The sequence below is a fragment of the Plectropomus leopardus genome, chromosome 2 (assembly GCF_008729295.1).
Source record: "Plectropomus leopardus isolate mb chromosome 2, YSFRI_Pleo_2.0, whole genome shotgun sequence".
Classification (NCBI taxonomy): Eukaryota; Metazoa; Chordata; class Actinopteri; order Perciformes; family Serranidae; genus Plectropomus; species Plectropomus leopardus.
This window is the reverse complement of record NC_056464.1, coordinates 31269260-31413438: the sequence shown is the minus strand read 5'-3', so window position 1 is coordinate 31413438 and position 144179 is coordinate 31269260. Positions and strand designations below refer to the sequence as shown.

Here is a 144179-nt window from a genome sequence, read left to right as displayed (position 1 = left end):
TGCCCTCTGCTAATTCGAATGGGGATAAAATTATCTAATTATAACCTCTGCATGTGCGCTGTGTCTCTCCCAAATTGTACAAATTTCGTAAAATTTGGAAAACATAAAAAACCAACAAACAATAAAACTTAAAAAAAAACAAACAATTGTGTGGCTCTTCTACTTTCCAAATGTTATCTAATCAAATGGATAAAATCTGAAAAGTTAGAGTCACTTCACATGACTATAAAAAATGTCTATACTGATTTACAGACTTCTTTTTGCAAATGTAAGTCTATGGTAAAGTCACAGCTTCATGAAGACGCTGTCGCAGCTATCTGCAGACAGACGGATGCACACAGGGACTCACACGCTCACATGCACATGTATCCAAACCGTCAACCACAACAACAAACAGAAAAGCTCAGATTACAGCACACTCAGAGGGAGCGTGACTTCAGTCTCTGTTCAGGATGCCATTACACTGTATCTTTATTATTGCTATATTATCATTCTGGATGTCACAAACACAATCTTTAAGTTGCACAAACAAGAAAATGTGAGTATCTACAGTCTCATGACAAACTCCAGCTGCTAAAATGACCTAACGCTGCAGAACAGCTACATAATGGACAATGAAGTGAGATTCTAACTGCAATTTTTAATATAAAAAAGGAACTTTGAAGCTACCGTTAAAAACATCCCAAAATTATTCACATATAGCATGTGAATTTCACTTTACTCTCCTGATCATCCCAAAAATCTGTTACATTCGTGCTGCTGATTCAGCTTTAGAAGCCCCACACTGGCTATAATTAATCTTCTGTTTCCCAGTCAGAAGATTTAAACGAGATTCATTTGTAATTTTACATTCACAGAATCCCTGCCAGACTGAGATATAATTTCAACCCTCTTCATATTTAATTTCGATCATTATATATTCTGACTCATTTGAAGAAGAGCCCTCAAATAACTCACATTACCCACCCAAACTCAGACTAACACAAACTTCAGTGCAGCATCCTTGGTCTGCACATGTTGCATCTTTGTTTGGTTTTTCAGATGTATTTTGTTGCATTTATATTACATCAGAGTTGACTACAACATGATCTGCTCACCACTGTTTTCTAGTAATTTCCTCATGCTGTACATGACGCCACCCACTGACAGAAAGTGGAATAGCATCCTCTGACTTCATATACACACCACACTGGACGAGGCTACTTAAAATGCCTTTATTTCCTATGATTACATTTTGACAACACACAGATATGTCCTGACCACATCCCATATTTTGGTTCCCTTGAGTAACTAACATAGAGTGATATATGAGCACAAGTTCTGTGGTCTTTTTGTTCCCCTTTTTTTTGGCTGGAAAACATGGATTTTGTACGGAAATAAAACATGCAGATCACAAAAAGGCACAACTACTGACACACCTCTACAACAAGACAAAAACAAGAAAGACGTTCAAGCATTTCCCTTGTCTCTGTTGCTTGGAAAGTGAATGCCCGATGGAGCGGGTCGGATGGTGATCAGGTCTTTGGATGTTCTGTATCATGGCTATGTTCACGTAAGGAGGAAACACTACTGAAGCAGCAGGTTGGCAGTATTGCATTGCGAAAGTTGTTCTGCACTGTTTATAGCTTGTGAGACCCAGGAAGACGGGGATTTTGTTGCCTGCATTGCAGAAAAAGTGACAGACTCATAAAGTCTATTAACAAAACAACAATAAACAATACAGGCTCTATTGGTCCTATTGCAAATCCACAAAAACAGGAGTCTGATGGCAGCTCATATAAATGTACATGAGAGTGAGTATATTAAATGACCCCAAGAGATGATGAACTGACACACTTTGCAGAAAAGCATCTAACGTGGCGCTCCTCCACAGTAAGATCTGAATTTAAATTTGACGCCACATTTACCCCTTCTCCACCAAATCTGCTCTGATTCTCGCATCAGGTGCGTTTAGGATTTTATACCCTGTTTTTACCAGCATGCAACCATTTCTGTTCTGCTTCCCGAGCATTTCAACCCAAATAATTTGGTTCAGAACACGAAAAGTTGGTTTTCAGCTGGAACCAAATATTAACAGGTTTTCCTTGACCTGAAGAGCGCACTGTGACGACATCAGTGGGCGCATCATTTTCTACAGGATGGAACGAGAGCACGGAGAAGGCAACAACCGAGAAATCAAGTGAGAAATTGTCAGAAAACAAAAAGCGTGCAGTGGTCTCAAAAATAGTTGGTCTATGCTTGTTTTTCGGGTGAAAATAAAACGATCTTTAAAAACAGAACAAATGTTGAGGAAATAAAAAAAGTTTGCAGGTAAACAATGTTATCCACAATTTTGCTTCTGCTGCCTTTTTCTGTCGTGTGTGATGAAACGCCTTCTCTTGATACTTCCTTCATTAAAATTTTCAAAACTGGTGGAAACACAAGCTGGTGCACTAGGTCGCATCAAGGTACAAAGAGTCCTGAATGGAACCAGCTGAAGAGCCAGAGCTGATTTGGTGGTAAAGGGATAAGAGAACCATGGTGCTATTTAGTGAACCTGCCCACTTTTCCACCAATTTTGGTCAGAGTCACTGTAATCAAGGATGCGTCACAAACTGAGGGCTTTGCACAATGCACACATGAAGTAAAAAGCAGTAGCAAGGTGATGAATTTCATTCATTATCTGCGAAATGCTGCTCTATTTATAACGATTTCTTTTTAAATCCTAAAACAAGCATGGAACAACAATTAGTAATACCACCGCACGCTGAATATTTTTTCTCGATGGTTTCTAAAGGCTCTATTATTGCCAGGGGTGTTGTAGTGGGAGAGCGGTCCTCAAAAAACCTAGAATGGAAAGTCTGGATTTGTTTGTGATTTTTTTAAACATAAAATAAAATAATCGACTGAAACATTATACAACATTACAACAGTACAACAATTTTTAGTTGTTGAGTCTCATTTCTAAGATGTCAAATACCAACATTTTGGGCTGGTGCTTCGGTTTGACTCAACAACTAAAAGTTGCATAATGTTGCTTTAAAAAGTGCAAAATGGTTTAGACTGCTCCTGCAATAGGATTTGTCTCTAAGCAAAAGGATAGGAAATCTACTTTGTGAAAAAATAAATACACAAAATCAAAAAAATAAAAGGTGTGGGAGAGAAACATGACTCAAGAAAGGGGGGGGCACAGAGACTGCTTAACCATGGGAACCAGAATTTGGTGCTACGCTCCTGATTAATAGCTTCTCTATGCTTTCTTCCCAATATGTAAAATACGACAAACCCACTAATGTCTTCACGGTTTTGCACTTCAGGTTAAAAAAAAAAAAAGAAACAGCTATTTTTGGTTACAGCTGGAAGCCAACTTTTCAGAATCTGTATCAATTTATTTTTTGTCGAAATGCTCCACATGGCTCTAAATCAGGTGCAGGAACCCGGAGCGAAACCCCACCCGTGTTGGTGGATAAGGGCCAATTTGGAAATCTCCAGAATAAAATAATAAAACACTGTAAATGTGTGTTGTTCATACTCCTCTCAGTTCCTCAAACACAGAAAAACAGCTACATTATATTCTCAAACATGGCCCGCCATAAAGATTATGTTCATCCTCGTGCACTGTAAGTTGTAAATAAAGATTATTTTTTTCAAACAGTAAACGACAGTGACTCAAACAAAGCACACAGCGTAAACAAATCCCCACATCAGAAATGTCATGGCAGACACAGCATCGATATCTCAGAGCATGCACAAGTGACACAACACCGGCTCATCCCATTGCAACCATTAGTCAAACCGTGTTCATTCATGAAGTGACATTTAAAATGAAAAGATTATTGATTGCTCAATTACATGACTGGAGCTCCTTAAGAGGACTGCATCAATAATGTGCAGTAATAATATCTCACAGAACGAATCCGGCAAGGAAATCACAATAAAAAAAATACTGTATCGTGAAATTAAAAAGTTTAGTTTATATGTAAATTACTGAGTCATTTGTTAAGCAAAAAGTATCATTTGACATATGAGTGCAGGCTTATTTGAATCGCAATAAGATGAGAAGGTACAGTTTAATGAAGAAGAAGAGAAAAGGGGCTACAAGTCAATTAAGTATCTACATTTAATAAACTAAGACTTGACACCCATCTGGCAGGAGTAAATGAAGGAAACACTTACGGTACAGTGAGATAGAAAATCAAGGAGCCGGCAAATATTCTCCCTTTTTGAAATATATATAGTTTACATACTGTATAACAAGTGCAAGCAAAAATGAACAATAATTACATGACTTGTAGCCCGAGCATATCGTAACGCTGAGTAAAAGCACAGAGGACACAAACAAACGATGACAGAAAACCAGACGAACATGCAGCATTATGGCAAACTACGTGGACTTCTTTTTTTTTTTTTGTTTGTTTTTTTACATATGATACACAAAGCAACCCTGCTTCAATCCCGGGGCGTTAAAGGAGCCCGCAAACCCTAAACACAGATTATTCAGACATACATTCAGTCCCATTCAGCAAAAATACATACACTTTTCAGTCATTGCATTCTCATTTTTACTCTGTTTTATTATCAAAAAATGACACAGAACACAAACACACATACACAATATAATTATGGTTCCTCTTTAAAACATGCTGCTATTTACATCATCCTGTGAATACATGCTGTAGCCTATTAACAGATTGGAGCGATGCATAATGGTAACAACAGGAAGAAGTCGTACTGTAAATTGACCAATCAGTGTGCTGCTGTTCGCCCTGCTGCAGGATTATTTTTATTACTTCTGGTGACAATATGGCCTCTTACAGAAGCAAAGAAAGGCTGTGATGATTTGAGTTTTATACGCCTTATTCTGAAGTTTAACCATTATTCAGTACTTGATGTTGACAATTAAATACCGCTGGAAATGTAGAAATACGATACTCATTTTTGAAAAACATCTTTTTGAATTCATCAGGATTAAATTCCCCTCTTTTCCAGCAGGTCATTTTGGATTTTTTCTTCTTTAATTTTCACAAATTCTGATTGAAAATGTGTTTGCTAAGCATCCAGACTCTCATCTGAACTTCTATTTAGTTGTTTATAAGACTGACAAAAATAGCGTGAGAGTAATTACACATGTTCTAAATATTTTAATAAAAGATGCGTTCTCTGTACCCACCCCGCCACAAATCTACACCCATGATTGAAACAGTTCATTTTGTCTCAAGGTCACCAAATTTTTGACTTATTCATTCTGAATTTTGGTGTTGAAATAAACTGAATCTGAGAAACTTGAATATTTTTTCCATTTTTTTAAAATGATTTTTGGAAACAAAAGACTGAAAATCATTCAGTCATTAAAATTTCAAAGTGGAGAATTCAAACCACATGAATTCAGATAAATGGTTCTTTAAGTGCATATTTGTGTCAATGCTATAAATTCAGAGGTCTTGAAACATCAGCATCAAGAATTTTAGAATAATGAAACTTTACAATTAAGTGGCTATAATATTCAGATCCTTTTGGCCTTTCTTTATGGCTGTACTTCTGCTCATCAGTCTTACACAGTATGTTTGTTTGTCTGGGGTGAAGTCGAAACACCGCCATGTTGGCTCCAGGTTTTCAAAGCTTGTGGCCGATGAGTTAGCGATCCAAACAACATGAAATACTGCGCGGCATGATACATGCTAGATTCTGCAGCTCTATTTGCTTCAAGCAAAATGGTCCGAGATATGTTTTTCGCAGAATATTATGTTTTCATGTAACATTTGCCCTGTGGAGATTTTACAAACCTACGTTTTTGCACTTAAATTTGCGCTCTCTTAAAAAGGGCGGCTATATCTTACATTTCAAATTTGATTCTCTTTTAAAAAAAACATCGTCTTTGAGAGACATCCTTGTATTGTTTCACCAGAAACTATTATAGGTGTGCGGTATATTTGGTAAACTACAACAATTGTCAAAGAAAGATTATCTGTTCCATTGATATCAATCAAGAAAAAATGAGTCGGATGGCAGTTTTTTAGGGAATAAGGAGCAGAATTTAAAAGAAGCACTGTTAAAATCGGTTTTAAACATCATTGATGAGCCTTCTCGTATCCTCACTTTGTCCACAGATAAGTGAGGTTTTACATCCAAGTGGTCAACACAGCTCAAGACAGATTCAAGATGGCACATTCACAGTATCCCTGACTACTTCTGAGTGATTTTCAAAAGTTTCCCTTCACATTAAAACCATGAAGCGTACTGTAATTCTAAAAGTGTCACGTCAGGAAAGGCACCCTTGTATTTCTGTCCTACGTCAGATCCGTCTGAAGACACAGAAACGCGTGTTGAACCTAAATGCATAGACGTGCCTTCATGGCAACATAAAATAAGCAGCTGTTCCAAACTGTTTACTACTTTGCTGTATCTCCTTCTCAAGTGTGGGACGATAAAATGAAGACAATCAATTATGCAGACTTCTCTTGAAAATATATTGCAACATGGATTCGGTGACCTCATTCATTCTCAGTTGAATAATTTTGCATTAATAGACTTAAACAGACTCTATGCAGGAAATAGCCTGATACTACAGTACTTTCTACTGCAAGTTATAGCACACTTATTAGCAGGATACAATACTGGGCGTGGTGTATGCAGAGCAGTGGGGAGGTAAGTAAAGCATGCTCTATAAACTAAACTAAAGCTTTTATTTTCCAGCATCGTCTTTCGTTCAGTGTCAGCACCCTAAGAATCAGTTTCTAAGTTTCTCCAAATGAAAGAAAGACCAACAGTCGATCATTCACGAACCAGTCACCCGAAAACTCAACGCCACTCCTCTCAGCATTCACTAATGTGTGAAATGTGATGCTTAAAAACAGTTTTTCTCGACTTAACCATGAATGAGCGGATATTCTAAGATGTCTCTTTTTTGCTGAGCAGGTTTTCATGACGATTCGTCACGTGTTAAGTCGTGGGGTTCATGCAAAGTACGGGGAGGGGGCGGGGGGTTGGATTTCTGAGTTAGTGCATTAGCTGGTTGGTGGAGCACGTTACTTCTTTGCATTCAAGGATGCCAGCTGACCATCGATATCCTCCTCTGGCTGCAATGGATGCCACTGGGCGATGGGGCGGCGCGGATTAGCCAGCATGTCGGACCAGTGCTTCAGACCGAGGCCAGTCGCCTTACTGCCCACGAAAATCTTTCCGATGGCGTCATTCTTACCGATCTTGTCGTAATCAAACACTGTGACCGCCACCAAGATTTTCTAAAAAGGCAACGAGAGAGAAGTCTCATTTCACAGTTATTTATAATAATAGTTCTAACAATAAAAATAACAACTTCATTTATATAAAATCTTTGAAAATAGAGTTTACAAGGTGCTTTGACAAAAAAGGCAAAGCAGAAGCAAGAGGGGATTCTTGCAGAGGAAACATAACTATGAGAGCCAAACCACAACGCTGAATGACAGTCAGACAATATTTAAAGTAGAATATTAAAAAAGATCTGAGGCAAAAACATATCGGAAGGAAGACTGGTGATGATGAGAAACAGAGATAAAAAACATTCAGAAAACAAAAAAACAATAACAACCTCTACCAATAAGATTAACTATAATTCAAAGAAAATGAGCAGTAAACACAGAAATAGAAGTAATAATGATAGAATTAAACACGTTCAAGACAGAATAAAGTAACATATTAAAAGACAAACTAAAGTAGAGGAATTAAAATAGATGACATCCCATAAAAAAAAAGTCTATAAAAATGGGATTTTAAGAAGTCACTGATTCTGTCGAAATATGCAGGTAAATTACTTTCAAAGTGAAGAAACAACCATTGCTTTACATTTATTTAACCTACTGGTAAGAAATAAATATTTTGTTTGACGTGCAGCGTACCTGCATCTGTTCCAGGGGAATTTCAAAGCTGAAAGATTCATTATAATAAGGGTTTAGGGTGTTCTTCTTCACTGTTGTCTTCTTTTTCTTCAGACGCTTGCCCCCCTGCAGCAGCTGGATCTTTACATAAGGATCTGCAAACAGCATCAATACGATCAGCAGCAGCAGAGACCACAGAGGAAAGCTATATGTCCCGTTAAACACTTGTGATATGCATCATTCTGATTTCCTGATTACTCTCTGTATTGATTTATCCTCACTTGCTGTAATATATGTCCTATAAATATATTCATATATATACACACACATATATCTGACCCTGCTGAATTACAACTACTGCAGTTCACAAGAGTTCTGGCATGACAAAACACAGTCATTAAAAGTCATTTGTTTTAGAAACTAGGGACCTAAACTAAAATTAAAAACTTATACTAGTTGTGAAAAAAACATTTTAGTTAACTGAAATAAAAACAAAAAATAAACTTAAGAAAGAAACAACAATTAACTTATAGATAATGTGTCAAAAAAGACAACAAAAACTAACTAAAATCAAAAAATACATATAAATACATATATACACACAATATATATGGCAACGCATTCTCACTTCCAACTCGTCAGATTCTGACGTTTGGTCAGTGGCCCAACATGTCAAACTATGACGCTCTAGGTTCCCCTCCTGCACTGTTAGCTTGTTATATTCAGGAAATGTACAGTTTCTAATTGTAAAATGCATACAGTCTTCTTAAAATTAACTTAGTAGATCGGTTAAGAAAAACAAAAAGCAACTTTTTTAGCTTTGCTTTCTCAGGTTTAAGAAACAAAAGCAAGAGGTTAGGTTAAGAATAAAACATCGTAGTTTGGCTTTAAGTTAGCATCTTTTTTACTAATGTAATGTGACATACATGACCAATATAATATGCTACACATACTAGCACACTATGTTGTTAAAATAATTCTGTATACAATGGTAGTTACCCAGAGTGTCAAAAAATGCCACTGCCCTATGCGTCTCATATTGCCACTAAAGGGTGCCTCTGTGCGTCAGTATCTGATGCCGAGTGCCAGTTGGGAATGTGACCAGGCTGAAATATGTTTAGTTTTTGTCAGTTTGGTCACATTTGTCACTGGGATGTCACTATCATTGTGAGTAAATTGCCTTCACAAAATGATGAGTTCATTATAATACTTATTCTGGACTTTTTAAACGTTTCCACTGACAAATACCCCATATACTAAAAAAAAAACCCACAATAAAAATAATACTGAAACGTATTAAAAACTCAACTAAAACTAAACATTTATACACAATAAAAACTAAACTAAAACCTGCAAACACACTCTGATAACTAACTGAATTAAAAATAAAAATTTTAAATAAAATTAAAAACTAATGAAAAAATGTAACTATTATGACTTTGGGTCAAAAGTCTTTATTATTTAATACTTTTGATCTTAAGAAAGTATTATAACATCTTGCACTTTAGAACTATGATCTTGTAAAATGTTTGTGGTAATCTATATTCTTTCAACAATATTGTAACGTTTATTTACCAGATAATCCGCAGGCGTCCATCTTTTTCAGGTTCTTTGCCTCCAAGATGCAGACGGTGAGTTTCCCGGCAGTGGGGACGTAACGGAGGGAGATGCAGATGTCTCCGAGTTTCTCAGGCTGAACAGTCAGCACAGAGAGAAGAGACAGAAATGGCACACGCTCATCAGCCAAAACCAGCAGAAGTGCTTGTTTCAGATGAACATGATGATGAGCGAATGCAAAATGCTTTTAGCGACTGTCGGCTGCGTCATGCACTTTATCTTTTGGGTTGAAATTAAGAATGGATTTAGAACAGTTAAAGATTTTTTTTATCAGTGACTGAGATGGTGATTCAAAGAAAAAAAAAAGGTATGTCATGCACAATTATCATGACAGAATCTCATAAAAATGATTATTACTGTATGAAATTTTGATGATTGTGCACTTTTACACAACATCTCTTTTAATAAAGGTCTTCTAAAGCTAATTTTTTTTTTAAAAGATTGATTCTTAACAGCACCTCCTCTTGATCGGCGCTCTCCAGATCCCGCCACTCTTCGATCGGCCGTCCGAGGTCGATGGTGTTCATGGGGATCTTCACTTCTCCAATGACGTCATGTTTGGAAAATCGGTCGTAGTCATAAACGGACATACACAGAGTCTTCCCACCGAGCTCCTCGTAGGGCACCTGATGGACACACACGTTATATTATTTTATACCTCGATGTCAGATGTTTTTTCATTTGTGTTAAAACGACTATAAAAGCAAATTAAATCCTCAAACAATGAGTCAAAGTAAAAGGTACAGTTGAGGGAATATGTTTCAGAAAGTTGACTCTAAATGGTTATTTCATATGTTCACATGAATTTTCTGGCTGCTCCAGCTTTGTCCAAACGGGCAAAGTCCCCCCTGGACATTTAAAATAATGATAATAATAAAAAAAATACTAAAAATAAAAAAATATAATAATAATAATAATAATAATAATAATAACTTTATTTGTATAGCACCTTTGAGAACAGAATTTAAAAAGTGCCTTGACAAACAAAGCAAAGCAGAAATGTGATACATGGGCGGCAATACAACAAAATAAGGCCAAACAGTCCGTTTGAACTTAAGTGAGAAGAAACTCGGGCCGAGTTAGAATCAAATTAAAACCAGAGGACAAATAATTCAAGATGCAGGACATGTCAATATAAAACAACTCAAAGAAAAAGACCAAAAACAACAACAGACAGACTAAAAGTAATCAAACCAGAACTAAAATAAAATAGGTAAAACATAAATTGAAAAGGCAAAATAAATATAAATAAATAACAGAGAAATAAAGAGTCGACATCAAATAAAAGTAGGTCTAAATGGGGTTTGAGGGTGATTTAAAAAAAGTTGTAATAATGCTCTGCTATGATTAATATTTTGTTTAACTCTGTTTTATCACATAAAAAGTACAAAAAAGCAACATTAAGAATAATAAAATCTGAATCTGTCCTTTCCCTGCCCACCACCGCTGACTGCATTAGGTTTCGCTCGCTGCTCGCTCTAGTTTGACTGGTAAAAGTGCAGTGTGTATGAAAATGTGTCCAAGTCTGTTCCCTCATCAGCGACTGGCTACGGTAACCTCCCTAATCGAGCTTACCCGGGGTGCATTTGAATCTCATTTCACTGAAGTGCACAGACATCGCCCCCCTTCAGTAGAGGAATGTGATAACGCCTCTCTAGCGGCAAATTGTGCCTAGATCGTCAAGGTCAGACATTTAAGGGGAAATACACATAAGAAAAACACATTCTGGAGTTCTGGGGGCGTTTAAGTGCGTTGTTAATCCATGTTCATGGATGAAATCTGAAAAGCTGACAAGACAAATCAAAACTGGAACTAAAAAGAACACAATTATCTGAAAAAATCTAATTTAGATAAATTAAATTACATGATATAATACAAAAAATAAGAAAAAAATTAGCAGGGATGACATGCTTCAGCTGACTGAAACAATCTTAAATGAAGCGTAAGATAATTGTATGTTTCCATCTTTTGCTGACACCATCTGGTCTAATGAACACCTTTCAAGTTGAAAAAGGAGTAACTTAAATTTAACTTCTCAGTGAAACACTGAATTTGGCAGTGAGCCCCTCTTCAGCTCTGTTCGGGAGAGGAAATAAGATGTTTTTTTGGCTGCTGCAAATTTGCAGGCAGGCAGAGCTTTCAGTAAGACCCAGAGCCACTTGTAAAGTCTCTGCGGGGTTTATTAGCCGGGACAGGAAAGAGCAGCATGTACTGTCAGCTGCACAGACCAGCGAGAACACACATCTGAGAGACACGCTGTAGGGGAGAATCTGGCAGCTGGTTATAGGACTATTTGTGTAGCTCATTTTATGTAAAAACACAAGCCTCCTCACTGTTATCCATAAATGTTTGATATATGTCTTTTTTTCTGTTTACAGCTGCACCGATCCAAATTAAAACAGTGCAGACTGGATAAAAGGATGCACACCTTTTCTGCACCAAATTCTTTGGATACATGGATGTATTTTATGACTGCACGTTCTGACAAGACTTACCTTGAATATAAATGTCTCATTGAAGACAGGGTTCAGTGTTTTCTTGTGGACTTTGGTGTCAAACTTCTTCTTCTTATCAGGTAGGAGCAGGACTTTAACGTAAGGATCGGAGGTTCCGCCTGAGTCCATGGATATGAGGTCCGCAGCTTGAAGGATGCCGACTGTGAGCTGTGTGCAGAGGAGGTGGTGGTGGGCAGACAGAGAGGGACGGGAAAAAGAATTTCATCATGCAAAAAGAAAATGTCATTTGTGTCAGGGTCACTGCTGCAGAGGCTGGTTATATAACATCATCTGACAACTTAAGCCCCACAATCAATCTCCACAAAGTTTGTGCTCGACTGGAGACATTTTGAATGTCAGAGGGTTTTCTTCAATTTCTTCAAAACTGTTGCATTGTGATTTTTCTGCACCATAATGTATGTATGTGTATGTATGTATACACACACACACACATATATATATATATAGGTGTATGTGTGTGTGTGTGTGTGTGTGTGTTTGAGCTAGTTATTGATTTCATGTTGAGTTTCTATTGTTTTTATGTTGAGTTAAATTCAAGAAATTTCCTCTTTGATTCACTGCTCAAAGTCTCATTAATTTACGTCACATATTACCACTGTGTCCATATGCTGCTGAGAGCATCACAGTAATGATAATGTTACTGAATGTTTGACAAATCTGCTCCCTTTTCTCTGACTGATAATTATTGTAAAAGTATATAATACATATTACATATGATCATTATGCCTCTTTGCTGAGGTTTCACAAAAAAAACTGTCTAAAAAAAAATTAAAGGCTTTTCCAGGCATGTTTGAGTGACAAAAGCAGGTATTTTTAATAAGAGCATGAGACATTTCTAGCCATGTTTAAAAGCGGTTTAGAAGCTGTTGTTTTTAACTAAATTTGGGACGTTTCCAGCGATGTGTGTAGCAACCAAAGCCGGTGGTCTTTAGAGAGAGTTCAAGACACTTCTAGCCATGTTTGTATCTAAAAAGTAGGTATTTTTCACAAGAGTTTGTGACTTTTTTAAGCTATGCCTAGAGACAAACAAGGGTGTTTTTAACTAAATTCGGGACATTTACAGTTGTGTTTAAAGTGAAAAAAGTAGGTATTTTTTAACAAAGGTTCAAGACATGTCTGGCTGTGTTCGTAGCAAAAAAAGCGCATATTTTTCAATTGCTACTTTGCAACTTGTCCAGCTGTGTTTGTGACGATCAAACTAGGTATTTCTGGCCAAAACATGATGCTTTTCTAACCCTAACCTTTTTTTTTTTTTTTTTGCCTAAACTTAACGACATATTAACCAAAGTGTTGTCACAAAACAGAATTTAACAATGAAACTTTAAGTTTCAACACAACCATAAATTAAATGTACAAATGTAACATATCTGTGGTTTACATAAGCGTACAATGCCAACATTTTTTCTGGCAACTATGTTGCTTTATGCTAAGCTTACGTAACGGGCTGCGAGCTGAACTTTTATATTCTGCCTACAGACGTAATAATGGTATAAATCTTTTTTTCTCTCGACTAGAAATCTTATCAGTTTATCTTCAAAGCCTTGAACTATTTCATTGAAAACTTGAAAATCCAGTGTAGGTAGGATATAAAATATAGAATGTGCAATACCCTTCAAAAAAATCGGATCTTACACATCTAAAATGTGTCACAATGCTTAAAAAGATATTCAAATTTACTTAAAAGCTCGACAGCATTTATAAAATATAATATAGAAGTAAGAACCACTGACCTTTCCATTTTCAAAGTCATAATCTATAGAGTATTGCAGCTTCCCCAGCTTCTCTTGCTCTTTCTCCTCTTCCTCCTTCTCCTCCTCTGTCAGTCCGGTCTCTCCCTCATCGTCGTCCTCGTCGTCCTGGTGTATCTGTGGTGTGAAGGTAACAAGACAGAACAGGGCGTCAAAGGTCAGGGGGGTCAGCGATCAGACCACAGGGCTCCCCACGACAGCCAGCATGCCACAGACACTGGAGCTCCAGGAGTTTTTACGTGGGAGATACATGTTTTTGGTTACTGCTTACCTGCAGAGCACCTGATGATAATAACCAGGAGGTTTATCATTCACAAGGTGAGAAATCTCGATTGGTAACACATAAATACATGTTTATACTCCTGCACACTTTGTCCTCCCTGTGTTTTTTAATTATTGGGCAATTCCTTCGTCATGCTTGTGCAGAATACAGCCAGAGTCAGTGGAGGCTTTGCATGCTAGTTCCACTAAGAGGGCTGATAAATGCAACAATTTTGCAATGAAATCAGATGTTAGCATAGCTCGCTTATTTGTCAAAGGGCTTTGACTTCACCGAATGAGCGGGGAGATAAATGTTGATATAAAAACCCCCCAAGGAACTAGCTCACAACAGCGAGTGCCAATGCATACTAAAAATGATAAAAGGCAAATATTTAGTGCAAGGAGCTTAGCCTGGAGAGACCACCCTGATGACGTGAGTTTGACATTTTGTTTGGCTCTGCCGATCAGTCTGGACTCGCTGACGGCCAAAACACCCTCAAGAAATTAAAATCCAATCAGGGCCAATAGGAGATCCTTACCATAGTTGACAACGTAAGCAGCCAATTGGGTATTGCGTCATAGATGGTAATGTCAAACGCAGGCTTGCAGATCAATGGAGTAAACGCAGACAAACGCTAACACTAACATAAATTAAGTTATTGCAGAAATAGAGTCAATAACAACAATTATTTAAAACCTGAGCAAATTGGATTGATTTCTTTAAAAAAAAAAAGGGAAGGCAATGAGCAACGAAAGACCCAAAAATTTTGCAAAAACAGTAAAAAGTACAAGAAAATTACCCGAAAATTAAATGAAATCGTACCAATTTGATTTAAAGGTTTAAATACCCATGAAAAGCATTTTAAAGCAGCAACATCTTGTTGCTCTAGGTTTCAAAGGGTTAAACAAGACCGAGAATATGCAACGGCGGAGTTTGTTGGAGGAAAAGACATTTTACAAACTGAATCTGGCAAAAACTTGATTCATCAACTCGCTCTGTTGGCGTTAAAGAAGATCAGAAGAAGATGTTCATTGTTTCATCACTGATTGTGCTGATGGAGGAGCAGATACGAGAGGCGTCAAAGCTGAGAATCGGTGTTCACAACGCTTCACACATACAAGGACGCCGTCAGCTAATATTTGGCAGTCCAGAGACAGCTGGCTGCTGAATGAAAATGGCGAAATATGCTGGCAACACAAGTGTATCGCAAAATCCTTAATGGGGATTATTGCTGTCGAGGCGTACGTCACATACAAATGGCAAATATACATAAAATGTTTTTTTGGTTTTTTTTTTTTTAGACCGTTGTCCAGTGTCAAACTGACAACGTATTTGTGTAGTCGAGGCCAGCGCTGACATCAGGATTGGCAAATGTCTGTCTGTCAAGGAGAGTACGTCACTGAAAGTGTTTGAGGAGGCAGTGCACACAGACTGACACAGAGAGCGAAACAGAATATTGAGCTCAGGTTATCAGGATGATCTCACCAGGCAGCAAGGAGCTGGCTTTCAAATAACCTTTTTAAACCTTACTTTCATATTTCACTATAAAATCCAAAACTTTATTTTAAACCTGCATGCCTCGTCTCACCTTAAAATTTATTGGGCATCAGAAAATAAGAAGTCTCTCTTCTCTTATTACAATAAAAGGTTCAGGATTAAAGGGCACAGCCAGCTATTTGAATTATGTCTTACTGCTGCAGTTATTGTTGAAGACTCATTGCAGAAGTGACCATGACTTTGAAATGTTTTACTTCTTTTTTCAGGCCATTCACTGTGTTCACATCCTACCTTCTCTCTGCGATCAAAAGGACAGATTTGCAAGAATTTGGCTCATCATGCAGTTTTATCATCACCGTTTCCATGTCTCCCAAACAACCAACCATGCCCTTTATCACATGCACAGATTAATAGTGTTAAAAGTGTCTTGCATATCATCTCTCAGTCCAATACTTTCCATATTGGTGTTACAGTCACATTGTCCCAGGAACAATGCGTTAGATGGTTAGACTCTCCTCTCTGGGGTTTATGGAGCACATCATAGCTTTCCATTGTTACATTCTCAAGCTGTCATAACAAAAAAATTTAAAGAAAAAAAATTGCAAAGGAAGCTACGACTTTCATTCCATGAAACCCCCCTCTGCCCCGGGGGGCCAGAGAGCGTCAACGTGAGCTATCCACCTACCGTAGAGCGGGAGTCCACCACAGTCAAGAAACACGAGGCACACACAAAGACAGACACAAAGCCGGGGGGAAAAAAGGAGGAGAGCAGAGAGAGGAAGAGATTCAACTCACAAGACACCAAACACACTACAAAAAGAGAGGCAGTCAACACCACCACCACCACCACCACCACAGTTATGATGAGAAATGACACGCTTGTTTTCGGCTGGGGACGATAAATTCACATCGTCGACACAAGTAATTGATTGCTTTAATTAACTGTCACTGGAGCGCAGGGCAATCTGTGGTGATGTTACTTGATTAGGCTTCAAATGAACCACTGGCTTTTCGTACATTTATCCTCTGATTTACCGAACCTCCAAAATCTCCCAATATTTCTGCAGAGACTCAAGCCTCCATCCGTCATGTTTAATTATAAAAATGCAGCTTTTTGTGCGACTTGTCTGAAGAAACTTTCCACTTCATTATTCTTTGCCACCCCGTAACAATAAAGTGCGTCATTTTTCACCATGGGGCCACAACGGAATACGTCACACATTTGAACGACCACAACAACAACATCGAATAAATGGAGGGGAAGAGCGCTCTCCTTATGTCCTCTACAGCCTGGGCTACAAAAGCTGCTGGTGAAAGATCAAATTTGGTTAGCTAGAGACATACATCAATGAATTCAACAAAAACTCAGCAATAAATGTCATAAACAAGAATAAAAACGATAAATTGTTGTAGGAAAGAAGAGGCGAACGTCACCCAAAACATCGTGTCACTCTGAATTTTTCAGGAAGCACACGGCATCATACCTCGCCACCCTGCATGTTCTTCATGTTGAAGCCGTCCTTGCCCTTCTTCCCTTTCTTGTTCTTCTTCTTCTTGCAGCAGCATTTTTTGATTATGCAGAAGCAGCAGGTGAGCATGAGCAACGCGGCTACCACAGCGATGGCGATCAGAGCCCACGGAGGCACTGTGAGTTTAAAAAAAGCAGAGCAGTATTTATTGACTTATAAAGACGGTGTTTTTCACCAAGAAATTTTAAAGGTCCAGTGTGTGGGATTTAGGGGGATATACTGGCAGAAATTCAATAAAATATAAAAAGTATGTTTTCTTCTGTGTTTAATCACCTGGAAATAAGAATTCCTGTTTGTTTTGCGTTTTTTTTTACCTTAGAATGAGTTGTTTATATCTACATAGGGAGCAGGACACTGCCATGTTGCACCAACATGTTTCTACAGTAGCCCAGAACGGACAAACCAAACACAGGTTTCAGACAGGGCCATTTGCAATTTCGAGTTAATTTTTTGACCACCCAAAGCTCCTACACTCCCTGTTCAAAGTAGGAATATCGCGCCGTTATGCAACCTCTGTGTTCTGTGTATAAGGTGCGGTTGCGGATTGGGGAACAGAGTGGTCTTGCCTTTAAGCCTTAGCAGGAGGTAGTGACAGTGTGTGTATAGACATGACAGCTGAAAGGACGAGATCATGGGTGGCACGAGTGTGACGTTTTGACGGCGTGTTAGGCACACGAACCATGGCAGAAAATTTAAAAAGCAGCTAGGAGCAGTTAGCAGCTAACTCAAAGAGGAAGCGGCCGTAAATGTCCACATATTAGGAAACCAACGAGATTCTGGAGCTCCTCCCCCTGCGAACAGAGGACGAGATCAGCAGCAATATAACAGAGACAGTAAGTGATTGTTATTGTCACGTTACTGCCTTTGGTATTGTTTATAAAGCACTGCCAACGCGTATGCTATATGTCACATTAGAGGCTGCCGCTGTTATGGTACATGTAACACTTGACACACCTCTTTTGATTGGGGGATGCCGCAATGCAGTCTATAATCACACACTGGAGTGGCATGATGCTGCTGCTGTTTGGTTATGTGTAATAATGCAAAGTAGGCATAAAGAAGGGACTTTGTACCGGCCGTACAGGGCAACCTTTGCGTAAAAGGAGCTATAGTTAGCAGCCATTCTGCTACAAGCCAAACAGCATTGAAATATATGATATTTAAGTGGTTAAAATCATAGTTTAGGTTTGTTTTGGAGAGCAACAGTCCTCTGCAGACGATTCAGCTCCCAGTAAAAACATCCATCCTCAACAGTGAAGACTAAAGGAACTCGAACCAGAGGTTTCAGCTGGTTACAATCTGCAATCCTCACTGCAAAATGCCACTAATATGCCTAAATCTTACACACTGAACCGTTAAATAAACATTTTAAATTTCAGCAGGAAGTGAGGATGTAATGCAGTTCTACTTACATGGAATTTTATCAATTTCATTCAAAAATTTGCTCTTGATCTCCTCAAACATGTCGTTCTTGCTGATTTCTGTGTTGTTGGAGCCAGAGGTCTCTGGCACCGAGGTGGAGATGAAAGCCTGGGTGGGAGCCATGGTGGCGGTGGTGACGCCGGTGGGTTCGGCGGCCGCCATGGCCTGTGGCTTTCTGAACAAGTTGAACTTCATTGTCAAAGACTAGGCGCAGCGTCCCTGAGGCACACAGATCAGACAGAAAAGGATAATGAGACACACCAAGAAGACTGTACTGTTGCGACCACAGCGATGAGATATGGAACCAAACCATTTCAATGTCCATCCTACACTCTATTTCTATGGTCTATAGGCTGTAGTCCTGGTTGCCTGGCAACCTCACAGTGACAAGAGTCCAAGGAAAGTGCAAAAATCCAGGAAGACACTGAATTCGTTTTTTTTTTTTCGAGCCTTAAGGTGAGTTCAGACAGAATGCAGGGAAATTTTAGAGGCAGCACAACTGCATACAGAGAAGCGAGTGGGTGAGATTTGCCACAGGAAACTGAGGCGAAGATGCATCATCCCAAGTTGAAACCGTTTTAACTTGAGCACAAAATACTAGAAACACCAGGGCGTTATAAAACTACTTCATGAGTATACAAGACTGAAGTAAAGGCGAGAGGAACTGGTGGGAAATAACTGGTAGTTTTGGAGTCAGTGTCGAAGCTGAACACACTGAACGCACACAATTGTTGCGTCCGTTGTTGGCTAGCTAGAATCTAATTTCTGCAAAGTTGACACATTGGATCTGCCAAAGGTTGCGAGCTGTCAAATGTGGGCAAACAGCCTAAGGTAGAATGGGCTACGCTGATAGTTTGAAACTATTTGGATGTTTTTTCTATAATGATGGTCTATGTGGAAAATGCTTTTTGAAGCACAGGAAATTATTTTCACTGCAATACCACAAGTTACCAGTGGAAATATTGTGTTTCTGTAGGCCAGGTCCAGAGACTGTATATAAAGATGGACAACATGACAGCTCCCCAAAAGTGAGGTTATTCGATCTCGATCGCCCCCTGGTGTCTGACTGCAGTACAGGTTCTAAGACCCGCCCCTCCATGTTAGTGAATGGTTATAGGCTGAACTAAAAAGTCAAAGTACATGCCAAATAAATTTTTCCCAAATATGGTTTCTGTCACTGAAGGTAGTTCTCATCACCCTGATGTTTGCTCAAGTGTTTGTTTTCATGCTAAGCTCGGTTTTAATGATTTATTAAATTATACAAAAGGGGGCTTTTGATTGACAGCTGTGACAGCCAATCCTCACATTCAATGGAGCTGGTCACTATTGGTTGGACAGGTGCGGAAACTCCCCCACTGTGGATATCGTTACTGCGCAGATGCAGGGCTCCCAATGACATCACCCTCACAGGATGGCAACGCTCGTATCCGGGATATTTTAACCTCACTTAAGCATAGCAGGGGTTAGTGGGGGTGCGTCGTCCATCTTTATTTACAGTCTATGGCCAGGTCCGAACATTACTTTAAAGGTGTTTGAGAGTGTCAGGCTAGCTGTTTTCTTGTCTATAGTCTTAATGCTAAGCTGACTGCACTCCGACTCCAGCTCTACAGTTAGAGCAAAGAAACAAAAAAGCATATTTCCCAAAATTTTACGAAACTACTCCATCAAGCAGAAATGTCAAATTGAATAAAAAAGATGTTTTGTTTCAGTCGCAGCTTAAAAGCTTTTCATGTTCATTCCTAATATATTGTTGCTCCTTCAGAAAGTGACTAATGGCTGATGATGATCCCATCTGTTTGAGAGATGATGAGATCAAGAGCTGCAATGAAGCCACTCAGCTCTGTGAGAGATGGAGAGATGTTTGAACAGACAGTCCGGGAGTCATCACAATCAACAACGTTCATCGTCAGTGAGGGATTAAACATAAGGCAGTTACGTTAATGAGCACAAATCTTCAACTGAGAACTCTCACAGGATATTAAAGCCACGAAAGCTGAGGCTAAACACACACATTACGCTGATGATGTGACAATTTACTGTCTGTGTGAAGAATGAGCAGAAACTGAGAAGATTGTATCTCTGAACACAGTGATCCGACAGAAATCTGGGAGAGCCAGAAACAGGAAGGCAGGAAGATCTCTACAGGTCTCTAAAGTATCATAGAGTGCCCCGAGGGTGATGTTTTTCCAAAGGCCGACCAGGAAGCTAGCTTCGCCCTGGTTCCCTCATCAAAAAGCCTATGGGATTTTTTTTTTGGATTATTACAGAAAATGAACTCTGTGGTAAGCAAACATTTATGATACTTGCATGTTTTCTTCAGCCAGATAATCATCACAAATAAAGACCATTTTTTGAAGCCTAAATGTAATCGCCAAAAGTAAAAAGCTAATGCTATTCAAAAACAAACTGCAGTGCGTTGCCACCGCTATGAGGCTGTAAAGTCGTGTTTTCTAGGACACACAAAAGCTTCAACGTTTGCAAGTGGAGTATTAACTGACGTATTTTATGTTGCAGAACAAGACGCAAAAGTCTCTTCAGCTTGTGTCTCTTCAGCTTCTGACCAAAAACCCATTCAAAAGACTCACTGACTTTAAGACGAGGGAACCAGAGGTGGTACGGATCTCCGAGTTTTAGGATTTATCCCTGGGGTTTTCTAGGAGACGGAAGACTGCTGGACTGGCCCTATCCAGAGCTAACAAAATTCAGTTGGCTCTAAAACCGCAACCTTTTTAATTATTATACTTTAATAAAAGCTCTGGAGGTGCTGGTAGGTGGATCTTGTGAACTTGGATGTAGCCAGCGTAACTGTTTACAGTCTCTGCGCTAAATTAAGCTAGCTTCACATTTACCATACAGACATGAGAATGGTTTGATCCTCTTAATCTGACTCTGCAAAAAAGAAAATGTGTTTCCCAAAATGTCAAACTATTCCTTCACCACTGTTAGCGCACAGCAGGAACACCCTCTTTTTGTTTTACTGTCCCTTTCTGTGTGTAGTTAACATGCTCTTATATTTTACGTGGATTAGAAACTGTTTTTTGCCTGTTAAATGTTTATGACTGTGTGAACACAAATAAGAACAAACTGCTGTGGAGTCTGTAAATGAAACATAGATATTACTCATGCACGAAACATCACTTTTTTGGATTTGATATTTAAACAATGTAGAGACTCATACAAAAGAAATCACTCTAAATCATCAGTTATGACCCACAAGAATTGTGTGGCTGTGTATTTATCTGCAGAGACTCTCCCTTTGACTGTATTATTTTGCTGGGTTCTTGATGTTTATGGGCTGCAGCGTCTGGGCAGTGGTATGTAGCCTGCAGCCAATAACAACACTCAAGTGAGGTTGGAACTTTATAAAAGGGGGTGACCAGGTGGTAGCAGCTCACATCCAAAAATAAAGTGACATAACTTGTGGACACAGCGCACAGAAAATGCAAATATGGGAAGTGAAAGTCAAAGCAGATAAAGCCCTTTCCAAAATAGTGTGAATCTGAAGTTGGCTTTCAGTTTCGCTAGTGAGAACTGACCAAGAGGAGTGGGATGAAGAGGGACTGAGAGCTGGCCTGTTTTCTGTTACAGAGGTAGGTTACAGCAGTTAGCTCAGTTTGCTCGCTAAAGTAGCAGCTTTTTCTTTATCAAAAATGTAACGTCCCTACAGAAGTAGCTGCAGTGTTTCGTCACACAGGCTACCAGCAGTGTGGGAAGAGAAGCCAGGTTTGAATATTGTGCTTTCAAACAGTTGCCAAAAATTCCTGAAGAGCATACCTTTAATCGCTACAAGTATTGAATTTTAAAAAACTGAATATTTCAGTACTAAATATAGTTCAATAAAACAAACAGAACTGAAATAATGGGCTGACTGATCAGTTGCCAGATAATTAATTAGACCTTTTTACTTTTCAAGCAAAAACTTTAAACCTTCAAATTGGTTTCAGCTTCTTAGTTACGAGAACTTGCAGCGTTTCTGATTGTGAATTAAATATTTGCTTTGACAAAATAGAAACATCTAATGACATCATCTTGGCCACAATCTATCACAATTTTCTAACATTTCAATGACAAAACAATGAAACGGTTAGTCATAGATTAATGATCAGTTGGAGTCCTGAAGGGGAATAAACTAAACTGTAATGCTAAAAGCAAATAATGAGTCTGCCGTTCAAATCACTGTCACCACAATCCCAGAATTAAGTGTCTCCTCACCATGTTTCACCTTTTTTTAATTCTCTGAAAATTCAATCCATCACACAACAGCTGACAAAACTTATTTACCTCCCAGCGTCAAGTGAGCAACATATAATTTATTCTCTGTTTTCTTTTTGCATAACTAAAAGTGACACCAGTACGCTATTAGCATTTATGAAGGTGTTGATGCTCTGGCCGCTGTTTATTCACAACACAAAGAAAAACATATGCTGCACATAACTGAAAACATTTCAGAATTGTAGCATCAATTTAGTTTGGATTAAATTAGAATCAGTGCGTTATAATTTAGTGCTGAGAAAAAGACAGTGGTTATTCGTTAGATCACTTGAAGCAGGCAGTAATGTTGCACTAATAATGACACTGGGAGTAGAAACAGTTTGGTGGTTTAGATTCTACCAGCAGGAATATTTTTACTGCAGTATGATACATTTCTGGGAGCTACTAGTGTGACGAACAGACTGGTATTATTTTCACTGATTTGGACGCTGCCTTCATGCCTTCATGCCCCCCCATCAGCTCAACATAATGCTTAAGAATAATTGGCAACTTGACAACGGTTTACTTGTTCTGCGGCTCCTCGTCTCCATGTTTGTTTTTGCTTCAGGGTGAAGAATTTAGAGGAGAAAAGTGTTTTGACACAAAAGGTCATGAAATTAATACATATTCAAGCATACAAGGAGAGAGGGGAGTATGTAATTCACTCTTTTTGAGTGCTTAGTAGCTTAATATCACTGCTACAACTGTTAAGCAAGTCCTACAAGGAGGCAGAAACAGAAAATGAAACCAAATAAAAAGGAACGAAACATTTGGCATTATTTGCCTGTGTTTGTGCATTTGTGTGTGTGTCTGTGTGTGCATGCATGTGTGTGTGTGTGTAATCACAGCTCTCAAATGTTCAGAAGACTTCAGTTTTATGTGTGTATAAAAGCACTGTGAGAAAATGGTCTGTCTCAGTTTAAAAGACAGGCAGTTTCAATCTACTGTTCAAAATGAATGAGGACAACAGCAGAGTGCAAGGTTTCACACGCACGCACGCACGCACGCACACACGCACGCATGCACGCACACGTGCAAGATTTTGTGTCAAATTGGAATGATAAACAGTGAGTCTTTAGCTGTATTTTATCAAGATAACCTCACAGTGGATGTGAAAATTTCTGGGTCAAAACATGTCTTGCAAACACAATCATGATGCAACCTCATCTTCATTGACTCGTGGGCCGCAGATCAATACGTATTGCATTCCAACGTGTGCTTTTATTTTTTCTGGACTACTCTCGTCCATCATAAGATAAGCTTTGTGGTCAAATCCGTGGCGTTCACACACACACACACAGCACAGCAGAGGCCTTTCCGTGTGCTGCGGGCCAGCAGATTATTATTGCTAAGCAATCCTGATAGTGTCTATCAGCCATCCAGAATTGTCCACAACCTGCCTATAGCCGAGGTGACCAGCTCAATCAAATAACCAATTGGCTCAAAGCCAGCGTCAAGTCAGTCACTGCCTGAGCGGCGGGCGTGATGCGAGCGCCGACTGCTCTGCTCGGCTCTGATTTATGATGATTAAAGTTTCAGCTGCAACAGGGGTCCCTCCAAAAAAATAGCCACATGAAGTCATCACCTCGAATCACCTCTAATAGCACATGCAATAAACACAAAATTCAGAGATCAGCAATAACTCTAACTTCCGTAACTTAGACAAATGCTTTATCAGTGACGGCTGAATGTAAAATACACCCAAACACATCCACGGGCCCCCCTTCTCGTTGTAGCCTGGTGTTTACCTCTGTGCCATCACCACTCAGTCCTTATCTGCCTTTGATTTCTGCAGCTCACCACTGGCCGGCATCACTCAGCTACACACACGCACGCACGCACACACACACACATAAAAAAGGGGTCTGACACAAACTGATTCACAAGCATATTCACGTACAGGCGCAGTGAAATACTTTATCATGACTCACTTAGAAAATGCAGAGAAGCTCCTCTAAGACGTTTTGATTGTTCACGTCACTAATTTAAAGAAAGATCCCTAAAACAAACTCACCAGTCAGATGTGGTTTCCCCCTTCGTGAGGTGGCCCATCCAATATCAATGGCTACAGCTAGCTCACAGTCCCTCAGAGCTGTGGTAACATAGTCTGATCTCTCCCATAAGCAGAGACTGCAGTCTCCTCTCACTTCTCTCCACTGCAGCACTACACCCCTCCTCCTCCTCCCCCCTCCTCCTCCTCCTCCACCTCCTCCTCCTCCTCCTCCAAAGCACACCATCTCCCCCATTTTCCACCCTCCCATCACACACCTCCCTACTCCCTCTCTGTCTCTCCCTCAATGTACTCATGCACGCAGCCTCTTTACCTCTTTCTCCCTTTCTCTCACTCTCCCCAACCTCATTTGTGATGCAGCTCACACAGCTGATTGCAGCATGCCACTCTTTGGTCTAGCATCGGAGGGCAGTTGTAAAAGATCAATATGCATAAGCTTTGGGGTGGAAGGGGGGGGCTTGTTTGTATATGCGTTGATCAGACATGGAGAAATAGCAAAGGTAGGACAGCGGACAAACTCTTAAGGGTGTGCTGACTTTACCACATCCGCTCCAAACAGTATCACACTGAGCTCATGCAATTAATTGGATCCCTGCAATTGATCTCAGAAGTGCGATGTAAGCCTCTGGAGAAACCATTCCTCGTCAAACCCATTCAGAATGAACGACTGACGCCAGGAATGATTAGGCCAACTTGTCTGCCTCTCACTAATCCCTCAGGAGACTCGTCAGTGATGATTGGAAGCTAGCAGCATCTTCTGCAGTTACAAACAAAAAATGCAATCCATCCGCAGTGTCGACTTAAAACCATTACATCATGAAAACAACTGATGTGTGACCCACAATATATGCATGTATATAAAGAGAGATTATTATAAAAATCCTTCAAGTCCTCATATATTCATTCTGAATGATAAACAGGCTTCAAATGCATCTAAGACACCCCTCCTGTGGTTACTTCTGTACATATTTGAGATCTTTTCATTTCTAGCATTCAATCTTTCTCCCCAGCTCTCTCCTCAAACCCTTTTCCCCTCCTCGCTCTCCTTGGGGAAATACCTCTCTGTGTGCTCATGTTCAGCTAGCAGCTGTCAGGAGCCCGTGTGAGGTGCCTGCTCTCACTTCAGTTTACAGTGCAATGAGCTCCATCTGCCAGAGGGGGGCAGGGATCTCACACAAAAGTGCTGCATCACAGAGCAATTTTTTTCTTTTTTTCATTCTATACTGCAAAGTTATGCCCCGAGATATTTGTCTTCCACAACTTTCCCCAATCAGTTTTTTTCTGCTAGTAAAAGTAAAAGGGACACATACTCTTTAAATGAAATGTTAGGCTGCAAAACTGCTCAAGATCACCAAGGTCCTTTGCTTTATGAAGGCTGGATATCTCACTTGCTTTCAGATATAAATGTTCTGCAAGTTTTCCCTTTCATCAGGCTCTCTAAACCTTTTCAGTTTAGGAGTGAGTTGGGTGACCTTGCCATCAACTTGCAAGCTGCATAACTCAGATTAGAAATGAGTGAATTTGGTAGGCTGAGGTGGGTGTGAGCGGACGTCACAGGAGTAAAAAGGCTGTAGAAAGCTAAAGCAGCAAGGTGAAGTTAGGAGTTTAATGTTGCTAGTTTGTGGTTTACTTAAAGGTTAAAAAAGCCAGAGAGATGGAGTTGTCAGATCAAAACTATAAAAGCAAACATCAACTACATCCAAAATCTTACGGATTTGTGCTGCATTTTGGAAAATATGCTATTGGCTTTCTAGCCGAGAGTTAAGAGCAGATTTCACCTGGCAACACAGTACTTGTATGATGTGGTAAAAGCAGCTGTGACAGGACATAAGGTTGTAAACGTAAACTGTGGAGCTGGGAAACAGGCTAACAAGAGTGGTCCATGTGGGACATTATACAGCTTCTGATCACACGCTTCATTGGCAGTAGCCTCTGTCACTGTCCTTGAACTCACTACAGAATAGCAGCATCACTCCTTCTCTGCTGCTTATATTAGAGATAAGTTGCCCTGCAGTTATATAAACAAGAAAACAAAAACACAGTTATTCCTGAATAAGAGATAATTCCCAGAACTTCTCTAAAACTGAGTGGACATTGGCGAGCTTCATTATTTTTGTGTTTTGAAGTGCAATCAGATGGATGGAGATGAGAAAATTGATACGATTCTGATATTCGTACTGAACTGAAAGATACAACTGGAATCTCAAGGTGGTTTAGTTTTGCTTAGCAGCAAGACTGGAAACAGGGGTAAACAGCTGTCTGGAGGTAACAAAATTCCTCTAAAAGCACAGCTAAAACTCGTAATTAATTCGTAATGTAATATCCAAGTGGCATCAACGAGGTTTAAAAATGAAGCCAATGCTGAAGTTTCAAAACCTGCAGTTCCTTTAATGACCACTTGAGGCTGATTCCAAAATGGAGGAATAAACATGTTTGCAGCCTGGTACAAAAAAACGGTCTTGGTCTTTATTAAGGAAATAGTTCACCTCAAAATCAAAAATACCCAGTTACTTTAGATAATCCACAGACCTTGTTGTGAGCACATTCATGTACGAACTATTTTTTTTACTACCAAACTACATCTATCAACTGTATCACTGCACAGAGGGGTGCATCTACCAATGGACGAGAGGCGTAACAGCAGGAGATGTAAACATTAATGGGGTCCTCCTTCTCTGAGCTGTAATGTTAAATAGCTCAGTGGTGCTAGGTGAGCTAGCAGTAGTTGCACATTTCCTTCTGCGCAGTGATACGGTGTTTGGTAGAAAGAAAATAGTTCCTACATGAAACTTCTCACAAGGTCTGTAGATTTTCTCGAGTAAATGTGTCATGATTTCTGTAAAGAGACATTGCTTATGAGATTTCCAAACTATTTTTTGGCACCACAACCTGAACATCATCTAGTTCCACTATATTTGAGGGCAGACATCTCTACGGCTGATATCTCCAACACTTGGCAACTCACACTAAAACAATCTAGATTTATAAATAACTAAAAATAAGACGATAAATATGTTCGATCTTGGGGTCCCTTTAGGGCTTAAAGTTGTGTGTATTTAGGGGGGCAGCTTTGAGTCACAGGCCGTCTGAGAGGCGTCACCATAAGTCAGATCTACCCCTCAAAAAATTCAAGATGCCGACGGCCAAAATGCCAAATTCAAGGCTTCAAAACGACAGTCACACACCAATGAGTGATGTCACAGTAGCGTCATCCATTGCTTTTATATAGTCTATGGTAATATCTAGTTTGTTACAAAAACTGTAGGGTAAAACCGAAACAATGTGGTTTTACAAAAGATTATGTGTATGGCTATTTTTTGGCTGCAGTGAGATCCGAAAGAAAAAAACTCCTGTTAATTGTGTTAAATGAAATTAAGAGGTACTGATAGGTGGATTGTGTTACCTGTAAAGACAGTCAGGAGTTTTCTCAGATTCTCTTTCGTACAGCTCTTCTAGTTGTTTTTATGACAGGGAGACTGGGAAATATGATAAGGATCAATGTGGTTGAAGTGGAAGAACAGATTCAAACTCAGGCTGTTACACACAGCTTTAGTACCCCCTTTAAAGGTTAGACTGAGCAGCCCAAAAGTAGAGTGAGCATTTGAAAGGACACACAGCTCACTGATCCATCGAGCTGTCTCAATGGAAAGTTCCTACAGTCAGTAATTATACAATAGCATTTAATGCTAAGGATGGCAGCACTCACTGTCGATCTGCATCGAGAGAAGAGGAAACTTGGCAACAACAATTACTTAATTCACTCAAAAGCAGATTTAGGACACAGTAAACCCAGACTTCATTATGAAATAAATTGCAAACAGCAAAAAGGGATAAAATGTAAATGGCAGAGAGCCAAACCCAGAGCACTTTTCCACAGAAAGAGAGTCAATACATATCTGATATAAGACTAATAGCCACATTATTCAAAGTGAAATCAGATTTTATTTTCCTTTGTAGAAAATCGTGTAAGGCTGCATTATGACTGATTCACAAAGTCTCTGAATGACATTTTTTACCAAATTAAATCCAGAGATTTCAGTCAATTTATCTTCAGTATTTTAAAAGCATTTTAAGATGGAGAGCAGAAGGCGTGACAGATTAACAACTTCTTGTAAGTCTCACTGGGTCTTCTAAAAACTTAACACTAAATAAAAAGCAACAACATTTAATCAGGAAAGGCGTTTTCCCATCAATTGTGGTGAAAATTCTCTACAGCTCCTTCAATGTTTAAGTGTTTTTTTAATGAAGTAATATTCAGTTGCTTTTCTTCAGACTTTGGACAAAGAAGGGATGAAAATCATTATTTTATTCACTTACTTTATTTTATTTAGGTTAAACGTAAAATTGTATTTTATTTGATCTTATCTGTTATTTTATTGTTGTTGTTTTTATTATATATTTTCATATTTATTTGCTTGTTTTGGCTATTTTTTATTCTATCTTACCTAGTTTTTAGTCTAGCTTTTATTTAACAATCGTATAACAATAATATTAATTAATTATTATAATCATTATAATTATTATATTATTGCTTTTAAATCTATTCTGATATTTTGAATTGTTTTTTTAATCTGTTATATCTAGTTTTATAATCCAGTTTTTATTTCACTTTGTTTTATGACTATTGTTCTTATTATGGCTTTCAAATAAATTTGATTATATTTTCATAATTTTATTGTCTCGTGTGCATTGTTTTTGTCTTTTTTGGGGGGTTGTTTTTATGGTCTACACAAGCTACAGGCCGTTTGAAATAGATCCCAGCCTGGACTTTGGACATGTATTTCCTACATATTTGGCACACGGGAGAAGTTTCAGTTCGGCAAGCTCACCGCTAGATGCCTCTAAATCCTACACCCTGGACCTTTAAAGTAATGTTACAGTTTTTCATTCATCTGGATGTTTGCATCAGATGTAATCAGCTAATGCTCTCAACCACATTTGAGAAATCACTTCTGCGTCTTGACTCAGCAGTTTTGGTGCCTGGCAGAGTTTAATGCAAGGTCACAATGCAGCTGCATTTTTTCACTGAAGCAGTGGTAGTACAGTAGGAGTGCTTCACTTGGACTCCCAGTGCCTTGTGGGATACCCCAGCTCGATTATTTTCTCAGAGCATCTATGAATGAGTAAAGCTCCCTCTCTCTCTCTCTGTTTACTAGTCGTCCTCTCCACAAATGCTGAGTCAGGCCTCAGGACGTCAATAAGAGCAAAACAACCACTATCAAAGCCCCAGATAACGAACATATGCAAAGGACAGCTGCCGCTAATGTGTGCCGGCGCCGAGTTGTGCCGGGACATTTCGGTCGAGATGACTCGTCTCCTGTGAGGCAGCAGAGAGGATGTGGAAAAGACTGCACCCTCTCCGCTCCTGCAGGGAGTGCTGCAATGCAGGGGTGTAACAGAGAAACACAGAGCTGGAAGGCAGTTTGTCCAACAGTCAGCTGCTCACACTCTTCCTCCATTTCCTGCTATGCCTCGCTTCTTCCTCTTCTCGTTGCTTTCATCTTTTACCTCTGTCATTACAACCCTTTCTGCCTCCCCACTCTCTCTCTGCATCTCTCTCACACACACACACACACACACAAACACACACTGGTCATGCTCTGGCCCGTCATTACTGCAGCGAAGACAACAGTAAACAAAAAGCACCATATGGCCGTATTTGGCTCTGTACATCAGCTGCAGTGTTTGGGTGTCTTGGAAGTAGCAGTTGGTCAACAAGGTGAGAGTGCGTCTGTGTTTGCCTCTGTATGTGTGTGTGTGTGTGTGTGTGTGTGTGCGCGCAAACAGCGGGTGAATTTTTTATGGAGTGTGTTGAGTGGGTGGACGGCTGACGAAGAAAAAACTCGTGCTCTGACAGCAGCCTTTCACTCTTACTGAGTTACTGGCATGATGATACTACACAGTGTCATTCTCCGAAATGAAGGATAGGAGAGCTGTGGTCTGTCAGTGTCAACATGATCATGTGAGTAAAGCCATACTTCATAACAACTGATGTAAATTACAGGATTGGCTCTGAAAAATAGTTAATCAAAAAGCAAATTATGTTATTTATCAAGGCCAATAAAAGCCCTAACATCCTGAGGTTGAAAAAAAAGATGATTTAGGGGGATGAAAGGGAGATACTTTTGTCTAAAAGCTAAACAATTAATCAGACTGTAAAAAATATACATTTATTTTTAAAGCTGAATGTTTTTGAACATCAGCAACATCCATTTTTGACTGAGCTGGACTCAAACTGGGAACTCCTTTAAGTTGTATGTTAAATAATTTATGTGTATTTTTTTGTCATAAATATATTCCTTTATCAACCCTATTGTAAAAACTAAATAAAATAAATACCCTTTTTGTGGCACTTTACAAGCAAGAAACACAGTTAAGTCTCGGGTCACTAAAAAGCACCCACCTTTGGTGACTTAAAAGCTGAAAAATGCCCCTGTTGGGTAGAAGGTTTTATTTGTAATGCATTACCAGTTTCAACAAAACTGACAACACAAGATTTAAGCATTTAAATCAAGCTCTGTTTGTACAAACTAGCACAATTCAAAGAAGAAATCTATTCTATTCTAATCTATTGGTATGAATGGAGACATTGGCTGTGCTCTGAATAACTACTGCCTACAAAATATTCAATCTGTATGGACTGTATACTGCGTAATAAATTAGCGATTAAGTATGCCATTACCAACAGCCTGTTCACACTGAAGTCTACTCAAGCAAGACAGTCATGTGACTGCATTGCATGACTGAATCACGTCACTGGCGGCCAGTCTGACCTGGTGTGCAAGCAACTCTGGAACCTCACAGCAAATTTCCAAGCAGGCCTTATTTGGATACTGACCACCTATTGGGAATCCAAATAGTTACCTGAAAATGATCAAAACTCAGTAAAGTGACATATTAAGAGCTTTTGTCCCTGGCTCACAGTCTCCACTGTGCAGTTTGAAAAGACGTAACGCATTTTGTGAGAGTTGAATATGTTCAGTAAGCTTAAGGCTCAAAGTGACAAATTCATGCTAATGTAGTGCACATCCAGGCATTTCTCAGGTACACAGAATCTACAGTGAGAATGCACTACATACTCAATTTATTATAGTATTACTAATAACATTAACGACTCTATACAAGTGTCCCAGTAAATCAGTGACAGTGAGTCAGCATGCACAACAATAGGATCCTGAATCTGAAGCAGATAAATAAAATTTAGCCAATGTTAATATTTTATTATATAAACCTGTGCTTTGCTATGTGATGTAAAAGTGTTCCTAAAAATATTCAGTGCAAATTAATTGTCTGCATATGGTCCTAAACATGGAGGTGGCTGAGCTGGCAGCTAACGGGGCTAACTCCATTAAAAGTGCTAACAATGGCAACAGTGGTGACAGAGCTAAAGGTGTTAACCAGGGGAAAACCGGAGGCCAAGTGCTGCACTTTTGCACTGTCATCAGCCGTAATTGCCATATCAGCACAAAGCAGCGGTAATGAGGTAGCCAGCAGGATGTGCACATGCTGAAACATGAACACATGGTTAGACCATCTACCACAACAGACAACACAGAAGCTCGGATTACAGCACACACAGAGGTAGCGTAACTTCACTCTCTTTACAGGAGAGTTACTCCACTATATCTTAATACAGCAAGTGCTGGTTTTCTGCTATATTAATGCTCTAAATATTGCCTCGATCCCATCTGAAAATATCTTCTGAAATGTCACCCAGGACCCTTGTAGCCTCTGCTGACAAAGTACAACTCGTCCTAAAGTCAGAAGGCAGAAAATCTTACACTATTTGCTTTAAAAGAATGGGCTACTTCACCCCCTAAAAACAGTATTTTTAAATCCATTAGTCATGCTATGTTATCTTAATTTGTGAAGAAGACTTTGTTTGTCTTGTCTTCACAAAAAATGGCTAATAGATTTATTTATGAAACTGTATTATCACATCTGCTTACAAACTCTAGTACAATCAGCAAAGTCTAATTTATCCAGTTCTCTGCTCTGTACTTCCCAAACATTTTTGAAAGAAAAAAAAAAAAAACTTAATATGAGTCTGCCTTCGTTCACTTTCAGTTCAGTTTTAAATATTAAGGTTTAAGTGGAAATACTTGTTTGTTTGTTCACGTTTTATTGTTGAGGCAGAGGGGGATAACAACGTTTTCTCTTTCTAAATACTAAAAGTAACTTGCTTAAACTAAACTTACCCCTAACAAAAGGGTGTGTAAATCATCAATGTCAGTAATGCATGGATGTGTGAAATATATTTGCTGTGGTGGTGCTAAATAAAGTCAAAAAAGAAGTGAAGCTCTAAAATGAGCCAACAGTCCTGATTAATGGCTGGTCGAAGGCCACGGCAGACCAGGTGAGATACATAAGCTGAGAGGGGAGGTCACTCTAGAGTATAGTTTTAAAATAATTCATGAGAACATGAATACAAATGTAATTCTTAAGAAACCCATTTAGAAAATGCAAATCTCTTTCAAACAATCATACCATCACCCAAACAAAATGTCTGCCAGCTTGTCCACAGGGAAGCAGTAAACACTTTTACGCCACGGTATATTACCATCTACTTACATCATGAAAAGAGCAAAAAACAATTCTAATCACGAGGGGAAAACTACCAAAAGTAATTAACTGCGTAATTCCTTTCTACTTAATTTCCCCTGTGAGTTTGTTCACATATGTTTGCTCAAAGGCAACTCTAACGCCCACAAACACTTTCCCTGTGGTAATGAAAAATGTAATCGTAACATCATCAGAAAGTGGACCTGAAAGCCTGACGTATAAAAGACAAGCTAATTTCCTTATGGCTTAGGTAATATATCATACTGCAAATTATATGAATATTTGTCAGTCGTAAATGTCTCTCAGTGCGCAAAAATGGCAAATTTGGCTCTCTGCAGTTGATGTGCACTGGTTTTTATGTCTTTTCAGTCATGGAGACTTTTTGTCTTGTTCCTTTCCTCCTGCCCTCTTTCCACATCCATAAACAAAAATAAGTCAAATGCCCAACTGTTTACGTCATCAGTACTGCAACCAACAAACAATCACACAAAAATGAACATCTAAACACACTCTACACACTCTTCCTCTTCCTCTCAGTGCTGAAAATAGCCTGACTGTATAGTGCTGGATATTGGTGCATTTAGGGAGCAGAAGGGAGGGGGAGAGCGACATTTAGAGACAGAGAGGAAAGGAAAAAGAGAGGAAGGGAATACATATCCCCACCAGTGAAGGATGTGTTGCCCATTTGCACAGAACTGGGGCAACATGGCGGAGTATTACCGAGCAAAGACAAACCAGAAGGGACACGAGTACAGTGAGTAATTATCTGATCATTCTGCACCGACCTCCTACATCTCCTTTCCCTTTCCTCTGGCCTCGAAACCATTTCACATTTGATTCAAACTGCTCACTAATTAAACAGCAAGCTGTCATTTTCCAACCACCTTCTGTGTCTTATTTAAACACAGTGCCTGGTGATCCACAGTGATGTGGATGCATTTGGAGGCAGAAAAACTTCTTCAGGCTGCGTTCAAGTCGCTAGAGGCGAGGCAACATATACAAGATCCAGATGTGTCAGTTGTGGCATCTTCCATTTTCTGCTCCAGCAAATTTCTAAATCTGTCATGGGTTTCGTGCCGCAAGAGGAGAAGACAAATTGGTGTCATTAAGAAAGCTCTTCATCAGCAAATCCTCAAAAACAGATCTGTTTTCTGCATCAGCCAAGAAAAAGGAAGAAAGATCATTTTTGTTCTGTTATTATAATCCATTAATTACAATAATTCATGTGATTTATTATATTTGGATCAGAAACAGTAATAACATTTATTTAATGTTGTTGTTATTCCTGGTTTTCCAGCTTCTGCATCCAGTCAGCTAACAGTGTAGGACTCAGAGTGACCAGCTGAGGGCGCTATATGTACAGCTTTATCTGGCAGGGGTTACATTATCAGTCAAATGGCTCTGCAAACTCAAATGAGACTTCATGCACATTTAAGCATGTATGACAGAAAGTCATCCATACCGTGTATCCATTTAAGGCTCCCCAGTGGCTATGAAAACTGCACACTTACTGTATCACTTATGAAGGAGGGATTTCTGCAGAGACTGCTGTGTTGGGGATGTTTTGGGGCACAACACGCAGTCAAGTTGGGATTTTATATAAAGGTAGCAAACAGGTGCAGCAAGGAAGCACACATTCCAGATGAAGCTACCAAAATCTCAGACACAGCACTAAAAAAAAAAAAAGGCAAAAAAACAAACAAAAAATAAATAAATAACGATGCAAAACGTTAAGCAGAAGATTTTCACTTTTGCAGGCAATACTATCAGGGTCACTACAGCTTAAGGTAAGTTAGATTTAAGACTTTTTGAGATAAAATTTTGGACCCATTTTCCATTAACTAAAACTGAGGGAAAAATCAGAACCAATAAAATAGGGACTAAATAGGGACAATTTAGCCCAAATGTTCACTTCAACATAAAACACTATTTTCTTTTGGTTAAGTTAAAACTGTTAGATGATAAACTTCAAATGCTGAAAAAAATTAAAACTTTCTAGAAAGAAACATGTGGACAGCAATGAACATATTATGTTATTAAAGTATCCATTTGGTTTGCCTTGAAAAAAGTTTGTTCATTATTCATTAAATTGGATGTGGTAAATCTATCTGAATGTTGTTGGTTCCTCTATCCTGATCTGCCTGAAATTCATTCGGAAAATTATTTTAAAAAAAAAGATATTACCAATAATTTTGAGATATCATGATGCAATGTCAGAAAAAAAGATTATTAAAATCCCTCTTTCAATGTCTTTATGACTTTTAAAAGACTGATTTAGACATTTTAATTCCAATTAAGGCCTTATTTTCAGATTAAGAAATGTAATGCCTTTTAAGACTTTTTAAAGGATTTACGGGAACCCTGACTATTCACAAACACTAGCTGACAATAACTGCATTGTATACCCTTATAGAGAACAACCAATTGCTCAACGTCAGCAAAACCAAGGAGCTGATTTTTGGAGCAAGGTGGAGGTGGAGCAAGATCCTGGTTAACTTCTACAGAGGAGCATAGAAAACATACTGACGGGAAACATCACGAACTGGCATGGTTCGTGCACAGCCCAGGACAGGAAGGCTCTACTGTGGGTGATTAAAACTGCCCAGAACATCACTGGTTCCCATCTACAGAGCATCAGTGACCTCGGTGAAGTGAGGTGTCTGCACAGAGCACAAAGGATACTGAAAGACAGCAGCCACCCCAGCCACAGCCTGTTAACCCTGCTGTCATCTGGGAAAAGATACAGAAGTATCTGCTGCAAAACCACCAGACTACAGAGCAGCTTGATTTCCCAGGCTGTGAGACTCATAAACTCCCCCTCTGATGACAAAAGATGTAGCAGGATTACAGGACTAATTTAAATTTCATTTTTTAAAACTATGTTTGAAAAGTGACAAATTAATGACAAATAAATCTACCTTTCACACCATGCTTTTATACAATTTAGAGGTAGAGTGTACTTAAGCACAATTTTTTTTCCATTTTATGCTACTTCTTAACCACTAGATTTCAGAGGGAAATATTGTACTTTTTACTCCATTACTACATTTATCTGACAGCTATGGTCACTTGTGACTTCCTACAAAAAAAGTCTTTCAGCTGGAGCAACTTGCATGTGTCAGATGTCTATAGGCTGCAGGCAGGTCCAGCTCAGAAATATTTCCCCTCTAAACTTTAAGGTCTAAAAAGGTAAAATAATCCATAATTTCACAAAAAACAAAGATGAGAAAAATATTTAAAACAGGTATATACATTTGTGTAGCAGAACTTTATTTGCTTTTCTTTCATGGGACAATAGTCACCCCTCAGAGTTATATTGTGAGCCTTTTTGGCAGCAGAACTGATGCTCACTAAAACATCTAGAAAATTCATATACAGTAATACATAACTCACTGTGTTATGAATACTTTTACTTTTTTACTTTTTTGGTAATACTTGTGTATTTTTTTTAATCATCACTCCTAGCAGAGTACTTTCACATTGTCAACTTAAAGTTGCAATAACTGATATCTTTGGCCACCTTGAGGGAGAGTTGCTTATTTACACATCCAAAAGTTACAGAGCAGCATTACCATTCATGCTGAGCTCTGTTTTTGGTCTCTCCCTTCTCCTGAAGGAAACATGAATACCTGTTCAGCTGCTACATGGTCCGCTTTGTTCACCAAGCACTCGCTAACTGTGATGGTCTGCTGTTTACTGCTGAGCAGGCAGAATAAAGCAGGATTTTAGTGCTTTTTTGCAATAAAATAATAATAAAATGGAAAAAAAAAACAACACTGAAAGCATTGAGAGTGAACCAAAACAGTAACATTGTGGGCCAGACAACTAAACAATGAGCTGAAACTCAGCAAGCAAATATTAGCCTCCCGTTTGCTTTCATTCAATGCAAGCGGAGGGACAAATAAAACATTCCCAATAGAAAACATACTAATTACTTAATATTTCATAGTTCATTTATTAGCAGGGTAGCTAACATTAATTTGTTCACTGGCAAGCTAGCTTTCTGTGGGCGCCACATCCGGTGCTCCACATTGAGCAGAAATAACGGTCAGCAAAGGTTACCACTGGCCTGTATTTGCTCACGTGTGACCGCCCCCTTACAGTACTACAACATGCAGACTGTCACTCTGTGATACACAAAACAGCACACAAACTAACCTACTGTTTGTCTCTGCTTCAGTCTGGTATTTAAATATATTAATTCAGCCATGAAGCACTCCAAAATGATCTGCTGAAAGGTATTGATCCTCCTCTGTATGAGACTGCAGTGGTTGAACTGAAACTGAGTCACTACAGTCTGCAAACTGTAGTTTTAACTGAGGTAAGTAAATAAAGCAGACCAATGCATGAAAGTAGTAAATAATATAATGTTTTTTTTTTTTTTTTAAATAAGTCATAATTCACTCCACCAAATATATTGTCATTTCAACAAGAGTAATATGTGACATTTAAATCATAACTGCCTTTTGAAATTTGCATTTATTTGTTAAAACAAGTGTGACTGAACTTCATTATTTAAAAGTAACTCTTTACTTCAGCATTATTAACCGCAACCACAACAAAATGAATATTCTATGTTTCCGTCTTTCTTCTGCCAGTCTTGTTGTATTTAACTCATCTCATATTGGAAAAATGTCTACAACTTTCTTTTCCAGATGAAATTGAGTCATTGGTGTTAAACTCCAAGTCAAACTGTCTTGTATTGATTTTATCAAGTCAATTCTAAAGTCATCAAATCTGAGACTTGAGTCTGACTCGAGTCAAAACCACTAAAAAGTAGCTCTAAAAACAAAGAAACAAACAAACAAAAAAAACCACTCACGGTTTCCACATTTGCCAGGTGACATTTCCAAATGTCTTGTGTTGTATGACAACACGAGACACGTAATTTCATAAGACAGAGAAAAGTGAAAAATAATCCCATTGAAGAAGCTTCAAGTAAAGAATGGCTATAATTTCTACTTAATTGATTGATCAGTATATTATATTTATTTATAATAGTTTTCCATTCATTTTCTACTGATCGACTATTCAGGTTATCTCTCTAGTTCTGAGGAAAATCTGGTTTGACTGCTATACTTTCCCTTTCTAAACCTGCATGACTTCTGTTGCAATCGTTGCCCCTTTTCCCCGCTGTTGTTACTCCAGTCTGTATTGTGGACTTGACTCGCTGCATGTTTTGGTTGGGCCTACATGGGTTAAGCATCGACATCCTTTCTCTTTTTCGATACTCTAACTCACTAAAAAAACGTACACTTGGTCAACGTTTGATGGCTTGTTGTGTTTGCTCACAGTCTGAATTCAAAAAAGGCCAGAGGTTCAATACCTGAGCTGAGTAATGATCCCCAGCTCCTTTTCTAGGCAGGTTGAACCTTAAAACAAATCCATTCTGTTGTATCCTCAGGCAGAGAAGAGTTGTGCTGATAGCATCCAACAGACAGAAAACGCACTGCAGCAGCAGCAAAGACATCAGTTCAGCAACTTTCACAGGCAAGTCTACAAAACATCTCTGCTGACATGACTGTCTACCAGAGGTTCAAAACATCTCTCAACACATCACATGTCATTCTGTTAACTTGTATCACTGTGAGTACCTGCTATACAACGATCCAGCCCTACTCTCCACACACAGCACTGTGGAGAGTGTTAATGAGAAATATCAACTGTGTGCTTCATGTACATTGATGCACCTGACAGGCTGTGAAAGAGGATCTCAGTTTGGAGAGGACAGGATTATAGGCTGCAGTACAGAATCCCATTTCATGAACCATCAAGCAGCAGAAGTCCTCCGGGCATGAACACCTCTCCTCAGGAGGAGCAGTAATGTGGAAACTTAAAGGAGCTCAAATGAGGTCTCCTCGCTAACTGCAAGAACAATCCACAACCTGGAACAAAACATCACTGATATTCACTTTCCCGACAGTCATCAAACTGTCAACTGATAACACTGTTATAAAGCCACATATGGACCTGTGGGAGGGGCCTGCTAAACCTACTGGTAGGTTCAGGAGCCTGATATTAACCATTAAAATAAAGCATTTTCACAGTGGAGGAACTTTTCATTGTTTTAAGAAGCTTTCTTTTTGTTGTAGTTCTTAGAGAGCTGCTTTGAGGGACTTTTTCAAGAGTAGGCACTCACCCAGCTCAAGAGGAACAATGAGTGACATTATGAACGTGGTGACTGGTCAAACACACAAATGGCAACTGAAAAAAAACAACCAAAAAAAAAAACAAAAACATTTGCCATGTGAAAAACAGACAAACAAAACACACAAAAGCTCATAACAAAAAAATGGAAGAAAACACAGACAGATAAGTGATAGTGAAGTCCAAGCTTCATGAAGCATGTATGCAACCAGGGAAAAACAACATAATTTTGACCCATTAAAATAAAAGTGACAACGCTATACCAACCCCTTGGGTACATCACTTCAGCGTTCCTATTGGCATTTAGAGCAAAAACAGAATAAAAAGCCTTGAAAGTCTGTAGTTCTCAGGGGAGCTTCCCAGCAGGAGTCCCCAGAACTGTTCGGTCTTTAAGTAATTTACACAATGTGGAAGCTGATCAGTAGGCTCAGAACTTTTTGTACAAACAACAAGAAAAGCAATGAAGAAATTATGTTATAAGTAACTTGATGCTGCTAAACCTTGTCCACACACGCGATAAGACATTATACTAGTGGTATGTCTGAGTTTGAATCTGCTCAAAATCCTACCCAATGATTAGTTTGCAGATAAGCCAACTAACCCCACCCTACTAAAAAAAAAAAAGAAAAAAAAAGAAAAATGGGCAATTTTGAGAAAGAAACTGATCCATAAGACCAGGCTATCTTTAAAGGGCAGTAAACTCTTGGGGCACCCCAGTAACTCGCCGGGTGAGGCGCATACTATTGAGGCCAAGTTCTCAGGCCAGGGCCCTTTGCTGCATGTCATTCCCTCAATCTGCCACGAAAATAAGTTATCTTAAAATAATAGAAAAAGCTGGAACTCCCACCAGTTAAAAAGATGTTGCAGAACACGCTGGAATAATATGCTAATGTTTAGCAATAATAATTTGCATCCTCCAGTTTAGAGTGTTAGCATGCTAACATTTGCTAGTAAGCAGTAAACACATGACAATGCTATTTTGCAGGTATTTAGCTACAAACCAAAATACTTCAGAAATGTAGACTTTGACCTGATGGTGGTGCTAGATGAAAAAAAGCATGGATCACCAAAGTTCCTAAATTCATCCTAAAGGGGACATGACTGTCTGAAAAATCCATCCAAATGTTGTCGGGACAGATAACTCAAAAGCACAAATATCATTCAAGACTAAAAGTCAGCAAGATTAATCCTCACTGAACCATAAATGTCTGCACATCATTTTGAGCATGGCTGAAAAAGAAGTGCTCTTACTTTCATATGTTCATCATAGAAACAACTGTAAGTGCTGAGCAATTCCTATAAAGGGACGCCCTATAACACAATTTCATCTACGAGATGTAACGCTGACTTCATCACTAGACACTGAGCACAGGCTGCAAAACTGTGCAGTGTTTAATCCTCTCTCAGCACACCGCTAAATGCAACTTCAGCAAGAAAACACAAGTTCAGATGCAAAATGACATTTTCTCCCCAGACAGACATTTCCACATAGTCCAACATACCTACAGAGTTAGAAATGTTAAAAACATGCTGATATACTGCTTCGTACTCTTGCAATTAATCCTGTGCTCTCTCTAACCCTTTTTAATTAGCCACATTAGCAGCTTAATCGTGACCGTCTTTAACAGTGAATAAAAGCGGTAATAGAGGGGAAACATCAAAATATTGACTTGCTCTCTTACTGCATCATCAGGTCATATATTCACTGCTTTATGGAGATGTGTCACTTTGACCCTGTTAAACATCTAATGCAGCACTAAATGCACCAAAAGCAAGGACATGCATTGTGGAAGAGGAATGCTGCGTGTGTCTGTATGTGCGTGTGTCTGTATGTGTGTGTGTGTGCAGACATACTGCAGCTACACACCCCCTGATCCACCTCTGCTGATGCCAAAAGGAAGTCCTCATTTGGCTCACACACTCAGGAGTGTCCCAGTCATGTACTCATAACACCCCCGGGGAATAAAGAAAGCACTGCACCACCTGATCTGCTCTCACCACACTGCATCATTATCAGCCCAGAAAGAAGATACATTACAACAATTAAAATCTATGGCTGGAAATAAAACATTAGATAAGATAATTGATAAGAAAAACAGAGGTATATTCATATGGGAGATGTCTATACAGCAAAAAAAAACAAGACTGTGCTGTCTAAATTAAGAAAATGAACCGTCTCTCAAGCTTCGGTATAATCAGTGTCCATCAGAGGCTGTAATGCGTAAAATTTAAAAGCATGTTAATGAGAGCTATATCCTCAACCAACTTCCACTACAGTCAGTGATGGGAATATTTCGACTTAAATGCATTTCAAGGGAAAGATTGTAATGGACTCAGCATAATTTCACTGGTTTGAACACAGTGAGCTCTGCAGACTGTTACGTGGGCCCTTCGCTTCAGCTGGCTCAGCAGATTTGACTTTGCACACATTCCCTCAGCAGAGCTTTTACTGTACTGCTGCATCTAAAGACTGACACGCTGAAAAAAATGCCCCAGTAAAGAAATGCAAATGAAAACAAATTAAAATACATGTTAAATTAAAGCAACTTCTTTTCCTTCAAATTAATCAGGAAAATGTCTATCCCTGTGTATTAAAAATGACATGTCTCTCAGTTATTATGAAAGGCAGCCAATAAAAAGTGTTGTGGCTGTCCGAGAAATCCCCATCTCAGGTTCCGTCCTCACTCACGTTTGTTTCTAATATGTAACATTATACTGCAGCAGCACTACATGACGCTACGCACCACGCATGAGGACTCACCAGCACGCTGCGAAAGTTCCACTCTGGCTGATTTGATATTACCTCAACACATTAAAACGAGAGGCGACTGGCAAAACGCTAACACTGTCTGCTCTAATTACCCCTGAGCCATTTATTCTCCCTTTCTCTCTCTGCAGAGCTTTTTTTCTTCCTTCTCCACATTCAGACAGGATGTGTGTAATGAGGCTAGGTGCCTCTGTGACAACCTGGCACGCAGCAAAGCCCCAGTAACTGATGATGCTAAGGAGGAAGGAAGATAAAAAAAAACAACAATGCTGCTTACCTTGGACGAGAGATATGCTGCCTCCTAAAGAAGGAGTGGAAGCAGAAAACAGGGTCAGATATGCAGGAAGAAAAAATCTTAACAATCTGCACTTTGGTTCATCCCACTCTCAAAAGACATCTCAAAACCCCCCCAGAGCTGCAAGGTCCCAGTTTCACCAGTGTGTCCAAGAGGCAGACACTCTCAGACAAGACTTTTCTTTGCTCAAGGTGCTGCTGACGTGCACTCAGACCAGGCAGGGAGGAGATGAAACACTCACACAGATTAACATTGTTCTAACACACTGAAATCAGCACAAGCATTAGAGCCGGTGCAGTTCCACTGCTGTATTTCCCGGTACTGTTCGCTCATTGGCTGAGGAGCTACTCAATAAAAACCCTCCTTGTCATCAATTGGGTGCGGAGGGGAGGGGTGAGATTTTCTGTGGCGCACTAACAACCACGCTCCTCCTCTTTTCTTTCTTGCTCTATCACTTTTTTCCCTTCAGTACAGGCAGCCAGGGAGTGCTGAGCTTTGAGAATTAGACGCAGGAGGAGAGGGAGGAAAAGTGCGAAAGCAGGGGGGGGGGGGGGTCGATGAGTGGTGAAATGAGAGGTGAAGATGGCAACCAGCAGTCTGCAGTTGGCTCGAACAGAGTTTGATTTTAGGTGCTGTTCTCTGCAGCAGGAGCTCTGCAGGAACCTGAGTGCAGTGAGGTGTGAGGACCAGAAAGGATAGACGGAGGACAGGAGGAGGAGAAGAAGGAGGAGGAGGAGGAGGAGGAGGAGGAGGAGGAGAAGGAGAGGGGAGGATGGGTGAGGGGGTGTTACCGGTCTGCTCGGGCTGGTTTTGCTGCAGTATAGAGGCAGCCAGAACACAGATGGGAAGTTGTTTTTTTCTGTTTTTTTTCCCCAGCAGCAGTTGATGTGAAGCTCCCGCAGCAGCAGCAGCATAAAAAGGCTACTTTTTTTCCTCCTGTCCTTGTTTACAGACATCTATCATGTAACCAGTGAATAATTTAAAAGAGCAGAAGGTGGGATGAGCTGCAGGACTGACACAGATCACTACCTCTGCCTCATTAGGGAGACAGAGATTACAGAGTTGTCTAATTAAACAAAAAGTCTAAAAGTCAAGCAGGAGTCAAACTCTGTTGATGCTGCCTGCAGACAAAACATTCAGCTCAACAACTTGACATCTGACGTTTTTAATGGGCATCTCTTTCATGTCAGGTGATATATCAGACAAAAAGATCTAGTTAAACACACATGTTGTGACATTTTTCCCTCTTGTTTCTGATTCTCTTCCCCACTCAACAACTCAGTGCCTCAATTTAATTAAACTGGCTTAATGAAGTCTCATTCTGCCATCTGAAATCAATAGACTACCTGACTCCCTACACTGGACAGCTGCATCACACTGCAGGTTTCTCTGGGGAAATCCACGCAATACGTGGCTGGTTTGTGGGAATCGGTATAATCTGCTGTGAAACAGCATGAATATACTATATATATGTTACAAGTATTGCCACTGTGAAGAAAGGTGAGTAAGAGCTCTCAGGGACATACTTTGGCCAAAATGGTCTTGATTAAATGCCTTAAACTATACATGAGAGTTTTACCTTATGGTATCCATGGATGGATTCCTGAACACGCCTACCGGATCCAGGGCCCCCTGGCCTTCACCTGAAAAATGTCACACAAATGAATACATTCTGACCAAGAAGAGACTCAAAATGGCCACAAAGAGACACAAAATGACTTCAAAGAGATACAAAATAACAACAGACTGTCACAAAATAAGCAAAAAGACACAACATGACAACAAAAGATAAAACACATCAGGAAAACACAGATTGACTACAGTCATAAAGTAATCAAAATATACTAAAAACAACCACAAGGAGATACAAAATGACTACAAAGAGACACAAAATGACTTTAGAGAGACACAAACTGACTATAAAAACACACAAAAGGACTACAAAGAGACATGAAATAACCAAAAAGACAAAACAGCTACAAGAATACATAAAATGACTGCAGAGACACAAAACAACCAAAAAACACAAAAGAAGAAGATACAAAATGACTATAAAGAGACAAAAAATAACAGCAAAGACAAAAAAATAACAAAAAAAGGAAATTATGATCAGGAAGAGACTCAAAATGACCACAAAGAGACACAAAGAAACAGCAAAGAGACACAAAATAGCAACAAAAACAGGCATAACTACCACAAAGAGACTACAAAGATAGACAAATAGATTAAAAAAAAAACACATAAGAAGACATAAAATGTTTTCAAAAGATACATGACAACAATCTGACTACAAAGAGATACAAAATGACTTCAGAGAGACAAACGTTACCACAGAGTCAAAAAATAACCAAAAAGGCACATTATCACCGAGAAGAAACTCAAAATTACCACAGACATGCAAAGAAACTGCAAAGAGACAGAAAATAACGAAAATGGGCATAGCAACCACAAAAAGACACAAAATGACTACAAAGATACACAAACAGGCCAAAAAAGACACATAATAAGAAGACACAAAATGATACAACATGACTGCAAAGAGAAACAAATCACTTCAAAGAGACAAAAATCACTTTAGAGACACACAAAATAAATACAAAAAACAAAGAAAAAGGAAAAGCAGTAAAGAAAAAAGAAACATATCCATCACAAAGTCTGTGTCTCTTGCTCCTATGTAGGTGAGGTGGCGGGGCCTTTTACATATCTGTGCCTATCTGTGTGTCTCATAATCAGCCCATACTCTGACCACCTTTAACTTCCTAAATCTTTGGCGAATGTAAAGTGTTCTCAGACGTTCTATCCAGCTGATTTAGCAGCGCAACATTTGTTAATGAAAAGCATTGACAGGACAGCTGTGTGAGTGCCAGTTTCACCATTAGTCTTATTAAACCCTCTGGGAACGCAGCCAAAAACCCCGCAGCAAACAGCAGCCGGGCTCCCTTCAAGGAGGACACACCATTTCATTGCCTTTGGCGCTACCCTTGACACAACAGCGGCCAGGCAGGCAGCGCTCGGTGCATTACCAATGATTAGACCAGAACATGACTCAGAGATGCTGCATCACTATAGCGCTGTGACTTTTTATGAACTTTCCATTCAGCTGTGCCGATCTGCTGCCCACTCGAGGAGGTGAGAGAAAGTTTTGATGGGATCTGATTACTCAGCCAGAGGATATTTTGTGATTGCTCCGTGCTGCTGGACCTCATAGCAATAAATCATAACAGATGAGACAGATACGCAGAGATAATTCAGCACAGAGATTAGAGGTGTGCCTGAAGCAGCCGTGCAGGTCTCGTTTTGTAAAGGTCAACCAGGAAGTCTAATGAGCCTCAAATATAAAATGAAAATGGAAAAGCGAGACAAGACTAACTGCAAGAATAAATCCACGCTAGCTGCTCTGTGAGGGATGCTAACATGCTAGTGCTAGCAGGTGTAATGTAAAATCTTACTTTGGTGTGCTGGCATGCTAACACTAGCTAATTAGCCATTAACACAAAGTTCTGCAGAGGATGATGGGAATATCATTACTTATTAGTTATACACCAAAGTATTGGACACATTTACTCTGACGATGGCACTGAACTGAAAGTCAGAGAATCACCAAAGTTCATCCTGACGTGAACATAAATACTGTTTTTTAGATTTAAGGGCATTTCTTTCACTAGTTGATGAGACTTTTCCTTTAAAACTACAAATATGAACCTCACTGTAGTGCCAAAAGCAAAGGTCACTGGATCACCAGAGTCAGTGGCACACACAGTCTGGAGATCATGAATGTCTGTACAGGATTTCATGGCCATTCATCCAATAGCTGTTGAGATATTTCAGTTTAAACCAAAGTGGTGGATCACTGCCAGACTATCATTGCCATCATCAGAGACTGACAGCGACAGAGCTGCAAGGTGGCTAATTTTCTTCAAATTAAACCTTGTATAATTGACACATTTGCTCAAATGTAACTCTACCCACACAGACATACAGAATTAGAAAAGCACAAACATCTCACCTAACCACAGGTAAACAGAAAATGACTCACTGATGTTAAAAGTTAAAGCTCGGGTAGGCAGAAATTTTGAAAAGGAAAAAAAAATAGGCAGAATTTGAAAATACACCCCCCTCCTGCGGCTCTGTCCTAAGCCCCTCCCACCAGACAACCATAGGCTCATGTAAACGCTTCATTATTAGGATTAACTAGTCAGCCATCCCACAGACCCTTCGCCACGCTCCACGCCGCTGTGGACTCCCTGGTAGGAGAGCAGGCAGCAGCTCAGGAGACAGACCTCCAGTTGGCAGGTGCAGTGGCTTCAATTTGGCCAGTGCAAACCCCCCAGCGCCTGGTGTCACAGCAGGCAGGTGTAATGGCAGAAAAATAAAGTTTGCTGATCTGTTGGGGATCTGTGCTGACTGAATTTGTATTGCTGCAGCCGCTGACTTGGGGTCTGGCTCTGCAGTTGCTTCCTGCTCTCCTGCCTGCGATGTGGTCTGTAGCAGCGGAGAGTGAGGTGCAGGACACACTGCGGTTCAAGGCTCTAGCTACCATTCGTGACATAAACGTGAAGCCACAGCTGTGAGCCTTGGTTTTGGCAAGCAGAAGGCTAAACTATAAGCAACATTTTCTCTCCATTTCTGAAACACTACACTAATATTGACCCATTTCTTTGATTCATTTTTTTGTCACACTCTTTTAGATAGGAGTCAAGCAATACTGGTTTTTCAGGGCCCATACCGACACAGATTCTTAGTAATTAATGAGACCGATAACTGATATTTAGAAGCAATATTCATCTACAATAAAAATGAAAATCAGACTGTCAATTTTTGGAATTTGGAATATACCAAATCCCAACAGAAACCTTTGTTTAAATGCCTTTAGCACATGTTTAATTAAAAGTGAAACTTATAACACCAAATACAGAACGTTCCCAGCAACTTTTTTTATTAAGTCAAGTGGAAATTTAAATAAAAAGTGAATAAATAAAAATAGCTCCCTGAGGCTGACACTGCTCCACTCTGATGCTGACACTTTGGTTGCACTTTTTAATTAATTTTATTGGTGATCATGTAAATAATTTGTAATACAGATAATTGGTAAAATGCCAAATATCTGCCCCAATAATTGCACTAATTGCTACTTTTAGACGCTCTATTTGATAAGATAATTTTCCCCTTTTTTCCCCACAGCTGGAGTACCAACTCTCTCTGCAGGATTCTCCACCATTGAATCCATTTCTAAAAAAAGTGACTTGCACCAGTATCAGTAAAACAGCTGAGCGCCCTCTCTCTGAAATGGCCTGTAATTTACCAAAGTCTCCCATCATAGGCTAGATTTTCCAAAGCCTGAAAACAGAACCAAGAGGAGTTGAAGACGTCTTGCTTCCTTAAACTCCCACTTGAACTACAAAATATTCAAAGTTCATTATGGGATTTTTGCTCAATAATGCAAAAATGAAACTGCCTACCCGAGTTTTAATGCCTCTTTCACCTATATGACTAAACATGATTACAATGTGTGCAGTTTACCGACATCACATCACTTGTCATTTAACACAATACTGAATTTTATGCTTCAAACATAAGAATGATTACTTTAATATATGCACTTACCTGCATTATACATCAGTGATTTAATGATGGCTTTGATTGGATTTGAGTCTTTCATTTGAGTCTTTCTCAGTGTAGGACCTAAATTAGACAAAGTCTCTCGCTCCATGACCCTATTGCAGCATGTCAGCATCCAGGGACCCAGCAGAAGTAGGCCTGAGACCTATTATGGCTCCGAGCCCACAGGTTAAAGCGGCACGACGCAAATTCTGCAAGCTGACGACACAAAACGGCAGAGAAATGCATTCAAATATTTGCACATCAAATGCGCAGTTAAAAGTGTTGATCTTTTTCATATTTTTTGGAAGTAGAAATTTATGAATGCACTCATATAAAACAGCTCAGAAGGCCTGCAGATGTTATTTCTCAGTTTTAACACAAGAGGACGCCACAATCAAAGAGTCGGATTCTGTTCCTTTTTGTTTTTTACTGTAACTATAGGACTCAGAGCCCTTTAAGAGATGTTTATACTAGTGCACTAATAGGGCTGAATTACTTATTATGCAGCACACTTTCTTACGATGTCCGCACAATAATCCTAAATAACATTATTCTGTCCCCAAAATACAGTTCAAACAATCTAAAAATAATCCTGTGAGAAAAGCACTTGCATTTTATATTCTTTGAAGCACAGATAATGAGGATAGTCGCCTTTTCTATTGCTTATTCTTATTTTTCATCTGTGATTTCCACTTTACTCTCTCGGTTTTCTACAGCAGCTTAAACTAAAAGCACATTTTGCCAGCTGAGCCACTTGTTCCCAAAATAACCTAAACGAGATGGAGCACTGAGGCTAATTTTGTCAGGCTCTGTGTGTGAACCCATGTGTCTGTGTAACCTGGATATCTCTGGCATCCTGCCCTGTATCACTATGCCAATAACTTCAAAGTCTAAATAGCTACAAGATCAGTATTATAGACTGGTATTATTATTATGGAGGTCCTGGCATACTGGGATGTGCTTTTAGGACGTGGGAGCCAAATGAATAGTGCTGCTGTCTCCAGATTCTCACTGGTCTGCTGCCAAAACAGCTTCAAATTGAGTGAAACTGTCGGTAGAAAGTAATTAATTCAATTTGGGAATACAGCAGCTTTCTGCTTTTACCTAGCCTGTCAAAAAATCATTATTATGCAGCACACTCTTACTATATAAGCACAGTAATACTTGATAGCATTATTCCGTCACCAAAATCTGGTGACAAGTGTTTTGCATTTTATTTTAAATGATTGCTAACACTTTATTAAGATTATATCTTCTTAATTTGGTGTTGATAAAAAAAAGGCTTTAGGCTTTTAGGCTGTGTAGGATGTAGGGGAATATATTGGCAGAAATGGCTTTTAATATGGTATTTATTTAGTGTCTAATCATTTGAAAATAAGAATCACTGTGTTTTTGTTACCTTAAATGAGCCGTTTGTGTCACTGAAGTCGATGGAGCAGGTCCACGGAGTCCGCCATGTTGTTTCTGCATTAGCATGGACGTTAGCAGTTAGCAGCTGTTATGAAGCAAGCGGCGTCGAGAAAACACCGATTTTTAGGGTGAAAAGACTTTTATTCGGTGTTTTATCGGTTTAAATCACAGAGCACAAAGGTTTTGGAGAGAAAAAGGCCCCTTCTGTAATTCACTTCCCTGTGAAAACCATGGATGTATTATGAGGAAGTCCTCTTAAAAACCTCCTAAACAATGAACACAAGACATCCTAACCGGAAGTTGACGCCTGGCTCCCCTGCTGGCACGCGCGAGAAGTTTCAGTTGTGATGTCACCAAGGGACTGTTCTTTATTTATCAGAGGGGGGTGATTTTTACATTTGAAAGTAAAAATCTGAACCTTTTCTTTCACTCTTTTCATGCAAGCTGGTTAGTTAGTGCAAACTGTTTATGTATGGCCACATTTTAAATGACGTTGAATAAAGTGACTTTGATGAAATATCACTATTTTTATGCTCAGATTTTGTTACATTCGGAAATTTTAAAATCCAATAATTTGTGTTTTTACAGCTACAGCTTCTGCCTATGAATGATTAAATTTTGGCAATTTTCAAAGAAAAGCAGGACTTGTTTTTTTTTTTTTTTTTATTTAGGCAGGAGGTGGCCAGTGCCTCAGCTTGTAAGAAAGAAGAAAGCAAAGGGCAGTAAACTAAATACAAAATCCAACAATTATATTTGTACACCCCTCCCATACACCAGAATAAAAAATACAAGTTCCTCCCCGATGCCTAAAAAATTTGACATGCACTCACCTCTATAAATGACAAAGTCCCTTAATCAAACACACTGCTCCTTTATCTAAGAAAGGTTCGCTTTAAATAAATATTATATAAATATAAAGAAATTTATCATTCACTTATAATTGGAGGTTTTATTTGCGACATGTTTGTTGTATTGTGTGCTTGTCTATGGACATCTTTTTACTTTCACTGCACGTGTCTTTTTCCTAAATTAGAGCCAATTTTTTTTTCCTAGGAAACTTATTGGTAATTATTAGGAAATATATCAGAAATTACAAACCTATAATATAGCATTAGCTTGTTCTTAAATTTTCACCTTCTCAGTAGGGGTGTAAATCACAACTTTCATCATGATACAATATTTTATCAATTCTGTGGACAAAGATACAATAATTGCTGATATCACAAAATCTGACACGAAATGATTACAGTTTTATTTAATTCAGGGTCCTGCTATCAATATGAGACAATCAGTTAATATCCTCATTGTCTTTTTCTTGGCTGTTAGGCACGATTTGCCTGGTGCTAGGCCACGAGCACTGTTTGAAAGTTTAGAAAGATGCGCACTCACATTGAATCAATATATTGATCCACATTGTAACACCCTTACTGCTCATTAACATATATAAAACCAGCATAAACAAAAACTATGAAATGCAAAATCTACATTTACTACAAACCCGACTGTCACTGCTTCATTGCATTTTAATTTCTCATTGAGACTACGCACAGATGGAGTTATTTAGAGTAATGCTCAATATGTTAAGCACAGTATTAAGTTGACTTTTTAGCCTTTAGTACACAATAGTATCATTTACAATACTTCTGATGGAGATTCATTTTAAAGAAAACACTGTATTGAAAAAACAAAACCAGAAATTAAATTATTTATTGATATAAACACGTAGATGTTACATGTAGTTTTCCCATGAGGAGGAGTAAATTCATGTTGCAGAAATGTTGGTGTACACCAAGTGTGACCGACACGATGACAATTTAGTATCGTTGAGCGGGAAAAAGCTGATTGTGGACATGGATGTGGACTTGTAGTGAACGATAAAGGCATAAAGCGACAACAATTGTTCATCATAACACAGGGTAACACTCGGCAAGAGGTTGCAGGCAACAACCCTTTCGGTAGTGGGGTCACCAGCCATATATACATGTTCTTCCAGGAATCCAGCACTTTCCTGTGAACGACAAAGAAATTACTTAAAATATTTCCTCGTCATTGTGAAGGACCGTTTTAGAAAGGCTAAAAGTGTCACGCACCTTATGCTGCAAAGGCCTCATTCCTTCTGCTCCTAATTTGGGATTGCAACAGATGAATAAATAACAACAACAGGTGTTAAAAAGGAGTTGGGACTGCCGACGTGGAGACGGCAGCGATTCTCAGTCACACACAGAATCAAAGAAATTAAGGCATTCTGTTAAAAAAAAAATGTGTTTTTAAAATATATGTTTTAAAAATAAGTTTTATCCAGCAATATTTATCTAGCATAACATAAAAAACATGACATTTAAGAGAAAAAAATGCTCCAAACTGTTTAAACTATGAGTGTTGTGGGAGTAACCTGCAAATAAAATGCTGTATCTCAGCGTCCTAAAGGAGGCTGCTGCTGCTGCTGAGTCAAGGAAATGTGATTAAGACACCTAACCGAGTGCATGAGGAGCCATTACAGATTTAATTTATGGCTGCTAGAGGCCACCTTTTCCAAGTTTAGTGCCCTCCATGTATGGAGAGTAAGTCACGGAGGAGCCAAATGTCACCTCAGGACTCATATAGATCAACCCCCCCCAATACAAGAAGTGTAATTATCACATTTTCTTTGCACTTATTGCACAAATATCCATGCTGTGCAACTGAAATACAAGTCATAACTTGTTAGAAAAATAATTTATATTATCATGCACATTATCTTAAAGGTTGGTTGGCTTTTTCCTGATAATTTCTGACCTGTGAGAATGTGAATGTTGACTTATTTCTTGTCTGCATCTGCAACTGCCGCCTCTGTTTAACACAAAAACAAGTCATTAGCAAACACTGGTAAAGAGAGTGCCACAACTTAATGTAACAGTGTGTAAGAATTAGGGGGATTTAACCCTTTGAGACATGGATCAAGATCATTTTTCACCTTTCACAAGTATTTAATTATTAAAAGGTTCAAACCCCGAGCGAATTGTTTTGATTTCTTTGGAAAACATGGGGGGAAAAGGCTACGAGTAACCTGGAGAGAAGTGTCCCACAAAACGCAAGAAATTAGTAAAATTTGAAAATTATTCAAAATAAGCTAGGCAAAAATGCCCATTAAACTATATTTATAATGATCATAATTATATGCTTTTTCCAAGTAATTTCCTTGTTTGTTTTTGATTTTTACCTTTCCTTTCATTAATATTTTTCTGCTAATTTTCAGGCAATTTTCTTTTTATTTGTACTAATTTCTTGCAGATTTTTAGGTATTTTTTTCTCAAGTTGACAATGCCTTCTTCCCATGTTTTTGAAAAAATTTAAGTTAATTTGTTCAGGTTTTCAGATTGCAACCAGCTGAACCTCTCCTGGTTGGAATTTATTAATCGTTCATTGTTTAGGTTATTTTTTACTGGCAGTGTAATTATCCACAGAGGTCTTTTCCTCTCCATAACAAAAAGACAAGTTGATTGAAACTGTAAAAAACAGTAAATAAAACAGTTTCACAGTAATGCTCCCCACCATGGAGGGGCTGCTAACTTTGGTCCTGTCAAGAGTCAGTGTTCGGTTTGTCCGCCCTGAGCTACTGTACAAACATGGCAGTGCAACATGATGGATTCTGCTCGCTACGTAGATATCAACAGCTCATTCTTAAGAACTGAAAACACGACAAGTTTTACTTTTTGGTGATTTAACCCTAAACATACATAATACATTCCATTTCTGCCAATATATCCCCCTAAATCCTACACACTGAACCGTTAAAGTACAAATCTTACAGCCATAAATGGATCAAAAACAGTATATTTTTAAGGTCTTGACTTACGTTTGACCTCCAGCTTGCAGCTAACAGTTGCCTCTCCGTGATCGTTCTTGGCCTTGCAGGAGTACACACCTCCGTCAAAGTTACCAGGCTTACGGATCTCCAGAGAGCAGATACCCTGGACGCAGATCTGCCTGTACTTGGGGTCGTCTCCGATGATCATCTGGTTCTTCATCCATATAACCTTGGGCTGCAGAACAAAATTTAGAGGAATAAATATGTGTTACGTGCATGCTTTCTTCCATCTCACAGCCCACAAATAAACAAGCAGCAGTGTTGTTTCTATTTCTGTTTGTGCTTCACGGCAAGAAAAAACCCTTTTTGATTGAAGTGGACACACAGCACACACTCAGTGAGGATCCCTGGGGCCCATGGGGAATGTTACGCATGTGACCCTGCATGCCCGCTGACCTGTCACCCTCACAGCCTCTCCTCTTCCTCTCATGCATCAAAAGCAAAGAATACCAATACTATCCGTCTCATAAAGACCAGCGACCCTGCCGTCCCGTTAGACCCGCTGGGAATTATGAGCCCAAACAGGAGGTGAGAGGCTCAGTCAGCAGGCTAACAAGGCCAAGCGGAGATCTTACCCATTCTTAGCTCGGAGCCAACACACTGACAGCGATGGATGAGCGAAGGAGGAGAGGTGTTTGTTCAAAATTCTCAGTGTGTTCACTCACCACCTCAATGCGATTATTAAGCTGCTGACAAGTAGTCTGAGCAGTGGTGCCACCGGTGTGACCCCACGATCTGGCAAACACTGAGTGTACAGTTGTTCAGCTGTTTGATGACAGTTTGTTAGATAACTGCTCACCATTTCCTTAAAACATACATTAAAGGATTTATTTCTATGGAATTTCACAATAAAATGTATGGATATAAACTTTTCCTTAGTTAATTTATCACAGCAAGCCTGATGTGGGGTTGAGCGATATGACAGTTTAGTACACGGCTTTGTTGAATAATCAATTCTGATCATTTATGGCATTCAGTGTCGTTTCTGAATAGTGAACTGTGACTTTGAAAAGCAGACTGTTGTTTTGGACGCAGCTCTGATTGTCGACACTTGGCAGAAGCAATGCAATATATTTAAATCAATAAAATAAATTTCAAACCCATAAAAACTTGTAAAAATCATTTTCAAATCAATGAAATTATTTTTAAAATTATCAAACTTGCGTAAAACAATAAAATCTTTTTTAAATAATCAAAATCATGTGTAAAACATTACAATTATTTTTAAATTAATACAATTATTTTTAAACAAATAAAGTATATTTTTAAATAAATAAAATCATCATTAAATCATCAAATCACAATTTCTTTACTAAATTAGTTTGGAGAATGAAGAGGTATGCAGAAAAAGTACAATAAGCTAAAGTTTATTCTTTATTATCTGCATTCCTCTTGGAAAATTGATATAATAAATTACCACTACTAAAATTTCCTTATTGAACTATTACTGTATTAGGATGTATACCATTATTGCGATATAAAATCACATATATTATGATAAATGGTTTGGGCTGTTTTCACAAATCTGTTGCATTATTGTTGTGTCAGCAGTAATCAGGTCTACTTTCTATCTAAATTCTATCTTGGCAGTGTGTTCAGCGACACTCGCTAACATCCAAAATTTGGTATCTGAAACACACTGAATCCATGAGCTATGTTGTCAGGAAACTACGTGCCAGCAGAGGTGTTTTTTTTTTTTTAAGTAGAATCTCGACCAGGTAGTTTCTAGAAAATAACTGCACTTGAATGAAGCCGACCAATAGAGTCTGAGTACTTTTTGGTGCTGATTTCCTGCTGCAGCTGTTTACACAGAGGCACGCCATGATCTGACTGATTGAACTTTAAAAAAACACGAAGAAGAAAGAAGCTGCCGTACTTTTGGGGATCCCCTGACGGAGCACAGCAGCTTGGTGCTGTAGCCGACGGTGGTGGCTCTGTCAGTCAGGGAGGTGGTGAACTTGGGCGCCTCGGTGAAATCGTGCTCCTTGTACTCAGGAGGCTTGTAGTCGATACCTGGAGGAGAAGAAATGGACCAAACATCGTGAACAAACTTTCAAACTGAATTTAGCTGAGTGAAATCCTACGGTTTCAGAGGAAACTGGACAAATTGAAGATATGATTTTCTTCCATTGCTACTGAATACATAAACTACTGAATTGATTCCTGCCTAAAAAAGGTTTCCAATAACCCTCAAATTGCGTAAACTGAAATCACAAACATAAAATACACCCAATGGAAACGTGCTGATTTCGAGAAAAACTCTAAATACTGCAAAAAGTTTTTATGTTCATGAGGTGGTATTTCAGGCAATTCAAAAAAGAAATATTTCACAAAACTGCAATGGAAACAATTTTTCGATTTTATAGGTAACATGATGCTATGACCATGTTGAACTGGCTTCCTCAGACATGACACAGCAGGCGCTACAAGAGGTGTTACTGCACTGCATAACTCTTCAAAAGTCTGTGAAATTGTGGACTATCACCTCCCACGTATAAGGGGTCGGCCTTTCCATCATCGCTTGCGTAACACACCTATGTCGCCTTCGATTGGAAATAATGACGGTTAGTGCGGCGGCTGCAATAGAAATAAACCATCGCCATGCCTCTTGAGATGATACTGCGAGAGGAGAAGGCATATAACATCACTCAATGAAAACGCAGTCATCTCACAGTTGTGTTTTCTCAGCATTTCAAAAATATTGCTTACGTTTTGCGCGAAACTGTAATGGAAACTCATCTGGTGTCTGTTTCCCTGTTGGTCAAGGAAACAATAAAAGAGAAAATTACCTGTCTTCAGGATCTTGGCCTCCTCCTTTGTAACAGCAGCGCTCTCGCTGACTCCAACCTTGTTTTCAGAAAACGCTCTGAACTTGTAGGTGTTGCCCATGATGAGGTCGGAGATGGTGGCATTCAGTCTGTGGTAATGATCCAACACAGTGAACCACTCCTGCAGACACAGCAGGGTGTGTCATATATCAGGGGGAGCCCTCTGTTAATATCATTGTGCATTATTCATGAGACAGACACTCTTTGATACTGAAAACTTACTCCGGTCTTTTTGTCGGCCTTCTGGACTGTATAACCTGTGATTTCTGTGTTTCCGTTGTCTTTGGGTGCGGTCCACTCAAGAGCAACGTTGAAGCCCCAGGTGTCCACAATCTTCATACTGGCAGGAGGCCCTGGCAGCTCTGAAAACAACAAACACATTTTTTCATTTAAAAACACGCAAGTAAAAATAATCGCCTGCATTATTCTCTGCTGCATCCTGGAAACACCAAAAGGAAACCTCCAGGGCTAAAAAGCCAAAGCAGAAGTGGCAAAACAGCAGTTCATCTAATGGCCACTAGATGCTGGCACCAAAAGTGAGTTAAATCCCATCGACCCCCATTTTAACCCTTTGAGATCTTTTCCTTCTGTGGTCAGATGCCTTTCACAAGCCTTTTTTTTGGGGGGGGGATTGGCAAGAAATGTCCCGCAAATTGCAAGAAATTGGTAGATTTAGAAAATTATATTAGAAAAAAAAGTTGCATAAAAATGTATTTAAAATTGTGTAGCATAATTATGATTTCTTTTCCGGTCATTTCCTTGTTTTTTTTTTTTTTTGTTGCTTTTTTACAGGTATTTCTCTTTACTTCTCTTTATGTTTTTTTTCTTCTTATCTATATCTTGGTTATTTTGGGGTCATTTCTTCTTAAGTTGCTTATTGCCGTCTTCCCGTGTTTTTGAAAGAAATAAAGCCAATTCACTAACCCTAACCCAAACACATTGTAGGTTTGGGTGTAGATAGCCGAATAGCTGCAGTGTGACTGTTCTTGCTCGGGTGCATTAGATACTCTGTTTTGTGTTAATAATTTTTGCTGATTTTTTTGCTAGTGAAAAGTAGCATTTGCATTATCACACTTAACCCTTTGAGACCTGGATCGACATTGCTTTCCTATCTCTGCTCTCAGATACCTTTCACAATAATTAAACCTTTGAACCCTGAGAAAATTTGTGCGATTTCTTTCAAAAACATGGGGAAAAGGCAATGACTACCCTGATGATAAAAAACTACACAAAAAATGTCTAGTGAAAAAAATATTGGAAAAAACTATAATTGTGTTATAATTTAATGTGTACGGTTATCTTACAAAGTTATGGTAATTTTTAATGCACTTTTTCCAGTTCATTCCCATGTTGTTGTTGTTGTATTTAATTTATTTTCTTGCTAAGTTTTGGGTCATTTCATTTTCCATTCCTCATTGCCTTTTCCCAATGTTTTAAAGAGAAATTAAGCAAATTTGTTTAGATTTCAAATAGTTAACACTAGATTGTGATGCTAACCAAGCCAGCAGCTAGCATTCAGGTAAGTTTCACCCTGTTGTCCAAATACGGTCACTTCTGGCTTCACAAAGGCGGTGACGGCCAAAATGCCAAACTCAAGGCCTCCAAACGGGAGTTCACAAACAAACAGGTGTCATCACCGTGGCTATGTCCATTGATTTTAAGCCTATAGGAAACACTGATTGTATTTTTTCTCTCTGATGCTACATTTTGCTCACCGACGATTTGCAGGGTGAGTGGAGCCTTGTCCTCGAAGTCATCCACCTTCACACACATCTCATACACTCCAGAGTCCTCTCTCTCGGCTGCACGGATGAACAGGATGCTGTCTCTGTCAGTGCTGCGGATGTTCACCTTCTTTGTGTCAAGGGGTTGTCCGTCCTTTGTCCAGGTGACCACTGGTTTAGGTTTGCCCTGGGAAAAAAAAAAACAGCAGTGAATTTTGAGCAATTCTGTCATATAATTAATCGTGCATTTACAGAACGTTACATGTCCTACTTACTGTGAAAGGGATGGTTAGATTGATCTTGGCTCCAACTTGAGCGACGTATCTCTGCCTGAGGAAACGCGGCAGGCGGACCTTGGGACGATCTAGAGAGAAAAACAACCAGTGATCATTACAGCGCCAGCAGAGGATCAGCAGCCTGAAAAGTGATCTTTAGGAACTCCTTTTTTGGACTGAAACAAAAGGTTTAAATCTCCTTTTGTGACCAACAAATCTTTAAGAAATCGATAAACCTGCTGAGCTGATCTAAGCCCACTTGAGCCGGGGATTTTTCACTGGTGCCCTCAGTTTGTCTGCGCTGTAACTGGTTGTAAACGTAACTCTCATTTTAAACCCTTTATCCCCTCTGCGATGGATCTGTCACTCTGATGTGCAAACCTTTAGTTGAATGACATGACTTTTTGGAACACGAATGCCTTTGCAGACATTTTTAAGGAGGTAAAAAAAATGAGAAGCTGCATATAAAACTGCAGGACAGGAATGCATGGGAAGCAGGAGAGTTAGTATTTGGGTTTGCAGGTACAGGCAATGCATGTTTAGGTTTATGTGAATGCATATGTGTTCTTTTTTTGGCTACATAGAATAGATTTTTGCGGTGCTTGCCATATTTTTGTAATTATTTACACTGCAAAGATCATTAAAATATATAGTGTGTCTACAGGTATCAAAAACTTGAATTTAAATTATTTTAAAGACCTTTTCAAAATATTTTTTTAACCTAATTTAAGACGGATTTTGGAACACCTCATCTTTTTCTCATTCAAGCACAGCAGGTAAGTATATAAAGGGTTAAGCATAGTGTTATGTTGTCCCGTGTAGAGGTAGTTTTTATGTAAGAATATGGTAACTGAAAAAAGTTATGTAAATGTACATTTTGCCAACATTTAAGTGCAAGAATAAAATAAAAAGACAGAATGAGGTTCAGCGGGTAGATTAAAAGATTTGTAAAATCAGAAATGTGGACTTTCACACAAAAGAGTTTAACTCCTTTTAACACAAATAAATGAAAAGATGGATAATTATGATGAATAATTTTTTTTTAAGTAAAATGTTGGTGATGTTGTGCTAACCAATTTGTGGTGTATGCCAGTTACACTTGTCTACTTGTGTTTTTGTTGTAACATTTGTTGTATATACAGCCCCTCAGCCAGGTCACTCTTGAAAAGAGATTTTTAATTTGAATAAGATTTTTATCTCAAACAATATATACTTTACTGTATAATCACTTATAAGGCCTAATATTTATGAAAGTCATTTTAAGACATTTCATTACCTTTTAAGGAGTTTTTTTCCCTCGTAATTGCAGTTTTACATATTTGTTTATTTAATATTCACTCAAACTTACAATACAACTCTTAACTGTGTTACCTCCGTGATTTTGTGACAGCTGACACGTAAACGAGCCTTCTTGGAACAAATTAAGTTGAAATAACAGCAGATTGGAAATGAGAGACCTGCAGGAAGGAAATTTAAATCACTAAATATAAAAAAAATACGAGAACATCACAGGTGAGAGGCGCCCCGGTAGCTCAACTAAGCGTCCCTGTCACCCTCCTGCTGTACATCGGCTTGTAAAAAAAAAAAGCCCAATAAATCATTGCAAAAACAAAAACATATGGACAGTTAGCCACTGAGATGTTTGAAATGTCACTTAAGCCTCAAAAGTGTCTTGCTGAGGCTCATTTGTAGGAGTGATTTGGTGAGAAGCACCACCTGCTGAGTCCAGCAGAGACACATTTGTCAGGACTCTAAATAAAGACAGCGTACCACAGTATATCACCTCTCCTCATGACGCATGTTTGGGAGCTTCAGTCGTCCCACCGACGTCAGAATGCATTCAAATCGTAGATAAATGAAGCAGGAAAGAAACGGGTTTGTAAACATAAACGTGGAAGGTATTATAAAAGGAAATGAAAGTGAGGTGAGGTAAAAATGCACGTGTGTGGTAGAACAAACATGCCGCATGTTAAGTGTCTTGTCACTTCATTCAGGAGGATTAAGCTTAATGAAGATTCTCCCTGTAAAGTCCGTGGCATGTTTCAAAATAAACAGTGAATCTCTGGAAGTGTCATGAGATTTGGATGTTACCTGAGAACTCAGCTTCATAACTCAGCACCCCCGACCCCCACACACTGGAATTTACCATCCTCCCCCTCTCCTCCCCCACAGCCCCCACCTGCTCGCAGTCAGATCACTTGTCACCATCGATCTTGCCGAGCACAGCCTGACACTCCTCTCAGCATGAATCCTGGCAGGGATCACAATGCAAACCCCTCCGCACAAAAAAAATCTGTGTTAATAGCAGGGACATCCCAACTATTTTTCCAAAGCTTTTGTGGTCATTTTTACGGAAACCATTTATGAGTTGTTTCTATATGTGGTCGCCTGCTATGGCGTCCGGGGAACACGGACTATTGAAACATTGCCAGTGCGGCCGGTATCATGTTGCCGTCCCTCCCTGTCCGGATCTCCATTACGCATAACGATGATTTGTGAGTGAGCCCGAGTAACGCAGCTCCTCCTTTTAGAGCCCTCGGGGTGCAATCATCATTTTACCGCAAATCACTTTATACTGTCTGTGATTAACACTGGAAGGTGTGCGGCACCGCTGAAACCCGTGTACTTAACAAGTGTGTGGTTTGTCACACTGTGGAAACCAGCGAGAAGGCCACAGTTTTATACCATTAACACGGCAGGTACGTGCCAACGGACAGCTGAGAGGAAAACACTGCTGAGCTGCTTCAGTTTGACTCCGACACTTTACAGCTCCCCTTTCCCCTAACAAATGCTCCACAAAGTTTAAACCAGTTCCAAATACTTTGACCTATAATTGTTTTACTTTACAGATGGATTAAGCTAATCGTGCAGCATGCAGGAGAAAGTGTAAAGTCATAATTATACTCAGAAACTCATTGTGCATCGTAACACTATGAATCCATTAAAATTTGACATTATAAGTTGATATATATACACAATAAATTTGTCTTTTAAAATTAGACCTGTTCGCGTTTGTCTCTAATTTTCTGTCATGGGCGAGTGAAGTTCCAGATCCATATTATGCCTGAGGTCGAGAAGCAGATTTAAAAGATTTAAGGTCGATTTTGAGATTTAGGGCTATTTTGCTTCCATGTCTTCTTTCGGTGTAGTGGAAAGAAAACTTTTAACACATTTATGTTTTTATTTTAGTTCAGATTTCTGTTCCGGCAATGCAGACAAAAAGTTCATATTTCATTAAAATATGTTGTATTTGCATATTTATATGTAAAATTTCAGAAACCTTGTTATTAGGGTTGCAAAGATATGAAATTTTCACGATACGATAACACATTTGGAAAATATCACAATTTCACGGTACGGGGTGTCACACAATAGCTATGATTATTACAGTTACAGTGACATTTAAAGGCAACGAAAATGGGTTTTTGGTTGAAAAAATGCTGTATTACTACACTGAAAGGTGAAACAATTATAAAAAAATAGAGGTATGTGTAAAAAAAAAACAACTTAATTTTTTAAAAAAAATATTAAACAAAGGTGAAATTCTCCAGCTGGTTCATTTTTTTTCAATTCCATAGATAAGCAAACGATGACAATTCATTTTATTTGTATACTTTGAAACCAGTATACCGCTGCAACACTAGTTGTAACATAAAAATAAAAGTCTTAATTTAAGTAATCAACTGAGAGAGTTTCATGGTGATATCTTTTTTTAATGGAGAAAAAGGTGAAATGATGACTTTTACAGCCCAATTTGTTACTTATTTGTGCTTATTGTGGCTCAGTACGCTTTGTAGTTACTCTGTACATACGTATGGTGTGTAAAGTATTTAGAAGCTTTTATTTTTTTGTTAGATTTTATTATATAGATGATGATGTATTTGTGCACGTATTTGGTATATATGTTTTGTCACACATTTAACTTTTTTTATGTGTATATATGATCAGGGCCCATTGGGTAAATGTTTCCTGGATTCCCGATGTTTATGTTGTATTTAATATTCTATATTTATTTATTTTATTTAACCTGTTTATATGGTTCCTCTGTCCTTGAGCTTATTTAACAGATTTCACTCTTCAGTTTACATTAATTTGGGATCAATAATCTTATATGACAATTGTTTGTGATAAAGTTTGCCTGATGAAAGTCTTGTTAACGAATGTCACAATAAACGTATTTATTTTGCAAGAAGGACAGTGTTTGTGTCCAAAGTTGCAAAAAAAATCACAAGGATGTGTGTGTACAAAGATTACAGTGAAGATGAAAAGACAAAAGCCCTCAAAAAGTACAAAAGAAGATTAAATTTGCACATTTGCACATACCATATTCTCTAAATTCCTACGCAGACACAACAGGTTCAAACTTTGCGCCGTTCTCCATTAAAACCCTAAACACCACCAAGGCTTGAATATATATGACTGTATTTCTTTCCTGCTGTTCAGCAAAGTATTGTTCTAACGTGCATTTTTTTATGATGGGCATGTGCAGTTGATAATTTAATTTATTTGTTATTTTTTAATTGTTGTATTTTTACTGTGTGTGTATTGTTGTTTTTATTGGGGTTTTTTATACCGCAGACACTGAAGTCAAAGGCAAATTTCCCACTGGGACGATAAAGTCTATCTTATCTTATCTGATTTAATTTTAAAAAATAATATATATAAGTATTGTTTATTAGCTTCATTGTCAGTGCTGACTTCTCATTACCTCTTGTCCTTTAAAAAATACAATAAATATAAAGGAATAAAAACAATGTTTTTTGTTGGGGAGGCTCGTCTAAGACACCAAATGTGCTGGTTACAGCACTAAGTATTTCATTTCTCCTGCTGAAAATGTAAACTCTGTTATAATTCCAACTATATGTTGTGTTATGTGCTGAATCTTGTGCGCTTCTTACCAGCGACCTCCTTCACCAGGACGGCCTCGGGGAGGGCGACAGGGGGGCTGCGGCCGCCAGCGTTCATGGCCACGACGCGGATCTTCAGACGGTCTCCGGTGGTCTGGTTCTTGATGATGTAACGGCAGGACTTCTGCAGATCCTCATTGACTACCTTCCAGTCCTCAGCTGAATGAGAAGACAACACAATGTGAAGACACAGAGCACAAATGACAGAGCTGTTGTTTATCTCAGTATTATGGGATCAAAACTGCAAGCGTAAAGTGTGCTGTCTGTGAAAACTGCAGGCGGACTGAGGGAAACAGATCTAACTCATTCAGAATTATTTAATGACGACAGTAAGCGCTGCTTGTTGTGCAGCTTTAGAGTGATAATGTTTGACACAAATTACAACAGTATTAGACGTGAAATTGCTGCTTTGTGTAAACAGCCCTCGTCTGCTATATCAAGCCCGCATGGAGCTGCTGCTGATATTAGCTTAGTGCTGTGAGTCTAAAAGCAGGACCTCCAGCAAGACCACCACCGCAGCTCCTGAAATGCCTCTTTCCTTGTAGGGAGAAGTTAGGTAGCTCATGATATAACTCTGCGGCTGACACTTCTGGGACAGCTGCAACCGATACGGCTGACCCACATTAAAACAGCAATTTAACATGTTCCTGCATGTAGCATTTGAAAAGCATTTACACAGTGCAGATATAATTAGAGATATTAGAAGGATGATGATCCTGTAAAAAAACTAAAATAAGCCGCCAAAAAAAAAGCTTTCAACGTAATTTAAAGGGTCAGCTGACATTTCTGACCCGGTGTATTAATAATCTAACCTCTTTCCTGCACATGGCAGTGTTCAGTGCACCTGGTGGGAAGCAGAGCAGGACTTACTTCCATCCTTGCAGACTTCAATGACGTATCCATCGAGGCCAGAATGTCCGACGACCTCTGGCTGGCTCCAGATGATAGTAACTGAGGTGTCGTTCTTGTCCTCAACAAACAGGTCCAGGGGAGCACTTGTGGGCTCTGCAGATTTCACAATAACATTAAATTAATACATTTGCAAGCAGCAGAAACCGACTCAAAGCCAAGTCTTACGAGAGGTGATTCTTTACTTTAACACTGCAATAAAGGAAAAAGTGATTAAAGCAGAATAACATTAAATTAATAAACTCGCAAATGGCAAAAGTGGACTCAAAGCAGATGTTTGTAAGAGGTGATTCTTTACTTTAATACTGAAATAAAAAAGGAAGAAGTGATTAAAGCAGAATCACTCGGAGAAGCTTTCCTCTCTGATGGAGGGTTACCTTTGGGTGGAGGTGGTGGAGGTGTAGGTGCTTTAGGCTCCTCTGGCGCGGGCGCTTCAGCAGCTTCAGCTGGTGTTAAATAGGCATTTGCATTATTATCAGCAGCGTGTGATGAGCAGAGCGATGCCACAGCATCAAATGAATGTACCTCATAGCTCTCAGCTTAAAGAAATCAAACTTATTCTCAGCTATGTGACAGAGAAAAATAAACAGGAACATGATGCGTTTTACCATCAGCGGGCGCCTCGGCATCGGCAGCAGGAGCGCCTTCCTCTGCGGCTGGAGCGGCAGCAGCTATTATTAAATGTTAGATATTAATAATTAGCGCTCTAAGCAGATGGTACATGTTCTGACAGATGATAATGTGCATGTTGAGACTGCAGATCAAAGTGTCATGAAGGGAGACAGTTAGTGCTGTTAGCCTTAACGTACGAGGTTCGAGATTCATAATTCAATAATGTAAGAAATCTGTAGTTGCTGTTGTGATTTCTTTACCATCAGCGGGGGCCTCGGGGGCAGCTGGTGTTTCCTCTGCAGTGGGAGCAGCAGCTGATATTAGAGGTTAGGAGATATTAGGGTTAAATATTAGTGCCGTCAGCTGTAATGTTGGAGGTTCAGGATATAATTAAACTTATATAAGACGTCTGTTATTCCACTGTGTTCTTTACCATCAGCAGGAGCCTCAGCTGCAGGCGCAGGCGTTTCTTCTGCAGCAGGCGCAGCAGCTGACAGAGGTTAGAGCATGTTAGCATTCGATAGTAGTGAAGCTATATTTGAGGCAAAAAGTTAAAGAATTAATAATACTTTCTGAATGAGATATTGGTGAAGTTATTTTTACTGTGGGTAGGAGGTTCAAGTTTTAGTAATACACTATAGTTTTACCATCAGCAGGAGCCTCAGCTGCAGGCGCAGGTGTTTCTTCTGCAGCAGGTGCAGCAGCTGACAGTAGAGGTTAGAGCATGTTAGCATTCAATAGTAGTTAAGTTATATTTGAGGCGAAAAGTTAAAGATGTAATAATACTTTCTGAATGAGATATTAGTGAAGTTATTTTTACTGTGGGTAGGAGGTTCAAGTTTTAGTAATACACTATAGTTTTACCATCAGCAGGAGCTTCAGCTGCAGGCGCAGGTGTTTCTTCTGCAGCAGGTGCAGCAGCTGACAGAGGTTAGAGCATGTTAGCATTCAATAGTAGTTAAGTTATATTTGAGGCGAAAAGTTAAAGATGTAATAATACTTTCTGAATGACATATTAGTGAAGTTATTTTTACTGTGGGTAGGAGGTTCAAGTTTTAGCAATACACTATAGTTTTACCATCAGCAGGAGCCTCAGCTGCAGGCGCAGGTGTTTCTTCTGCAGCAGGTGCAGCAGCTGATAGTAGAGGTTAGAGCATATTGGCATTAGATATTAGTTATCTTCAGTATGGACGATTCAAGATGTAGTAATACTCATGTACAGTTTCTGTTAATACACTGATTTTTACCATCAGCAGGAGCCTCAGCTGCAGCGGCTGGCGTTTCCTCTGCAGCAGGCGCAGCAGCTGATATTGGAGGTTAGAACATGTTAGCATTAGTAACGCCATATTTAGAGCTATATTTAGTAGGAGTAGGGAGTTTAAGTTTTATTAATACTTAAATACATTTTCTGTTAATACAATGATTTTAACCATCAGCACGAGCCTCAGCTGCAGCGGCTGGTGTTTCCTCTGCAGCAGGCGTAGCAGCTGATATTACAGGTTAGAGGACATTAGCATTAGATATTAGTGAGGTTGTGTTTTGCAGTAGGAGCTGAACGATTCAAGTTTTAATAATACTAATAAAAGTTGTCTGTTAATACACTGATAGTTTGTTTTACCATCGGCGGGGGCCTCAGGTGCAGCGGCTTCTTCTGGAGCAGGCGCAGGAGCTGATATTAGAGGTTAGAGGATATCAATGGATACATAACATTTTGAAAATATCACATGGAATTTTCAGAATGTTATGAAAAGGGTTAAAAAAAAGTTTTAAAAAATAATAATAAATAAAAAATAAAAATCTGTTAAAACAAAAAGAGGACAAGTTCAAATGTGCAGATATGGGTAAATTGGGTTGTAACTGAAATAATCCTCTCAGGTGTCACACTGTGGGCTGGCTGATCTGCAGCAACTGCAGCAGCAGCCTCATCAGTGGGAGCAGCTGAAGTAGATATTAGATGTTAATTAAAAATAGTCAAGAAATGTATCAATACAACAGCTGTTAACATGCGTTATACATCAGTCATGGAAAGTGAGCACAGTAAACCAGTGCCACCACCGGGCTTTTTTTTTTTTTTTTTTTTTTTTTTTTTAAAGTATCCAGATTTAGCTTTTTTAGGCGTCAAGATGGAGCTTTCACTGAGGTATAAAAGCGCACATTACAGCCTTTACAAGTTAACATGACAGTTTTGCAGAAGGAAGGCGATGCGCATCTGAAGCGCAGAATGAGTCTGACTTTCAGTAAGTTGCAGAAAAGAGCTGGTCAGAAGTTACAAGAGTCCAAAGCAGGCGATTTATGCAGTTAACATGCTTTATGTCGACGACTACATTTCTTTACCAACGGCACCTTTACGCCGAGTGCGCGCGTGCGTAAAAGTTACCGCGTGCTTACCATGAGGTGGACCTACTTTAATTGAAAAGGATAAACAACTAACCCGAGGTTTATCCACTGAGAAATTAAATAAAAGGTTGACTTTAAGCTGTAAAATCGGTAATTTGTGGCTCACGTGAAGCTGCGCTCGTGTGCATTACCATCTGCGGGTGGAGGTGGGGTGGGGGGTTTGGCCTCCTCAGCTGGCGGGGCAGCAGGGGCCTCTCCCTCGGCAGGGGCCGCCTCAGCAGGTGCAGCCTCAGCAGGGGCGGCTTCAGCCGGGGCAGCCTCAGCGGGTGCGGGCTCTGGAGCCGGCTCTGGAGCCTTCTCCTCCTTCTTGGCTGGTTCTTTCTTAGCCGCCTTCTTGATGGGGGCAGGCTTGGTCGGCATGTTTGCGGTGTCAGCTAATTCCCAACTCGGTTAAGTCCTTAAAACTGAATCCAATGCCGCCTATTCTGCGGGGTCGGCAGCCTTATATACAGACCAGCAGGCTGAAGCACCGCCCCCTAATGAACTCCATGTAATAGATACTGAGGACCATGTCTGAGTCAGACCTCCATGTCTGTTTATCTCACTCATTAATGCCCACTGTGCGTCACTGATACATAAACTACAGCCTTGTTAAACAGAAACACGTAAACAAATTTTGAAAAATAAGGAAAATACTAACACAAGATATTGAATTTAACTGAGCTACTTGGTGATAATTTTGATCGATTTATGTGGTGTAACATCTTGTTTACGGTTCACAAACCAGTACTTTAGGGATGATGGTAAACACTGACCTGGTTCCACAGACATTAATTAAATTTTACTATTATATTTTATAGGCATTTAGGTGAAATTTTGTCATAATTAAGATATGAATTCCCGAGTTATGGACAAAAAAAAAAAAATGTTTTTCAAGGTCACGGTGACCTTTGAGTACTAAATTCAAATCAATTCAACAAGTGGACATTTGTGCCAAATTTGTAAAAAAAAAAAAAAAAAAGAAACCCTCAGGGTGTTTGAGAGATATTGCATTCGAGAGAATGGGATAGATGGACGGATAGACAAACCGAAAACATAATGCTTCCAGACACAGCTATCTCCAGCATGGAGGCATAAAAACCAAAGGCTACACTATAAAGGAACTACACCACGGTCACATGACTTCAACGTCCCCACTACAACAAGGCTGTAAAGCCGTGTACACTGAGGTTCGGTGTGATGAACTTCTGTAGTCTCATTTAACCAATTGTTATCAACCGCCCTTTTTTTAAGACACACCAAGTCTCCAAAATGTACAAGTGGGGTTTTTACTGACGCATCATATGACGTCGAAAAACGTTAACGTCTCTAAAGTTTCAACATCATTTCAGACATCTAACCAAAAACCCACTGACAACGAGACGAGGGAACCGGGAGAGCCAAAATGGTAATTAATTTCCACATTTTAGGACTCATCCTATAACATTAATAAATGGCCTTCATAATTACTTAAAGCAAATGCACTGCTGTATTATTCTGTAGGTCTTGATAACATGTCAACACTGTGACACCGAAACACAGTAAGCAAGAATAAATATAACATGTATTTTATTGATTCCAACAACCAGTGATAGGTGGATGAAAACCTTCAGAAACATGCCTTAATCATATCGGACCCAACTCTGAAGAAATAAACCTTTCTCTCAAAGATGATTTGTTTTTTTTTGTTTCCCCTCCTTAATGATTGTTGCTGCATCCAGGATGCTGAACTATTTACAGTCTTTACATAGATGTCCTGTACAAAATAGAGAAATTAGGTTTTACAAAGGATTCTTTAGAAAAAAAAAAGAAATATCAAATATTTGAGTATTAAAAAGGAAAACATTATCTAGAATGATTTTCCTCAACAATACATTGTTTTTTTTTTGTCTCATCACACAGCAAGTTTACATGCATTTAGAACACTTAGAAACCCTTAACATTTGCACGTCAGTGACATTAGATACCGCATAACATTTTGTTTTTAAGTCTTAGTTTAGTCCACAACAAAGCTTTGCAAAAATATGACTATTCAGCAACCTGTATTGGCCGAAGAGATCAGATTAATCTCTTTATCTGGTTCAAATCTACATCAAATTAACATGCAAACAGTGAAGTGCTGATTCTTGCCAACTTTTCAGGCTCACAACTAGATCTTTTAGAACATTTTTTCTGTTTATTTATTGTCATTTGACCATTCACAAGTCCATTTATGAAACTTTTGTTGCCATTCATTCAGGACAAAACACATGAAAAAGCTTCCAAACCTATAAATTTCTCCAACTACGTCTATGAACCCTGTTCTCACCGCAAACACCTCCTCTCTTTAAGGCTCAAGCTTCCACTTTTTGTCCTGTGGTTCAATTTGATCCAAATTAAGAACTCAAAGACAGACCAGATGAAAACACACCACCCGATCACACATTCGCCGATTGCCAACACCAGTAGAAGTTGCTGCATAGTCCGGATACAATAGTAAGCAAACACAAATCACAGCTACTACAGAGCAACAGGCACAACGACCAGTGAATGAGATGAGAAGCTCGCGCTGATGGCTTTTGTTAACCTGCAGAGACAGACCACAGTTGGTTGGTAATACTGCTAAATACCTGAAATATTTACAACTAACTGACATTATTCTCAATTTGGCATCTTTTTTTGCTCTTTCTATGTCTTTAATTTGTTATTTTTTTACTTTACAAGAGACCAATAAGAGCTGCAGATTAGCTCAAAGTTGAATCAGCCTAATGCAGTGCAATAATAAAGCAATAAAGCAGCTCAGATACAATTTAAATGTTACTTATCGAGCTGTCATAAAAGTGGTCCGACATTCATTTACAGGATTTATGTACAGGTGAAGTTTAGTCTGAGCACCTAAACTATGACACAGCTTGGGATGAACAGATGAGTTGTTTTGACGACACTAGCACAACCACTTTGTCTGCCGTTTACTCCGTTTACTTCTTTACAAAAAAAATCTACATTTAAAAAAAAATTTTTTTTACCTTGAAACAACTACTCTCCATAACCACTTTGTTACCGTGTCGCGTACCCCAAAGTGTTCTCAAATAACGCACGACACCAACATGTGTCACATGACTTCACTGTCTAATGTCTTCACGTCTTCAACAACACGTCCTAAAAATATCAGAAATTATCTTCCAGATCTATTTTAATTTACTTTTTGACTTTTATGACACAAAACTTTTTTGCTAACCTACCCCGAACGTCTACGTGATCTTTATTCAACACTAAAACAGCTCTGGACATCGTTAAAGAGCACCGTACGCACCTAAATGATCATAATAAGCATGAAAATGAAGATTTTATTAAAATTTTGCTTGTGAAGCGCATGAACTGCTGCAAATGAAAATGGGCTTAGGTAGCTTTAAAGTCACTTTACTCAGACATTGTTATCAGTGTTTTGTAGTGGAGCTTTTTGATAAGGCTTCCTTCAAAAGCACCTACAAGATGACTGACACTGTGTAATGGTTGTTTTTTTATATACATTCATAGCTGAACTTAAACCACTAGCATGACAGTCAATATGCATGATTAAGTACAGTATTTGGTTCATTATATTTTATATTTGCACCAACTAATATAGATAAAATAATATGTGATGTAGCCTGATTGTATATACATATTATACACAGTAACTACTCTGAGTATGGGGGGAAAGATTTGAAACAAATGTATTCTTTCCTAAATAAATGTTATTAAAAAAATTTAAATTTAAATAGCATTTCTGTTTAATTGGAGGGTGTTTGTTATGTTATATTATCCCTGTGTAATAGAAGTGTCTAATACCTGATATATATGGCAACATTGGTGACACTCGTACATAAAGCAGTTCATAAAACTAAATTGGAAAATACTGTGCAGCAGTAAAGTGATGAACTCACATCACTGATAAATAGGGTTTGTTTAATGCAAAAGAGTATGACAGCAAGATTTTAAACACAAAAAAATTATTAAGAAAATGTAAAAATATGTGGAAGTTTATGCTGATAAATGATCTGGTAATATTTTATAATTTGATATTGAAAAAAACCAAACATGAATTGAAATAAATGACGTGAAGAGTTGAAGGAAAAACTGATTCCTGGATGATATCGATGAAAGCACCAGTGAACTCTGCTGAAGTCGAAGTGACGATGACGTCTTTGTCCTTAAGGCATTTTAATCGTTTCACCTGCTCAGGTTGTAAAGTTCAGGATTGCATATGTATAAGATTGGCCTTCAAAGACTTATACAGTAGATATGTACCGAAGAACTTTGCAGTAAAAAAGTAGCATCTTTCATGCTGTCATACTCTTTTCCAAAACGAGTCACCAAAATTGAGAATGGCTCCTGTTGATGAGCACTCTGCATCCCATGATGCACTGGGGCACAACACAGGAAGGACTAAGTGCGCTGTTGCAGAAATCACCTGAAGTCTAAGTGCTGAGATGATGAGTTTCATAGTGATCTCTTAGCACCAATGTTACTGAGGGCTAACGTGGTGGTAAAGGGATCTGAACAGACGTGATAGTCGTCCAGTCAACGTAACAGAATATAGCTTTTCATTTAATACTGGTCAACAGTCTTTTGAAAATACTGTATGTAATAAAATGATTTGTAATTACCTTGTTATATTTTTTAACCTACTGTGGGAATGAAATCAACCATATCCGAGGGTTCATGAGTTCCTGAATGTGCACTGTGTCATTACAGCCGACGTAAAAATGTAAAATTTGAAGTGCTAAGTGTTGAGTGTAAGTTCTGTGTTCAAAGTTTGGGCAGGCTAGGATCTTCTTTGTCTGGGGATTCAATGTAATTGGCAGCCTCTTGAAGTTTCAAAAGCATTGCCATCTATAACAAAGAAGAGAGAGGTAAGAAATTAGCAATCCTAAAGGAAACATTTTCAGTTTTACAGGAACAGTGTGTAAGATTTTGGGGGATTTACTGGCAACCAGTGGTGAGGAGTGCAGATTGCGACAGGCTAAAACTTCTTCCCGCTTACAAATCTTTCAGTGCTCATTGTTCAGGAGGTTTTTACCGGGAGCCGAATTATCCACTGAGGTCTCTTCCTCTCCAAAACAAACGGGCCCGAAGATTTAAACTGGTAAACACACTAAATTTAGCAGTTTCATGCTGCAAATTCATGTTTCTCCAATGCTGTTTGGCACGTCAGAGACGGGCCACTAGTCCAGCAACGTTTTTCAATGAAACTTAAGATCCAGGCATATAAGAGGTTTTTACCGGGAAAAAACCCAACTGTCGTTAAAAACACAGAATAAAGAAATTTCACGTAAAAAAAAGGAAAAAAAAATCTGTGTTTTCCAAAACTGTTGTCACAGAAGGGCTGCTACAAATAAGGTGGCTATGAAACGCCTTATCTAGAGCCAGTGTTTGGTTTGTCCATTCTGGGCTACTGTAGAAAAAATGGTGGTCAAACATGGTGATGTCCATGGTCAAGGACCTGCTGCCTATGTAGATATAAACTCATTCTAAGGTAATCAAAACATGATTCTTATTTTCGGGTGATTATATGCTAAGGATAACAATATTATAGATCCCCCTAAATCCTAAACACTGGACCTTTAAGTATCAATAAAAGCTGATAATTGTGACAGAAAACACTCTCTCTTTCTCTTTTTCTTACCAGTGGATCAGATTCCATGGAGCTGGGCGGAGTCTCCTTGTGAGGACGCTCCTCGCAGGCCTGACCGGGGCTGCTGGAGCCGATGCTGGGGGGAGGCAGGTGGAACAGTTTTGCCTGGTCCTGCTGGGCAGACGGCCAAGGCAGGGTGCCCCTCACCCACTCCACAGGGTCCTCCCAGACCGCCTTCTGGCCGTGGACCTGAGGTGTCACAACATACCAATTTTCATTAAACTTGGTGGAAGGGTGAAGCGTGGGCCGAGGAAGATCCTATTAAATTTCAAAGGGAATCCAAATCACTGTTTTTCACTTTTGTGCAAGACAGGGCATTTGGGCTCAGGGGAACACATGCCAAACATCTTAAGATCTAGTAAATGGTTTTAAATAGGGGTCGACCGACATTGGTTTTTCAGGACCGATACCGCATGAGACCGATAACCGATGCATTTACAATAAAAAGTGAAAACCTTTCTGTCAATATTTAGAATTTGGAATATAACAAAACTACCACACAAAACTTTGTTTAAATGCATTTAGCAAATGTTTAATCAAAAGTGAGACTTTCAGCAAATTCAAATAAAAACTTTTACACACTAAAAGTTCCTCTCATGCTGACACTTTCTTTGCACTTTTTGATTAATTAATTGTATCAGCAATCATTAAAATAAAACGCAGACACAGAGAATCAGCAAAATGCCAGATATCAGCCCCGATAATCAACAAGGCCAATAATCTGCCGACCCCTCGTTTTAAAGTTCAATAGTGACAAACACAACCAATTGCAGAAATGCAATGACTCCATATCACAGTTCGCATTCACAGGTACCAGTAATCAAGCCCGCAGGAACAGTGCTGAGCTTTGAAGCCACTTTTACATTGTGGCAAAAAGTGAAACTACACTATCCGATGTCATGCAGCCCAATAAGACTTTTTGCCATTGACCTAAGTTCTGAGAGAGACGCCTATAAATCAGTAGATGTCTGCGATCTCCAAGTGCCTTTCTATTTACCAGATAAAATTAGAGTGCAACATTTCCTGTGTAAGAGAAGCCCCCAGTACTTCACGTGGAAGAATCTAACGCTAGCTGGAGTTGATTTTTTGCATTTGTTGGCAGTGGTTTCTCACCTTGATGCCGTCCTTGGCCCCCTCTTGCAGATAAGGAATAATAGAGTGGTTCCACAGGTCAATGAACCACGACCGAAACTCATCCACCGTGACTGGACAGGACAGGAAAAAGCACGGGCCTGAGGAGACACAGAGGGAGACAGAAGAAGGTCACACACTGAGATAAAAATTACATAATTCATACATATAAAGTTCTAAATATTCATCACAGAATAAAAACACAGCCTTGTTCACGCCCTGTCTCCTTGAGAGTGTGCTTCATACCGATGAGGAAGTCTGACGTGCTGTGTTTTTCCAGGAAGGCGTGCAGATGATACCACAGTTTGGGCAACCAGTCTAACACCCTGATCAGGTCCTCGTTGGTCAAGCTTCTCTCATCCTCCGACTCCATCAGCTTCCTGTGCAGGTAGCGCACCAAGAAACCGTTGGCTGGCTCCACATTGTTGGAGAAGGTCACCATCCTAAAATTATGAAAACACATGCAAATTTTAAAACGCAGACTGATAATTGGGCTAGTTTGTTAGCCATATATGGGATCAGCTATGTTATTTTCCCTGTTATGCACATCAACTTTAGCTCCTTGATTTAACAGTTTATATTAGACCCACAGGGATGAACTGGTTGGCAACTGCATGCAGCTCTACAAATGACACTGACACCCAATTAAAGCTATAGTGGCAACTTTTATTTAAAATAATGACTTTGTTGTATTTTCTTACACTATATTCAAACAGTGTCATATGATAAAGATAATCTGTAACAAAAATCATACCCCTCTGTCTACTTTATTGCCTTGAAGCATTACTATTGGCCTAACTGCATGTGAACAAACACAACACACATCAGAGTTGTGGAGTCTCCAAAGCAACTGTGAATCCTGTAAATCCCTGCTTAGGAACTGCGATCAGACTGGTAAACTAGGCAGCGCTGTTTAGATTTGAAGATTTTGTTACTGCATTGCCTTTTTTGAGGATCAAATAGATTCAGAAAAAATATTTTGGTGTACTGTTTAGCTGTAAAATGAGAAAGTTTATGACCTGGCTGCAATGTTGAAAACAGTTGAACTAGGTCATTTTAATGCTCAACAGTGAGCTTCAACAAAAATGACACAAGAAAAGAAAATACACCCACAACCGTTCTTTAACCAACCTGAAGCTGAGATGGAGGCCGTGGTTCGCTATCATCTTCACCGGCTGATTGCTGGTTCCAATAATATAAGGACTGAGGAACAGGAACATTATTAGTTTGAGTTACATGAGATAAGACTGTATTAATCCCAAAGGAAATTGCTGTGCAACAGTTTCAATACAAAGCAGGAAGTAAATATATAACAAATATATATATATATCATCATTGTCGGGTGCAATCGTCATATCTCTACATTTCACTCCACTTTTTTATTTTGTAAATTAATTCTATCATGGGGTTTACCATTTATTTATCTTTATAACATGAGATTTTGGCCAAATGTATGAAAAAAAGGTAAGTAGATAATAACGTATTGCCGTGCACACATTCCCCTAGATGAGGCCATTAAACCTCGTACATGTCTGCATTCGCTGATCCAAATCCTTCTACATCCATTAGAGCTTGACTGAAGTGAAATAAATACCAACGTGATTCACGCAAGTATCTCACCATACAAAGACACAATATAAACTTTGATGATGCAGTGTTTAATCATTTTAAAAACACAGCATTTTTTCTAATTCCTGAAAAATAGCTATTTTGGACATAGGTTTGAGGTTTGCGCCCGACAGCAGCGTTATATTGAATAATACCATATTGTACCATTTGTGATATTTGCAGGTGAGAGCACCGTTGACCAGCTCACTGATGGACACAGGGTCATGAATATCATCGAGAATAACGACCAGCGGTATCTCTGACGTGCTGGTTTCCCGATCGATTTGATTGGCCAAGTTGGACAGATAAAGCTGCAGATCCTGAGGAGAGAAAGGAGAAAGAAAGAGAGCGACGAGGTGAGGAAAGGAAGCTGACAATTTGACACACCAAATAATCCTCTGATGAACAGATTTATACGGGACGTCACGTTCCCTCACCTTGCATGACTGGCGGTGCATGTTGAAAGTCACCACGATGCCGTTGGTGACTTCGCGGGCGCTGCGGTCAACCAGATACTCAGCAAGCCGGGAAGCGAGGTAGCTCTTACCCGTCCCGCTCGGTCCAGACAGGATGAGACGGCGGTGTTTGAGCAGCAGACTGATGTAGTGCTGCATCATGGGTTTGGGAATGAGGGTTTCGAATACCAGGCTGTCGACACACTTCTCCTTCAAACCTGAACATAGTGAAGAAAGTGAGAACAGACTGTGATGTCATAAACAATGAAGCTGATAACGATCTGCAAATGACTCAGCAGAAATAAGAACTGGTGAAGTTAAGTTGGATACTTAAAATTTTAAAGAGACAGTTCAAAATTAAAATTACACATTTTTTCCTCTTGCCTGTAGTGCTGTTTATTGATCTAGGTTGTTTTGGTGTGAGTTACTGAGTGTTGGAGATATCGGCTGTAGAGATGTCTGTCTTCTCCCCAATATAATGAAATAAGATCGCATTTGGCTTGTGGTGCTGAACGTGCCAAAACAAAACAAAACAAAAAAAATTTAAAAACTCAACAGCAATGTCTCTTTCCAGAAATCATGTCCCGGTTACTCAGGATAATCCACAGACCTTGTTATGAACATTTTCATGTAGGAACTATTCCTCTCTATTGAATTACAACTGCTGTATCACTGCGTAGAAGGAAGCGTGTATCTACTTATGGACGAGAGGCTTGCGACAGATGAAAACATTAATGGCGTCCTCGTTGGCTGAGCTGTAACATTAGTTAACTCAGTCGTGCTATGTGAGCTAGCATTAGATGCAAGCTTCCTCCTGCAGTGATACGTTTGGCAGGTGAAGTTCAGTAAAACACAACAAGGTCTGTGGATTATCCTGAGCAACACTAAACACTGAATCTAGTTCCAAATTGTTTAACACAGGGCAGTAATCTCCACAGCTGATATCTCCAACACTCAGCAACTTACAGCAAAACAATCTACATTGATAAATAGCACTACAGCTAAGAGGAAAAATATGTATTTTTGACTTTTGAGTAAACTATCCCTTCAGTATCTTAACCAAAAAGAATACACTAACAGGACGAGCTTGGTTGAGAATATGTAAAAACAATTTGTATCACCTCGCTTGTCCTTCATAAGCAACATAGAGTTCAAGCATTTTGTTCTGAAAATAACTTTGCATCAAGTGTAGGGAGTCTTTGCTCCCCCCACCAGCCTGCAGGAGTCTAATGTTCCGCCTAAACTTCTATGGGGCCCATGTGTCTGAGGCTGGTCGACCAGCTGGGCCTGGCTGCACTGGGATCGTGTTACCCACGGCCCTGTCTGGGCTGCCGCTGCTTTCCCAGCTCTCCTAGCACTTCGCTCCTTGAATTCCTGCATGCTAAAGGTGCGGAGAGGTCGACTATCAAACCAGAACCTCGACTCTACTCACGAATTACAGCTCTGGTTTAGTATCACTGATGGGTTTCCCATATGTGCTATTTGCAAACCAAAACACTGCTGTTATAGAAAAATAATGCATGTAAGTTACATGAATCTGTGCTAGCACTGCCTGGAGCGAAGCAATGAGGACAAAATCAGGATGATATTTTTGACCTTGAGATTGATATTGTGACAATATTGTAGGGTGGAATATTGGTGCTTTCACAAAATACTGAATAATAATCAGTTATATTGAAATAGTGGAATAATGGCTGAGCGGGTAGCGACAAATTATAGAACAAATCAGTGTTTGTTTACAATGACTTCTGGGTAAAAAAAAGTCTGCATCACGTACATACAACTTAAGGGTGCTGAGCAAACCGGGGCAGGAACAGCAGAGATATTAGGAGAAAATGGTGAAGTCTTGCTGTGTTTGGGGGTGCTGAATAACAATAAAGAGTAAATAAGGTCTCAGGTTTTTCAGATTTCCATCTGTAAATAGCAAAAATGCTCAAAGAAAGCTCAGAACTCAGTGTATGAAAAGGGCAGAGATCTCTGATGAACCAACGGCATGTGTCAGTCAAAAAGACGAGGCCTTACAGTAAGTTGGAGAAATCTAGCAGCCTGGTCTTCATGACCAAATTTGTGGGAAGCCTTTTGTGACAAGTAAGCTTTCAGTCATTTCATTGATTTAACGTCCAGTGTGAATGGATCAGTGGCATTTAGCAGTGAGGTTGCAGAACTGAAACTTCTCCCATAGGAGAACTATGGTGGTCAAGACGAACGAATGAACGGCCCTGATCCCGAGGAGGAGGACCAACTCCGTATGTAGATATAAACGGCTCAATTTAAGGTAACAAAAACAACAATACTTAATTTCAGATGATTGTACCCAAATAAAAACATATCATATTCAATTTCCACCCGCATATTTTCCTAAATCCTATGTTCACATTAATGTCAGTCAAAATAAGAGACACCATGAACTTACAATATGTGTCTGTGGTTTAAAAATAAAATAAAATTTTCACACCACAAGAAACAAAGTTACAAAACAGTCAAGCTCGGCGATCTACAGTCGCTGAGTCACTGTTGAGGTACAGCACATGAAAAAAGCAGGGCCGAACTGTCAGAAAAGTCAGACAAAGTGTTTAAGTATATATCTTTAAATGCTACAGTTATGGATGAAAATGAAAACAGAAATAAGTTTGCCGATTTTACATATTTCTGCAATTCAATTTTTTTGCCAGATATCTACTGTGAATTATTGGTTACTGGTTAATATTGGTTGATGGTATTTGGTGATTCAGCCAATAGAGCAGCTAAAACAATCTGGTGAGTTCAGAAAATTACATCACTTTACCGTGATGAAGACAACGTTCATTATTACAATGTCCAAAACCAAATACTATAGTCTCATATAACGATACTGATATAATATCGATGTCCTGCCCAACCCTGGAAGTGACAATGTTGAGTTTGTATTCATAATTTGAACAAATAAATCTAAAACTGTGGCTGTTTCCAGGGAAGCAAAGCATAATTTTGAACTGATGAGTTTATCAGCTGCCACAGGGTCAGTTGAGTTTATGTTTTGGTCGATGGGTTAGGGTTAGGGTTAGGACAGCTCAACGTAACTGAATGCACACTTGACGTAAAGAAGAGTTGTAAAACAAAACAACCAGCACTGAGTCAAACGGCATACAAGACGGACAGGTCCAAATTTAGTCTGATAAACAGACAGACAGGAGGATTTGCACTCAGTCAACACTTGGATCAGACTTTTAAACTCCCCAGATAAACACTTCATCATCAACAACAACATAGCTAATATAAACGATACGACTGACACAAGTAACCTGATTATGCATACCTAAATATAAATATGTGGACACAGCTTTCAATTGAAAGATTTGTGGTTTCCGAAATGAAGAGATGGATATTTGAAATAGGAAGCTGGACTAACTTCAAAAGGCTACAGTGTATTAAAGAAAAATAACAAGGAACTTTATCAGCCTAAATTCTGATAAACTAAACGTTAAAAGAGAAGCCTTTACTGCTTTACATTTTACAAAATAATGCTTTTGAGGGTGCAATATAGTGAGCACTAAATAAATGCTTTATGACCATGTAAATTGGTTTTCTGAATTAACAATATGTGACAATGCTGAATTCACATTTGAGTTTACAAAACTGTATCTAATTTACATGATACTAATGCACGCCTGCAGTGATTAACCCCGGTCTAAACCCATATATGATCTTGTACGTCGCATTTTTCCACAGACCTTTCAGGGCCACTGTGATGCCAGTGGGGCCTCGGGACATGCAGCGAGAGGGCTGCGTCTCCGGAGCTTCTCCTCCCAGCACTCTCCTAATGTGACCCATGCTGTAACTGTAGATGGAGTCTGTAGACAGGCCCAGACTGGAAGTGGGGTCCACCTTGGCTATGTACACCTGGGATGAAAAGAACAGAGAAGAACTGATTAAATCGGTCTAAATAGGACTGAGTGTGTGCAAACAGACAGTGCCCCTTGTGGTGTGTCAGAAGGAACTAACTAACTCAGTAACTGTCCGAGGAAAGACCTAAACAATTTTAGTTAATTCAAATACCTCTTTTACTATGTTTGTGTTTTTGCATAAATCAAGAAGATCAAAACTACAATACAAACATTCTTGGCTTTACGTTGCAATTCTGTCTTCTGTGTCACAGTCCAAGAGATTATTAGTGGAAGGAGTCGAAAGAGGTGGAGACCTTTTCCCAACAGCTTTCAGGTAGCGCCCCGGTGCCGTGCCAAAGTAATAACTGCTATGGAGTGTTTATCGCTGGGCACATGCGATTGTAATTGGTCATGGAGAATACTGTGTTGTCAAAAAAGGCTTGAGCTCCACTACAACTTCCATTTACATGTGCATTTTAGTCAGTCTGCGCCTGCCCTGTTTAAACGAGCGCAAGCTGCAGTTCGGGAGTGAACAGGTCAAAATGTTATGAAGGAGAATCACTGTAATTTGTATTATTTATTTTTGTTATTTATATTTTTCTGATTGACAATATGCCAGTATTTGAGCCAGAGGTCTGCAAGCAAGTGTAAACTCAATGGGCCCACAGACACAGATGATTTGGGCGGGGCTCTGGACTTTTTTTTTTTTTTTCTAGACTGGACTAGTGTTGAACTTGGGAGCTCTTATTTAAGTGTCTTAACTGTTATAGCAAGAAAACTGGCAAATTAGACACTGCTGAATGTTTGAATTTTTTAAAATAAATGAAGATGTATTCTCTGCTCCGCATTGTGAACCCAAACTGAGGCACATACCGAACCGTGGATTTAGTGTACCGTTACACCGCTATATTTGCATCTAAGTTGCCACTGTTGGGCAGCAGTGGAAATCTTTGAAGTAACAACATGCTAAATTTAATGTGACAGCTGAATCACAAACGCACACACGCTAATGTGTCCAAGGACTGTACATTCAGTCCTTGAACAGGTCACACTGAACAAAGGAGGGGACTCACCTTGAAAGCCTGGCTCACAGCTGAGTCCAGCATGGGCCAGTCCATCCTGCCATTCACCCTGACGGTGCCGATGAAGAAATCCTGCTGTTTAACCTCCTGTTGATACAGAGCGCAAAAAACAGGTGATCCAGAGATTTAAAATCATGTCTACTGGTCTGAAAAAGGACAGATGACAGTAAAAAGATACTTACATCTTTGAAGACATGTAAATCTGCAACACAAATCACCACCCTGACACGATGATCATCTCTCTGTGAGGAAAGACTGAGAGAATCTGCAGAGTGGATGTCTGCAAAAGGAGGAAATACACACAAGAAAGAAGGAAAAAAACAGAAAAAGAAAAGTGTTCATTTGGAGTCAGGAAGTCAAGATTTTATTTGGGCATTTGACCTTCAAAATAAACGCTAGTAATGTTTTTTAACATTATGTTTGTAGTAGATTGTACCTTATACCCTAAATGAAAGCACTGATTAATATTTGGTACTGATAAATAGTGAAAAAAAACAAACATGTAATATAAAGTAAAATTCTCATATGCCTCCTTTTTTGCTTGTAGATGGTGCTTATGTACTTTTAATAGATAAAGGGATTTACAGGCCAGGATGTGCTTCTACTTTACTCAGATCTATACTGCATCACAAGCTTAAACTATAAATATCTACATTATACACATTTGCACATCAAGTATAATACAGTCAATAAGTCAATGTCTGTTTACAAAGGCACTCCAATCATTTTAGCTATACTATTATTTTTCATTCATGGCAGATTATATTTACAATTGATTTATTTCATCACATGTGTAAAAAACATTTAATCTAAGTGCTATGCCGACATGTCTCCCGCAGCGGTGACACCATTCCAACTCTGCATTGTCAACATGTCAGAGAGTGAACTCTACCTGAGCTGCCCCCGTCGCTCAGCCCTCTGCTGTAACTTTTGGGCATGTGCATGGCTACGGACTGTCGAGGTGATGAACTCCCCAGAGCGGTGAGACCTGAGGACTGGGAGACGGAGCTGGATGGTCCAGGAGATGGACAGGGGGACAGACCGCTTGTCTTCAGTTGGTCATTCTCAGCCTTCAGGTTCTCCACTGTCGACTACAGACAACAAGTGTTACAATCATTTTTTATCAATCACAGTGCCGCTATTATAACATGACTGCAACGGGGATTTTGTTTCTGAGTGCATGCTAAAAGATGTCTCACACTAAAGGGATTTTTTTTTATTTAATTTGAATTTAAGTTGAAACACTATCACAAGAATAGTTTTTAAACAATAAAAGAGGACAGTCAGGTTTAACAGATTACAACATATTGTACATACACACAGTCACCTAACATTGTCCCTGACCTTCACAAAATATTTGCACCCAGTGTGGAGGATTAAAAGTTTGGCACCTTAACCAACTCCACAGGTCAACTGCAGAAACCCCAAAACCAGGTGTACGGCAAGGACATATTTTGGAATTACAAAATAACGTCAAATATCAAAGCAACATATGACACATACCTGCATGTTGATCATGGCCTCCTGCAGCTGCTCCAGCTGGTGGGCAGAGCTGAGAGCCTCCAGGCGGATGTCTGTCAGTTTGCGCTCCTTCTCCCACAGCTCTGTACGCAGCTCTGTTACAACCTTATCGTCTCCCTCCTCACCTCCTTCACAGAGCCTGGAGATATTCAGATCAGATAAGACAACACTGAAGACATGTGAAGGTGGCAGGGATCATCAGACAGACAGCAGGAAACCTCATTTTCAAATGGGAAATTAAGGAGCACTACAGACACAGCTATATTACATCAGATGTCTTATGTCAGATTCACACTGGGGGCAGAAGCGCCCCGATGTGTTAACTGTTGTGCAGCCGCCTGTCAGCAGTCACCTGGCTGTTTATACCATGAGCACATTTCTGATTCTTCTTCTCTTCCTTCTCATTTCTACTCACATGGAGAGCTCTGTCCCCGTCTCTCTGTCCCTGCTTGCTTGTGTGTCTGAGTTTGTGTGTGCATCTCTGTGTGCCTGTCTGTTTCTGTATGTCTGCTTGTCTCTGTCCCTCTCTGTAGACACAACGGACAAGCACTGTGGAATCACTGGATGCATATTTTATCATTTATCATGATCAAATCATTCAAATCATATCTAATATTGCATTTATATAATCCATAATGGAGTATTTAGAGTGTTTTACAGATTCCAGATTCACATGTGGCTCACAAAATAGACCAAACGGCTAAACTATCATTGCAGTTCATCAGCCTGTCGTGGGTCATGACACGTCCAGTGTGTGAACGGTCTGATGGTTCAACACTGGTGCCGAAAGCAAGCGGCTGGCGGTCCATGTTAAATTGGCGTACTTTGCAACCGTTCCACATGCAGTGTGAACCCAGCGTTATTTTCTTATAAAGTTCTGAAAATGTTCTGTAGTAATCTGCTGTATATTCACATCAACGTTTAACAATTAAATCGAATTTATTTTTATATTATAACGCATTTCAAAATATTTGCAGTTCTGATTAACTGTTTAAGAGACAATTGCATGGAGAGGTTTACCCTGATGATGATGCAGAGAGCGAGGATTTCATGGACGATGGAGCGCTGCCTCCAACATGGTGGACTTTGGGGGATGAAGGTGCAGAGGATTCTGGGGTGGAAATTTCCTCAATGTCAGCATACGGACCAGAGGGCTTGGAGCCCTTCTTGCTAAAGGCCTTGTTGAAGGAGCTGCGCAGCTGAAGAGAGAAAGAAACATGAGTTTAAATAAATGAAACGGCTAAAACACAGTCACAGTAGAATACAATCAACAAGCTTTTCCGAAAGGCATTTGTGTCGAGTTATTTCTGTCAGATAAGCCATAATGCCACTGAGAGTTGTCATCCACACTTGTTTCCTGTGAGCCTTCTATTGTATTGTGTATTTCTTTATTCCTAAAGTATGTAGCCACCTAGTTTAATATATCTACAAAATGTCGAGGCAACAGTGGGAAGGCATATATGTCCACTTATTGTGATGTTTAAAGAAATTAAAATAGATAAAATCAGAAATAAAACACATGAATAAACAATGCTCATAGCAAAAATATGTTAAAGGAGAGTAACCACAAAATACAGTTTTGAAAAACCACCTCCATCCAAATTTTCTACAGAAATATTTGTCTAAATTGAACTGTTTGAACTGTCCGTAATGTATTGCAGAACAGTTAACTGCCACACAGATTACATCAGTACATAAAAACATGTTTATGTAATTTAATTTAACAGTTTAATATGATCTAAACATTGTACAAAGTGATTCTGTGAATCAGATTAAGAGAGACACAGGCTATAGAAAGTTTCCAAATGTTTCACAAGTGTGACTCATACAGAGCATGCAGGCTGGAGAAGGGGAGGGTTCAGGGTTTATTTACTGTAACAACATCACTCACCTCAAAGACCTAAAATAAAAAGCAGGGCAGCATGAGGGAGAGACCAGAGTCATACTTTATAACAGATATGGAACAAGATAGGAAAAGTATGACACACACACACACACAAGCACATGCAGGAGAACAAACGAGAGCAGCGACTTCAATTTTTTTCAGATCAAATACAACATAATAACAATGGATAATAATCCTGAGCTCACCCACCCACTGGACCAATATAGACAAAATATTTCTGTTTTTATTACATAGATTTATAATTTTCTGTCTTTTGTAATTTCTTTTTCTTGTTTTCATTATAATTATCTATTTCAAACAAACCTTTTAAGCACAGACTCACAAATACACAACTCTGCATTTCACTGTGCTTATTGTACGGTGTGAGCATGTGACAAAAAGCCCTTTGAAATCTGATCATCTGTGGCTAATCAAGACTGTCACTATATCTGCTTAAAGTTTGATGAATTTGACTTTAATGAGATACAAGGCCAATTACAAACCCAGACCAGCTGAACTGTTCAAATTAATACCAAAAACTGTCTGATTGCTTCATTTACTTTCTCTAATAATCTGAAGAAAAAAAAACATCTGATTCTGTTGCAACATAATAATTTGAATTTAACTGGGGAGTATGTTGAGCTCCTGATGTTACAAACCTCAATCTTCTGAAGCTCTAATGACTTTAAAACTTATTTGTCAGTGACTGACAAAACTCTGATACACCAAATTACTTCTAATCAGTGTGATCTCTATATTCTGTGCGTTCTCACCCAGCTCTTCTTCTTCTTCTTCTTGGCCTCCTGCTCTTTGAGACTGCCCAGACTGGAGTGGCTGGTTGTGCTGGCCAGACTGGAGATGCTTTCTGAGGAGTTCTGCCGATTGATCACCATTTCTAAATAACAAGAGAAAAGAGGGCACATTGAATTTGGGGACAGAAGCGTTTGAAATTCCCATCTCTATTTTGTGTGTTTTATTTTTGTACATCCCCATCACATTCTGTACCTTTAGGTGCGATGTCTTGATTACTGAGAGCCCCGTGAATGATTTCTTGGGCCTCTGTGTTTTTGGCTCTCAGAGCCTCGATGGTATCCTTCAGCTCTGTGAGCTCAGAGTCCTGAAGAGGGAAAATATCAATGTGTTAGCTTACAGGCTGGCAACTGAACCCAGATTCTTCTGAACTGAGGATTGTGGGATGTCTGTGTGCTGTCAACAAGGATGACGGGTTGTGCTGAGTGGCTAATGACAACACGGAAAATAGTGGGCAACGATGTCACATGGTAGTTTCTCATTCACTGATAGGATCTAATACGATATCATGTATTTGCTGAGTATGCAATAACAATTATTTCTTTAGAACTACGTTCAGCTGTGCCTTTCTGTTTGTTTAAGGCTTTTTTCATAGACTTTTTCTTATATATGCAAACTGCCACACATGTCTCATGTGGTATAACATTAATTTACATCATGATATCACCAGGATACCTTTTGCTCCGAGGAGACCGACAGGGTCTGCAGGCGTGCCGTCATCAGCGCCAAACTCTGCTCAAACGCTGCCACCAGATTAGCCTTTAGAGGAAGACAGAGAGGCAGAGAGACAGACAGAGAGAAGAGGGAGGGGTTGAAACAGCAGACAGGTATGAGTCACCGGCTGCATCGAATCAGTCTGCAGCCTCACGCGCTCACAGCACATCAAGCAAAATGGCTTTCTCAATCTGCTGGGACAGGAGGGAGGGAGGGAGGGAGTAGTGGACAGCTGTGGGTGATGTCAGAGATGAAAGAAGACGTTAGGATAATGGTGGCGAGGGAGGGCAGCGGCGTGGCACAAACCTCGCCAACCTCATGTAGCATGTTTGACCCTCGGGCTCAGATTTCTGGCACTATTTCTGCTGAAAGATTAGAAATCTAAAATCCTCATCTGACACCATCACAATCAATCTTTTAAGAAATTGTGACAAATTCTGTATGACGGTTTGTTGAAATGATGGGTTGGAGAGTCCTTTTTTTTTGTTTGGTTAACTTTCTTCTTTTAGGTTTGACAGTTCTCTGCTCCGATAACTATCGGCTTCTTGGTTTAAGGTGTGTTCTCTTCCTTTTGTTAAATATGGACGGCCTGTCATTCCCCCCTTTATTTCCTTTTGGTGGTAGCTTGCTAAGGTATTTCTCTGGGGTCACATTTACTGAATAATACATACTCTGCTACTGTTTGAATTATGTTCTTGCTCATGAGAACAAGATTTTCAGACGGGTCATAACAGTTGTAATGGCTCGATAGACTCAGGTGTGTTTGTATTCATCCTTCACAAAGTAAGAGTCACCAGATTAACAGATAATAAAAATACTAATTAGTTGCAGCCCTTGTCAACATGCTTCCAGGTAGGTTCCACGCAGGTGTCACACAGCAAACCCCATAGAGATCTCAGATGACAGCAACTTGTCAAATGTCCACTCAGAATCATGCAGAAGCGACAGAGAGCGTTCTGACAGCAACACTTCAACAAACCTGGCCTAGCTGCTACACCCAGCATCCAAAGGTGCGGGTCAGTGGGAGGCAGGCAGGGGGCAACAGCGAGTCCAGCAGTCAATAAACCCGAGAACGTAAAAGAGAGGGACAGTGGCGTTAGGCAGGGGACCAAACTTCTTATACCGCAAAAACAAATCCAGAAAGAAACACACAAACAAACAGGTTAGTTAATAGTTTAGCTGCAGCAATGGGTTAAGTGTGCAGTAGGAGGCTGTGGATCATAATGGCTGTTTATTATATCAGGATCAGAGGTTAGTGGGTGTGAAAGTAAAAATTAGCGTGATGGAAACAGCCAGACTAATTCCTCTGGAAGCTGCAGGGTGAGACTCTAAGAGGAAGCCGTACATGTTTCAGCTGGTTCAATCAGTTAAAAGCAAGCTGAGGGTTAAAAAGGGCGTCTATCAAGATGGCAGAGCTAAAGGATTATAGCGTCCGAAAGATGTGAGTGGCATTTAGAGAACTGGAAATATGGCATGTCTGCTCTCAGACCAAAGTGGCCTCGTGGTTAAGAAGCTGACGGTGAACCGCAGCTGGGAACCTTTATGTGCATTCTCTGCATTTGCCCTTTGTTTCCTGTCATCATCCAACTGCCATCTATCAGATAAAGGCTTTTAATGGATATGTATGAAATATCTATTTTATTGACAACCTGCCTACCTTTGTGTTGCATGGCCTGTCTGTGTTTTAGTGCACACAAACATATTTTTGACCCATAACTGCATCTTTTAAATTTTTCAGTTGTGACACTTGTATTGTCTATTGTTATTACTTGTTGCTATTGTTGCTCTGCATGTCTGCACGTTATGCTTAGTGTGTGTAACTGCTTCCTGCTGCGTGTGTGACTATTTGTGCAAAATAGCTACATGTTGTTGTTGAATCACGTTGCGTGCATGGCTTTGTTGTGCTAAAGCGCTATATGTCGTTGCTGTGCTATTGTTTTGTACTGTTGTTCTGCTGTTTCATGGCTTGTGTTCTGTTTTAGAAGTTCCTGTTTGCTGGAATTGTTGCTTGTCTTTATGGTGTCCTGCTGCTGTTATGTGAATTTGATCATTTTACAGGTTTCAAAACATTTTGCCAAAGGACTACAGTTGAAAATTAGCCCAATGGCTAACACCGGCATATTTACAGAAATGTTAATTAATGTGTGTTGTCCTTATAAATAAAAACAATTAAAAATGAAATGAAAAATGCTCAAAAATATAATTCAACTACTGCAGAATTTGGAGCAGCTATACAAGATGTACATCTTAGTTACTGTGCTCAGACATGTTATGCTATATGGCAACCTTTTTTAATCTATCCAGAAAAAATGACACCACTGAGATTGCAGTCCTGTTATACAGAAACCATGTTATATGTAGTGTACGTATTTAAATATATTTTTTCATGTATTTGGTAATCTTTTTTTGGTAGGTTTTTTTTACTTCTTTTCTTAATTATTTATTATTATTTTAAATGGTTTTTGATAATTGTGTTTTTTTATCATCTATTGCACTTTTTAAATTTAATTTATTTTATCTCACTGAAGATTTTTTTGGACGTTGAATTTGTTTATATGTAATTGTTTGTATATTTAGATTCTACATATTATGACTGGTTGTCCTCATGGCTTCCTGCAAGTGGGACCGAAGCCAGAGTTATGCCTTGGCATCCAGAGTCATCTTAAAGTGATACTCATTTTCTTAAGCGAGCAAGGATTCGCACCATATCCTCCCGACATCGCACCTTCAGAAAAATGCAGGGCAGATATTAGATACAGCTGTTAAATAGGGTTTCTGTATCCCAGTTGATCATGGAGTACAAACCTCAATGGTTTAGAGGAGATGAAGTCCACATTTGGGACTGATCACATTTTAATTAAAGATCTGGCACGCCTCTAATACAGACACAACAAAAAAGGGCCGAAAGGGATTCTTAGAGAAAAGAAAGTCATACATACATTGGCACTAAGCTGCATGGTCAAGTCTGCAACCTTTTCCTGGGAAGACTCCAACTCTCGCCTTAACTTGCGGATTTGCTGTGGACAAATGGAAAAGTAAGGCCCAGCAGTACGGGATATGTAGTATACAGTGCCAGGCAAAAAATATGAGTGTTGAAGTCATGAATAAACCTAAATGAATATTCAACAACTGAATGTGTGGAAATGTTGGCTTGTTTGGTTAACTGGAAAACAACAACATACAAAAGACACCAGTGGGTAAATACACTCTAAACCAACAGAAAAAGTTGAATCAAGGGATGATGACCTGATTCTTACCACTTTTCTCATGCAGTCTGAATTTTATGAGATCTGAGAATGTCTTTATTAAATGTTAGCAGGTGATGCTAAAGATAAAGATATTAGAGATAAAACAAAATGAACTGAGTTATGAGATCCAATGTTACTGATGTCATCTGATGATTGGACCCGTTTCAACAGGAAATGACCGACAGATGATACAGACAAAAAAGGCACAATGTGAGTTCAACAGTCACGGCACGTTGGCCTTACCTCCCCTTGTATCCTTTCCTCATTCTAAAGAAGGCATGGTGAAAGCAAATAACAATAAAGTCGGATAAGGTAGAGAAATAACCTTAGGGGCAGTTAGGAAAACTACTTCATTAAAGGTTTATAATGGTGAAATATATCTGGAATACTTATGTATTAGTTGTCTAATCACAGAATGCAGTACCAGCTCACTAAGAGGTTTGTAACCAACTACAGAGGCTTCAAGGTCACTTAACATATTGCATGCAATGCTCTGCTACATGTTTAAAAAAGAGACCAAAAGTCCATGAATCATTATGATGAAGGCAATTTGCCCGTCTTGGCTGTATTGTAGAACATTTTTCTATGCTGTAAAAACTTTCTTAAATGATTACTTTGTTTATTGAAGACAGGACAGTGTGCAAACTTAAGTCACAAAGGACTCCAGCAAAAGTAGGATTATACTGTAGAAAATATGACCGTATCTACTCACCGAGGAATAGTTGGATGAAGCGTTGGACGCCAATGAGAGCACAGAGCCATGCACTGAAACAAGCAAGGTAGAGATTTGACTTAATATTATGGAACAGATTTTCATTTAAAGGAGACCTATGGTGCTTTTTCTTATTTTCTGTCATACATACAGTGTTACAATGTTGGCTGTTCTTATTAAATGTGGCCAAAGTTTCAAATAATGAGTAAATCCTATGCAAAAGTAATCCCTGTGAGGAAAAACCTCAGGCATCAGACTGTTGTCAATAGTGTTTTCACATTTTTTTCCTACTTTTGAGACAAGCTGACATCAGCTTGTGATGCATTTCTTAAATTGGTCATCTGCTCCAGGCATGCTACTGTATGTGTTATGAAAACATGGCCTACACTGCTACATGAAGCTACGTGCTAACATCAGGGAAACATGTAATCTTGGTTGCTGATGTTGTTAATTTCTCCCAGATTTTGGATCATATTCCTGCTGGAACATGTCCGGCAGTGTTTAAAAGCTATTATTGATGATTTCTCACAGTAGAAAGTGCCGATATTCTCTGGTACACTAATTTTCCAGGTAGAATTACGCTGAAATGGGGCCGACATACAAAAGACCTGGAAACACTGATCAATCAAAGGCAGACTGGGACTTTAGGAAACTGGCGCTAAAACAGAGACAGGGAGCAACTACAGGTGTTCCAGAGCAGACAGTATGAAAGAAAAAAACATTAAAGCGTGTAAACGCACAACAGGTAGAAACTCCAAGTACAAGTATGAACCTAAAAAAAGGGCATAACAGGTCCCCTTTAAGACAATTTATGAGGCCAATCAGGTACTTAAGGGGAACTACGGCTGTTTTCAAAATTTGTATTTGTTATTCCTACAGCCAAGGACAGTCCAAAAATATAAGTAACCCTGAACAACTCTCTCCCAAATCCAAAAACTAGAGAGCTAAAAGTCAAATTTGTGATGTCATAGGGTATAAAGTGTGGAGCTGCTCAACAGAGAATGAACTGGGAAAGACATATATGGGTATATTCTGACTGCGAACACTACAATGGTAGAAAGCTCATGTGGGTATAAAAAATAAAACAAACATTCTGTGGGTCAAATAAAATCAGGCTCCCATTCAGCGTCTATGGAGCAGCTCCAGACTTTATACCCATGACATCACACGTTTGACAGTTATTTCTCTGGTTTCTGCCTTTGAAAAACATGATTACAAACACTGATTGGACTTTCCCAGACCATGGAAATAACATAATTAAATCCTTATTTAGATGGTGTTCCCCTTCTAAAAATTAAAGTGATCTCTGCTATCCACTGTCATTAATAAATGACTATAGTGGAGCATAAATTTAATTCTTTTTACTCCTGACAACCCCCAAGGCAAAGGAATATCTCACTCAGCTACTTCCCAACATATTAATAATGGGCACATTTACAGACATGATTTAAGAGTTTGATGTAAACAAACCTTTGCTATCACATTGAAACACATTAAGAACTTGGAGGTAGTGGAAGAATGTGAATTAATGATCTGAGAGTGAAAGCAGGTTTAAATTATTGGTGGAGGGTCTCCGGTTTTGTTTACATTTGGACCGCAGATAGTGCCTAAAGTCCTCATAACTCACTTCCAATCTGAAATGAAGCCACAACGACTCCTCTGCGCTTTTCTTGTACATGAAAACAAATGTCTTCTGACACTCTGCTTAACAGATTGCATGTTGTATGAGCAGACGGCTCTGTTTCATTTGAGGCCATGTTGGGCGACTCCCCTGCAGGGAAGGGGGCCGGCTGTGCAGGCTCACCATCATCACCCCCTGGTTCACGGAAAGACCCGCACCGCATCATGCTCTTTGGCCGCTCAGACAGGGACATACTGCTGCCCAGGGGGGAGGATCCATAGAGATCGCTGGCTGACTCACTGGGGGGGCCGATGCTGTTGGAGCGCGATATCCTCGGGGTGCCACTGGAAATTGGGGCAACTATCATAAAAGAGAGATGTTTGGAAAGACAGTGAGTGGCACAGAGAAAACTGTAGGATGCAGTGCTGTGGACCAACACACTCTGACACTCACACTCACAGTACATCTAGGTATAGCACCCTTATTCTGATGACTCAGTGAAAGGCAACACTACGGTTCCACAACAGTCAAAGAGATAAATATAGCCTGACATGACCCTCTGCTGCCTCCATCTCCAGCATATTTCAGACTTTAACTCAAAGCTAAACGGGTGCAGATATGAATCTGTAAAACTCACATAGTCAAATTTGATGCCTTGATGATTTGACATCACTTAAATGTTCAGACATGACTTGATTTATTATTGACAACTTGTTTTTTAACTGTAAAAACCATGCGGGACTTTCCTCTCATTGAGAACTTAATATCCCCGTCCTCAATAATAATCAACGATAAGATGGACGGCTTATCAGAGAACTCAAGTCTCATTAGTGTCGGAGCTCAAACAGGGAGCGTTTTTAGAAATTGGCAGCCAAATAGAGCGAGTGGACTCACCCACATTGGTGAGAGGAGCCTTGCCGGAGGAGGGGAGGAGAGGGCGGGTGGGAGAAGGCAGCTGAGGGGGGCTATCGCTCTCTGTCATGCTGACTATGGTGTGGGAGTGGCGCCTTCCCGGTTTGCCGTCGCTCTCTGACAGGCTTGAGCCGTAGCGTCTGAGAGAAGAAAGGTCACATTAACACCAAAACAATGAAGATACATCACAGTGAGAGATTTCAAATAGATGTCTGGAAGATAATTATTCTGACATACTCCAAGCCTTTCTTCGGCAAAGTATTTCTGTCAGTCTGCAAGCTGGAAAGAAAAGAATAAAACACTATTATTAGAGAATAAACAGTAATGAAAAATTCTTATAAAATGGCATGTTCCTCAGAGCCTTACACAGACACCATCATTAATTTAGTCATTATAAGTTTTGTCAAAGGACCTGAACACCACCCGGCTAAAACGTCTCATGGGTTTATCTTCTAATCCTTTTTGTACATCTTGCCCATATGGCACACTGGGCACTCTCTTACACACAGCGTGGGATTGCTTAAAAGTACATTTTTTTGGCAGGAAATTTTTCGGACCACGTCCACCTTGACAGACAGAAATTTTCCAAGGATTCCAGCCTCCATCTTCTAAACGAGTTTCTGTTCCCGGAAAAGACACAAAATATGGACAGCTGGTACGTCTGCATCCAAACAACTTATAGCCCAATGTTGAGTGTCTTCACACTGAAACTGTAACTGCTTACTCACATATAATCAGCTGCAGGGATAAATACAGATACGTCTTTTATTGATTCATAGGAAAATGGTAAACTGGCCTTTGAATGCTTTTTACTCAAAATAGTTTTTTTTAATTGTTCTGCTGATACCTTTGATAAGTGATGTTCTAACAACTATTTTCCCTGATGTTTAATCTTAGACTAGTTGACTGGTTAAAAGCAAAAAAAAATAAATAAATTCAAGTCAAAATTGAGCAGAATTTAATCTATAAGATCAAACACTCTGAAGACATTTTTAGTTTTCTTTATTCATGCAAAAGTATAAGGGTTAGTCCTGTGCAGACGTAGGTTTTATGTAGGAATATGATTCTTAGAGTGACTTCATTTATGTTTTGCCGGGTATAATAAAAGTATAAAGTAAAAAAATACAACATGAGATTCAGAGGTAGGTTTAAAGATTTGTAAATGTGGAGAAATTAAAAGATGGATTGATGAAATTAGATTAAATGTTTGTGGCAATTAAGACATCACAAATTTCAGACTATTTGATGACTCCAAAGGACTACTATCTATAAAATTGAATTTAAGACATTTAAAGTCTTTTTAAGGACCTGCAGACACGCTGGATGAGACTTGCCTATCTGTGAGGTTGAGGGATGTCCTGCTTCCGGCTCCCCAGGTTCCCGCGCCCCTCTCTTCCTTGTCGTGCACTTCAGTTCTGACAAACCTGGCACTGGAGGGCACGCTCATCTGGAGGGGCAGCGACTCCATGCTGCGGTGCATGCCAGACAGCTTGGGGTAGAGCAGCGGGGACCCGCTCAGACTCAGGCTTTCACTGGTGTAAGAGCCGGGGGAATCAATGTGGAGCACAGGCGCCGGGCTGGGGGTGAGGCGGGAGGAGGTGTGTGAACCAGCCAGGTCCTGCAGCTTGGAATATGGAGGGACTTTGGGCGGGAGGTCGTGGATGGTCACACAGGAGTCGAGGCTGTTGGAGTTGACCTTGTCCAGGTGAGCCAAGCTGGGTGGACGGCCCAGGGACTTAGTGTTCAACATTCTAGAGATCAGACATGAAAAAAAGATGTTAAATATAGAAACTAAGTGCATGTTTATTTATTTTCCAACTTCTCTTCCTCTCGCCATACATGGCCAGGCAGATAGCTGTGGCTGTGTTTGCCAAGATTATGATGCATCTGGCTCTATGATCTTTGCCTTTTAATTTTTAGCAAAGGGATAAATACAACAAAATAATTACTCCTCCATTACTCTAAACTTGTGGTACCCAGCTCACTACCTGTGGGCCAAATCTGGCCCATGATAAGGCACAGGGTGACCTGACAACCACAATTAAAACAAATTTACCCACACTGGGGAATATTTTTTGTACTTTGAATGTAAATAAGGTGCCACAGTGCATGAAAAAAGGCTGCAAAATAGAGCTTGTATATATATAAAAAAAAGGGGAGGATTCAGGGGCTACGGTCAAACAGTCAAAATAATCTCCTTTCCTATCCACTTTTCATTGACCTTGAAGGAAAACTTCATGAAGTCATGGAAAGATGTGAAGGAGGATACATAACGACTTAATAAATACAACCGTGGTGGTTAGAGAATCCGACCACGATGACAACAGGCTCTATAATTATGTATAATATGTATGTTATCTTATGATAATGTGTAATGTTATTGTTATTGTTGTGATGAAACTTCAGTATATCAAAGATGGACAACTAAAAGTATATAATATAATATACATAGTACATCATCAATAAAAATATGTTTTCTTTTGTTTTTCTTAAATTATACATTCAGGGCAGAGATCTGATCATAATCCTCTGCGAGAGCCAGCACACAGCTCAGTAAACACCGTCATGTTGACATGATTGTGTTTGAGGGTTGTTTCGGCTCATGCAGGCTGTGGATGTGAAATGTCAGAAACAGCTGATTCCCTAAAAAACAGCCAGATGATGTGTCTGCATCACTTTATTGTCACATGGACTTGTAGGACATAATTCTGTCCCACAAGTCCATGTGACAATAAAGTGACAATAAAGTGATGCAGACACATCAGAGCTTTTTTCTCTTGATATTAAAAAAAGAAGCACTTTTCTTTGATATCAAGAGAAAAAAGCTCTTATCATGGCAGCCACGAAAATACTTCAGGCCATTTTACAAAGTTAGGAACCTTCTTAACCAAAAAGGATGAATCTACCGCAGCCAGGGTCTGGGCTAAGCCCTGAATGTCCTCAAATCCGAGATATGCTGCTGCGTACACGCAGCCTGTGCAGGTTTGTGGTGACTTGAACTGCATTGCTGTGTGTGTTTGTTAACTGGCCCCTGGCTTCCTGTCGCCCTGCAAAAATGTCCCCCTTCAGTACCCCTGCTCTAAACTGTTCATAGCGACTCCATGGATTTTTTTTTAGAGTAACTGGGACACTGTTTGTGGATGGAAACATTGCTGTTGAATGTTTTTAAAATGTAATTTTTCAATCTACAATTGAAATGTTATTCACAGGAATTCTGAGCATACAAAACCAAAGTCACTGCACCTGCAGAGAATAAACTAAATAAAACTGAGGGAACAGTTATCAGCTCTAAATGCCATGAAGTCAGAGAGATTCTAGTTTTGTGTTTGTAATTTGGGTGAAGTAACCCTTGAAAGTGATATTTAAAGAGACACCTGGGTGTGGTGGGTGATGACAGTTCAGGGTATTTGCTGCTGCTGGTCCGTCTCAGGCCGTGCAGCTTCACAGTGGACTCTCCTGTGGACTGACTCTCCTCTCCCTTCAGAGAACCACAATCTATGTCAGCACCCACAGCCTTGGCCTTGGCTCTCTCCTTCTCCTTCTCTCTGTCCGTCATGTTCACGGGGCCCGTGCTCGTTCGAGTGGACATCTTACTGCCACAGCTCCCAGGCTCTTTAATCCTGGGGCCTGTGGTGGCGATGGGCACAGGTTTCAAGCTCAACAGACTGGGGTCAATGGTGCCGCTGACAGGTCGAGGAGCAGGGCGGCCGATCACGCTGAGCGTGCTCGACTTGGCCGGTCGAGGCAGGCTGCGGTACTGAATGCTGTTTCGGGCGTTTGGCCCCAAGAAGCTCTGCTCGCTGCTGGCATCGAAACTGTTCTTTCGACCTGTGGGCACTCCTCCTCCCACAGGCTTCACAGGGATGCCGGATGACTTGGGGGTTTTCCCCACAGTAGCAGAGCCACTGGAGATGGTGGCGCCCCCTGCTGTCATAACTGTGGCGGTACCGGTGGCTGTTGGTGGTTTCTTGTAGCCAAAGGAGGCTCCAGCTGTGGGTTTAACCAATCCTGACGGGGGCTTACGGTGCTCGCCATGATGATCCCTGCCGGCATCCGAACGAGAACGCTGCAGACCAGCAGTTCTGAGGGAAATCTTGGATTTATCCAGTGGCTTCTCACTTTTAGGTGCTACATAAAAAAGAGAAAAGAAAAAAATAACATTGTATAGGTTAATAACATCATTATGTAAATATTATGGGAAGACATTCTTTCTGAGAAGGCTTTGACTTTATGGTGTCAACAGTGAAATCATGTTTTTATTTTAACCTAAACAATCCTAGAAAAGTGTGAGCTGATGACATTCAGGTATGGCAAGGCAACCTGTCAGCACAGCTGAAGACTAAATGGAAAGTCTTTCACAAACAACTGTGAAAATTGTCAGGAAAAAGGAACATTATTATCTTCAGCCTCTATTTAAGGAATCTGTGCTTGGGGAGGCACAAAATATAGTGAACGTCCCAACACACATCCAGAAACCTGCATTTCAGCTTTTGCCTTCAGGCTGATGGTTCAGCCGAACTGTAGATTAAACTGGTATAAAAAAATCATTCATTCCATCTTTCATCAAGATACTAAACAGCAATAAATCACTATGAGTCCGGGACCAGGATACTGTTATTTGACTGTTTAGTTGCCATTTGAAACTGGCCAATTTAATGTGGTTGTGGTATGGTTTAACTAATTTTAACTACCCTGATTTTATGTGGTTTTATTAAGTGGAACTATTGTTTTAGTTACTTTTATTATTGAGTAAATATATTCAGGCACATTGAGTGAAGTTTTTGTACATATGACTATACATGTGGGTCTTTGCTGTATGATGCAGCAGCTCAGAGTCCAAAACAAATTTCCCTGTGGGACATTTAAGTATACCATATTTTACCTTAATAAAAATTACATGTATTAAATGATGATTATGATGATGATTTGCAACAATGAGTTTGGGGTGTTTGCCCTGACAAGAATAGACAACTCAAAAACAGATGATAAATAGACAGTAAACTTGGGCTAACAAAACTGACAACAACCCTGCCTAAACTAAAAAGGATAATCACAATTGTCATACATAATTCGTCTTACTAGTTACCTTCACATAATGTACTAAAGTAAATGTGCTGTCATTTAGGCTGAGACAGAATATAAGCAAGAAACATCTGTATTTACTTAGAGAGCTTTTATGTGCCCATGATGCTGAATGTGACTCACCAGCTGACTCTGACTTAAAAGAGCCTAATGCAAACTTTAACTTTTTTTAAACCCATGAGACATATCCATGTGATGATTTTAATCAAAATCAGATCTGTATGGATCACGAAAGGATATGGGTAAAAAGACAAATTAGATCTTATTTTACTTGGACCTCAAGGGAGTGTCATCCTTAAATTAAAAAACACATATTTTTTTATCTGTAGTGCTATCAGTCAGACTAGATTGTTTTGGTGTGAGTTACTGAGAGTCGGAGGTATCGGCCGTAGAGATGTCTGCCTTCTCTCTCAATGCAATGGAACTAGATGGAACTCGGCTTGCAGTGCTCAAAGTGCTAAAACAATACATACCTTTTGTTTCCTGCAAAACTGCAGCCAGCGTTTATACAATCAGATCTAATTTTAATCACTTATGTTTAAACCTGAAATTAAGATGAGGAAATTAAAATAAAAGGCCACAAAATGTTGGTATTGGAACTCAATTTGAACCTATCATTTCATCACGGCATGTTTTGTTGGGGATTAAATAAATTTAGTTGCTGCAGATGGCAGACACAGCGTCTCGACAGACATGAACAGTAACCAGCTTTTCTCTCAGATAATAGCAGAAACATGGCGCTGGGCTTTAAGCTCTGATTTTTTTTTTTTGGTTTTAGTCAATGAAATGGATTTCATGGTGCATTTTTCCTTCGGTTTACTGTGCTGTGCTACAAATCAAAACCTGGCTTTCGCTAAGGGGTGCACTTCTGTATTCATCTCAACACTGAGCAGATATCCGCCTTGGCTGCTCACTAACGGGCTGTTTCACATTTAGATCTGACGTACAAAGAGATAATGGATGACACAGATTTTGTAGTTAAAACAAGTTTACAATGAAAGAGATGAACCAAATTAATCTGTGAGAGGAAAAGCAGAGAAAATGACACATTTAGGCGAACATACTGATCTCACCTGCAACTTTCAGCGCGCTCTGAGATGTATGGGTGATGGGTGAGGTCACACCTACAGGAGGATTACGACCCTTCTTGAAACTTCCGGGTTGACCTAAGCTCTGCGGCTTCTTCAGTTCACTTTTACACCCTGAGTCTTCACTCAGGCTCGGCGGCTTCTTCCTCCACTTGCTCGGGGCTTCTGTCTTTAGGCTCCCCGTGTCGTAGCTGCAACTGTCGAGCTTGTGTCCAGCTTTGCTGTCCTCGCTGTACCAAGAGAGGCCACTTTCCACCAGGGAGCGCTTCTCTGCATCAGTGCGGAGCTGCGGGGAGAGAGGAGGGGAAGAGGCACAGTGCGGGTAACCATCAAACATCTGTGTTATCTATGGAATTGACTGTTCTCTGTAATCTTTGTTTCATCTCAGCTGCATTCCAGTGGGAAGCCGAGGGAGATACTGATATGCCCAGAGCGGATTAAAGAAAAGCACAGTGGAGGACAAAGGAAGCAAAACAGTAGAAAAAAAAAAGCTATTTATGGATTTAACACTTTCAGAGATAAATCAATACTAGGGCTGCAGCTAACAATTAATTTCATTCTTGATTAATTTGCTGACTATTTTCTCAATTTGATTAGTTGTTTAGTCTATGAAATGTCAGAAAATGATTAAAAAATGTCAATCAGTGTTCCCCAAAGTCCAAGATAATGTCCTCAAATGCCTCTTTTAGTCCACAAAAATATTCAGTTTACTCTCAAAGGAGAGTAAAGCAAACATGAAATAGTATTCACAATTAAGAGGCTGGAATCCAAGAACATTTACTTTTTTTGTAAGGTCCCATATTATTAAAAGTCCGTTTTCTAGCAAGTGTCAGTGCTATATACACCACATGAAAGTATCAAAACACTCATACACAGAGAAATGCACGCAATACGCACTCAGTAAGCGAGCCGTCAGTACTTCCATGAAGTACTGATGTCACAACTATACGTTATAAACGTAGAAACCTCCGCTACAGTGCTGTTACAGTCATGTCTCAGCTACAATGATGGTGCAGAGATGCCAAAAGCGCAGATGTGGACAACCCGTAGACACTAACCAATCAGAGCAGACTAGGATTTTTTGGGACAGGGGCTTAAGAGACAGATGCTATAAAGGAGTGTTCCAGACAAAGTGTGAAGACAGAAATATTCAGGAAGACAGTATGAGGAAAATAAAGTGTTTTTGATCATTAAAGCATGTTAAAGCATGTAAACATGTCCTTGCAAAAAACCCTTAATACAAGTATGAACCTAAAATTAGCATAGTATGGAAGCTTTACAAAAAAATACACAAATCAATTAATCAACTATCAAATTAGTTGGAGATTAATTTATCAGTTGACAACTCAGCGATTAATTGTTGCAGCTGTACTAAACCATTTAAAGAATAAATAAGAGCAATTTTAAAATAGTGGGGAGCTTGAGCCTTTATTTTTTGTAATCTCTTACAAAAAAAGACAGCTACACTCTAATAGAAAACTATCATGTGGTGCTTTGAGGAGGTGGCACTGAGGACAAAATTGGGCATGCTGCTTTTTGGCACCCTATTAAGGTGATACAGAGAGACAGATGGCTCATTGAGTTGCACTAATGTTCGTTTCTCCCTGGTGAGCATTCTGTACGGAAGCAAAAGGACAAAATCTTTACCTGTAAAAAAAAAAAAAAAAAAAAATTTAAAACCACCACCACTTATGTACGCTGAAAATGAAACAAAAACATTCTTTAGATTCTTTGCTGATGTGTTTTAAGACAAAATTTGTGTCTGATATGGTTTTCCACAACAAATTCCCTTTATCTTGTAAAATTTTCCCAAAATGACATTGAAAAATTCAGAAGAAATGTCACAAAACCATAATCTTATGCATGCCTTAAACGTAAGGGTGGGCAGAGAGAAACTTCCTTCTAACAACCTTCTGCTAAGAAACTCGTCTGCATTATTGTGCACAGTGCAGGTCAAACATCCAAATGACTGAACAACAAGCAGAAAACATTTTTGTGTGAAAAGGGGCTTTAAGGCTCATTGTAACTATAGGAAGTTACCATGTAATTTTCTCAAAACAGCGAACAGGGATTCTTGCACTGGGACGAGATTCTCTTTAGTTTCATTGTAATGACAGAGGTGAGGTCTGTGGTGCCTTTTTGTGGCCTTGTCAAAACAAAGACTTAGCATCTAACACACAATACAAAGTTAATCACAGAGTCAAGTATTGAAAATGCTTCAAGTACAGGCTTCGGATGCAATCTTTAGCACTGCTTTCACACAAAGAAGCCAGATTAAAGGAAAGCCAAAGGTTGTCACGTGGTGTTAGGTGCAGTATTTCAGCTCACCATAGCAGAGGAGTTGCGTCTGGATCCCAGGGGTGTGCTCGGGAGGGAGTTAAGGGAGGAGCTGACGTTGAACTCCTCTGAGCTGAGGTTCTCCGAGCCATCGCCGTCACCGTCGCTGAGCCCACTGCTGATGGAGCTGCTCTCATCCCAACTGAAAAAAGACAGGATGATCACTTAGCAAAAATGTGACATCACAGAAGTGTGATGTGAATGTACAGAAGGTAAAGAAGCACAGATCAGAGTTTAAGGGGAGAAAAGGCTGGCAGCAACAGTGGTCTGTCCATCTGTCTGCTGTAAGCTGTCTCCGGAGGTGGTCACATGCTCAAACAAGCAGGTAATTCCAACATGGCTGCAGCTGCTTTGATTCAACTAATGAACCAGAGCTCCAGACCATATGGTGACGAAAGCTTCATGAGTGGATCTTTTAGTTTGAATGAAATAAAGTGTGAGTTTTTCACTGATCTCAATGCCTCTGCCATGTACTCTTTCCAAAACACTTTGGCATTTGTATAACAAATAGCTTTCACTTCAAAAATAAGATGTATAACTGCTACTTGGCTTATTGAAAAGGGTTCCTACATCTTCGGACAAGTTAGATTTCAGACTTTTTTTTAATGCTACTCGAAATAAAAATAAAAAACATTTTTTTAATAACCAAAACTGAAGGAAAAAACACAGACTGACATCAGAAGCTCAGGGACAATTTTGCCCAAATGTTTGCTGTGACATTAAACAAGATTTTTTTGTCACATTGTGGAGATGAGGGTAGAGGAATACTGGGAAATATGTGGCATTTGATGGAAGGTTTTACTAGTAATTTTGTGTTTCTCACACTGCATATTCCACAGCAGGGAATTGTGGCGTCCCGGCATGATTAAAACATCTGCCACCACGTATTGATTTTATATTTTTGGAGCTGGAACGTTCATTGGGAGCACCACTGGAATATCATTTGGTCACTCGCTGCACGACTCTTTCAGAGCACAGAGCGTACTCTAGGCGCAGACGGAGCAGCAGAGCGCTAGGCGCAATGAAAACATTCACTGGGTCTAAAAGTTTGCTTTCACTCCGTCTGCAGCAGCTGCTCCTCTCACACATCGATCTGATCAGCTCTGACTGGATCAACACAGCGATTATCCACCCTGCTTAAACTCCTTGGACTGCTGCTGAGGAAAAAAAGAACGGTTTTGCTTATGCTGTGGTCAAAAACTTGCAAAAATGTCTGAATTTAGAGAGAGGACATGGAATGATTAAAAATGGGACATATGCAAGATTTTTTTAAAAAATGGGAAGTTTAGATAGATGTAGATAGAGGTTACCAATTATTTTGAGATTTTACAATGCAGAAAAATCAGGGGGAAAAATGGTCCAATTACTTCCCAGTTTTTAGCATTTTAAGGTCTTTCAAAGGTTGATTTCAGGCACTTTAATACCAATGATGACCTTATTCTTAGATCAATGAACTCAATGCCTCGTAAGACTTTTTAGGAATCTGTGGGAACTGTGTGGTGAGACCTATTATAGAAAGATTATGGTGCCAAAGGCTGCAATTCATTCAGCTCCATAAAATCTGTGTTTTTGTTTGGATTGTTCCTCACTCAATATAACCCACTGTTCACAAACTTTACAAAGGTGAATCAAGCTCTTGGCAAACCACTAGAGCTTATTTGGGAAACTCACAACTAGCAGTCATAATAAAATGGTCAGTTTGGATGGTTAATTTTAGCCTAAAGAAAAGCTTTAAAAATATGCCTTAATAAATCACCATGACAGCAAACACTGCATTTTTTAAACAGAGGCCAACACACTGTAGCTTCAAGGGAAACTTTACAGGATATGCTGATAAATCATGCTGAATAAAAAGTATGGCCACTGACAGCTCAGGGTTTAAGGAAGCAGTCTGGTATGCTCTAAGAAGCAGGATGAGGGGAAATCAGAGTGACAGGCTTCTAACCCCTCTCTGACCCTTCCCTCCACCCCACAGTGAAGCCCTGTGTCGCCCCGAAACAGATGCTGCCAGACTGGCCTCTCATGAGAGGAAGGCAGCGACAGGACGAGAAACTGCTCACTGCGCATCATGTCTCTAGATACATGATATTTGAATATATTTAAAATGCAGATCACTGTGTGCAGGGTTCCTAAAGCTTAAGGCAAATGAGATTTAACACTTTTTAATGACACTTGGAATTAAATTAAATACAAATTTTACTATAATCACACAAAAAAAGGAAACATGAACCAAGACTAATGACTTGAGTTTAGGAACAATTTTTCCTACATTTTTAATGGAACTTAAAACTTTCTTTAGTACTGTCACTGCAAAGGGCATTTGGAAAATATATATATATTTGACTATGCTGCCATAAATATTTCATTCAATAACCAGTGCAACGAGTTGACGTTTCGAGCTACATGCTCTTCATCAAACAAGCTAACGGTATTTTCTTCTCTTTTATTATCTCTTGTCCAGCAGCTTTTTTTTTGTTTTATCATCTGGGTGCGCACGCTTTTGTGTACTTTTTGTAGAAATTAATTTTAAAAAAAGATTTTACCAATTATTTTGAGATGTTAAATGCAAGATCAAGAAAAAACAAAATTCATATAATCCTACTTCCCATGTTTGAGCATTTTTATGACTTTTGAAAGATTGATTTAAGACATTTTAATACCAATTATTCATTCATTAATTAGCCGTAACTGTTATCCTCTAAAGGCCCAGGGGTGGGGGGTGTGAGGGGGCTGGAGCCTATCCTGGCTGACATCAGGCGAAAGGCGGGGTACACCCTGAACAGGTCGCCAGATTATCGCAGGGCTGACACATAGAGACAGACGACCATTCACACTCACTCACACACCCACGGCCAATTTAGAGCCACCGATGAACCTGACCTGCACGTCTTTGGACTGTGGGAGGAAGCTGGAGAACCTGGAGAACCCAGTGTCACCTCGGGTTTGAATGAAGGAGCCTCTCACTGTGAGGCGACAGCTCTGATCACTATACCACCGTGCCACCTAAATATTGCCTTTTAAAACCTTTTAAGGATCCACAGAAACCCTGTGTGTGGAGTTCAACGAGATGTGTGTCCTCTCAGTCAACCAAAACATCGCAGGGGGACAAAACATTTCAGAATGAGAGTGGGAGTTTAAAATTGAAGAGAGAAACATTTTTATGTGCTTTAGAAAGGCAATAATTCCTTGCTGAATCCAAAAACTGTATCTCCAGGGAGCTAAACGCGAGTCCAACTCAGATTTGTATAATTACGTTCCCCATCATTACTACTGGCAGCCACAGGTGGTAATCAAATTTATGTTGGCGCTCAAAAACGTGGCACAGTGGAAAAGGTAAATTAATAAGGCCCTTTAAAGCTGAGTCACTGCTTGAGCTGTTCTTTTCCCTTTCTTTTGCTTTCCCCAACAAGCTGAAAATGCTCTTTGTGGCTCTGCAGTCTGCAATTAGCAGAGGCATGGAACATGGAATTGCATAGAAAAATACAGGGGGACAAAAACGGCCCGTACACGTTCAGAATTGGATTTAATCACATGGCTGTAGTCGCAGTTGTAAAACAGAGAAGAAGCTTACCCTGAAACTTTCTGCTGGTTTGAAGCATCTTGATGCACAAAAGCAGCATTTTATCGAAGTGATTTGTGGCTACAGATACATGACCTCAGCAGTGACTTTGACACGAGCAGGGAAGAAAATGCTGATTCATGTTTGATTTGAGAATTTAAAAATGTTTTCACATACCATCAATACTGAGAATGATTTTGAGTTACATTAAGGCCAGATGTTCGTGGTGTGTTTTGAACAATACCGCCTCTGTCAGGGGTGACAGAGGGGCCGTGAATAACCCCACAGGGATGTCAGCCTCCGAGGAGGCAGGAGGGCTTGTGGGCTGTTGTTACTACAAGCCAAAAGTGTCTGCTCTCAGAGGTGTAATCTAGACAGAGAGTGGGAGTATGCCAGCAAAGTGCATACTTCATACATAGGGTGGCAATTAACTTTTTGTTTTCTGTGGCACAACTCCAGAGTCTCTCTGATTTGTGTGTCCGCTGCTTGCTTTTATTTGAGATGGGTTGCTGTGAAAATGTTTTGATTTAAGACGACTGAGGAATGATTGGTGCGGCGGAGCAGGGTGGGGTTGTGACAATCGCTGTCCAGACTTGGACCTGGATCAGACAGTATCATTAAAAACCAGTGGTGGAAGAAGTATGCAGCTACTTCAAGTGCTAATACCAGAGTGTGAAAACACTTTGTTACAGGTAAAAGTCCTGCATTGAAAATGTTACTTAAGTAAAAGTAAGTACAATTGGGGAAATGTACTTACAGTATAACAAGTAAAAGTATACAAAAAATCTATTTTAAAAAAGAAAAAAAATACTCAAACCTATACCCAATGCAGAAAAAATAAAAAATAATAATAATAACTCAAAATTACTTTTAAAAAAGAAATGTTTCTCAAAATATCTGCCAATTTTCTGTCAATGGTCTAACTGATTATTCAACTAATACTTTAAGCTGTACTTGCATAAACTGTTTGGTAGTTTAATTCATAACAAACAACAAAAAATCTGATTTATATGCATATTTTTATGTAAAAATCTTAGATTTGTAGAGCTGTCAGATAAATGTAGTGACATTACAGTGCAATAATTCCCCCTAAAATGGAATGGAGTAAAAATATATGGCAGCATGAAAAAAAAAACTCAAGTAAAGTACAAATACCTCAAATTTGTACTTAAATGCAGTACTACAGTAAATGTACTTAGTTATACAGACATGTAAGTGCTGGTTATGGCAAAGCTTGCAGTATTGGTGCACCCTGCAAAAATAGATGAAAAAACAAACACACGTTTTACAAATAAATAAAGTGAGATTTAGTTAGTACTTCAACTACTGTAGCTATAAAAACCACACACACGAAAAAACATGAAAATAAGGCATCTTGCAGTTTATGTCTGGCACTGTGTCTATTTTCTGCATAAAGGACAGCAAAGACAAAAGCTCCTGCGGTGCATGCCTATGGCTGAGAGTGGTGAAGACATCCTCTATTATAGAGATAGCTGTGGTGGAAGCACCGCAGTGTCCTCCAAGAAAAAAATGTGTTTCTACTGGTTTCTAGTGCCAAGTCATTGTCAACATAAGTGCTTTATGTTAGTATTTTCAACTTAATGTCAACACGCATATAACTCTCAACAGCCTTATATACTGAACTCCATTTTATCATGACGTGATTTAAGTATAATTTCATTATTTAAGTACAAAAAATGTAATGAAACCAGCCGAGTTCATCCTCCAATGGAGAGCATTGATTCGGCTAATGTTCGGCTACTGTGCTGTACCGTTTGCGCAAAGCCAGGTCCTGTTAAAATGATTTAAAACCAATTAATTCAATTAACCCACACTCCCTATGACAGAAACAGCCACTCACGGTTACAAATCACATAATCAGAGGGCAAAACAGAACATTTATAACTTCAAAATCTTCAGTGTGTCCAACGCTAAACCGTAATGAAATATCTTTACCTTGGCGTAAAAAGTAAACTCCTTTTAGCTCTCGGCGCCGACTGCAAAGGAGGCACTTTCCCGACCAAAACACGACCGCTCATTTGTGACCGTTTTACACCTTTCGGCGAACACAACAACCTTGAAGTATCCGTGAGCTGCTGCTGCGATTCAAATTCATATCCTCCGTTAGTAAAGACCCTTTTTTCTCCCATTCAGCGAGCAGAGAGGAGCTGCTGACTGCTGACTGGACAGGCTACACCCCCTCCCAAAACAAAAAAAAGGGAAAAGGGAGAAGCAGGGATGACGAGAGCAGAGACCCCGATGTACCTCTGAGAGATGGTGGCCAGCGGCTGACGAGTGGTCACCATGGTAACCTCCTGTAAAACGCTACTGACTGCTTCCTAGTTACCTGGATACTCCTTAATACCGCAAAACTTCAATTAATAGGCCAATTACGTGCTTGAATCACTGAACTCAACATGCTTATATTTGTAACAGGCGTCCATATAGGCTTTTAATTCCTTTAACACAAAATTTCTAAGTACAAGAAAATAACCTGAAAATTGGCCCCAAAAATTTCGAACAAACACAAAAAAAAAGACAGTGAGTAAAACAAAACAATACAAAGCAAGAAATGAACTTGGAAAAAATGCTTAAAAATTATAATAATTCTGTAAAATTATTTTAAAAATATAAATATGATAATTCTGAATATAGTTCACTGGACATTGTTCCCTTGCGTTTAAAAAAACGGTCTTATACATCTACTAATCTCTTTTTGTGTCTTTCTTGATTATGCTGATAATACCATTGTCTTTGGTGCTCATGGTGTCAGTAAAAGTAACTGAATTGTAGAGAATCTCAGGTTAATGATGTGTGTATTACCTCCATATTGACAAATGTTTAAACACACACACACACACACATAGTATATGTAATCTAAGTAACGTTGTTTCCACCAGGTAGCCACTACCAATTACTAAAAGGGACTGGGTGTTTAACTGAAGTTTTATGGTAAGTAAATAAATATGTTTATTTATTTTTTTATGTTCATGTGAACTGCTTTTCTTATCAAATACTTTGAGATACACATTGACTTTGGCCAAACAAGCTACTCAGTCAGTTGGGGAAAAAATGTTTTCTGTGGCTCTAGGGGGCATGGAAGCCCTGAGAGGCAAGGTGATATGTATTTATCATTATTATTATTATTAATATTGTATAAACTGACCCATTATTTTGAGCTTTTATGGTGCAATGTCAAAAAAAATCTGAAACATCCTACTTTGCATGTGCTAAACATTTAAGACTTTTAAAAGATTGATTTAAGACATTTTAAAAGTTTTTAGAACAATTAGTTCTATGCCTTTTAAGACTTTTGAAGGATCTGTGGGAACCCTATGCAGCAATGTTGGCCAAAGTTTATCTCCTACATGGGAGATACTCATGCCCCCAGGAAAGCTGCTCAGCCATTTTTTCCGAGTTGTCATTTGTGGTATTAGTGCAAAAACATCCCCTGCGGCCCAGACAGCATTTTCAGCATATGCCATGTTGTAAAAGACACAACTATAAAACTGTTGAAAGGTCACCACAGACTAAAAACACGGCCATTTATGGACCTTTCAGCTATGACTTTTTATTTTAGATTTGAAAAAATTTCTTCAAATTGAGAAAAGCGGTTTAAAAATCTGTGACGTCTTTAAAATGTAAAGTCTATGTGCTGAGAGGGAACTGGCAGGCAGAGCCAGAGGGAGAAACACTACTGCGCATTTTCAGGGGGACACTTTTTTTGGAATATGTTTCAGACCAGCAACTTCACTGGAATGAAGAGGCCTAGGTGCCATCTTTGCATCAGTATCTAGGTATTATTATAATCTATGGAGATATTAGATAAGAGATAAACAGAGCTATTAACATAGGAGATAAATGTAGCTTTTGACCAAAACTGCCAGGAGAAAAAAAAAAAAATACCTTGCCTCTCAGGGCTTCAGTATGGGGGAGCTTTCGTGTTTAAAAATGACCTGGATTAAGTCATCAGGTTTAACTCAGCTTGGTTCTGACACTCAAAATTGTAAACAGAAAGTCTGCATTACAAATTGAAGATGTTGGGTAATGAAGCAGGAATTTGGGATGCATGCTATTGAGTTACATGCCGGGAAATATAGGATCCAGCGTTTCCTGACCGTGACCCATAATAGGAGACTAAAAATCCGGATCTCTCTTCCACATTGAGCATTTCTCCTCATAACCTCTCGTGAGTCGCCTACATTTTATGGAAGTGGAATACTTAATAACTGCACAACTCATTTCAGCCAGATGATGTATTTTACAACATTAACTACCTAATGTTTTGCATTTTACTACCACATGGAGCCACTGAGTGGTGTAGTCTTACTGTTGTCAATTCTCTCTGCAGTAAGCTGCCTGTCACTGGGAGGTTGGTGTGAAAGTGATGTTAGCGAGCTGGACTCTTGTGTAACTTTACCACACGATAGAGAAACTTAAAAAAATGGAGGCCAGCAATAGTTGTTCTGGTCCCAACTATAAGCAATGATGACACAATGCACTGATCTAAACTAGGACAGAGAGAGCACGTGCATGTATCGATATGAGTAAAGCAGATTTGGGTGTTAAGGGGGCATTGACTGGACCTTTTCAGGGGCCCAGCTCTATCTGTGGGCGGGCCTGAACAGGGCTATAAATTTAAAAGCCCAATAAAAGTTCACACAAATAGACCTTTGTAGAATCTGATTTTCTCTCACATTAAAGAGATTACCGCCATGAGTGTCCTTAAAAATAAAACATGTTCCATCTTCATTCATTACACTCTGGGGCCTCGCTGGAAAAACTCAGCCCAAGGTAAGGCCTGAATCACTGCGAGCGCAAACCGCAAACCCTCAGATGACACAAGGACCTCCAGGCAGGCATGAGTAGCCCTGGAAAACCTCCCCCCCTCATTAGCAGTGGAACAGCCTCACAGGGATGATCTCAGCTTTGTAAACCACTGCAGGAGGTGAAGGCACTGTGGGCCGAGGAGGGCCCACACCCTGTCAACATCACAGGGCAGAATCGCTTCAGTCAAACTGGACTAATTTTGGTCGAAAATGTTGTTACAAAAGATTACACAAGACCAAACGACGAATCTATCCTGCAGGAGATCCATAATAAAGAGGATAAAGCAAAGATGCAGGAAATGAGAAAAGTACAAAAGGATCATGAAAAGTTAATATTTCAAACACAAGAATTGGTAACCTTTAGGATTTATTGCAGCTTCAAGGCTCTCGTTCTGTTTTTCCACATCTGGCCACATTTTGTAATATAAATACAGAGTCAGCTTAAATGGAATTTAACTGTGGTTTGACCTTTTATTGAAATTAAACAACTGTTTTGCTGTCAGTGTGTTTACCAGACATACAGGCATTCCTCAAAACATCTTTCCCAAAATAAGATGCAAGTTTGATAAAAAAAAAAGAAAAAAATGTTGTGTCTGCCTCGATCTTTTGATATCATAAGTCTGATTGTTATCCGAAAAGGGCTCCTCTGCCTATCCTATGTTGCTCTTTTTGTTTTGCTCACAGAAATCCACGGGACTTTTTTATTCGTCTACCTGTTGGTTACTTTGAAACTGTATTTTCTAAAAGCAAAACAATATCTCAGATGCTCATGTCTTTGCCCGGGATGATGAATGATAAATTGTTTACAGAGCTGCGTCGCTCTCGTCTCCTGTTTATCTCAGCCAGGCCACAGAGCTGCTAAACAAGCTGTCATCTGAAAAGCCTTGAAGTCGTGTTTGCATTGTCGACTAACAGCTGTCCCACACCGATAACCAAATGGCTTGTGTCCGAAACACCCTTTGCATGTTTGCTCGTTGCTTGTTGGGTTATTTACAAACTGTTAAAATAGAGATTTAACCCACCTGTGGGAGGTCGAGACATCCCAAGGACCTTCACTGAGGTTACCAGGCAAAAACCTATTTTCATGATCTGACCTTTACTGCTTTGGCTTTTGATCTATCGGCGCTGACCGCCTCTGATGCTGTAAACTGTGCTGCAATATGAGAGTTTAGAAATGTGTTCTTAAAGACATCAGAGGGAATCAATCACAAAAATAATGAAATCTCAAATTCTCTAAAGGCAGCTACTTGGTGACTTGAATTACAGTTAAAATATTATTAATGGGATGTAACAAGTGTCTACTTTTGCTACATAAGCAACAAGCCAAAAATGTGGATATTTTGAACCACGATACCAATGTTTGATTGTTGTAAATCTCATTGACAACCATGGGTATTGTCATTTCATAGCCTTTGAAACCTAAACACCAGTTTTCTCGTGCTGCTTTCAGCCGCCTTTCATAAGAATTCAAATCTTTGAACTTTGAGAAAATTGGAGTGATTTCTTTTGCAAACATGAGAAGAAAAAGGCAACGAACAACTTCAGTAACAAACTTTGAACAAAATCTTAACAAAATTTTGAAAAATCTTGAAGGATTTTTTTGCAGGGGCACTGAAAAAGGAAAGGGACTTTACCAAACTGTCAGCACACTCAACATCATCTAAAATGTATCATTAAGATTTCCCTTAACTGGAACTAAGGGGCCAAACCAAAAGTATGAAAAACAGCCCAAGGCCGTAAAGTGTAGTGAGTGGAAAGAGGAGATACATAATGAATCTAACAGCCTCAATAGATATGTTATTTTTAAGATGGCACTTCTCCATAAAAAATATTTTTTAAAAACACGTATTTTGAGCAGGTAAAACTATATCCAACTACATAATCAGCTACAGGAGACCATAAAATAATACAGTAAACCTCTAAGAATTTGAATTGTGTTGCTGCTTATCTGTGTGCCTGCATGTGGCGTCATGACATTAGATTTCCAGCAGGAGGCACAATAAGGTAAAGTTGTGCCTCCTACAGTATGCGCTCTGTGGCTGAGTATTAAAGGAGGCTCCACTTGGCATTTAGAAGAAAAAGAAAACATGGTACTTCACAGGATTTTGGAGCCTTTGATGCAGAGAAAGAGCAGGCATTCCTCTGCTCAGTGGATTTGATTCAGTTTTACAATGTGGAGAATTATTATTTCAGAGAGACGCCATCACAGGAAATCACTGTGTTCAGTGATTTATGTCTGTTTAAATATCATTCACTCAAAGTGGACCACAGATGAAAAAGCCAGTGGAGCTTTTCTTCATCTCTGATCCTCCTGGTGACTAATTTTGATCTGTATTGAGCTTGACTATAGCTGGGCAAACAGGATCGGGCCTCATCACACAGCAGTGGCACATCAGTGTAGTAAATGGGTCTGAGATGCATCAGCGACTGTAGCCGGCCCACTCCATCTCCACAGAGCCCCAGAAAATGGACTCGTCGTCTGATTATTGGACTGGAAAATGAATGTACAGTCTCCATCAGCCTCAGACAGGAAGAACGTCCCCCAACAGACGCAGCCACAGAACAAATGATGCACACTTCATCCTGAGACCCAAAGTCTCAGGTGATGCCACATTTAGCCTGGAGTAGTCTGCTGGGTATTATGATGTTGTATTGTTTCATGGTGTTTGTCCTTGTGCTCTGTTTTTTATTTCAGCTGCACTAAGACAAATTACAGTGTCTATTTGCAGCCGGGTGAAAGTAGTCACACTGTAGCAATTTAGCTACGTTATCATGGATCCCACTGCATGCTGTAATAGGCAGAAATGGTTTGGATTAGGACAAAGAGGTGCTGGTTAGGAATCGTTCTAGTCAATGTTGGATGATGTCTGAGATTTACGTGGTATATTTATGAGAAACTAGAATTACCACCTTGCAGTTGTATGCCTCTGTTAACCAGCCAAGCCGCACTTACAGTTAACATCCATGTCCCTCCAGACTCACTTCAGGCCACGACAGCAAAAAATGCTTCGTATATGAGTGCTGCTGCAAAGTAGCTACATATTCTAAAAGATGAATGCTTCATCTTCTACCCTGCAGCACAGAAGATCTACACAATCGGCACAGTTTCTGGGTGGAAACTCAAGATTAGTGTCACCAATTAAGTATCTCACCAAATGTCTCCTAATTACAGAAAGGACCCCTGCACTTTGTCCTCACGAGTAAATCAAAGACTGTTAAATCTACATTATTATTCTTTTGTAATTTGGCAAGATCTGTGCTGTCTGCTTTTTGTTTGTTAATGTAAAATTAATAAAATATTAGGAAAAAAGTGTCTCTGCTCCTGTTCCTGAGTTATGATTTTGAATAATGACCAGAAACGTGTTTTTGCTGAACATTATGATGTCACAGTGAAGTTGACCTTTGACCTTATAGATATAAAATGCCATCATCTCATCATTTAATCCTAATCTGACATTTGTGTGAAATTTTGTCAAAATTAATGTATGTATTTTTGAGTTGTGGCCAAAAACATGTTTTGTGAGGTCACAGTGATCACCCAAATCTAATCATTTCAACATAGAGTTCACGTGGTGTTTTTGCCAAATTTGAGCAAATTCCCTCAAAACCTTCATGTGACAGACGCAAGGTCACAGTGACCTTGACCTTTAATCTTTGATCACCAAAATCTTATCAGTTCATCATTTAGTCAGAGTAAAATGTGGCCAAATTAGAAGAAATTCCCTCCCAGGTATTCTTAAGATACCACGTTAACAACGAGACGTATGAAAGACAGACGTACGGAGGGACAACCTGAAAACATAACGCGTCCGGCCACGGCTATCACAAATGTACTGCCAGAAAGTCAGGTGACGAAATATAAAGAGTGACACAGTCCACATATAGGTAGTATGATGTGGTGGATAAATGGGTCAAGCACAGGACTTTCACACTGGGGTGTGAGCCCTTGTAGACTTAGTTGACTCATTATTTCCAGTTTTACGATGTGTAACGCTGCTGAATGTGCACTGTGCAAAAAAAGTGTCGCAGAGTTAGCTGAGTAGACCTTTTCACACCATATCTCAACATTGCTCAAATACCTAAGAATAAACACCCGGATGTAAGTATACACATTGTCTATTTAAACCTCGGGTGTAAACAGTATTGTTGGCTACAGACACCTGGGTGCAAATAGCATCTGCCAAAAAATTAACATCAACATGATTGATATGGCACTTAAACACTGAACTTGAACTGACTCTGCTTGCCGTCTACAGAAACATAGATAGTTGAAGCGGAGCCAAATCCAACAGAGAGCTGCAGTATATTACAAACTAATCTGAACCAAACCGACTTCATTAACAGATAAACTGACATTTCTTAATTTCAACTTCAAACAAACAGAGTGATGAATGGGGAGTGACAGATTAACAGGTGACACGGGATTCACGTTTTTTGAAAATAGGATACTGTGAGCCAAAACAGTATTGTATTTTCCACCTGGGGGCGAGTATTATGCACTGGTGGGATCCAAACTGTACACCCAGACGACCACACACAGACATGATACAGGGATGATTCATACTCCCTGGGGTGCTGCTGTAAAGGTTCATTATTCACGTGGCTGACGATACTGGTGAAGGCCGGTTTGGTGTTGGGGGAGAAGCCTTCTGGATCCAGTATTTCACTGACCCTTGCTAGGGAAGGAGAGCTCCATATTGACCCCAGATGTGTTTGAGCTGCTGACTGTGGGAGTCCGTGGGAGTGTGTGTGTGTGTGTGTGTGTGTGCTGTATGTCTGGGTAACTGTAACACATAGCAAGGTCTGAAGCAGTGGGTGCTTTTCATTACAGCTCTTCTTTCAGCCATTTTGAAACATATTCAAATTAGAAACTCTGTTTACAGAAACGTTGTCAGAGGGCTTTTATTTTGAAAAACAAACAGGATAGGATGAGTATAAAGATACATTCATATCTCCTTATGTCTGTGACAGAAAAATACATTAACACTGTAGTAAAATCGAATTAACCCGAGGGAATATTTTCTGTGTATTTTGGCTAAAAAACATAACATTACATGGAAAAAATAAGCAGACACCGTTTCTCCAGATGTGCCGAAGCTGAGCAAAGCTGCACCTGCGCAGCTGCTCATACAAGCGGCGTGGATGTTCTAACCGGTTCACAAAATAGAAAACAGCAGGTTCCACGATTCACACATACTGCTCATGCAGGCAGTGTGGCCCGAGCATTATGTGACTGACCCACCGTGGGAGACTTTAAAAGTAGCAGTTAGCAGCTAACTCAACGACGAAACACAGCGGTCGATAATCTCCAAAAAATGGGAAAATTATGAGAATTTAAGAGCTTCTTACCCACCGAGCAGAGGACAAGGCTGGCCGCCATATAACAGGGATGGTAAATTATTGTTATTGCCATTGTTATTGTTTAGAAAGCACTGTGGACACTTATATTATCCGTCACAGACAGTGTTGTGTTACATGTTACGCCTGTCACATCTCTTTTGATTGTGCGATGCTGGCATGCTGTGTAAAATCACACACATGATGCCGCTGTTGTTTGGTTCTGTGTCAAAATATAAAGGCAACATAAAGTAGGAATTCATAAAAAAGTGAGTAGAGTAGAGTGTGTGTGTGCTTAAGTGTGTGTGTCTTCAAAGGCAAGAAAACAACATCCCTCCTCTCAGAGTAATAGCCCTTGAAGGACTGACCCCAAGTGATGGCCTCACTAAACTGTAATCCCAGCAGCACCCACAGAGACCCAAAGCAAAGAGGCCAAAACTCAATTTTTGTGCAGATGGGTTTAAGTGGGTCAGAAAACGTGCAAGGCTTCAGCAGTCAGGGAAGCACTCACTGACTATAGCAGCTCGAGCAGGAAAGGGAAATTGAATGCAGACTGCTGGAGGCACAGATCCAGGATCAGATGACTGCAGACTGCAAACCCTTTGTGCATTACAGAATGTGTCTGTCGATAGTTTCCATAAGTGAGGCCGTAAAGTATTCCAATATTTAGGAAACTACAAACACTCACTTTCATACTGTACGTGCAAAGCTTTGAACAGATCCGCTTTCTAGCACGGCCAAAGCTTTATTATGGTTACCATGGAAACGACATTGCCAGAGGAGCAGACAGAGCCAAGGGCTTATCTACAATATACAGTAATGGAGGCAAAGATAGCGGTGGAACACATTCAGTGCTTCTGAGAAGTAAAAATGCGTCAATTTTGTCTTCAATATGCCACTGTGTGCTTTTGCTATTAAAGGAATTAAATAGGTTTCTTCTTTTTGGCTCAGTCATACATTATTCCATATCAAGTTTCTGGGAAAATGGCTTGAATGACATACATTTCCACAACCGGTGTGACTGTAGATCCAGAAAACCAATGGAAACACAAACAAGGCAGAGTGCTCTCTTCTACAATCCCAATTAAAAGACAAGCTAATTAAAGAAGTATTTCACTGCTGGAAAGATGACCTTTTATTAAAACTACGTGGTCTATATATTAGAAAGATGCAAATACTTTTTAAAATCGGTACAAGATGCAAATACTTTTTAAAATTGGTGCTAATACCAAAGAAAAGAGAGGAAAAGGATGCTTTTGTTTAAGAGGTGGCAAACCTTCAACTACCAGAATGCACAGCACTGCACTGCACTAGACCAATCAATGCTCCTGCTGGTGGGTGATGTAATGTGGATATCTACACATACTTTATGGCTCATACTTTATGTCATGCATTACACTTAAATGTCAACCAAAAACATGTTTCTGAGGTGAGAAATATGCAACTCAGTAACAGAATTTTGGTTTATATTTGATCATCGCTGCTAAGTTTTACCGCGTGATCACAGTTATTTCGGCCTCATTTTCACTGTGTAGGAAGCAATATGGTGCCCATTTCCTGCTTACAAATTTTCACTATTATAGCTAAAATGGGCACTAAAATATATTTTTGAAAACATTTATGCAAGAAATAGGCAGTGCAGTAACATAATCTTTATTTATTCTCAATCAGCATTGCCTAGTTTTACCGTTGAATCAGATTTCAGTCCGCGTTTGTGTCTATGGTGGTTGCATTGGTGGCAGGCAACATGGAAATGCCTGTAGTTCGAGGACGAAACTCCACTAAATTATGCGTTTAGCATTAATTCTCTTCAGCCAGCTGAGTTTCTCCATGAGATTTGTGAAAATTGGCAAATAATCCATTTAAAGGAAATGTATGTCAGTCATACATTATTCCATATATGATTTCTGGAAAAAATGGTTGAAATGACACACATTTCCACAACCAGTGCTACTGTGAATCGAGGATGCAAATGGAAACACAAACAATAGATCTATATAGTCGGCAGACTGCTCTCCTCCACAATGCTAATTACGAGGCAATCTAATCAAGTGGTTAGCATGCTGTCTTCACACCCGTCTCCCTCTGTCTGTCTGTCTCTGTCACTCAATGTGTGAGATGAAGACAAAGAAAGAAGGAGAGAGAAACACAGATGCAGAAAATGACTAACCAGCAGTCAATGCACACACACAAACACACACATCCTCCACACATACATTCGTTCAGCAGCTATCACACTGACACACAAGGCAGCCCATCAGTGGGTCAGTGGAAGATGGTTGCCATGGTAGCACATCCCGAGCCATGTTGCCGCATGATCAGAGGTGTGATGCTGCTGAACCAGCCCCCTTTCTCTGCTCTGCTTTACTGCCTGCGTGCTGCTGTATAGAAACAGAAAAATGGTACGGTCCAGATCCCCAGATGTCCACAAACTGGCCCCCAAACCCTCTGTCACCTTGCAGAGGACAGGACAAGCTTTTTGTTTCACCTGCACCATGTCTTTTTTTCTACAGTATGTATCTATATGCGTCAGCTATGATGAAAGTGTGACATGCTCTGTGTCGTGTGTGTGAGGGCATGAACAGCACTTGGTGCTGTCAGGAAATCGAATTAATTTAACACATGAATAACACAATTTGTCTAATGAATTCATCTGTGCTGTCAAAAAAATTTGGGTCTCTATATACTTTATATCATATGCATACTATAATCAATATTAAGTGTATATAATTATACACAGAAGATTATTCTGTTTCTATGATTATACATTCTATACCGGTATAGAGTTATATCAATATATACTTCAAATTCCTGTTATCTACACTTGGAGACCTTTTGCTTTTGGAATATCAATAAAACAGTTCTAATTAGTATTTTATATTTACAATATATCAAATGACTATGTGTAATGTGAAAGGGGTCCTTCAAAGAGAAGACCTCATTGAGAATTACATGCAAAGTGTCGCTAAATTAACACACAGATCAGTAAGAGTCTCAAAATGACCATCAGGAGACACAAAAAGACCACGAGCATGTGTCAAAGAACTGCAAAGAGACACAAAACGAACAAGAAAGATGCTTAATACTACAGAGACACAAAAAACAGAAAAAGATACAATACAACTTTAAAGACATACAAAATGACCAAAAAAGACACAAAGTAACTACAAAGAGACACAACATTACCTTAAAGAGACAAAAAAGACCAAAAATCAACTTCAAAGACATAAAATGACCAAAAAAAGACACAAAATAACAACAACAGCAGCAAGAGGCAAAACCACCACACAGTCTCATAATTCACCCATGTCTGAGCCATCAGCTCTTCAGTTCATTTTAGCATCTTTAAGTTTACTGGTTCGTATTTGCAGTCCACAATTCAACAAAAAAGGTTTAATGAACAAACCTTACCCCACTGGCCTTGCACCAAACGTCAGACAGACAAACTTTGGACTAGCTGGTGAACATAGTGAAGCATTTAGCTGCTAAAGAGCCAAATATTTCCCTCAGGAGTTGTTGTAGATCAAAACACAGCTGTAACATTCGACTTGTTTTTGTCTGGTGGCCAGAAACACAGCAGCATGGGTAAACATGCAGATCAGCATATTCCCACATCTTTCCTGAATTTAGTGTTTATTTGGACTAAATCAAACTTGGTGATTGTTGGAACCGTGGTCAAATATCTAGATAACTACCAAGATTAATGAAGATGGTTTTGCTGAGTTTTAATTTGTTTCTTTTGAGTTTGAATAAAAGTGTGTCTTATAATGAGTCAACAAAGCAATAAGTTCATGTTAGTCTTAGCCCAATTAAAGAGGGAAACTTGGAATTGGTGTAGGGTTGTATTTCTCTGTTTAATAGGGAAAATACATGAAAAAAATCTTAAACTAGTGGGTGTGACAAACTTTACAGCCCCACTAATGTGTGTTGTCGCCATAACAACTAACAATTACCATTTTATTTTGTGCTAGTCAAATAACCACAGCAAGCAGTTCAATGTCCTTTCTGCTCTCATTCTGTTTCTACGCATTCAACAAATTAACTTAATGAAGAGATAACACTGTTTGTTTGCAGCTTGTTGTAGATTAACAGCAGCAGTAAGTCTAAGCTTGGTCACTGCATGGACCATGATAAGCACTGAAGCTATGTAAAAAGTAGAAAAGTCAGCAGTTTTCTAAATCTAGGAGATGAATTTTGGCCAATTTCATTTCAGGGTTTATGAAAATCTGACACGCGATGCATTATTATGTTTATTTATTACAGGTTCTTGGTATTCTAGTGTTTCAGGTTTTAAGAGAGGCTGATGAAAAAATGTAGTGGAACAAAAACTGGCCCAAAAGTGAGTTCAGCTCTCTATGAGGCATTGCAGTCATCAATAGCTCTTTATTGCAGCTAAGTGCCTTTCGCTGCTTCTCTCCTCGGTCAGCCAAAGAGTTTGGAGCCAATCCAAACAGTGCAAGATATTCTCCCTTTTCTCAACGAGATCCTCCAATTTTAAGGTTTTCAAACTGTTAATCTGCCAAGATAAAATGTAAATCTGTCAGATACAATAATCATATTGAGGCAGATGGGCCTCCTGTGAAATTTACATGTTCTGCTACAAACATTAGCTTCGCATTCATCCCATCCACTAAATGACATTATGGAAAAAACAAAGTCATTTCCCCGATGAACATCTGTATTAGACATGAAAAACTAACCTGTGCTTACATACACTACAGCGCAGCGCCTGTAAAACATCAACCATAATTGACCCAACACCACTAAAACGACACTGGATGCTGAAAAGCAGTCATAATTTATACACCAGATATGGAAAAATCAACCATACACCGGCAATATAATGTGATTACTGCTCTACTCATAAAACCAGCGCTTTAAATATGGCTTGCAACGGAATGATATCATATGAGTGATGCTGAAGCTTTGCCAGTATGGTGTGAAGAATGTAACCACAGGAAGCAGTTATGATTCTTGACGTGGTCAGACGTGGTCAGAGCTAAATAAGAAGCCACCTCAACAACACTCATGAGACGGGAAACCGTCAGTCAGTAAAGAAGTGGTGCTCAGTCTCATTAAGTTTAGTGACATGCGTGAAACTTTAGTAACATTAAATGTAAGCCAACATTTTAAGCAGATGTGGTGTCTACTGAAGGCAAGATGGGAAATTATGTATAATTCTAATATTGCACTCTATATAAGAATGAAAAAACAGCTTAAATAATGCTTCAAAAATCTCTAACCAGCATGATACTATATTTCTGCAGTAACAGTCAATCCTTGTTTATGGCCTGAAGGAGCTGTTTTAATCAATCTAGAGGTAAAATGTAAATGGATGTGCACTTGTATGGTTCTTTTCTAGTCTTGGGACCACTTAAAGTGCACTATTTGTCACATTGACCCATTCACACACTTGTGACAGAGGCTACCATACACGATGCCACCTGCTACTCATTCACACACACTCACACACTGAAGGAAGAGCCATCAAGAACAGTTTGGGGTATAGCCTCATTTCCACTGCACAAACAACCTATTAACAGCCACTAACATCTGTCTTTTTAATGAAATGGGAACAGTTACAGTCTGCATTCATACCCGGGTCAAATGATTCTGCAGTGAGGACTGGAATTTATCGCCACCAGCTCAGACTGGCATTCATGGAAACACAGCACGTGGGTGAACTGGGGAAATGCAAGCCACGCCCCCACTAATCACCTCCGGTTTCCTCCTAAGCAGTGCCAAAACATCAATCCAAATTAGTTTGTATCAAGTTTGAAATAGAGACTGAATAAGTAAGAGATAAATAAAGAAACATAACCACCATAAAGTTTTCACAGACCGCCGTCCATGCTGCTGTCCACTGTTTACCTGTTGTACAGCCTGTCAGTGACGTCAAACGGGACACACACACAAAAAATATATATTGGTATATATTGCCCAAGGACACTTTGACACGTGGACTAGAGAAGCTGGTATCCAACCACCAGTAAACAAACTAAAGCTCTATAGCAAGATTACCTCCTGAGCCACAGACTCACCAGACTGTTGTGGACTTGAGTCACATGATTTGGAATTGAGGCAGACCCAAGTCACAAATTTGATGACTTTAGACTTGTCTTGACAAAATAATGGGATAGTTGTTATTCAACTTGGATTTTAACACCAATGACTTCCAACAACTTGGACTTGAGCCGTTTGACCTGAAAATACTTGATACCTTTATCCAGACCCAAAGAGTAAAACATGTTATGCAAAACACATGGGTCAAAAACTAGAGAGGGAGATGTAAAAACTTCCAAATTCATTCAACATTTGAAGTTTAAAGAAAATGGTAAATTGAGGCTAATATTAATACAGTTTATGAGCTAATGCTTCTCTAACTTTAGCTAACAGTCCAATTGGTAATGGCGTCCACCAAAACACCATATTCAAGGCTTCAAAACAAGAGTCCACAAACCAATCAGTAAAGTCACAGTGACTACGTTCATTATTTTAATAACGGTTATAGTTTGCATATGTTTGAGTTATTTTGCCCTCTAGTGTGCAAAAGTGACGATGCAGCTTTAAGTAAGGTTTTATTTTATTGTAGACCTGTACTTTGTGGGTGACACAAGTAATACTTTTAATGATAGCAACCGGTCACAGATTAATAGTCCCATTTTTCTAGGAATAAACATTATTAACCTTTTAAAACCTGTGAAAATTGTTTTGATTTCTTTCAAAAACATAGGGGGAGGGCAAGAAGCTACTTAACAAAAAATGGCCCAAAAACTAGCAAAAAAAAAGATAAAAAAAACAAGAAAATTACCAGAAAATGATTGAAAAAGCCAAAAACAAACAATAAAATTACTTAGAAAAAGTGCTGAAAAAATATGTATGGCATTATATCAAGAATTTTATCATATTAGGGACAACCTGAAACATATACCAACATTTCAATTTTTCAGTGATATAATTTAAAATATAAAATTATTATAATTATAATCTGGACATTTTTCCCTATTTTTCTGGACTATTTTTTTAATAATCCTCCCGTCTTCTTTTAAAGCATTTTTTAGGCAATCTTTTTCGAATTGTTGGGACATTTCTCAGCAAATTGGCCATTGCCTTTTTTCCTTGTGTGAGAGAGAAATCAAACCACTCATCTCTGTTTTCCAAAGGTCATATAGCTTGTAAAAGGCGTCTGAACGCAGCACAAGAAAACTGATGTCGATCCAGGATTCAGAGGGTTAAATAATAAAAAAAGGCTCCGTAAATACTTTTTTTTTCTCTAACTTGGACAAACCAGATCATTAGTAAGCTGTGTGTTGCTGCAGAGAATTGGCTATTCCTCTTTGACGGAAAGATGGAGCTCTTGAGAAGACTGGGATGTATGTGGCATCAGATTATTGATGAAGCAGACACACAGCAGCAATGATTTCTGTCAGTGTGCACACATTTAGCCTCAGATAGACAGTGCTGTCTGCTGTGGGTTAATCAATATCCATTAGACATGTGCTGCAGTTCCATCTGCTGATAAACAACCAGCATTGTGTCCCATTAATTTACCAGTAGAGATTATTTTAAGCGTTAAACATGGGTCTTATACATCACACAAAACATTATACATTTAAAAATACAACAGTGTTGCTGTATGCAATATATGTTTAGGGCTAATTTCGGATCATTGAAATGTATGAGCGTGCAAAACTGGGGCTCCAGTGAAAGGGAGCAGAAATCGCACCTCACCATACAGCCGATTACCAGCTGGTCTCCATGGTAACGCAGGAGGAGCCCGATCTATTTCTAAGAGCTGGTGGCTAATGGTTCTCAATGAGCTGAGCTGTTAGTGTGTGACAGGGGACGTACAGTAGAAATGCAAATGTGACACAGAATTTGCGAGAGGATACTGTAAGATGAAAATTGGAGCATGTGCTGTTTCAAAAACCGGATTAACTTGTTATCTACACCAAAGGTTGTTGGTATATTTACGAGGCGGGATTAATTCAACATCAGCACCAGCATTCCAGTATTCCTGCAGGATACTTTCCAGTGAAACACCAGTGCGAAAAGAGACCAGCAGAGCATACAAATTAGAGGAGTTTCCAGCGTTGTATCGTCCAAATAAAAGCATGCAAGGTCAGAGAGAAAACAGCATCCAGTATTTTCATATCTTTGGCAGCCACAATAGCCTATAATTACTCTTGTGACATTTCCATGCATGTATCCAAATACATCCATAATCCTATAATGGTGATGATCTACTGCAGGGGGCCGGTTGCACTCATTAGGATGCCTAGCCGAGTCACCGTCACCTTGAAAGCATGTTTAGGGACTGCTGGTGCCGGTGGCCTAACACCGAGCATGATGAGGCATTTTCTATGGTTACATAAAGTGATTAGCATCTTTGGTGCCTGTGGTGTTGCAAAGCAGAGGCGAGTCCCCACGCTCACCTCTCACGGAAATTTGAACCACCGCAGCAGAGCTGATGCAGCGAAGGGGACGAAATACAGGGCAGATTTAAATGGATTTCGAGTGCATGGATGTTACTGTGAGGAATGGACCCATATGACATAATCCGTGTTTAATCCTAACTTTATCAGGGTTCTGCTGTCTGAGCTTTTTCCACCTACTTCCTAACAACACGCTAAACCTTTACACAATGAGCTAGTCACCCATTTTATTCAATACAACACTCAACAATGCTTCCTTTTCTATCATTCTTAGCAGCAGTCGTATGCTGCTCTGATTCACCACAGCTCTAAACTTTATAAAAATGACCTGTTTCCATTTCACACTTTTTCCTCCTTGCTCTAATTTTCACTCATCTAAATGTGTCTCATCTCTTTTTCCTGCACTCTGTAGTAAGAACGTGACCTGGCTAGCAGGGCCCAGCGAGCGCTCCAGGGGCTGAGCTTAAATCCCACTGCATGTGCTACAGCGATAAAGCTGCTAAACCACACCAGAGAACTGCCCTGGATTCTTTCTATTCCTCTCCCTGACTCCCACTGTCAGCCGTCAACTTGGGAGAGGAAATTAGATAAAGACACACAAAGGATGTGAGAGGGGGGACTCAAGGGTGAAGGTGAAGAAGAAGGGTGAAGAAAAAGAAGGTGAAGAAGAAGAAAAGGCAGAAGGAGACCAAGAGGAATAACAAGAGGAGCGTGAAGAAGAACAGGAAGGTAAAGAAGAATAAGAAAAAGAACAAGAAGAAGAGGGACTTGAAAAAAAGATGAACATGAGGAAGAAGGTGAAGAGGAATGAGAAACAGAACAAGAAGAAGAGAGTGAAGAACAAGAACAAGAAAAAGGGGGTGAAGAGGGTGAGGAAAAAGGTGAAGCACGCACAGAGACTGAAGAAGACAAATAAAGAAAAGAACAAAAAGACAAATGTCAGGAAAAAGATGAGGATGATGATGAAGAAAAAGACCAAGGGTGTGAAGAAGACAAAGGAAAGAAGGGTGGAGAAAAGGTGAAGAAGGCAAAGAAGCAGAAGAAGATGAAGTACATGAAGATGAAGAAGGTGAGGAAGAAGAGGCTGAAGAAAAAGAAGGTGAAGAAGAAAAAGAGCAACAACAAGAAAAGTGTGAAGTAGATGAAGAAAGGAGAAAGGTAAAGAAGAACAAGAAGAAAAAAGAAAAAGAAGAAGAGCATGAAGATAAACAAAGAATACAAAGGAGAACAAGAGGAGCGTGAAAAGAACGAAGAGGAAGGTAAGGAAGAAGAGAGTGTAGGAAAGGTGAAGAAGGCAAAGAAAGACAAGACAAAGAAGAGAAAGGCAAAGAAGAAGAAAAAGAAGACGAGCGTGAAGAAGATGAAGAAAAACAGAACCAACACAAAGAGATTGAAGAAGGGAAAGTTGAAGAAGAAGTTGAAGTTGAAGTTGGCAAAGAATATGAAAAAGAGCAGCAAGAAGGGTGTGAAGAGGAGAAAGGCGAGGAAGAAGAACAGAAGAAAAAGAAGGTAAGGAAGGAAAAGAAGGAGAAGAAGAAAAAGAGCGACACCAAGAAGAGCACGAAGAAGAAGACGGGGAGGAACAACAAGTAGAACACAAATAAGAACTGTCAGATGCAGCATTCCCGTCAGAAAAAGAAAGTATCGTCTGATCTAAACGATTTGTTGCTTCTCTACTTGTTGTTCTCTTCACAAGACGCTGCACAGTTTATAGCAGTCGGGGGTGAGGGAGCGTTTATTGTGTAACCGAGTCGACACCTGATGAGCTTTCAAATTCTCTTCTCAGTGAGAGAAGGCTTTCAGAAGTTTTTCACAGTCAGCAGAAGCAGCCTCTGGCAAAGTCATGGGCACTTTGAGAAATCCTTAAAGAAAAAGACGAGTATCGGCAGAGAGTGCTGATGAAAGCTGTTTGATCGACCTGCTGAGTGCAAAACATCACATTCCAACACAAAGCGGAAAGCCAAGATGTCAGCATTAAAAGTTTCCCCCGTGAAAGATTTTTTGCACCACAGTTGAATGTTAAAATGCACATATTTTGTGTGCATCCTAATTAAATAGTGAAATGCATCATGGGAGAATGACCAGCAGCTGAAGCAGGACACCAATCAGCTTATTGCCTGCTGCAACTAAAATGTAATGTGACAGCAACTTCTATCTGACCTTTTCAAAGTCAGAGGGTGGAGGCCTAAAGGTCAAACCAGCATGCAGCCATTGATTGGCTCACGTTGTCATGGTAACAGCACATGCTCATCTTTGGTTATCTTACCCGTTAGCCAGGTTGTCGTCGTCGTCATCCGGCAGGCTCTTTCCTTGAAGGTCGCTGTCACTCAGGTAACCGGACTTGAGGTCGGGATCGTCCAGCCCTTCGATGAGCTCGATGCGAGACGTGCTGCTGAGGCGGCTGGAGCAGCGAGCCGGCATCGTGTGGGCCGTGTACTGGGAGCTGCTCTTACTCCCCTGGTACCCTCCGCCTGTGGAGGACGGGGCATCGCCAGCTTGAAGACGAGGGCTGGACTGGCCGTGGCGCCAGGAGAGAGGCGATGAGCGGTTTGACAGGCTGGATATGCTGCGAGCGTTGGTCTCATCACTGTCGTAGCCCACGTTGCTGCTGTCAATGCAGCTAGAGAGACACACAGGGGCGGAGGGTCAGCGTGGGTTATATATTCATATGCATGAGGCATTTAGCTGACAGTGTCGTCCAGAACGACACACAAAATCAGCACATGAACAAAAGTATGAGACCAGAGCACCCAGTGAAACAGACAGTGGCACTGAGCTGCTGTTGACCAGCAGTTTGGGTCGTATCGTCTTCAGGGACTAAAGCCAGAAATGTGGCCCCTCAGAATCCAAAGACAAAGAGAAATATGACCAAATATCTTTGTGTTAACATAGAAAACAGTATCTCTCTCAGGCTCTCAAAACATTCATATACACCGAGGACTTTGCTTTGCATGACCACACCCAAAACAAAGTTTCTACAGCTTCAGACAACTTAGACTCTAAGACTTTTTTAAAAGTTTCAGCATATAGTCCCGATGCCATTAAAGTCCACCTTCACAAGTATCTAATCCTGAGCAAATTGATTTGATACCTTATGAAACGTAGGAAAAAGGGTATAACCAATAATAAAGTGAACTTGGCAGCCCTAAATTTAATGTTAATTTAACAGTAACCAAATTGGAGAAAAAACACACATAAACAGACATCAATGACAGTGGTTTGGGAAGGTTTTGCCCAAATGTTAATTGATAAAACTAGGGCTGCATGATTATGGGCAAAATGTTAAATCATGATTGTTTTAATCAATATTGAAAAAAAAACTAATATTAAAAAGAAAAATTACCAATTGTTTGGAGATTTAACAATGCTGCGCCATGCCCTAGGCCTTTCTTTTAGATAAATGAATCCAATCCGACTATCCATCCACAGGAACTCTGCAAAACATGCTGTTGTAACTGCAGTTTACCTCTTTTCACTATTCTGAATAGAGCATATAAAAGTTTTCCAATTCACCTATGGGAAGTGGGTCAGGTTTGGAAATGTCCTCCAAATGGCTGTGAGCATCTTCTGTGTCTGCCGATTACATAACTACATGTACCAGCTCACCCAAATAAATATTGCAATGGCTACGACCATGGGAGTATTTTTATCCATTGTTGATGGATAATTCATCAGTTAGTGGTTCCACTCCAGAGCAGAAACTCACTGAGTGAGAATTTTTACTTTTGTCAATGAGTGCTTCTCTAAAGAAACTCCAGGAAAACTTGTGGTCTATAGAAATACTTCACTGAGCACTTGTTTAAAAGATATCTGAATGATTTAAGACAACTCACAAAAATGTTTTCTGAAGCAGCCACTGACAAGATCGGACCAATGCCAAGTACACAAGTACAAGATTTTCAGAGACAAGATAATGGATGGGGTTGAATGAGAATTTATAGTTAGTCAAAATGTATGTTTTCATTTGAGGAATGTTTGTTTAGTCCGTCATTGATATCTAATTTATATAATTTATCACTCGGGATGAAATGTTTTTAAATCCATTTGACAGCAGCCTGAGGAAACTGTTGAATCACATACAGTCTCCATGCGTATAGTATAATAGTTGATCAAACTTCTCCAGAAAACAATTAAAACAAACAATTTTTTTCATAGAGTCTATGTAGGCATATACAATATGTTTTAATATCTATATTAATGTATGACATGTAACATTTGGTTATAGTGACCAAGGTATTTTACAGTTGAAGGATGGTGACCTCACGTCTTTGACATTTGTTTATTGCAATTTCTTGTGAAAGATTTCCCTTTCAGTTATCACGTATGACCCACCAAAGCTGTGTGGCGGTGTATTTTTCTGCAGAAACTCTGCCCTCTGACTGTATTTTCTTATTTTCTGTGTTCCGGTACGTTTATAGGTGTGTATGTGTGTGTGTGTGTGTGTGTGTGTCCACAGTGCTCAGGGCTTTAAAAAAGGAACTGACCAAGTGCCAGACCATAAGCAGGCATCCAAGAGACACAAAGCCGAAAAAACACAAATAGAGCGCGGCATAATAGAGTGACTTTGGGGGTTTGGGGGAAACTTGTGTTTGTATTGCAGTTTTGCGAAATATGGCTTTTTTAATTTGCCTGAAATCCCACCTCATGCGAACATATAAACTTTTTTGTGATAAACCCGTTTTTCAAAATTCTCTCATCCTTGACTTTCACTGGCGAGTGTGTTTACAAACCATAACTGACAGTTTTGAATAGTATACCTAAATCATAAAGAAAATATAAAATATTTAAGGACTGACGCTTTTGTTGTAAGAAAATATGCTCTCTTATAAAGTTGTTGTTGTGAATGTGTCAGTAACCAAACGATTAAAAAATCTTACTTTCCATGTCTGGACATTTTTAGGACTTTTGAAAGATTAATTTAAGTCAATTTAATATCATTTAAGCCTTTTTCAAGATGAATTAATTCAATACCTTTTAAGACTTGTTAAGGATCCAAAGGGGCAATGTTATAATTGTTTTATCAGCAGTATTTTTTGGCAGGACACATGTCACAAGGGTTAATGAAAGCAGCTTAGACTCACCTGTACAACAATGAGCTCTAAGAGGTCAAAGGAGCTTTATAGAGCTGCAGATTCGGGTTGTAATCTCTTTTAAGATTTCTGTGATTGACGTTCCCAAATTAAGAAAATGTATCCCCTCTTCAAATAACAATACTTCGAGTTTAAAGCGATATGAGCAGAATGGTGTCCCTGCTTTTATTCATGCAACACAGGATATTCCATCCCCACTTTAATGTCCGAATAAAAATGAAAAGGCCTGTCCTTCATCAGTGTCTTGTTATGTTGTGGTTGTTGCAACAAATTTATGCTCAGGCTTTTTGCCTTTGAAAGCCAAAAAGAGAGATTCCTCGAGTGAGGTCATGAGCATGAAACAGAGACGGGTGATTTAAGAAGGATGGAAGCCAGATGTGCACCAGGTGGCAACTCTCCAGGCGGCCACAGCACAACTGTTTACACATGATTGTGTTACGTATCGATACAACGAGCTTTCTGTTGCTCATTCACATGAGAATTGCTTTTGAGTTTTAACCAGAGACAGTGTGGCTCAGGGTTTTATGATTTCATAACATACACTTTGGTTTTTGTGTGACATTAGCTGGTGGTGTAGGAGCAGCGGCGATCCTGGATTCGGATCCTGGATGGTAAACAACAGCTGTTTAAATTCCAACAGCTGTTTAAATTCCAAATTTGATCTGAAAATTTAATAATATGTTAACTCTTTTCAGTTTAAAGTATGCTTGATATGAAGTCCCCCACTTAAAGGGTTTTGGGGCAGCGATGGTGCACTGTATTGTGCCTTTATGGTTTAAAGGAGTTTATACTTGACATTGAAATTGTGCGTTTTCCACTGCCTGTTCAAAGCAGGTATACTGTGCACTTATGCAGCCTTGCAGTTCTGTATAAAAAAGTACGTCCATGAAATGGGCGGACAGAGTTGCTTTGCTTTTGGGCCAGCAATGGAGGTAGAAACAGAACTGAATCAAGCTCTGTGCAAAGGACACAGCTGACAACAATCATGAGCCGGATGGGTGTGACGTTTTTATGACGTATTATGTGTGTTATGCTTTTATTATTGTCTAGAAAGTGCTGCTGACAAATATGTTACATGTCCCACTAGAGACTGACTCTGTAGTGTTAAATGTCATGCTGTCACGCCTCTTTTGATTCTGTGATGCCGTCGAGAATCACACACTTGAGTGGCACGATGCCAAAAAAACGGACTTAGAAGCGGCCCTAAAGTGTGATCTCGATATTAAAAGTGCTAAAATAGCTGTCTGGAGCCCCTTTTTTCCTGTTCTTTGGAGTGCCCCAAAATTTGCCAAGTTAGCCTCTCCTGGTGGTGCACCTGTGTGTTAGGAGGCCCTATTATGAAAAAATCCAAAATTCAGATAAAGTGCACTTACCTATGGCTAAGCTGGGAGCCGCGCAGACTGGACATTGTATCCTCCAAATTCTGGCGAAGGTCAAGGACGTTCTGCACCGTCCGCTTCCTCTGAGACTCAGGGTCTGTGGGTCAGTCATGCAGAACGAAAGGTTATAAAACATTTAGTGTCAAAATAAAACACAAGACACAAGCTGCAGTTTTGTTATGGGCATGCACACACACACACACACACACACACACACACACACACACACACACACGTCTGCCTCCACATGCACATGTTCTCGCCTGCATTATTTGTGTCTGGACGGATGTGACAGGTGTCTTCCTTGTAAGCACGCAGCCAACGTATGTTCACATCATTAAGCAGATAAATTTCACTCCATGGGCTCCCTCACCATGGTAACCTCCACTCTACCCCCCTCTCTGCACTGACATGGTACATCCTCAAAATAAAACACTGAAGGGTTGCCTGTAGCTTTGATTGCCCACCAGGGGGACGTATCTGACATTCATGCCCCACCAGGATCTATTTCAAGGAGTTTTTCTCTTCAGAGCTTCTGTTTTTGTTTTATTGAGCCTTAACTCAGAGTCACTGAGTCGAAGCTTTAAGGCTAACAATAAGCTGAACTGCAGCCAGGTGGATTTTCACTGTAGGTCAGCTTATTTGGACAAAGCTGCGTGCAATGTAAAGTGTGCAGTCAGTGGGTCATGACCGTGTCAAATCAATATTACAGTACAATTACCACCGTTGTTGTGTTAGCTGTAACAAATCAGAGAAACCACCCTGTTTCAAAAACAAAAAGAGACGGGGTTTTCCACTGCAGCGTGAGGAGGCTAAAGCCCCACGGAGACGAAAGAAATTAACATTCAATGCATTTACTGGAAGAGCTGGAGGATGTCAGGGGAGCACACGTCAGATAATGTGCTGCTCTCATAAAGCGGATGTTGAACTAATTCAGCAGGGTGCACGGAGGGCATCAATATCACACACAAACATTTACATACAGTTCACACATTCAAAATACATTCATCCTCTCTGCAAACCAGAACTGGAGATAGAGGCGCCGATATCTACAACTAAACTTGCTTATTATCAAGGTTAATATTATGGTTATCTAAAACTAAACTAAAAACTCATCTTTAGCCCAGAACTTAAGAATTGGTTTTTGAGTGGGAAACTGGATTATGTGACAAGGGTGAGTGGAAACACTTATGGGGGAACTTCATAACCAGTAGCTTGTAGCTGATAGAAAATCATTGTGGGTGCACCAATTTTTGTTGTCTTTCCCTTTTCTTCTGTATTAAGTTTTATTTTCTGTTATCTTCTTTTCAGCTTTTTAGTAATCTAGTTTTATTTTGAATGTATTTACCTGAGTGGTTCTTTCATAGCTAGACTATCTGTATTTTCTTCACTCATTTACTGTATTTGACATGGCTATTATACATGGAAACTGAAAACTCAAATAATATATAAATCATTTAAAAAAAAACAAAGAGTACAAAACATTTTTGTTCACTAAAAAAATGAAAAAATAAATAAAAAATCAGACACCAAAACTAACTGAAACTACATGGTGTACTTTAAAAACTTATTAACAAAACATACAGGAAATGCCTTTAGTTTTGTCTTTGTCAAAAATTCACAAAATGTTGCATTTCTATTGTAATACTGCTTCTGAAGTTCCTATTATTTCCCCTGACAAATAACCCCCATAGAAGAAAGAAAACAACTAAAACTTAACATTTTTAAACAACTAAACTAAAATGAGCAAATCCACACTAAAACCTAAAAGAAACTAAAAAGAATTGAGAAAAAATTAAACATGAAATAAAAACACATAATAACAAAATTATAACACAATAACTCTGTTTAGTGAACGTTTGATACATTAGTATCATACTCTAAAATACATCAAATTTATGGCCTCAATGGAAAAACCAATAAATAGTCTTCTGGAAACATTTGTAACACAGCATAACCCAATATAAGTGTATAAATATTGACAAACACTGTAATTTATGATTTATGAGTCTGTGAGAGCAGAACCAAATAAGATATTGAGTTACCGTAATATTATGTTGCTGGAAACTTGTCTGGGCTGAGACATCATATTTTTAAGGGGAGATTCTATAATGTAATTTGACTCATACAGCTGCAGGCTTTTCTCAGTTTTTTTTTGACCTATTAAAAAGATGGAAGTCAATGGCTGCATTCTCATTAAATATTCACCATATAATACGCACTTATTAGTTGACTTTATAGTGAGCATTAGAGTAAGAATTTTGGACACAAAATGACAGTGATTCAAATGCAGTTATTTTGTCCTCTATAAATTGTGATGTACTGCATTATGGGATTGTTAGCAGAAATTCGACTCAAATAAATTGTGGAGATTGAATATGGGGGAATATTGGAGCGGGGCTTGGGGTTAGTTCAATCAGTGGGGACTTGGTCTATGCGGAGACTTGAACCAGCACGTTAGTACGTTTGTGAATTGATAGCAGGAGAGATGCCAGTTCACTTCCTGGGCAGAACACCAAACCCCCAACAGCTCCGGGCGCCACCCTGTGAGGCAGCCCCCTCGCTCTGACATCTGTCCATGCATAATGCATGTGTATAGATCCTGTTTGTGTAAGTGTGTATTTGGGCCTGTGTGTGCCAAAATATATTACAACAAACAAAATGTTACATTTTCCCCTTGCAGGATAAATAAAGTAAACTTGGTGAACTATTAAGTGTAGTTAAGCTGATCAACTCGGTGAGTCTCTTTTAGGACTGATTTTAAGATTCTACTCATTACTTTTAAAGCCCTTCATGGCCTTGCCCCTGAATATATATCTGAACTGCTGCCCTGAAACCAACCAGCCCGCAACCTGAGATCCTCAGGCAGAAACCTGTTGACTGCTCCCCCCTCTCGCTTAAAGACTAAAGGCCACCGAGCATTTGCAGTTAGGGCTCCTCGGCTTTGGGGAGACGTCACTGTTTTCTTTTAAATAACTTAAAAAAAATGCATTTTTATCAAAAGGCATTCCTATAATCTCTTTTTTAAAAGTTAATTTATTAATATATGGCACCTGAAATCTTACTTAAGTCTTGCACTGTTTTGATTTTGTCCCCAAACACTGATTTTTAATTTTTCTTCTGTGTTGTATTTTTATTTTCTTCTTTTCTAACAATTTGTTTGTGTTGTTGTTATATTTTTTCTTTTGTGTTTTGTTTTCAAAAAAATCCTGCTTGTGTTTTGGGATTTTTTGATCATTATTATTGCAAATTGTTCACAATTCTTATAAGTATCTTGTAGTTTATAGAGTGAGCTGTAAGCAAATGTTAATTTGTTAATTTACAGCCAATCTCCAACAGTAAAATACTGTATTCATGTGAAACGGTTTGGTACTGCAGTTAGCAATGCATTGTGGGTTGATCCACTTGAAGCAACAGGAAGGAGGCCCTTCACAGTATGCTGCTGTTTTAAATTACAGGACAGTAGTTTGGAAACAGGATGTTGCATGGAGAATTTGGAGCTCGGTCAGAAGTTTGATTTTAAGTTAGTCCTGTAATTCTAACATTAGTCGAGTGCTTTTTGTTTCTCAGTCAATTTTCTTTTTAGAAAAGTAGACCAAAATAATTTGCCATCAGTTCCCGACTTCACAAACTGTCATTTGGGCAGCAGCTTTTCCCAAAGAGGACGCACAATTCGGAGGAAATGTGCAACACATCATTCATTTCTTTTTCTTTTTTGCTCGTATCTTGTTCATATTGCTGAAAATGTTAGATATCAAACTGATGCTCATCAGTTTACTTCTAATGTGTCACATTCTGATGTGTTATCACTGTGGAGGAGATTTGAATAGCTCAAACAATTAGCCTTTTTAGGGGTATTTTTTTATTTTGGTAACATTGTTATAATGGTCTGCGCCTGAGGAACGACATTCTCGTTAACACGTTAAGCAAACATATATAGGCCAGCATCGGTAGAAGGAGGCAGCAGTCAAATAGAGCGTTAGCCTACTGGAATATTTTCCACATTTAGCCCTGTGGTTAACACAGAAACATGCTGAATGTAATTTTTACTGTAATAGATTGCTAAAATATTAAACAGTATGGATTCTGTAAAATAACAGTATACTGTTGGCATCTGTGCCGCCAGTATTTTATTATATGTTGTATAAATAGACAAATATACCATATTTCTGTTTTACATAACAGGTTGTAAAGTCATTTCACAGTATGAACACTGTAAAATTATGGTATATTGCTGGTGAGTGCGCTGCTAGCTCTTTCCTGTTATTTTAGGATTAAATTATTTACAGTGACTAGAGACCACCCTGGGAAACCCCGTCTCCTTGAAATTATGTTAATATAGTACCAATAAGCTTTCAGCCATGTTTGTTGTTATTGCCGTGTGTATTGATCCAAAATCCTTACATCAACAAGTCAGAATATTGCCATTGTCACGATATGAATTTTTGTTTGGATGGGTCAATAAACACTGGACTTTGACCATAAACTGTGACTTTGATCTGGTAAGTTATAAGTGCTTAACGTCATGTCATTACATCACCTCATGCCACACCATGATTTTCCTAAACCTAGCCTAATTGGTAGGAGTGCTAATTTAGGAAACACTTCTGTGGGTTGTATTAGAGGGCAGGAACAAACAACATATGTGGTTGTATGGGTTGGAAGACTTGCTTGAGACCTTAAAAACATTTTTGGTAATGAGGGCGAGTCTACACCACTCTCTCCCAGGAAGCTTCCTGTGATCCCAAAGAGGTATTTAGTTTAGTTGAGTTAATTTCACATTATAAGAACGGAAACATAAAATAACATCTTCTTATTTCAAGGCTAACACCATGAAGGCCAACACTTATTTCCACTGTGGTCCTTGAAAGTCCTTGAGTCTAGGAATAAATCTTTTAGTCACATCACATCCACAAACCCCACAAACCGCTTTCTAATTCTGGGATACTGCTAATTTATTTATGATGACTTCCTGGGAAAATAGTCAAACCTGAACCCTGGACGCGGAGCACACGTGAGTCACAGCTGTTTTGAGTATAAACTGTATGCATTATGCACTGTGTTCGTGTGCAGTGACTGACAGTCCTCTGGCACGCTGCACTGCAGTGATGCCTTCAACACAGAGGAGGAAAACTCGGACAGAATACTGAAGCAGATGTGAAACGGGAAAGACATGAATGAGGCAGATTACAGTACGACAAAATTAATTCAAAAATACTGTTAGAGGACCTCATTTATTAACCCTACAAACACTACTGAATAAACATTTAAAGGTCCTACACATTGCCCCAATTAATTGAGACATTAGTATGATTTCCATTCAAATTTCCATAAACAAACATGACTGTCAGTGAGAGGAGCGACAGTGTTTCTTGGCCTCTACGGTACTTTTTAAAGCCTGTTTCATTGAATCAGTTTTCACAGTGAATCTGAGTATTTGACAGAAAAAAAGCGAGGTTGTTCTATGGCACACAACCAGAAGAGGATGCTTTTCTTCTACTTCAAATGGACCAAGAGCTTTTCAGAGTTTCTCACAACGGCAGCTGATACAGTGAGTGAATACTGATGGGAAGATAACTTGTGCTCTTCAATAAAAAGAAACACACTCGGTGTTCAAAGAGAAGGAGAAGTGGGCGATCTATTTTTGAGGGCCACAAATTGTAAATAGCGAAGGGCTTCCATTCAGAGGTTAGACTCTCCTTTCAAAATGAAATCTTGATTCCTGGGTCACAAATCCACTCTGCATTTTTCTCTACAAGCTGAAAAACTCAGTCATGTCGCAGCTTTGGCAGACATTTTTGTCAAATACAAACCCTAAACAAAGATAGGCAACTTTGACATTTCATCTTACCCCCAATTCACCCTTTGTACCAACATATTCTCACTCCTAAAGCATCAAACATACAGCTGCTTGGTCAGTGGCTGTACACATCAAAACTGATGCTCTAAGTGCGCCTCCAGCGTCCTTTCTTGACATTCAGGTACAGCAGTTAATTTATTCCGGTTACATTAATTGTGTCTTTTCAAAATAAACCTCCATGTTCACAGGAAATGTACAGTTTCTGCTCATTAAAAAAAGCCTTGTTTTTAGTTCACTTCCTTAGGTTTAGGTAACAAGAGTACATAGTCAGGTTTAGAAAAAATTAGCATGGTTTGGCTTAGAATAAGTACATTTGTTTACCAACGTACTGTAATCTCACTTGACATATATTACTACTGCAGTATGCTACAGTGCTAACACACTACATCGTTATTAAAACTCAACTGACTTTTGGTGTCACACAGTAAACCAAGGATACTCAAATTGCTTTGCCTGGGGGCCACTTTTGTTAAACGACAGGTGGCCAGGGGTCACAAAAGCCCTGCACAGGCCAGGTGTATGCACAGCATTTCTTGGATTTGAGGATATTCGAGATACTTTTTTGAAAAACAGGCACTATTTTGATGCTTTTTATGCACCCTGGCACCGTATTTACACTAAAAGTGAAAAATAAAATTCCCATTGTGCATTTACTTATTTGCATTATGAATTAGGACGTGGTTTGGCGGCCACCTGATACAGATTTGGCCTGCAGGCAGCTTGTTAAGCATCACTGCGGTATAAAATCAGCGTCTCCTGGTTGAAGGAGTTTGTTTGACTCATCCACATCTCCCCTCAGCTGCCCAATCACACATTCTGGCTCTATATAATACAGCAGTTGCTGGGAGCTTAAAAAATGCCAATGCCCTGTGTGTTTCATTAGTATCTGACATCGATGGCCACTGACCAAATGTTAGAATAAGGAATTGGGAGCTAGACCGGATTGTTTTTTTTTTTAATGTTTAAAACTTGTGAAAGAGGGAGAAGCACTTTTTTTAAAGGGAGGCTGCCTTCCATTTTATTCAAATAGTTCATCATCAGACCTGAGTGTGTTTATGTTTACCTTCACCTGTACTGTACCTTTAAAAGTCAACATTTCGTGACCCTTGCGTGCCAGTACTGTTCAATCTGTGACCATTGCTTCACCCATACACCTACTTCACTGATCCACTATGATTCTTCATAGCTGTAGGCCATCGCTACGTTTGAGATCTTGCATGACAGATCACATATAATTACAATGAAATGAGGTTTACTCATCCCCTTTTTCCAGGAGTCCTGCTGTCTGCGCTACTCTAATCTACTGCTTTCATCGTGGACATGGTATATCTATCGTCCTAATGACCTGGAATCTGTCTGTCATGGTACATTCATCATTTTGAAGATATTTCAAGCAATTGATTTGAAGTAAATTGCTGTGCGTGAAGAGGAAAAAGACAGAAGTTGCAAGTATATTGTAAGGTTATAAGACTACAAAATAAAAGCATCAAAATTATGTTTGATCTGGATGGACACTTTATCTTGTTTTATTATCTGCAGTCTTGTCTTGTGACGAGGCAGAAGTAAAAGTATTCAGCCACGGTGCACAAACTTACATGGGTTTAAACAGTAAACAAAGACTCCTTCTATGGACAGAAATAAAAGCTGCTTTCACCAAGTTTATAATGAGATATGCTGCAGAAGCAGAGCACAGTATTAAGCATTAAGTTGGCTATGAATGTATAGTAGACTATGAATAAAAAGACCTATTTACAGTAACAAGTGTGTCCACTGTTACAGGCATACTGAAGGCACGAGGAGAAAAGTTCCAGTCTATGCAGAAATGAGAGTCCAGATAACGAATGCAAAACATTACTGTAAATAAAAGACATTTTTCTTCATCTTGTTGATCAGTTTAAATCAATAATCTGTGTTTTGATAGCTCCCCGCCTCTCCATCTCCATATTTTGTTTCTACTTTAGCAGCTCTTGTTCCTTTCGAGGGCACAAGAGCACTTGACTCGTGTCAAAGGCCCGCGAGGGATTATCATCTTAAATGATGATAAATAATTCATCAAGATAATAAACGCCCTTTCTGAGGAATAATGACTTTGGATTGATTTGGAAACATCACGGAGGTTGAAGCGTTATATTGAGGAGAAAAGATGCTTCACCTCAAGGCGTTCTGCTGCAAATTTTATGCAATTAGGTTAATAAAGCAGACGTGGGTGTGGTGAGGGATTCTGCGGCGCATTTAGAAATTGTGATTATAGTTTCACACAGAAAAATCCAAATTATGCCACGCTGCTATCCGTTATATCCTTGTTATTCTTTACAGTCCGTGGTGTGACTGAGATGAGTGAAAGATGTCCATATAATGAAGCATGGATAACAGATTAAATCACCACAGATGTGTTCATTAAGAGGCAACAGAAAACATGCTCTCCTGGTGATATCGGAGCAATGGAGTGACAAATAGTCGAATACTGCGTAAAAATGCTCTTTGTTAACGGTTTGCTTGAACATTAACAAGATTGTAAGACTATGAATCAATGCAAAGTGTAAATTTATGAGAAACGTGCACTCTAATTTTCCTTCTTTCAAAGTGTTGGTGTAAGAGGTTCTTGTTCATTGTAGATGTCACGCCCCCAGTTTGGAGAAGCAGGCTGGAGTGTGACACGCAAGCTAAGCAATGCACTGCTGTGGACAAGGGTCAGTAACAAAACATATTTTTCACCTAAAAAAGTCCCACCTGAAACAATCAATATCAGTTTAAGTGTATGTTATATGAGGAATATTTTAATCGCTTCACTTTGCCATGGGGAACTGATGCCATTATATCGCTCTCCTCAAGGCCAGACTCCACTGAGAAAAACATTAATTTAACATCGTTGAACACAGGAACTGCTGGTCGACCGCTGCCTCCATCAGTTAGTTTGTTAATGTTATTGTTTGGCTTTGGGATTAGTTCAGATACACCAAAGTCGCACAATAACGCAAACAAACTAACTGATTGAAACAGTGGTAGACCAGCAGCTCCCATGTTCAGCGAGCTAAAATGACTATTTTTTGTTAGTGGAGTCTGGTGGCGTCAACAAGAGCAGAGAAGAGGAACTGAAACTAATAACGGCCTCCCCCTCTAAAAGGGCTGTCTGCAGACAGGTGAAGCGGTGACAATATTCTTAACATAGCATACACTTAAAATGTTTTTAATGTTTTATAGTGGGATTTTTCTAGGTTGCTAAAACATGTTTTGCTGCTGCCGCTTGCTTCTCCAAAGTGGGGGTAGGAAGACTGTCATCTACCGTACAATATGTAATACAATGACCTCATACAACCCTAATTCTCTCTCTTTAAATGAGAGAAACTATCAAGGGTCATCACAAACCAAAACACTGACATTAAAAAATGTGACCCCTTTGTTTCATGGATTAAAGGGTTTTATGTTTAGTCTCAGAAAAACAGTTTATCTACCCAATATAATAGCCAACAGATACAAGGCTTAAATGGTAAAATAACTAAAATCTAAGATGTCAAATAACCTTAAGGAAAAACTAGATTTGAAGTGTAATGCATCCAAGTTTTATGTAAAACTGAATCAAAAAATCTCCAAAAACAATCACATGTTCTGCTGTCATGAGACTGATATACAGGTCATAATTAGATACACACACCTGCAATTAAACAGGGAGGCATGCATTACTAAACAAAGAAAAAAAGATGAATTCACCAGAATCATAACCAACATCATATGATCAGCACCCTTATTATTCACCGAGCCATTCCTATTGATAAACCTGACCTACACTTCTGGAGAGAAAGCCATTTTCTCATTTGCACCGCCATAGTAAACAGGGTGTAAACCATCTGTCAGAGCTCTACAGATGAATGGAGCGGGGAGGAAGCTAAATATGTGTCTGTGTGCCTAAAATGAATTCAATATGGCATGCCTTTTTTCCCCATCCCTCTTCTTATGTACGTGTACATGGAGCAGCGGATGGACCCTCGAGTGCATCGGCACATGTTGCAGCAAACGAGAGCTTTTTAAAGGAGATCAGTGTGCTGGTAATAATCCCCAACCCCTCAGGCTTTTTTCATGCAATCAGCTGGCAATGCTATGATAGGAAGCAGGAATATTTCACGTAATCAATGGCACCGAGCCTCAGACACCTGAGCAACATGCTGGAGGAGGAGGAGGAGGAGGAGGAGGAGGAGGAGGAGGAGGAGGAGGAGGAGGAGGAGGAACAATAGAGCATCACTGTAGCTGAAAGGTTAAAAGAAAACTGATGCAGCATTCAATGAAATCATAGGAAGAGCAGCATACCCTGCAAGCATAACAAGGATGTCTCTTTTTTTCTGAGTCGATGAGCTGCATAAAATCCACTGAGGGGGAATGTGGGTCTGCAGCAGCGAGCAGGTGCCGTGTGGTGACTGTATCTAAGGGGGCGTGCTGCTGAGTAGTACTGAGATCGTACAAGCGAGGCGTTTGTAGCACATGGCCACCACACCTACTGTAGGGGCCCTGGGGTGGTAGCGGCGTCGAGCTTGCTCTACTGTACTCACCTAACATCTGACTGAAGAGCAGCTGCTCCAGGTCGCCCAGCACTGTCACCACCAGCTCTGGGTCCACCTTCAGGAAGGGCTTGTCTGCCCCTTCCTCCCCCTGCCCTTTGGAGCCGGACTCCCCTCCGGCTCCGGCGCCCTGCTTCTTAGCCTTGGCCTTGCTGGAGAGGATCTCGTCGTCTGACTTGCCATCCTCAGGCGCCTTGCTCAGGGGCTTCACCTCAGCGAAAGGAGCACGAGGTATGCGGCTCTGCTTGCCCAGAGCAGATGGAGCAGCCAGAGGGCTGAAGGGCTTGGGTTTGCCCTGGAACAGCGAGTGTTCAGATTTGGAAAGGTTTCGGGAAAGCGGGGCACCCCCTCCGGCACTGCTGCCACCTCCTGCTGTCTTTGGCTTGCCTGTCTTGGTCTGCCCAGCTCCGGGCTTGGCCATGTCATCGCACCACTTGGGCTCATAAAGGTGCAACTTCTTCTCAGCGTCAGTGAGCACAGCCAGGTTTGTCATAGATCTCTGCTTACGGAGATTGGAGGGCACAGGCAGCCTGCCCTCAGAGCTCCCCGCCCGGTACACCTTCAGCTCCCCTCTCTGTGTGCTCTGGGGCACTCCAGACTTGGCTCTCTTAGCTGCCATACCAACTCCTTTGCCATCTGCTTGGCCGTATGCCTTTGTGCTATCCGTCCTTTCCATCTTCAAATCTCCTTCTCTGCCTTTCACACTATTTCCAAGCATGCCTCCTGCATGAGACCATATAGAAAAGCATCAGCAAAGGGAGAAAACGGCTTCCGTATCAGTCCCTTTTTCTTGTGCAAAACACATCAAAAATGCTTCCTCTAAGGCAGTCCTGCAGCCTCCTCTTCCTTCCCTCCGTCTCCTTCTCTCCCTCTTTCCTCCTGACAGGCTGCTGCAGTTGCAGCTGTTGCAGTGCTGCCCAGGCACTCCCTTTCTCTCCTTCCTTCCCTCCCGTCCTCCTTTCCTCCGATTTTTTTTCCACACTCCTCCCTTCAGTACACCCTCCTGCCGCTGAACCGCGCAGCAGCGGAATGACAGCGGCAGCAGACGCAAAAAAACGCTCCCTCCTCCCCCTTCTGCTGCCTCTCCCTCGCCTCCGACTCCCCTCCCATCCTTCCTCCTCCTACCTTTTTTCCCTTCATTTAAAAAGATGCTTTGCCGAGTCTTGGCTGAATACGTGAAATGGAAGAGAGTGATGGGAAACGATCATGTGTGGCTTTTAAACCCGGGCATCATTCTCCTCGTAACACATGTTTTCCCACCATCTCCTCTGATTCCTTTGTTCTTCCCCTCCCCCTCCCTCACCTCCAGTGTCCCTGCTCAATACACTCAACATGATGCATGATTTGTGGTGTTAGTGGACGTGTTATTAATTTGAATGAATGCACATTTACATATGTAATTACAGAGCATGGCATAAATTATCATCACTGTAAAAATCCCACACAATATAACAACTGGAGCATCCAGATTATCTCTTGATCCAGTCTGAGCTTCCTTACGATATCAATTCCAGATTACCATCTGCATAAATCATATGTTAAAAATCAGAGTGTCCTGCTTTAAATAGATTCTTGTCGTAAAAAATCAACAATGACAATATTAATTTAAAAGAAGAACTGGTAGCCTATTTTTCAACCTGGACCACATTTTCCCACTTTTTTTTTGCATGTGACTAATGGAAACAACATTTTTATTTAAAATATGTCCAGTGATTAGTGAAAGCTTCTCAGCCCTCATCCCTGAAACAGGCTGCAAAGTAACCACTGGGGGCATATGTGTAAAATTAGAGTTTATTTAAATGGGGTCTGGCATGGTTGGCAATGGGGATTTCCAAGCTATTTCTGGTTAGATAAAAAAAGATTTTAATCTTTATTAAAAAGATCATTATCTGCAGGAATAATTTGATAATAATAAGTTGAATAATGTTGTCAGACACTTGTAATAAAAATGTGATCCTGTCAGAAGCAAAAAAAAAAAGCACTTTTGGAGGATATACAATGACGATGCACAATTGCCCCTGGTGGTTGCCCTCACGCTCAGTAATGGACCAATTTAAAAAATATTGTTCCCATTTGTCACTTCAATGCAAAAACATGTGAGAATAGGGTCAAGTTACCCTTTAAAAACTAATATGCATCGTGGGATGTTAATGCAAACTGTTGAACTGACAAAAAATGATCGGGCAGTTTTTGTCCACAGCCTGACAAAAAACAACAGAGAAAACTTGGCTTGAAATCCAAAAAGTCTATCGGCCAAATGACTTCACTTCAGCAGACTGAGCGAGCGACAAGATGTGCCAGTGTAAGCAAGAAACACGCCCAAAACCACACTGTGGAACAAGTCAGTGTAAGACACGTACACACACACTCACACGATTATGTTAAATTGAAAATCCAGTCACATTGTTTTCACTCAGGGTTTTTTTTTTTTGCAAACATATGAGTGTAATCATCTTTTTAAGATATTCCACATAGCCGTCTCTGGAGGATTGAGGAGGCTCTGCAGGGCTCACATACAGCGCTGCTCCATGGAAACCAGCCTCTCTTATCGTCTGCATGTCATCTGCACCCGACCTCTGCACAAACAGCTGCCAATGAAACGTTTACCTTTTTCCATAAACTGCTGTGATGCAACCCTCATGTTGTTATTAGCTCATCAAACAACATTTCTTCTTTAACTAATCCGATGCTGGTGATTTCTGTTCTTATTAAGTGAACGAGTTGCTCTTTTCCATAACACAGCTCTGAATACAAGCATGCTACACGGTGCTGATCCTCTGGATATGATTGACCTGTTAGCCACAAAGCCCAGAGGACACCGCTCGAATTCTCACAATGGCTTTGCACCACACTTGGCTGCTTTTTTTATTTGGCTTTCAGGGCACCTGGGGCGGCTCACAGACCAGTGAGGTCTTTTGATCTGGCAATTAGTTTCTGGAAACAATGTCACGTCTTGTTCCTCCTCATCACGAGTTCCTGCTGACTCCAGACCACCGGCTGTGACTTCACTCCCATGATGCATTGAATAGCTTATTTCTTTTGGGGAGTGAGAATTTTTTAAAGAATCATGGGAAAGTATGACGTGCCAAATTTACTCCAAGCCTTAGATGTTTATCGTGGGACATAAATCAGAGAGAAACAAAATCAACACCTTTTATGAGGAGTTAAAGGAATATTTCACCCCCAAACAATATAATCTATACATAGTACTCACCTCCCTAGACACCTAAAAGGTTATAAAACGTCTAAAAAACTTCCTGAAAATCCCTGTGCAGCATTATCCAAGTGTTCTTGTGTAACTTTATGGGTTAATGGAAATCGGACACTAACCCCAACTATTTTTATTAAGCTATTCCTAAACAAAGCACCTCCCAAACTGGAATTCGTACACAACTTTTTCATATGTTTAATGACTTATATTTACTATATTTCCTTCAGACCTCAAACTCTGTTTGCACTGATAAGCCTTTATTTTTGCAAACTATTTAAAGTGTTTTTAGGTGAACTATTCATTTAAAGGGATAGTTAGCCCCCAAATCAAAAGTGCACATTTTAACTCTTACCTGCAGAGTTATTTATCAATCTAGATTGTTTTGTTGTTAGTTGCCAAGTGTTGGAGATATCGGCTGTAGAGATATCTGCCTTCTCTCCAATATAATGGAACTAGTTGGCGCTCGGCTTGAGGTGCTCAAAAGCACCAAAAAAATTGAAAGCTCAACAGCATTGCTTCTTTCCAGAAATCGTGACCCGGTTACTCAAAATAACCTTTGTTGTGAGCAGTTTCATGTAGGATCTATTTTCTATTTACTGAATTACACAAATCGTATCACCACAAAGAAGGAAGCGTGCATCTCCTGCTAGCTCATCTAGCATTGCTGAGCTAGCTAATGTTACAGTTTAGCCGAGGAGAATAACAGTAATGTTTACATCTTTTGCTTTCAGATGCATGAGCTCCTCATAAAGTTCGTCATAAAGAAAACAGTTCCTTCATGAAACTGCTCACAGTTTGTGGATGATTTTAATTAACTGGGTCATGATTTCTGGAAAGAAACTGAGTTTTTTATATGTATTTTTTCATGCTCTGAGCACAACATGCCGTGTGCCACCTTAAGCTATTATATTAGAGAGAAGGCAGATATCATTAGGGCCAATATCTCCAACACCCTGTATCCATAAGATGTATTTAAAGATAAATGACTTGACAGTTTCCTAAAAGTGTAACTTTTGGGTCTGGTGTCTGCCTGCAATATAGGTCATATAGCCCGCCCCCCATGCTATTGAATGGGATATAGATTAAAAACTCAAAATACACCCCAAATAATTGTTTTCCCAAAGATGGTTTCTGTCACTGAAGATATGTTTGTTCAAGTGTTTGTTTTTATGATGTTAGGTTTTAAGTTAGTTATTCAATTCTACAAAAAGTGGGTGATTTGGGGTGAACTGTCCCTTTAAGCTCATATTTAAATATCC

At 39.6% G+C, this 144179-nt stretch overlaps 3 protein-coding genes across 7 annotated transcripts; all 3 read right to left on the bottom strand.

The window, feature by feature from the left end:
- Positions 1-5399: 5399 nt before the first annotated feature.
- Positions 5400-42749, bottom strand: LOC121961178 (synaptotagmin-2-like). 3 transcript variants are annotated; one of them, XM_042511061.1, is made up of 9 exons: positions 42439-42749; positions 18414-18642; positions 16957-17117; positions 13696-13830; positions 11945-12112; positions 9908-10075; positions 9408-9525; positions 7854-7987; positions 5400-7220 (listed from the first exon to the last, which is right to left on the bottom strand). In XM_042511061.1, the coding sequence occupies exons 2-9, from the start codon at positions 18616-18618 to the stop codon at positions 7005-7007; spliced, it is 1305 nt and encodes a 434-aa protein (XP_042366995.1). In that variant the 5' UTR covers positions 18619-18642; positions 42439-42749; the 3' UTR covers positions 5400-7004. The 3 variants fall into 3 exon arrangements, with proteins under 3 accessions (XP_042366995.1, XP_042367013.1, XP_042367004.1); XM_042511079.1 differs by having other exon boundaries at positions 13696-13821; XM_042511070.1 differs by lacking the exon at positions 42439-42749 and adding an exon at positions 24689-24807.
- An 8408-nt stretch (positions 42750-51157) lies between these two features.
- mybphb (myosin binding protein Hb) lies at positions 51158-67374 on the bottom strand. Its single transcript, XM_042493980.1, has 12 exons — positions 67098-67374; positions 63919-64053; positions 63040-63207; positions 58142-58230; positions 57858-58053; positions 56365-56504; positions 56104-56263; positions 55191-55327; positions 53303-53489; positions 52243-52296; positions 51558-51589; positions 51158-51475 (listed from the first exon to the last, which is right to left on the bottom strand). The coding sequence occupies exons 1-10, from the start codon at positions 67324-67326 to the stop codon at positions 52265-52267; spliced, it is 1473 nt and encodes a 490-aa protein (XP_042349914.1). The 5' UTR covers positions 67327-67374; the 3' UTR covers positions 51158-51475; positions 51558-51589; positions 52243-52264.
- Positions 67375-68517: 1143 nt separating this feature from the next.
- On the bottom strand, positions 68518-140609 carry nav1b (neuron navigator 1b). 3 transcript variants are annotated; one of them, XM_042508740.1, is made up of 31 exons: positions 139701-140609; positions 129294-129396; positions 125097-125450; positions 100662-100812; positions 98319-98619; positions 95538-96291; positions 93498-93914; positions 92401-92442; positions 92146-92303; positions 91435-91611; positions 89631-89683; positions 89162-89185; positions 88610-88687; positions 86650-86658; positions 85632-85715; positions 85152-85263; positions 84920-85041; positions 84153-84161; positions 83282-83460; positions 82244-82400; positions 81633-81831; positions 80923-81020; positions 80732-80827; positions 79506-79674; positions 75778-76013; positions 75506-75660; positions 74864-74935; positions 73979-74175; positions 73715-73833; positions 72593-72790; positions 68518-71799 (listed from the first exon to the last, which is right to left on the bottom strand). In XM_042508740.1, the coding sequence occupies exons 1-31, from the start codon at positions 140425-140427 to the stop codon at positions 71716-71718; spliced, it is 5634 nt and encodes a 1877-aa protein (XP_042364674.1). In that variant the 5' UTR covers positions 140428-140609; the 3' UTR covers positions 68518-71715. The 3 variants fall into 3 exon arrangements, with proteins under 3 accessions (XP_042364674.1, XP_042364681.1, XP_042364689.1); XM_042508747.1 differs by lacking the exon at positions 86650-86658; XM_042508755.1 differs by lacking the exons at positions 84153-84161; positions 86650-86658; positions 89162-89185.
- Positions 140610-144179: the final 3570 nt, after the last annotated feature.

Bases quoted from the DNA above. Each gene is read 5' to 3' on its own strand.
- LOC121961178 (XM_042511061.1), bottom strand. From the start codon at position 18,618: ATGAAGTTCAACTTGTTCAGAAAGCCACAGGCCATGGCGGCCGCCGAA. The intron at 13,831-16,956 runs GTATGATGCCGT...TTCACACCACAG, and splicing joins AGAACATGCAGGGTGGCGAG to ATACACCAGGACGACGAGGA. The intron at 9,526-9,907 runs GTGCTGTTAAGA...CTGACTGTTCAG, and splicing joins AGAGCGCCGATCAAGAGGAG to CCTGAGAAACTCGGAGACAT.
- mybphb (XM_042493980.1), bottom strand. From the start codon at position 67,326: ATGCCGACCAAGCCTGCCCCCATCAAGAAGGCGGCTAAGAAAGAACCA. The intron at 64,054-67,097 runs GTAATGCACACG...TGAAATCTGCAG, and splicing joins CCCACCTCCACCCGCAGATG to AGCCCACAAGTGCTCCCCTG. The intron at 56,505-57,857 runs GTGAGCAAAATG...TGTTGTTTTCAG, and splicing joins ACTCACCCTGCAAATCGTCG to AGCTGCCAGGGCCTCCTGCC.
- nav1b (XM_042508740.1), bottom strand. From the start codon at position 140,427: ATGCTTGGAAATAGTGTGAAAGGCAGAGAAGGAGATTTGAAGATGGAA. The intron at 92,443-93,497 runs GCAAGTCTCATC...TTTTCTTTCCAG, and splicing joins TCCCTCAACCTCACAGATAG to CTTGCAGACTGACAGAAATA. The intron at 71,800-72,592 runs GTAAGAAAAAGA...TCTTTGTTATAG, and splicing joins CCATGGAATCTGATCCACTG to ATGGCAATGCTTTTGAAACT.